This window comes from Rousettus aegyptiacus, unplaced genomic scaffold, assembly GCF_014176215.1.
Source record: "Rousettus aegyptiacus isolate mRouAeg1 unplaced genomic scaffold, mRouAeg1.p scaffold_m13_p_8, whole genome shotgun sequence".
Taxonomy (NCBI): Eukaryota; Metazoa; Chordata; class Mammalia; order Chiroptera; family Pteropodidae; genus Rousettus; species Rousettus aegyptiacus.
Window position 1 is genome coordinate 50,392,699 of NW_023416311.1, and position 119,202 is coordinate 50,511,900.

The following is a 119,202-nucleotide window of genomic DNA, read 5'->3' on the forward strand; positions in this document are numbered from 1 at the left end:
TTTGTTTTTCCTTTGTGGAATTAAAGAATAGGCTTTCATTAAGATGAACAACTTTTCTTGATTTGTCCAGGATTTTCTGATTTTAGTACTTAAAGTTCCATGTTGCAGGGAACCCTTCAGACCCAGGCAAATTGGTATGGCTGGTTCCTCTAGCTGGAGTCTGTGCTTAAGGTTACTTGTTGGAAGCAAGGGTGACAGCCTGAGGAAAGCTAGTTTCAGGTCAGTTTGTGACGACCTTCAGAAGAGGTATTTTGTGTCTTCACTAGAATTAGACAGCAATTTAGGTATCAATAAAATGCTAAGAAAAAGTATCTAAATCTTAGAACTAAGCAGAAGCAATTATAAGGTATCCTTCCAATGTCATGCTATGCATTGTCTAGCTGGTCCACAGAGGTATTACCTAATTCTCTAGGAATGAATATCTTTGTTTGACTTGCTATTTTAACGATGATTGGGATATTTTACATCTTTATAAAGGTTATTATTAACTTGTAGATGATGACTCGCATGATAGCAATATAAATGACTTCCTTTTTTTTTTTTTTTATAACTTTTTTACTTTGAGATAATTGTAGGCTCATGGGAAGTTGCAAAAATAGAATGTAGAATTCCACGTACCCTTCTCGTCCCAATGGTGATATCTTATAATTGCTGTAGGACAATGTCAAACCCAGGAAGTGGACATTAGTCTAGTATTATTAACTAGACTACAGACATTATTCAGTTTTCACTGTTTTTATGTATGTATAGTTCTATATGATTTTATCACCAGTAGACTCAGGTAGGTAGCCACCACCACTGTCAGGATACAAAGTATCTCACCACCAGAAATATAAATGTTTTCTGACAGCAATATAAATTAATTTGGTTCAGGACATGAAATGATTTCTATCCTGTAAAAAAAATACGAACCCTAGAAGTTGCAGTTTAATCACTCTGGACTTATTAATTAGTTTTATATTTAAGTTAGCATTTTTATTCTACTACCTAACCTCAAGCCACTATAAATAAGTACTTTGATTTTTTTACAATTATTTTTTATTAAATTTCAGTTGGTATTATGATATTATATTAGCTTCTAGTGTACAACATAGTGATTGCACATTTATATTACTTACATAGTAATCACCCTGATAAACTTAGTATCCATCTAACACATAGTTATTATAATATTATTGATTATATTCCTTATGCTATACTTTATAGCCCCATAACTATTTTGGAACTACCAATCTGTACTGCTTAATCCTTTTCCCTTTTTTATCCACCCCACAAACCCTTTCCCAACTGGCAACCTTCGAAACTATGTTTATTTCAACATCACACATTTTTAATTGAAAGACCTCAGCTCTCCCAGATAATTCTGGTTGATAACTATTTCTGTAAAAATGTCAATTAGGGAGTCATTCCGAGGCATCTACATACTATTGATCTTTTATTTCAGCTCCTTCCCTTTCAGAGTAGTTTGTTGTCTGTAAAGCTACTTCAGAGGGCCTTAGAACTCATAGCTTTTAACTTTCTTTCTAAGTGTCTTAAACCTTGTACTTTATAGCAAACATTGATTTACGCTGTTATGTTTATTGCAAACAATATTACTTACTTGAATTCTACCAATTCATTAAGGATAATCTCAAGCACTGCCCTGTTTTGTTTGTTCACTTCTTTCTTTAGATCCCACACATAAATGAAATCATATGACATTTATCTTTCTCTGACTTACTCCATTAAGAATAATATCCTCTGGATCCATCCAGGTTGTAGCAGATGGCAAGATTTCATTCTTTCTTTTTTATATGGCTGAATAATGTTCTATGCACCATGTCCCTTTTATTTATTCATCCATTGATGGATACATAGGTAGCCTCAATTTCTTGACTATTGTAAATAATGAATATATGAATTTACATGTCCCTTCGAATTAGTGTTTTGGATTTCTTCAGATAAATACCCAGAAGTGGATAACTGAGTCCTTCTTTGTCTCTTATTAAAGCCCTTGTTTTAAAGTCTATTTTGTCTGGTATAAGTATTGCTACCCTAGCTTTTGTGTTTGTTACCATTTTCACAAAATATATTTTCCATCCCTTCACATTCAGTCTGTATGTGTCTTCCCATGTGAAATGAGTCTATTGTAGGCAGCATACATAGGGTCTTATTTTCTTATCCATTCAGCCACACTTTCTTTTAATTAGAGCATTTAATCTATTTACATTTAAAGTAATTATTGATAGGTATGTAGTTATTGCCATTTTATTATTCATATTGTTGATCTTTTTTCCCCCTTTTCCTTCTTCTTAAAGTCCCTCCAACATTTCCTGTAATACTGACTTGGTGGTGATGAACTCCTTATCTTTTTCTTGTCTGGGAAACTCCTTATTTATCTTTCAATTCTGGATTATAGCTTTGCTGGGTAGAATAATCTTGGTTGTAGATCCCTGCTTTTCATCACTTTAAATATTTCCTGACGATCCCTTCTGGCCTGCAAAGTTTCTGTTGAGAAATCAGCAAACAATTTTATGGGAGCTGATAACAACCATAAGTTATCAGTAGATAACTAACTCCTTTTCTCTTGCTGCTTTTAAGATTCTCTCTTTGTCTTTAACCTTTGGTATGTTAATTATGATATGTCTTGGTGTGGGCCTCTTTGGGTTTATCTTGTTTGTGACTCTCTGCATTGCCTGGGCTTGTATGTCTATTTCCTTCACCATGTTAGGGAAAATTTCAGTCATTATTTCTTGAAATAGATTCTTTTTTCTTATTGCTGTTCTAATCGAGTAATTTCTGTTATCTTATCTTCTAAATCACTGATTTGGTACTCTGCTTCATCTAATCTACTGTTGATTCCTCCTAAGTTATTCTTCATTTCGGCTATTATATTCTTCATTTCTGATAGATTCTTTTTATGTTTTCTAGCTCCATTTTTATGTTTCCTATATCTTTGTTGAAGTTATCATTGAGATCATTGAGCATCCTTATAACTACTGTTTTGAATTTTGCATATGGTAGATTGCTTATTTACATTTTGTTTAGTTCTTTTTCTGGAGCTTTGTTCTGTTCTTTCATTTGGGACATTTTTCTTTGTCTCTCCACTATGGCTGCCTCCCTATGTTTGCTTCTATGGCTTATGTAAGGCTGCTATGTCTACTAGTCTTAGTAAAGTGACTTTATGTAACAGATATCCTGTGGGGCTCAGTGGCTCAGTCTCCCTGGTCACCTGAGACAGCTGTTCCAGGTGTGTCCCTTGTATGAGTTTTGTGTGTCCTCCTGTCGTAGTTGAGCCTTCATTGCTGTTTGCATGTCAATGGGAGACATTGACCCTTGAGTTGATTGGTTATGGGGACCGGCCATAACTACAGTGGAGCAGATACTGAGCAGAGCCTGGCCCTATTGAGTAGGATTCACTTTAGCAGGCTTTTGGTGCCTGTCCAGTCTGCCCTCTGGATGTGTCTTCCTTAGATGTGGCTTTGGTGATGCTCCATCTCAGATTGAAGCTGGCCACTGGGCATGCAGGACTTGGCCCCCTTGGAGGGGTCCCGCCACAGGCCAAGTGCAGCTGTAGCCTGTGCCCAGCCTTGGGCCACGTGGCATGATCCACCAAGAAATTCGCAGATGGCCACCACCTGTACTGGGCTTGGATGTGCCTCAAGAAGCCAAGCCAAAACCCAAGGCCAGCTGCTGCTAGTGCCAGGCTTAGGGATGCTCAGTAAGAGGTATGGGACTTATTTAGATTTTGTGAAATTTTGAGAGATCTTGGGAAGTCCGCAGCATGAGCCAAGGAGTTTGTATGGAAAAGCCACTACACATAGCTTGGGTGGGTCTGTAAGTTGGGATGGGGTCTCAGGGAATAACCAGGGCAGTGTAAACTGTGTTGATGGAGACTCAGATATGGTGGCCTCCTCTGTCTGCATGCCAAGATGGAGGATGACTCAACAAAGGAATAATGGCTTCTGCCAACACTTCTGTCCAGGAGAAAGCTGCCCCTCCAGCCCTTGCCCTGAAGCCAGACACTTAGTTCCTCCCCATATGTTCCTGGCACTTCCTGAGCTGCTGCTCCAGCACTGGAACTCAGAGCAAGTGAGTGCATCAGTGAGTAAGTCAGCATGCGGGCCCCCAAAGAGGCAGCCCCGTCTCTCACTCAGCCACAATCTCTACTGGTTTTCACAGCCAGAAGTTGTGAGAACTCTTCCTGGCATTGAAACCCTAGGCTGGGGAGCCCGGTGTGGGGCCAGGACTCTTTGCTCCTCTGGGGGGTTCTCCATAGCTGAGATTTCCTCCCGATTTTTAACTGCCATGTGTGGGTGAGGGATCAGCCTGTTCCATGTCTCTCCCCTCCTACCAGTCGCAAGGTGGCCTCTTCTGTGTGTCCCCAGTTGTACGACTTCTGTTCAGTTTGATTTCAAGCTAGTTTCAATGATGTTTGTTCTGTAGTTTAGTTGTAATTTAGATGTGTTCATGAAGGAAGCAAGCACAGCTTTTACCTACTCTGCCATCTTGACCAGAATCCCAATTCTTTTTGAACAAGCCTCACCATCTTGCTGGTTCCATCATTAATGATGAGGCAAACAAATATCTGACATTGATGACTTTTGGTGGCAGGGAGTGATTTTTTTTTTTTTGAAAGTCATGCTTTGCCATTAGAGATTCATAGCAAATGTTACTATTCATTAGAAATACCCTAGAAATTCACGGAGGAAGAAAACCCGGTAAAATTCTGGGTTCCCCCGCCCTTTCTCCCTCCCAGGGTTGGGAAGTCAATGACTATGATGAAGAGACTGAGTGTTCCTAGAGTGAGTAAGTCTTTCTGTCTCTCCTTTGTCTTCACTACTAATTCTCCCAGGCTTTCATCCTTTTTTTCTGCCTTCAGAGTCCTTCCTCTTAGTCAATGAATTCTGTGAATGTGGTGAGCTGGAGCCTGTATAGGTCATTCCAAGCACTCAAACTAAACGTCTACAAAGCCAGAACTTTCTCTTAACTTTCTTTTTGTGACTTAATTATACAACATTATAATTTCTAAAGAATCTTTTGCTTTCCTCAGTCTCACCAAAGATGTTTTCCTGGGCACCAGTTGGAGATGAAATCAGAATCAAACTATACATAAACATATATATGTGTGTGTTTGTGTGTGTGTATTTGTGTGTGTGTTATATATTTATATTGTCAGAGTCCTGACAAGAAACCAAAAATGACACTACTCTACAATTTTTTTTTCCAAAGAAGTTAATACCAGGAATTGATTAAATAGATGATGAAAAAATTGAGAAATCAAAGCACAGTGAGGCACTCCAGAAATTAGTAACAGTGGGAAGCAGTATTTCTGAAACTCATGGGCTGGTATTAAATGGCAGATACTGGAGTCATGAGGAAGATGAAGCTGTATGCAGAGAAATTCCTAGGGCAGATAAAGAAGGAGAAAAATACCCTGGTTTCTCCTTTCTCCTTACTGTCTCACTGGCCAAATGTATCAGGGAGAACAGAACAGCAGACAGGGGAAGAAGGAGAGAGAGAGAAAATGGGCCAACACTGATGCATTATTTAGAGAGACACATAATAGGGTCAATAAGTGATAATTTTATGTTTCTTCAAGCTTTCAGTTTAATTGTTCTTTAGGTTCTTTATCTTACTACTAGGGGATGTAGAGAAAGATGCTTTTATAATAGCACTTTGAATCAAGTCTAAAACTTTCTAAGAATACAAAGGACTGTTCTGCTCTAAACTTTTTGATATTGCCTATGTTTGAAGATAGTTAACCTGGTCAAGCTGAATAAATGGTCACTCTCTCAACTCCTGCATTTTCTTCAATATTTTTTCCAGTATCTCTCTCCTTTGCTTGGCCTCCCAAAGATTTTTCTCTACTGTGACTCGCCCCTAAACCCCACAGTAAAAGAGACCACTCCCTCTAATTCGATTGCTGTTCTATGTGATGCATACACACACAAAATACTGGATTTTGTGGTAGTACTAATTACAACCCCTTTGGGCCTTTTAGTTCCGAATATATTCAAAAAGTGGATACAGAAGTGGGATAAGAAGCAAATATCAGCTGTATTGTCAAAAAAGCTAATCGAAGAGCACAATTGGGACTTTAAGGTGAAATATACTTTTTACTCCTTCCTGCTAATTGAAGTTACCATGTCATAGGTAGAGAGAACATAAAACTGCAGGCCAGGGTCATATGTATTCAGTATCCTTTCACAATTTGATAAATCAATCCTTCTTCTTGGAGGATATTCAAATAAGAAGGTAGAGGGAGTGACCAGAAGTAATACCCAATATTCCTTTCTGGGGAATACAGGAGAAGGCCTCTCTGTAGAAATGAGGGGAAAAAAGGATAACGAATGTTCCCCAAGTCCAATAGCTTCCTACATAAAATGTCATTCAATCCACTAAAACTTAACTGTGGCCAGTTTAGCCCCATTGGTTATCAATTTGTATGTAATCAATCCCTGCCTTAAAAATGTACAAATCGGGTTAAAATACTGGTTAAAAGAGTTTCAAATTTTTTAAAAAAATATTTTGCTTTAAAACTCAGTTTTACAAATATTATGCACTGTTATAATATTATGTACTGTTAGCATGGTCAAAATACTGTTGCATGCCTATTCAAGTCCCAGAGAGTACTTGGAAGCATCCTTAGGAACACTGAATCGTTTTTGTGGTTGAAAGAGTTGAAAACATTTCCCTGAAAGAAAAAGTTTGCATCAAATATAACAATATGTGGTCTATTTTATATGTCTAAATCCATTTCTTTTACCTTTGATATAAAAATGAAAGGATATGCCCACTAGATGGCGGCAAATTAAACCTTTTAAAACAGTACCTCTGCTAAAGTAGAGGGGAAAGGAAGTCCCTACTGGCAGTTGTCAGGGAGCTTTATTACTTATTTGAATTTAAACAGAAACCGCGACTTGCACAATGCACTGTATCAACCAAATTGTGAAGGTCAAATTCTTCTTAACGTCAATTCCTTTGGCCCTATGTGTTCTAAGATAATACCACAGACAAAGTGATCCAACAGTAACTGCCCAAGTCTTACGAGTTCTGAAAACGGAATCGCTGACTGTGACAAAGACCAGCCCAGATTACAGATTCTGACCAATGTTTGCCAAGATCTCCTTGTGTGACTAACTCTAGTACCCTAAACCCTTTCAGAAATCTTCCTTAACGCCCCTCTTTGGTCTTCAGTCTCTCTTGCAGTTAGCCCTGGAGAGGTGTTCCTGGTGTTACATCAATGAGACATACTATTTTCAAACGTATTAAGGAATTATTTTCAAAATTGCTTGTAATATTGAAATAGATTTATCTCAGGTAATATAAGTCAACAGTGCAGAAGCAAATCATTGAATATACCTGACAAAAACTCTTTCCTTGATCAAATTTTAGACAAGCTTCTCTGAGTCCTCTTTTCAACTAGTATAAGTCAGTTTTAGCAAGGAATCTTAAATTCTCATCATCCCTCACCCTTGATATCTGATCAAGTTCCTCGTCCCCACCTTTGATGTTTAAGTCCTTGGCCTGTCTTTAGCAAAACCCTGTCAGCAAGAATCCTCCTTTTAGTAATTTTCCATCCACTGACACCCTCAATCTGCCCTTTGGCTATTAATCCCTATTTGTCTTTGTCGTATTTAAAGTTAAACACAATTCCTCACTCCTATTGCAATAGTCTTGAATAAAATCTTCCTTACCATTTTAACAATTGTGAGAATAATTTCTCTTTAATAATACGTATTTTTTTTTTTTCAAAACTTTAACGTATAATCTAGCAATCATCCTGAATGGCTTTAAACCTGAAGTTATTTTTAATGTTCCTTATTTCTATAATGAATATATTTCCAAAGGTCTTCTTCACCATCTGTCTTTTCATCCAGCTGTCTTTTACTTCATTTATTGACCACCTAATTGATCTTCTAGTATCTGCAACTCCAATACACTCAATCATCCTGCACACTGAATTTCTAAACTTCATTAGCTCACTAGTAAAAATAACTATGTTTATTTCAACATCACACATTTTTAATTGAAAGACCTCAGCTCTCCCAGATAATTCTGGTTGATAACTATTTCTGTAAAAATGTCAATTAGGGAGTCATTCCGAGGCATCTACATACTATTGATCTTTTATTTCAGCTCCTTCCCTTTCAGAGTAGTTTGTTGTCTGTAAAGCTACTTCAGAGGGCCTTAAAACTCATAGCTTTTAACTTTCTTTCTAAGTGTCTTAAACCTTGTACTTTATAGCAAACATTGATTTACGCTGTTATGTTTATTGCAAACAATATTACTTACTTGAATTCTACCAATTCATTAAGGATAATCTCAAGCACTGCCCTTTCTCTTTAGCCCTTTGTGAGAACATCTGCTAATATATTTTCCTCCTCAATTGAGTCAACTTTTACCCATTGATTGAGGGTCTAACTTGTAGAGGGCTACACAAAATAGGTACTTTTTAATATAAAGATTTAAGATTCTAATAATTTGATAAATAATTATCTTTGTGCAACTACAATAAACTAGGAACTATGTTAGACACTGTTACTTCTAATCCTCATAATAATCTTTCAAATAGTTTATTATTATTCTTATTTTACAAATTAGGAACTAAGAATCAGAATGTGTAGAAGAATTACCCCAAATCATATAATAACTAAGCAGAAGAGTTGGATCCGAAGTCTATATTTTATTCACTATACATAGTGCTTCGTTTCCTGCATCCACCTCCCCGCCGCCCCCTTGTTTTTCTCTAGGTTTTAAAATCATTTAATATTTCAACTATCTAGCAATTAGACTTCCAATCTCAAGAAATAAAAGAGACTTGCGGGAAGGCAAAAAGTAAAGTAATCATTGAGAAAAGTAGTACTTCTAGTACCCACATTTTAAATATTTCTAGCAGTAGGTCGTAGTCATTTTCAGCATAGAAACTGCAGATCTTATTTTTTTTTTTTGTATAATATGTAATAACTTTGACTACATAATTATGGGAGATAGCATATTAGAAACTGTAGCAAAAGTTACCACTCTCATTGAAGAAGCAAGAATCATTTACCAGGGCAAGTAAGCAGACAAGAGCCATTTACTTAATGCTCACACTTCTAAAATTTAATAGTTGAGGTCATCTTCATATTAAACTACATTAATTTGTACCATCTTGTTTATTTGCGTTATTGACTCATTACCCTTAATAGTTTAGTGAGTAGTTCTTCCTACATAAACATATTTATGGGTTTTAGCAGAAATTGATATTACGTGGAGAATATCTAACAGCATTTCATAAACATTTATCATTTAATTCAAGCTGGTCTCTTGAAATATCTTAAGCTTTTTGAATCCTTAAAAGCAGAGATATTAAAATCATTTTGCATGTTTTTTAAAAGTTAACAAGTAACTATGACTTAAAATTTCAATATAGGCATTGGAATGTAGTAGAATGGCGTGCTCTCTTCTTATGTAATAAAAACCTTGTGGTGAGACATTTCTCCACTTGAATGATTGCTAAGATTTAAAAAAATACAACTAAGTCATTGCGCTTGGCTTTAAAAAACAAAATTATTTTAAAAATGGGAGATAACGTTATTTTATAGTAAAATATAAAAAATATAGAATACCAAGACATCAGTTAAATAATAACTAAAAGAGTTGTTATTTATTCTGTGATTTAATAAATCCTAGTCCCCAAATAACTTGTATACTTTACTTTTTAGAACAGAAAAATAATTAACTGCATTCATCTTTATGGTAGCCACCAGCCACATGTGGCCACTGAGCTCTTGAAGTGCAGACAGTCCAAACTGTGATGTGTTGTAAGTGTCAAATACATTCTAAATACTGAAGACTAAGTAGGAATTAAAGAAGGTAAGATATCTCATTAAAAATTAATGATTAAAAATATTGACTACATGTTGAAATGATAGCATTTTGGACATATTAGGTTAAATAAAATATATTACCAAATTAATTTTGCCTGTTTGATTTAGGAAAATTTTAATTACATATGTGCTGACATTTTATTTCTACTGGACAGCGCTGCTCTATAACTTTTGTTTCTTAGAGACTTAAAGACTTCAAAGGTGTCATTTATAGCTCAAACTAAAAGAAGTTAGTGAGAGACCACTTATTACTTCTTTTTGACTCTCCTTTGTACATTAATTTTTTTGTTGTTGTTGATATCAGAAGAACAACCACAAACAAACAAAAAAAATTTACATGGGTAAAACTTCCCCTAGAGAGATCTGCATCTTTCCCTGAGGATACAGTTATTTTAGTAAACAACCTACAGGCATGATTTCCCTCACCTTTGAGTTCATGCTCTCTTTTATATCATTTTACAACTGTCACCTGCAGCTTACAGGACTTATTTCCAGACCTTCTGTATTAAGGAGATAATTTTTTTTCTTCCATATGTATGTTAAACATCATTGGGTATTTAAAATAAGATTACATAGCTATGTGGTTGTCTCTTTGCATAAAGAGTTACTCAAAAAATTATGGAAGGAAGGTCTATGCTCATGCCACCCTGAACAAATCTGATCTCATCTGATCTCGGAAGCTAAGCAGGATCTGGCCTGGTTAGTACTTGGATGAGAGACTACCTAGGAAGACCAGGTGCTGTAGATGTAAGAAATAAAAAACAAGGGATTGTAAACTGACAAGGTCCTTGCAATCTGTGAGGTCAACCAAGGGTTGCCTCACCTAAAAAATAAATAAACAAACAAAAAAATAGATAGATAGATAGATAGATAGATAGATAGATAAAAATTATGGAAGCAAGATAAAGGTCAAGAAAGAACAAATCAAAATCAGAGGAAAGGTGATAATCTCTCAATTTTCTTGATAATGTACTAGTACTACCCAAATAAGTTACGTAGTTCAGAATCCAGAAATCTGCAGATATTAAAGAGTAAACATTATTATACCTCGGAAGTCTAATATTTATAGCTAAAAAATAGTTCTTATAAAAATCTTCTGTTCATAGAATATTCTTTGTTCTCTGCATAGTTTTCCCAGAGTAAACCAACTCAAAGATAATACTTCTCAGGTTTTATCTTCATTTCAGTAATATGCTCTAATATGCTTCTTTAAATATTTTCTTAACTATTGTTAATACTTTCTTTGGGTTATAGACTTTGGCTTCTCGGACACTGTGTAGCATCTATCTTTTAATTAACTAATTAATTAGTTAATTAATTAATAATCGAGTATTAATTAAATTCTTAAAAGTACTAAACATTGTGCCTTCAAGAAGCTTTCAATTCCATGAAGAAAAAAATATATATATACACACATATATATATATTGTATACATATACACACACAAATACAATGATGCTTTTGCTTTAATGGAGACTTGTATGGTCAAAGTGAAATGATAGCATGAAGTCTTAGGGGTTCACAACGAACTAGAACATGAAGATCAAGGAGGTCATAGTAAAGTTAGTCAGAAGGCAGCCATCAGAGCATGAAGAGCCTAGAGGACTTAATTCTAAAATTCGCAGATTTCCAAACAGTTTTTGAACTATGAGATCCTTTATTCAAATAAAACATGACATGGTGTCTCAGTGTATAAAACTAAGATGAATAGATTGCAATACTGTCAATGTTCTTCCATCCCTGGGCCTGAGAATCCTCAGAGTTAAGAAGATGAAGAAATTAAAGATAACTACTGTAACTTCCGATCAAGACTGAGTGGATGTTGATGCCTTTCAGTGGCGAGGAACAAAAAGATTGGCCTTTTGTTCTTCTATAGCTCTAGAGTTATTGTTGGCTACCAAAGCCTCATAAAAATATTTTGAATCTAAAAATCCACTGACACTATTATGCGCCAGTGTGATATGCTTCCAAATATGAAGTCCTGTCTGGCTCAAACTTAGATTGGGGCATGATGCTGCTCTTATTCTTATGTCAACATCATGCTCCAAGAAGCAACTCTAAACGGGAATAGAATTCTGTCCTCTCTTTGATGTTATACTATTGTAGAGCTATTAAAGAACTTCCCAGTGCCTTAAAGAGAGTTTTGTGAAAAAGCTTCTTTAGTGTTTGCTTGCATTCCTCTCTCACTAGGACACAATGATATTTGGTGTGGGTGGCGGATAAGAGGGCAGGGCATGATCTGATTAATACACCCACAGTCTTTTTCAGAATCATCCATGCTCTCTGACCTTGAGTCATTCTCCTTGGATGGATCAGCATGAAACATTTCCAGAAACCTCCTTTATTGCTTCAATGAAAAGATAACAGTGGGATCTTAAAATGGAACTTCCAAGAAACATTCGACACAGAGAGAACACACATTAGATTGACACTGGTACCTCTCTGACTAGTAAATATTGTGGAATAGTTAAACTTAGAAACAACGCTTATTTTTGATAGTATGTGGAAGAATAAGCATGAGCTTTGAAATTTGAACAGGGCTTTTCAACCTCGGAACTATTGACACAGGGCTAGATAATTCTTTGTTATGGATGCTGGTCCTTTGTCTTATAGGAGGATGTTTAGCAGCATCCTACCTCTTACCCTGAGTTGTGACAAACGAAAACATCTCTAGATGTTGCCACAGGATCCCTGAGAAACAAAATTGCCCTTGGTCAAGAACCCCTGAATTGGACCACATATAGAATTCCCACCTTCCTCCTTATGGGTGTGATACTATAAACCAGGGGCTAAACTTCCCTGGGGCAGTATCTCAAACACTGAGTAAAATGTTAAGTATCTAGTATGATAATTAACAGAGAGTAGGCACACAAAAAATTGCAGTACTCTTTTTCACTTCCTCCTTCTTTTCAATTTTGAAAATCCAATGATCTAGATGTTAGAAATGGACACATAGATTAATGAAGCAGTTTACCTTCTAGGACCTTAGTGTGGTAAGTAAAGAGACTCTATTTTATTCAATAATTTTGTATTTAATTATAATTGACATACAATATTATATTAGTTTCAGGTGTACAACATAGTGATTAGACATTTATATAACTTACGAATTGATCACCTCAATAAATCTAGCTCCCATCTGACATTGCACAGTTTTTACAATATTATTGACTATATTCTTTATGCTATACTGTACATCCCCATAACTATTTTGTAACTGCTAATTCTTAATCTCTTCTCCGTTTTCATTCACCCCTTAAACTTCCCTTTCATCTGGAAACTATCAAAATATTCTCTGTATCTATGAGTTTGTTTCTATTTTGTTTGTTCCTTTATTTCTTTCTTTAGATTCCACATGTAAATGAAATCATATGGCATTTGTCTTTCTCTGTCTGACATACTCCACTCAGCACGATACCCTTTAGGTCCATCCATGTCTTTGCAGATGGCAAGATTTCATTCTTTTTTTACAGCTGAGTAATATTCTATGGTGTATATATACCACCTCTTTTTTATCCATTTATCCACTGAGGGACACCCAGGTATCCTCCATATCTTGGCTATTGTAAATAATGATGCAATGAACATATGAATTCACATGTCCTTTTGAAGTAGTGTTTTGGGTTTCCTTGGATAAATACTCAGAAGTGGGATAACTGGGTCCTTCTTTGTTTCTTATTATAGCCCTTGTTTTAAAGTCTGTTTTGTGAACGTGGTTCCATAGTGTAGAAGTTAGCACATCTGCTTTACATGCAGAAGGTTCTGGGTTCATGCCCCAGTGGAGTCATGGTCCATGGTCTACAGCCATGACACCCTGAATAAGCCCGATCACATCTGATCTTGGAAGCTAAACAGGATCAGCCCTGGTTACTACTTTGATGGGACACCACCTAGGGAGACCAGATGCTATAGGCATAAATAATAATAATAATTTTAAAAAAGACTGTTTTGTCTTGTATAAGTATTGCTACTCCAGCTTTTTGTTTGTTTCCATTTTAATGAAATATATTTTTCCATCTGTTTACTTTCAGTCTGTGTGTGTCTTTTGATGTGAAGTGAGTCTTTTGTAGGCAGCATATTTAAGGTTTTTGTTTACTTATTCATTCATCCACCTTATCTTTTCATTGGAACATTTAATTCATTTATATTTAAAGTACTTATTAATTGATATGGAGTTACTGCCATTTTATTATTGTTATTTTTTATTTTCTTCTTCAACAAGTTCCTCTAACATTTCCTGTAATACTGGTTTGATGGTAATAAATTCCTTTAGCTTTTTCTTGTCTGGGAAGCTCTTTATCTCTCTTTTGATTCTGAATGATAGCTTTGCTGGGTAGAGTAATCTTGTAGATTCTTTGAATATTTCTTCATCATTTTGAATATTTCCTGCCAATCCCTTCTGGTCTGCAAAGTTTCTGTTGGGAAATCAGCAGACAATCTTAGGGAGCTTTCTTGTAGGTAACTAACTGCTTTTCTCTTGCTGCTTTTAAGAATCTCTCCTTATCTTTAATCTTTGGCCTTTTAATGATGATGTGTCTTGGTGTGAGCCTTTTAGATTTATTTTGTTTGGGACTCTGTGCTACCCGGGTTTGTATGTTTATTTCCTTCTCCAGGTTAGAGAAGTTTTCTGTCATTATTTCTTGAAATAGGTTTTCAATTCTTGACTCTCTCTCTTCTCCTTCTGGTATCCCTATGATGCAAATCTTGGTGCACTTGATGTTGTCCCAGAGATCCCTTAAACTAACCTCATTTTTTTTATATTCTTTTTTTATGTCATTCTGATTGATATTTTCTGTTACCTTCTAAATCACTGATTCGATACTCTGATTCATCTAATCTACTGTTGATTCCTTTTAAGGTATTCTTCATTTCAGTTATTGTATTCTTCATTCCTGACAGTTCCCTTTTTTATGTTTTCTAGCTCCATTTTAATGTTTCCTGTATCTTTGTTGAAGTTGTCGCTGAGATCATTGAGCATCCTTATAACTACCGTTTTGAATTTTGCATATGGTAGATTGCTTATTTCCATTTTGTTTAGTTTTTTTTTCTAGAACTTTATTCTGTTCTTTTATTTGGCACATGTTTCTTTGTCTCTTCATTGTGGCTGCTCCTTGTGTAAGTTTCTACATATTAGGTAGGGTGACTATATCTCCCAGTCCTAGTAGAGTAGCCTTTTGTAGTAGGCGTCCTGTGGGGCCCAGTGGCTCAGTTTCCCTGATCACCTGAGCTAAGTACTCCAGATGTATCCCTTGTATGAGTAGTGTGTGTCCTCCTATTGTAGTTGAGCCTTGGCTGCTGTCTGCATGTCAACGGGAGGAATTGACCCTCAGGCTGATTGGTTGTGATGTCTAGCTGGTGACTACTGTCGGGGAGCTATTGTGCAGGGGCTTACCATACAAGGCAGGATTTGCTTTATTAGGCTTTTGGTCCCTGCCCAGTCTGCCATTTGGGTGTGTTGTTTATGGAGGCAGCTTGGGGGTGCTCTGGCTCAGTCCAAACTGGCCACTGGTATGATGTCCCCTGGAGCCTCCCAAGAAGGATCCCACCGTAGGTCAAGTTTAGCCCCAGCCTGTGCCCTGTCCTGGGCCACCTGGCACAAATCACCAAGAAGTCCACAGGTGACTGCCAACTGCAATGGGCTTGGAGGCGCCTTGAGAAGCCAAGTTGCAAACTAAGGCCAGCTGCCACTTGTGCCATATTTGGGATATTCAGCAAGAGGTACAGGGCACAGTGAAGGAAGATTCTGCTTATTTGGGTTTTGTGAAACTTTGAGAGGTTTTAGGAAGGCTGTAGCATGAGCTAAGACAGGCCTTTGTGTGGAAAAGCAACTGGAAGGTGCTTGGGTAAGCCCACAAGTTGAGTGGGGTTGGGTCTCAGGGAATCACCAAAGCAGGGTGACCAGTGCTAGCCCAGGCTGATGGAGACTCAGATATGGCAGCTGCCTGCATGCTGGGTAAAAGGAGGGTTCAACAAAGAAACAATGGATTCTGCCAGCACTTCTATCTGGGAGAAAGCTGCTCCTCCAGCCCTCACCCAAACCTAGAGAATTCAGTTTCACTCCATATGTTTCCGACTCTTTTCTAGCTGCTGCTGCCCCAGTGCTGGAGCTCAGAGCTAGTGAGACCATCAGTGAGTAAGTCTGTGCATGAGTCCTTGAAGAGGAATGCCTGAGACTCCGGCCTCCCTCCATCTCACTCAGCCACAGCCCCCACTGATTTCCAGTTAGAAGTGTGGGGACTTCTCTTTCAGCTCTGAAACCCTGGGCCAGGGAGTGTGTAGTGGGCTGGGATCCCTCACTCCTTGGGGGACCTTCGCAGCTGTAATATCCCTCCCAAATTTTAACCATTGCACACAGGTATGGGACCAGCCCTATCCATGTGCCTGTCCCTCCTACCAGTTTCAGGTTGGCTTCTTCTATAAACTCTTAATTGCAGGACTCTGTTTAGCTAGACTTCAGGTGATTCTCAATGATGGTTGTTCTGTAGGTTAGTCGTAATTTTGACGTGTTCATGGAAGGAAGCAAGCACAGTGTTTACCTGCTCAGCCATCTTGATCAGAAATCTCGAAACTATTTTAAACTAGAAGTAAATGCAAGCAGAAAATAGTGGCGAAAAGAATTGTGATTCTTTTGTTAATTTTTTATTTTCTATTTTTAAATTAAATGATTTAAAATTTATAAAATTTATTTTAAATAATAAATTTCTATATTTTATAGTTTTTATTCATTTTCATTTATATTATCATCTTCACAACAACCATATGCAATATGGTAGGGTGAATCCCCATTTCATAAATAAGGATTCTTGGGTTAAGAGTGTTAAGTGACTTGTCAAAGATATTAAGTTATAAGTATAGGTGGTGAATCTTGAGCTAGGTCTCTGATTCTAAATGTAGCACATTTTCCATCTATAACTGCTTTCCACTAGATTAAACATATTATTTGAATACAATGTTGTATATTTATTTGAAGTTCCTATTGTCTTTATTTAAACATTTCAACATTTACTTACTATTATGTAATCTAGTTCAAGATTTGAGAGGGATGAAAAACAGGCTAGTTTGACTTTTAAATGTTTCTTTTTCTTTGTTTTAAAGTTTATAAAAGTTATGCTTAATTTATCATGTAATAAATGTTATGAAAAAGTAGCATGGAAATGTGAAATGGACTTTTGTCCAAATGCGCAATTCTCTGTACAAACTCATGAACTGGATTCCTTTTTTAAAAACCTATGTTGGTAAGCCAAGATTCTACAATAAAAATATGCTCTTAATCATAAGGAAAGAGCTTTCAAATCACTAGCTAAAAATCCTCCTCTTTCAAGAGAAACCAGTTTTACTTGCATAGTAACTACTTTTAATGTTCTATTTGAGTAGCACTAACTGGTGATATTTACTTTCATTATTTATCATTGAGGAATAAAGTGAACAAGTAGAGTCACTGTGGTCAAGTTGCTAAATTAACTTGAAATGAGTTGAAGCGTAAGGAAATGGTAATCCTTGTTTTAGTTGGCTTTGGGAACTTAAACTTTTGAACTTTCCAGTCCTAAGTCAATACCTGTATGTGCATTAGTGTGCTGTGTGTTAATGTCTTAATATACATCAAACCTTCAGTTAACCATCTGAATGACCTCAAGAAGACAATGTCCCATACTCTAGATCACTAGACATCTGGTGACTACCATCGTGGACCAATCCAGGGGCTATGAATGCAGAATTGATTCTTCTCAAGAATGTACCTTTAACTATAAAACTCTCAGACTTTTCTTTTTTCTTTGAAAAACTCTTGATACTGCTAGCTGTGTATCTAGTTGAAAACCCTAAGACCCTTGAACAAATCTTTGTCATCTATTTCTAACCAAAGCCTCCTAAGTCTCTCTGAATATATGCGACACCATTGTGACACATTTAAAATTACAGAACAATTTTGTTAGTATCAAATGTGAAATATCAGGAAATGATCAGATGTTATGTGAAAAAAGAAGTACAAAAAAATCTTAAGTCAAAATTGTATTCTTATAACTTTGAAAAAGTTATGAAGGATGGAAAATAAAATTATATCAATTCTGAAAATAAGGACATATGAGAAAGGTCTAACTAGTTAAAACTCACTGATCTAAGCATAAGGTTCTTGTGTTTAAATTTTAGTTTAACTGAAGGATTTTAGAATTCCCTTTTTTGACTAGCCTGGGACTTCCTGGGAGAAAAGAGAAAGTTCCTTAACCAAAACTACCTGGGAATTTTAATATAATAAAGATGAATTTGACTACTCTTAATGTAACCTGTATAGCCGTTGAACTCATGTTGAGCTTCTGGAGCTGAACAGCTAGAATTCTCTCCAAAGATTACTGTCGTCAAAAAAAAAAAAAAAAAAAAAAAAAAAAAAAAAAAAAAAAAAAAAAAGATCTAGAAAAGTAGATGAGGGAAGGAAAAAGGAATGACAATTTGGGGTCTCACAAACCAGAGATTATGAATTAATTGGCCTGGTGTGTGACTTGAGTATTCAGATTTTTATAAGCATCCTAAGTATTATTATCTGCACTATACTAGATGCCTTTCTTGCCATCATAGAACATACATTATTTCCATAATACTTTAGAGCCTACTTTTATCATCATATCTATCTTTTGCAGTAATAATGTCTCAACAGATACTTGAAGTATTTCTCTAACACACGAAATTCCTTTAAGTACAGATATGAGAAACCCTACAGTTATCCACTTATTTAAAGTAGATGTTTAATAAAAGTCTCTCTCATAAACAACGCTGACAAAACTTTGAGATTAGGAAGTCAAAAGTAAATAATAATATTTTAATAAACTATGCAAAGGAAACATTGGTGAATTAAAAAAGTATGCTGTCTAAAAATACAAATTTAGTTGTCATAATCTAAAACCTAAGGGGGGATTGTGGCTAGAATATATACTGTGTTGCAGCAATTTCAAGTCTGCAGAACATCAATTAGTTTGCTGAGTCATTTGATTAAGAAACCCTTGGGAGAAAGAAAACTATTCTAGGTCTGTGGTTTTCATTTAGAAGGTTGCTTCCAATATTACAAGATAACTAACAATCTATTTTTTATGAGTGTTTTTTTTCAGTAATACATATGGGTACGTATGTGTGTGTGTTTCAGTCATACACACACACATGCACATACACATATATGCACACACACATACATATTATTGATATATGTGTGTATGTATGTATATGTGCTGAGTAACAGTATGGTTAAAATTTTTTAATATACTGGACTAGTGAAAATCAGATGCTCTCCTAGTTTCATAGTTTTCTGCAAGAACAGAATTTTATTGAGTTATAATAGTGGAATCTTGGCATGTAAACAGATTTGTTCTAGATTCAATTATCCCTAGAATTTGGAAATATTAGTAATATAACTGCAAACACTCTGATTTATTTTCTTAAGCAATATTATGAACATAGGAACAGTAATATCTTATTTTTATAATTCTCTCTCTCCCTGTTTCTCTCTTCTTCTGCAGTTACTATACTGTTTTATCCTCTTTCCTTTTCTGGAAGAGTTTGTATCAACTTTGTATTATTTCTCCCCGCCTCCCAGTTTTACTGAAATACAATTGACATTTAGCATTGTATTATTTTTATGTTTGTAACATAATGATTTGATATATGTACATATTGCAAAATAATTACAGTAAGTTTAGTCAACTATCACCTCATATAGTTACAATTTTTTTCTTTATGATAAGTACTTTTAAAATTACTCTTTTAGCTCCCTAAAGGGAGATCTCTGGGCTCTTTTAAATGGCTACTAATCCGTTTCATGAAGACTCCAGTCTCATGATATATAATCACCTTTCAAAGTCCCCACCTTCAAATATCACCATATTAGGGGTTAGGATCTCTATATATGAAGTTATGGGAGAGAAGACACAGGCACTGAGACACAGCAAACTATCATTACAATATTGAATGAAAGTGGCAGAATTCTTGTTTTGTTTCTGACCTTAGGGAGGGAAGCTTTCAGTCTTTCACCATATTAAATAGGGTATGGAAGCTTTTCACATCAGTTTTCCATTTTTCAGTTTGAGGAAGTTCCCTTTTATTCTTAATTTCTTAAGTTTTTTTTTTTTTTTTATCATGAAAGGGTGATAAATATTTTCAAATGATTTTTCTGTATCTATTGGAATGATCATGTGGATTTTGTCTTTGATTAATAAGATGTATTACATTAACTAATTTTTAGATGGTATATCAACCTTGCATTCCTGAGATAAATCCTATTTGATCATAAAATATAATTCTTTTTATATGCTGTTAGATTTGGTTTGCTAATATTTTGTTGAGGATTTTTCACTGTTCTTCACATTTTTTAAAGATATTTTGGTGGATAAATAATTCTTGGTTGAAGATTTTTTCTTCCATATTTTAAAGATATAGTTTCATTTTTTATGGCCTGCAGTTTCTGATGAGATATATAATTATTATGTATATAACAAATATATTAAAATTTTGTTTCTTTGCAACTTATGTTTTTCTCTTCTCTGACTTCCTTCAAACTTTTCTAACTATTTTTGATTTTTAGTAGCTTGACTATGATATGTTGTATGTTTTTCTTTATATTAATCTTGCTTGGAGTTTTCTGAGATTGTTTCACATGTGGTTTCATTAGTTTTGTAAAATTTATGACCATTATATTTTCAAATAATTGAAAATTGTTTCTTTCTGGTACTTCAATTATATATATGTTACACCATTTAATACTAAATTCCAGACGTGGTATATAAAAGAATATTGGAGATTGATGTGTTTATACCTGCAAATGATGATTCTTTTTTGTGTGGCTAATAGAGTAGGCTTGTCAGTGTCGACAAAAATACAGTTGGATTTGAGTTTTGTTTTGCTATATTTATTTTCAGTGTACCACAGGCTTAAATTCTTCTAATGGGGTCTGCAGCTATCTTTTACTTTATATGAAACCTTAAGTGCTTGAGGAGTTTTTTTATGAGTGTCAGTGTTACTATTCTACCCTCAGTCTGTAGCAAGTCCAGTATTTCTACACCACAGATAAAGTCTCCCTCTGCTGTCTTGCCTCACCTATATGGTAGAGTGCTATTGCCTTTTACTGTTACAAAGCTCAGAAGGGAAGGAGGGGATAAGTTCTTTTGGTCTAGCCTTAACCTTAGTCCCTGAGTGCCTGAGTCTCAAGGGTTGGAGTTCTCTGCTTTGGTTGCAGTTCTTGGAAAGAGAAGACATTCTTGTCCCTCCTCCTTTGGAAGATGTTTTTTTTCTACCCTTCCCTCTGGCAGTAGGCAACCTTTGAGTGGACCACAAGACAGCATGGTTTTCTGCTCTTCCTCCAATGACAAATGGCTTTTGTTCTGTCCCTCTTGCTGTAACAGCTAACCTTTGCTAAGGATTAAGGACGAAAGAGTTTCCTCAAACTCAGAGGCAGAACTGCTCTTGTTTTGCATATAAAAAGTCAGGAACACAGCACTGGGAGGGGGTAGGAGGTTGAGCAAGGTTCCTGTTTTTCCCTCAGGGGCGGCCTATCACCACTAAATGCTTTCTTTATTCAGGACTGTTCTCTGGTCCTGTGGAATGGCAAAGATCTAGTGGATGGGTGTGGGTTTCCCTTGTTTCTGAGCTTCCTAGGATTTCTAAACTGTATGGTAGCCCTCACTTGGCATTTAAGAATTCATTAAAATTTCAGGTTCTTTCTTCTCATCTTCGTTTATGGCTGCTACAGTTTATGTGTCCCACCCTTTTTCTGAAGAGTTTGTTAGCCTTTGGAATCAGTTTACCTTGTTGCTTTGGAAATGTAGCTTTCTGGAAATGAGCTCAAAAGGCGATAGTATTTTATATTACTCAGCTTTCTTTTCTTCTCTTTTCTTTTTGGTTATTATCGTTAGAGTAGGGTAACATTCTACTTGGCTCTCTATATTCTGAGTAAAAGCAAAAATCTTAGTACCATCTTTTTTTAACAGATCCGTCTTTTTTTCCTCCTGCTTTCAGGCATTGTGCAGTCTGGTACCAACATCCAGGAGTAAGAGTTGCTGCCTTTTCCTATCTCTTAGGAATCCCTTTTCCTTTAAGTTTATTAACATCATGAAACAGTATGTGTGTGTGTGTGGGGGGGGGGGCATCCTAGTTGCATATGAGAAACATGAGGAAACTAGGGCATTGTTCCTACTTATGTAGTGAACATATAGTTGGCAAACTAGGTCTTTTATTGTTAAGTGGTTAGTCAGACATGAGCCACGGGGGGAACAAGGAATAGGGGCTCAACCTAGAGATCACCCAAAGAACTCCCTCATGGTGGTAGAATTCTGGGTATGCACATGCACACCAAGCAAAGAGTTATATAACAGCCAAGTGTCAATCAAAATGACCTCATTTGCCAATCGTCCAGGAATGCTTTGGGAATCATCCATCACAGCCCAAATATAATGCAGACATTCCCACTTCTGGGTCCTCTTTTTTTTTTTTTTTCCATGGCCCTTTTGGCCCTTTTGTGTTGGTTACAGCACTGGGACCATGTGCCTCCTTCGGGCATACTTTGTCTTTATCAAATATACCTTTAACGAATCTTTTCTAAACCTCATTGACCTATGGTTCTTCACTGTGCCAATGAGGAAGAATCTGGGAAAAATGCTAACTACAGTTCTGTGCCATCTTTATCCCTCTCCCTCCCCCTCGCTGTTGACATGACATTGAACTCCGATTGACTCCAACAGTGACATTATTATAGATGAAATTACATTTCCACTCACTGATGACCAGAGAGATCTGCTGATTGGGCAAACTCAGACCTCATGTCAGTGGTAGGATATGTGATATCCTTTTCCTAGCTCTTCTGTGATTCGCCCCCGCTTCTGCTCTACAAGCCCCAGCGCTTTCTAGCACCATAAAAATTTGTCGAAGAGTCGGGTTGGCTTTGGTAACACAATGTTTAACCCATGGGAGAGAAGATAGTTTCTATTTTCCTGAAATGTCACCCTCCCAACATACATGGCCTGAAAAATTTATATTTTGCCTAAGAAAACCAATAAAAAGTTACATTTTCATGTAAGCAACACACATTTTTCATATCTTGCTACTGTTCTCCTACATCTTCCATTTCAGTTAAGATTTTTGTTCCTGGGTAAATAAATCACACTGTAGGTTCCATCATCCTATTTAGAAAGGAAAATAATAATCCTTTCTGTTCTTTGCTAGACATAGTTTCTAGCAAAATAATTTCCATGTGTAAAACACTTCACTTAGGAGCATTCATTGGGACATTGTTTTAAGATTTTTGCTGGTTTCTCTAAATGTGGTAGAATTGTCTTTTTTCATATCTTCTGATTACTCCTCCTTTTTCAACAATTTTCAGGTTGTTTCTAGTGAGAGTACTCAGATCAAAAAACACTACAATAAACAAGTGTGGGAAAATTAGAGGACGGTTCTACTAGCCGTCATTGCACATTTCTCTTCCCTGCTTCTTAATGAGAAAGTATTAAATTTGACTTCCTTTAGAGTTACTCTGGTGCTCCCTGGTATGTGTTTTTTCTTCTTCCTCTTCCTCCCATAGAAGCAAAGAGAAACAGCCTTGGAAGTTCTCTCAGGGCAACTGCCAACCTCTCTGCGAGGACGTTTGCCTCCTGCCCTAGAAGGAACGTTTCCTCTGGAGCCTTGGGCTGCACGTGCCAATTCCTGGCCGGTCGTCCATAACTGCGGGCCTGTCGGTTGGAGCAGATAGAGCAGGCTGCACAGGGCCTGGGAGGAACAGGCCACGCAGCCCGCACATTCGCGCGGCGTGAGCCGTGCCCCAGCCTCCGCAGGCGTGCTGCGTGCTTTGGCCATGCAGGCCGCTCTACGGGGCGTGGAGCCCCAGGCGTCACAGGCCCAACGTAGAGAGAGCGCCGTGCCTGGGGAGGCCAAAAAGGCCAGGAAAAAACTCCAGTATATGAGGATGTCTCCAGCTAACTTGGTCACGCTGCGCAGTCTCCTAAAAAAGAAAAGAAACAAGTCTGCCATTGCCAAGAGGTCGGGAGAACAGAGTAAAAATTCCAATGAGGTCAGCGGTTTGGACTGTGTAGTTATTCCCAACTGTCAGCGTTTCAATAACATAAACTGCTTTCTGATTTTCTTCTGCATCTTGACGATTGCTCAAGGTGAGCCAGAAGGGGTGGGGGTAATGGTGTAGTAGTGAGGGGAGCAGGGAGCCCTTCCAGTTAGCCGAGATGGTGGGGGGATGTGGGAACGGGGTAGGCAGGAGAGGTACCAGGTGGTTCAGCTTGAAGCGGCTGTACTCTCTAACATTCTCAAAGTATGTCTAGAATCGAAGCAGGTTAAACGGGCTGCCACTTCGGGTTTGGGCTCCTATTATTGCTTTACTTCAAGTACCTGATTGACACAGTTACCCTTCACAGTGTGGGTGAGAGGAGAGTGGTGGGAGTGGTGTTAAGTCATTATGTTTTTTGGTCACTAACCCTGAGTTCAGGGTTGCATTACTTGGAGGATTAAATAAAGTTGAAAACAGTGTCTGTGACCAGGTTGTTTCTGCTTCTGCTCACAATTTTGAGACACATTGACCAAGTCATTTCCTTCTGGATTTTGTTTCTTCATGTGTGAATTGAGGAGGTGGAGTGGGACCTCAAACAAGCTATATCAGAGAACCAGACTCAAAGGTATTTATCTTTGCCACACAGTTTGAAGAAGAATGTGAATTTGAATGCCTTCAGATGGGGCATGCATTCTCTACTTTGCCAAGGCCCTAATTACTCCCATTACACCTGAATTCTTTATTAGCCTGTTTATACTGATGGCATTGGAGTTTGCCAAACATGATCTCTTTTGCTCTAGAAGGCTATGCCTAAATAAGTGCAATTAAAAAAAGCTAAATGTGATAAGAATTATATGAGAGAAACAAATAGTCATCAGTTTATTTTTGAGATCATCAAGTTTCTCTGAGGAAGAGAAACTTAAATTATGCCTTGATGAATAGGTACAGTTCTGATAGCTGGGGATGTAGTTAAGGGATAGTTATTGAATAAGCGAATGAAAGAACAAATTTTTGATTTGATAAATAAGCACTCAGATACAGAGAAGCCTTGTTTCAGAATGATGAGTGATGAGTATGGCTGAATGATGGTTTCTCCTAAGCACCAACAAGGGTAATTATATTTATTTTGTGCATTATCTCCCCCCAAGACCTAATGTAGTGACCGAGGTAGAAAAGACACTCAGTAAATATATATTGAATACATAAATGAATAAAAAAGAAGGAAAAGACAAATCGTGGCCATATTATGAAGGTCTTTAAATACCAGACTGAGAATTTCGAAAGAATACTAAAAGGCTTTTCCTTCCCATTAATGTACTGGGTGATGAGTAAGGTGCTTCACAGGGATTATCTCAGTTCATATAATCTTATTGGTGGGTAATGAGGAGCTATTGAAGGTTTGGAACAAGTGGTTGACAGTGATTGGTTTTAGCTCCACTACTTATTAACTGACTTCATACAAGTCATTTGGGTGTAATATTGAGTCTTCCATTCTTAAAAATGGTCTATCTCTTCACTTATCTATTTACCGATTGATATATTTATTATTTATTGTTACATTTTATTATTTTTTATTTTTTAATTTAATCTTTTATTTTTTTAATTAGTTATTTTTTTTAATTGAAGAAATAGCTTAAATATTTTCCCCCTGTCTACCTCCCCCCTCCTCATTTCCCTCTACACTCTGGTAACCACTCGCTAGCCCATTGCCCATGTATTGCTACAATTTAAACAATTTTGAAATAATTTTAAACATATGGAAAGGGTGCAAAGGCAATGCAAAGAATTCCTGAGTTCCCTTCACCCAGATTCCCTAGTTGGTTATATTTTACCACATTTGTTCTTCCACCTTTTCTTTCCCTGTACAAATAGATTTTCTCAGATATGATGCCCCGTTACTGTTAAATACCCCGTATGCATCTTTCCAAAGTGAGGACCTGTAACCACCATCTACTCCTCCCAGTCAGGGTTATCAGTGCAACACTACTATCAAACTATGAATTGGTGGCCTCACTCTCAGTAGTGTCTCCGTTTCTGTTTTGGTACAAAATTCTATCTAGGAACACATATTGCATTTAGTCATCATATTTTAGACTTCTTTAATTTTCAACATTTCTTCATTTCTGCCCCTATCTAGTTTATGTCCATGCAAGTCTTACAGTATACTCATTCTATATGTTGAACTTCAAGCTAGATATGTTTGATGTTATAACTAGACTGAGGCCGTGCTTGACTTACTGCCTGCCTCCCTCCTTCCCTCTTTCCTCATCATTTGTGGTTTGTCTTTTCATTTTCTTCCCTGTATCCTTTTGATGAAAAACGTGTTCAGTTTTATTGAAGTTCAATTTAATTTTTTAAAGGTTCATTTTTTTTTGGCTTCTATCTAAAGAAGTATTGCCTAAGTCAGTGTCATAAAGATTTTCTTTTTTGTGGCCTTCTATGGTTTAGCTCTTATAATTAGGTCTCTGATCTATTTTGAATAAATTTTTGTATATGGAAAGGGTCAAGGTTAATTTTTTCCATAGAACATTTTTCTCCAGCATAATTAATGAAAAAACTGTCTTTTATCCCATTGAAATACCTTGACACTTTTTTTAGAGATTCTGATTTCTTTCTGCATCTATTTCTAGCCTCTGCATTCTGTTCTATTGACCTACCTTGTCTTATACTTATACAAATATTATAATGTATTGGTTGCTGTGGCTTTATTATATGTAATGGAATTAGGAGTTTTTCTGACTTTGTTCTTTTCAAAAGTTGTTTTGGCTATTCTAGATATTCTGCCTTTCCGCATTAATTTTAGAACTAATTCATTGATTTCTATGAAAAACTTACCAGGATGTTAATTGGATTTCTTTAGTTCTATAGACCTGGAGTAAATTGACATCGTAACAATGTTGAGTGTTTTGATGCCTGACCATGGTATATCTCTTTATTTGGTTCTTCATCCTTCAACTTTGTTAAATTAATGTATTGGTTATAGGAGTCTTTGGCAGATTCCTTAGGATTTTTTACATACATGATCATGTCATCTCTGAATCAGGACAGTTTTACATCTTTATTTTCCACCTGTATGCTTTTTATTTTTTTTTCTCGTTTTGTTAAACTGATTAGGACTTCCAGTACAATGTAGAATAGAAATTCTGAAACAGGAAGTTCATTTATTTTTCCCAATTTTAGCTGGAAATCATTGAGCCTTTCACAATTAAGTATGTTTTTTGCAGATGCCCTTTATCAGGTTGCAGACGTTCCCTTTTATGCTTGGTTGAGAATTTGTCATGAATTGGTATTGAATTTTATCAAGGTATTTTTTTTCTGTATCAAGACCATTATATGGCTTTTCTTAATTATTTTATTAACATTATATATTGCATTCTTTTATTTTTGATTATTTTATATTTAACCAGCCTTGCATTTTGAGATAAACCCTTATTACTAGATTGTTGTCTTTTTTATATGTTGCTGGATTCAATTTGCCAAAATTTTGTTATGCCCTCTTTAACAATGTCTGGATTTTAGTCCTTTAGTGTTCAATATCAGCCCTAGGGGAAGTTACTTTTTTTCATACTGGCTATTTCTATGTTCTGTAGCATTCTTTTTACTTTTTACTAGCTAATTCCTTGTTACTTTAGTCCCTACTATAGTTAATAATTCTTTACATCCTTGTTCAAATTACTGTGTAGTTTCTCTCTCCTGATTGGATCCAGACTGTTATGGAATTGGTATCAGGAGTGGTGCCAGAAGATATACCCATAAATATGGGATTTTAGGATTGGTTTTATTATGCTTTTAATCTTGAATGAAGTGCTGAGCAATTTGCCAATGGGAAATGGATAGTAATTCTTGGCATTCGGTGGCATCACAACTTATCAAGCTATCACCCATGCTTGTTTGGGATGAAGTACCAACTGAAGCATGTGCTTTAAAAGGTCAAGTGGCAGCTGCATTTTACCTTATGGTAGTATTGATGATTATAAGGACACTCGTGTCATGTAGAATCTTTTCAGTGCCCTTAAGTGCTTGTGAAGAAAGATGGCAAGCTCAGCTCAGGTCATAATTTGAGAATTCGAGAGCTCTCATCAAAGCCCTAAAGTAAGCTCCCATTTTATTTTAACTGTAGAGCTGATATTTCTGGAAATCAAACACAAAATTTAAATGTATGGATTGATGAGTTATAATGATAGTTGAATTTACGATCTTATCTAGTTTGCCTTGTGTCTTCACCTTGCTTATGTATGCAGGAAGACTTGTTAATTTTTAAGTCTGTTCAGTTTGTAACTTGTTAGGGCAGAATGGTGACTTCTAAGCTCCTTACATATGAGCTGAAACTGTATAGAAGTTTTCATGTGGGCATATATTTTCATTTTTCTGGATTTTATAACCTAGGAGTGGAATTGTGGGTCATATAGTAACTCTATTAACTTTAAAATTATGCTGTAGGTTTTTCCATATATGTTTTTCTATATATACTTTGTGAATTTGAAGACAGTGCCTTCTAGTCCTAATTAATTGAGTATTTTTATTGTGAAATTGTGTTAGATTTTGTCAAATGCTTATTCTGCATTTTGATGTTTATGTGATGTTTGTCCTTTATTATATTAATATAGTGAATTATAACTTATTTGTTTTCACATATTGGAATAACATTAAGAAGGCCTATGGCTTTGCACATTTATATTTGGTGAAACATTCAAAATAATCATAAAAACAACTTATTTGAAGAGTTTTGTATTGTAAAATATTTGTCAATGAAAGATTCTCTAAATGGAGAATTTTGGCCAAAATAGTTTGGTACAAAAACAGAACTAAAACATTATTTATTTAGTGGTGTTTTTTTCGAGGTGACTAGATACACATTTGTAGAGAATGTTTTCTCAATTAAAATATGATCTACAATGAAGAGTCATTTGGAGGCCTTAACAACTTCAAATTTATTAACTATTGTGTTGGCCATCCCTAAGACTCAGAATGAATGATGCACTAGAAAGATTCAAGATTCAAAGAAAGATATATTAATGGTATGATTTATTAGAGTGAAAGGATACAGATTAAAATCAGCAAAAGGAACAGGCGCATGGGACAAAGTGTAGAAGAAACCAGGTCTAAGCTTCCATGTGTCCTTTCTCAGTAGAGTCACATGGAAGTCACATGCTTAATTCTTTCAGTAACAATGTGTGATAATACATGCTAAGAGTTGCCAAACAAGGAAGCTCATATAAGTCTTGATGTTCAGAATATATTGAGGGGGGGGGGGGAGACCGGGGGGGAGTGGTGGGTAGGGTCAATCATGTAGGATCTATGTGACTAACCTCAGCTAATCAGAATCCATTACCCACTCACCCCTCAACACACACACAAAAAAGGCATTTATCATAAAGCATACTGTTAGCATAAACTGTCTAATCAAAGTAATATAGCATTGTCAGAGGCCTCAGGCACACAATAGGTGCTCACCTTAAATTGCCTTGTTAATATAAAGTAATCTAGTTGGTACTGTGGGGCCCAAAGCTTCAGGCATATAAAAGCACTCTTGTCAGGCAGAATATTCAAGGGGTCAGAGTCATTCCCAAGAGCCAACCAAAGGCCACTCTTGAAGATAGGTCTTTTTTTGAACAATGAAAGCCTGCTGAGTTTAACCTTTTGCTACAGAACTATAAAAAGCAACTCTAATGAATTGCAGCTTATTTCATGAGAACAATTAGAAATGAGATCATATTAAAAATATATTCTTTATAAATACATCAATAACATTTTATTAGAGATAAGTAGGCTAAGAAATTAAAGTATATATGTATCAAAAATAATATTATTTTCTAAAATGTTATGATGTATAAATATAAAGATGTTCGAAAAATTTTTGACTAAACTTTTAGCTTCACCAGTGTAAAAAATCTGATTTGTCTATACATTACAAAAAATATAATTTTTGATACAGTACTCCATACCAAGCAATGAACCAGGAAAAAACAAATAAATCATAGGAACCTGTAATTGGTTATCTAACCTGACTAGGCTTTAAAAATAGTACACTGGATGTCCACAGTGTGTAGTGACAAAATAATTATTCAGAATGTTGCCTGAGATAAAGTTCTTATAGAAGGTAAGACTTTGGGAGACCAACAGCTTCTGCGATTGACTCCTATGGTGAAACTTTAGACTATAGACATTCTGTGGTTGACTTGTTGCTTCTAACTGCACTGGATAGTTTACAGAAAGCAAATGAGAAGTTTAGGGCATGATTAGAAAATGTGTGAGTTTCTCTGATGGTTGTATGAGTCTCATTATTTTTAGCTATGTACTGCATATTTTAAATAGTATCAATCCTAATTTATGGTTGTAGGATTACAACACAAGTTGAATTCACAGATTCACTAGATCACTAATGTGAGATTTGGGGCATTGATAGGAGAGGAGTAGGACCCTGAAAACTGGGATAAAGGCATTTGGGTAGAATTCAATGAATCTGAGAACCATAAACCCTGAAATCTCGAATCTGCTTTCCCAGTAGGAGAAACTATTCCTCCTATGACTGAGGAAAAAGCAGTTCCCTGTGTGAAGATGCTGAGCTAAGGGAATTCTGATTGCCCTCAAACCCCACCCCTCACCCCTTATTGCTGCCAGACTCATAAATAGAATCAGATCCCAGCCTTCCCAGGATGACTAACATAAAGTGTGTCCTGAGAGAGAACGCTGTATCCCAAAAATCTGCCTGGCAATTCAGTGATGTCTTTTAGGGACCAATTGGTTTGGAGTGTGCAGGTCTACCTCTTCTAAAATTAAAAAAAGGTTTCTTCATTTGTACCACTCACTTCTGAGAAAAAGACATAATCTTTGGTGCCTGTGGTTTTGAAAGTGGAGTTACACTATGGTAGTATTGTAGTTCCACTCGGGGGATGCCCTAAAGAAGAGGAAAAGAAATATCTTCCCAGTGGGAAGAATGTTGAGCAGTACATCTGATAGTCTGTATTTCCTATGTATCAAGCTCCCATTGCCTAATGAGTTGACCATTTGGTGACTAGGAGGGCTGAGTAAGTAGTATGTCTGTCCGAATGGGCAGAGTTGTCCTATGTGAATGTTCACCAAATAACTGAATTTCAGAGGAAGCTCTCAATAATAAGGTAGATAAATAACCATCCTATGAATATAAGCCAGCCTCTTTCTCAGCCATTGTATGTCTTTTTCAATGAGCTCATGTTTATAGTGACACTTGCATCAAGAACGGAGGTTATACAAGAGCTGAATGAATGGATTTATCTTCACCAGATCTGATCTGACTGTTGCACTGCTGAGTGTACTGCTGAGGATAAGTCAACACAATCCAAGAAATGGTTCCATTCTCTGGCGAAATCAATTAGCTATCTAGGGGCAAGTTGATTACATCATCTGCTTCTATTATGGAGCGGGCAATAATTTCTTCTCACAGATTTGTTTTGGATATAGGTTTTTTTGAATCACTATGGTTCTACCAGAACAATTATACCTGAACTTAATGAATGTCTTATACACATCATGATCATCTTATTATCACATTGCTTTTAATGAAGGAATGCATTTATAGCAAAAGAAGTACATCAGGAAATTTATGTTTATGGAATTCACTGACCTTACTATATATCTCAATAACCAGAAACTCTGGGCCTTATATAATTATAATGTCTTATTGAAGACTCAGATAGGGCTCCAGTTGGGGGACAACAATCGAAAAGTTTGGGATGCTGTCCCATAGGGTAAAGTGTATGCTTCACCCTATATACTGTGTGAAATCAAGAGGTAGAAGAGGGAGTGAATAGTGGAAGAAGGAAGTTATGAATATCAACTGTGTATCATAACCATTTAGAGAAATAAATTTTTTTCTCACTTTCTCTCCCTTACTATTTTATAAAAGAATTGCGGGTGATAATGTTACATCTTCATCTCTACGTTACAGAATATTTCCGAATCAGAAAGGGAATTAATACCCCAAGCCAAGAGATATACACAGTTATAGGATGTTTCTTGCCTTAGCCTTTATCCTCCTTGGCCACATCTAAAATGAGAGTTGAAAAAAATTCTGCTCTTGGATGCAGCAAAGTTTTTTGCTTGTTTCTTGCTGCTCTTGGTCTATTAAACTGTTGTGGTTCTAAGCAGGACTTATGGTATATTTTGTAATACAGTTCCCTCACAAACTTAGGCCTCTGATGTGTTTGCTTAATTATTTGTTTATACCTTTTATACCTCTTTATGCCATTTGTACATTTGCAATTTAGATTTTATGTTTAAAAAAAAATCCATTCAGGTTTGTGATTTACCCAGAAGGATTAGCATTATTTTGAGATGGACATGGTGACTGATTGGACTGTGTGTCTCTCTTTTTTTGGGAAAGAGTGAGAAGGCCTTTGCAAGAATAACATGAAACATGTTAGGCAGAAGCATGATGATGCTGATATTGATTTGGTATGGAAATTTAAATAAGAGGAGAGGGTGAAAATGTATCTATCCTGAGCAGTCCAAAGGGTGAACTTTCCAAGTTATTTGTCTGTTGACCGTAATAAACTCCACTGTTGCCCTTCTGGACTCATTCCTGTTTGCAAGGGGACTGGCAGCCTGTAAACTTACATTTTCCAAATTTGCCTGTCAGCTGGCATCAATTTAGGTGTTGCCGGTGAGAAGCTGTGGTAGTAGATTTGAAAAAGGAGCAAAGGGAACTCTTTCTCCCTTTTTTCCCCCCTGCTCTTTGTTTCTGGTGGTGTTTTTGGCAACAGCAGCAAATTCTGGGTGAGTGAAGGCTCCGGAATTTATGGTCAGTAATCAGTGCAGCTCCATAAACAGCAACAGTGGATGACTCAGCAACACAGTGCTCATGGGTGCTGGCAACGGCAGGAGCAGCAGAAGCAGCAGGTAATTGTGAGCTAGCTCCTGTAGCGTTACCAAGAGTGTGGGTCCTGACTTAGTCCAGAACAGGTAGTGAGTGCAGGCCCAGCAGCAGCCACCCCGGCCATGCTCTAGCAGCTTTGGTAGCATAGACATCATAAGTCAGTTGGTAACTATTTCCCCTTTCCAATCCAACAAATGTATTGCTTCGTAACCACCGCCTATATCAATTTATTTTTGTTTCAAACATTTAGTATGATTTTTTTCCCCAATTGGAGGATGAGTGATGGAAATGTGCATATGTGGTATCATTTATTTAATGTTCAAGAACATGACAAATAATACTCCATATTATTCAAGGATGTATACGTTGTCAAAAATGTGTTAAAAAGATTTGGGCATGGTAAATTTCAAGTATAGGATTCAAGTTATGGAGAAAGAGAGAGTGTATTTGGGAAGTACATGTTGGGCTTCAACTATTTTGATAACGTTTTTTTTTCTTTTCTGGCTGGCAGACAAATATTTATTAGATTGTTATTTATTTTTAATAATTAAAATATACTACATTAAAATAAAGATTACTGAGATGATTAAAAATATCATTCTTCAGTAAATTATTTCTGAATATAGTAGTTAAAAATAGCTACAATAATTTAATTAGCAAATATTTCATAGAGGTTAAGGCCTATTAGTGTTTTAGAGAAGGAATTGTGCTTATAAATCTTAAGCATTGAGAATAATGTAAAATGAACTTAAATCACTGTAAATTTGCTTTGTAATGATTATAATGGTGATCTATTTTGTCTCTGAAAATGCATATTATTGTTTTCTGTTTTCTTTTTACATTTTAGGTATTGCGTTTGGTCTTGTAGATCTGAGCATCGACACATTTCGGCGGGACAGTAGTCTGAATGTCATTGCTAGTATGTTGTTGTCATTGGTTTATGATATTTCATCTTGCCTGATAGCAGTATTTATAGCATACTATGGAGGGAGAGGAAACAAACTAAAATGGATTACAGTGTCATCCATTTTAATAGGATTTGGATCACTTTTATTTGCTTTCCCATACTTAGGTAATGAAAATTATCGATCATATGGAGAAACTGAAGGTAAGATTTTAAAAGATACTTATTATTATTTATTTAAACCATTGGTCCTAGGAACTTAAAATGGATTGTGATATTTGTCTGTCAGTATATCCACTTATCTGTATCTGTATCTCTATGATCAAATTTACTAAGCTAATTTATTATAGCTCCCTAATAACATATATGCCATTCTCTCACCTTCTTATGATCATATACCCTTTCAAGTAAGAGATGGGGATAGAAAGTAGAAAGAATAGTTTTGGATAATTATTTTGTGAAATTGTTTTTCTTTTACCAATTTTTATATATAAGTCTCTTGAGGAAGTTTAGTAATTCTTTATTTCTTCCACAATATGCTTTAATTAATCCCTTTATTTTGGCTTCAACACACATATACACAAGCACAAATACAAACATAAAAAACTTATATACACAAAAAGAAAGGTCAGATATTTTCTAGTTACTCCTATAATTTCAAAATGAGGGCTGCCCTTTGACATAGGATTTTGAAACTAAAAATGATTGGTAGCTTCTTCACTTCTTTCATTTTTAAAAAATGTATTCCACAATCATTTTGCTACTTCAAGTAGATAAAGACTATTTGAAATTCATAGCACTGTTTCTAATACTATTGTTTTAGGTACCTTCTTGTATATAGGCTTATAAAAGTGTTGGAATGCATTTACTCGTTTTGGCAGCTTTAAATTGGCTTTAGCAAGATTGAAAAAAGCATGAGGCTGTCTCTATGTGTGTGTGTATATGCAAGCTTATTATGTTTAAAAAGTATGTTTATCATGTGTGTTTACAATATAAATAAAAAGTAGTTCATATTAAAGTACATAATGTGTTAATATAATTAATATATGTATGTACTGTATAATTCATATATTAAATAATATGTTGATATGTACTATATGATATATTGATATAGTATATAATATGCACCATATTTATAATGTATTTATAATATTCATAGAATATAAATGTTAAATATTTATTAATTTATAGGATTATTTGGAAAAATATTTGTAAAATACTTATTATATTTGTAGATGAACCACTGATTGAACTAGAAAATGAATTTTAGAAAGAAGGGAATGGAAAATGCATCATTCCTATTCTTCCCTTAATCCTGTCCTAGTTAGAAAGAGTGAAAATTTAGGAAGCAGTGATGGAGACGTATTAAAAATGCTGCTTGGTCAGCAGTCAACAGGAGTCCTGGGAGTAGAAGTAGTACAGTCTTTCCTCCTTTGTGTCTTCTTTATATCATCTAAATTTTATATATTTTATTTTCTAATTGTGTTTAGGAACATGAAATTTATCTAACAACACCTATTTAGTGTGTTTACTGAGTGACCCTCTGCTTGGTATTAAAGAAGCAGAAATAAAGTAAACAGTCTTTGCAGTAAAGTGCTCATTTCATAGATCTTTCTATGCAAATATTTTACTTATTTTGTTTAAAAGTTTATCCTTACATAACCAATTTTTTTACTCTTATATTCACTCTTCAGTTTATATGTATGTGTGTATGTATATATATTTTAATTTCTATGTTCTTTAATTCTCCCAATCCCTTTTTGATCCTTCTTTTCTGTATGTTTCTCCTATGTTGTTCTCTTTATGTACTTTCCAATTAGCTTCTATGCTCATCTTCCCTCATGAGTGGCCTGAATCTTCTTGGAACAGTCCATTTACCATCATGTCCCACTCCCTTTCTCTGCTTCTCCCAGCTCATCATAATTTTCTATATTCACAACAAGTTGATCTTCAGCCCTATGCCTCAACTAACATGTTGACCTCGTATTCCACAAAATCCTTGAGCAGTTAGAACTGAATTTTCTCCATTAGTTCATGAAAACATTTGTTTCACACTCCGATCTTTAGGTTCTAGATGTCTGCATTTAATTGAGTTCCCAACGTACCCATGGCTGCAGTGCACTGCCACTTCACTGAGAACTTCCTAAATATCTATTATTACACTCTCTGATGACACCCACTAATTCTTCCGACTCCCTCATATAATGAAAATAGCAGTTATTTTTTTCGTTGGAAACTTCAGTCTGTTGACATCTGCTTCCTCCCTTTATAAGATTCTCCTTGTTGTTACTTTCTTTCATTTGTAGTTTATTTTATGTTTCTTAATATGAAATATTAGATTATTTCAAACATACTCTTACCATAATCCTAAGATCCCCATCCTATTGTCATTTCTTATTTCTGGCCTAGAAAATTTTTGTTCCAACCATATATCTTTCCTGGGTTGGTGATGAATGTTTGAGGGGAAAAACAATCACACAAGAGGATAGTTTATTCCCACAATGAATTTGTTACTGTCAACTTCAATTATACTCTGAAAAGGATCCATTACCCTGACTTTTTTTTTAGTCCACTATCTTCCATAATTCATAACAAGAATTTTAGACTTTACTCATGTTTTAGTTAGTCTGGACTGCCATTACAACAGAAGTTTACTTGTCACAGCTCTAGGAGTCCAAGATCCAGGTGCTGGTCGATTTAGTTCCTGGTAAGGGCCCTCTTCTTGGTTATGTCCTCATATAGCTGTAGCAGAGAGAGAGAAAGAGAGAGAAGAGCAAGCTCTCTTTTGTCTCTTCTTCTAAGGGCATTAATTCCATTTATGAGAACTCTACTTTCATGACTTAATTATCTCCCAAAGGCCCCATCTCCAAATATCATCACAATGGGGATTAGGGTCTTCAACATGAATTTATGGGCAGACACAAGCATTCAGTCTATAGTACCTTTGTTGGATAGAAAATATATGCCATAAGAGAAAATTGCCTTAATTTCTTACCATAGAAATGATAATTTCACCTATATTTTCATGTTCACATTCTTTACTTCTTCCTTCTTGTTAATATAGACTAGCTATCCTCCTGCTAAATATCCTGCTCTCTCTTGCCTACTTGGGGACTTTATTCCATTGGTGAACTTCTCCCTCTTCCTTCTGCAAATTCCTCTCTCTTTTGGTCCTATTTATTGGCACTTAAATGTACTCAAGTTCTTCCCATTCTTAAAAAACAAAGCCAACAATTGATATAATCTGCAGTCCTCTTTTTGTCACTTTACACGATCTCCGTATTTTCACTGGCAGTTTTTTTTTAAAGAAATGTCCATGCTTTCTGGTTTTATCTCATACTCTTTCTTCAACCCATTTTAACATGGCATCTACCCTAAACACTGCAATGGAATTATTTTTATCAACCCACCAACATAATTTGTATTATTTAATATAATCAAAACATTGTTATATTTCTTGAACTATTACCAGTGTTGTAGTACTGACTGCTTCCTCCTTTGAAATTGTAGTCCAAATAAAGGATAGTTTAACATGAAGAAGGGTGCTAAAAGATTAGTTTTATTCTATTGGTAGAAACATTTGTTTTCAGATACTGGACAGGAATCTCAGGACTCTGATCCCTATGAGAAGGGAAATAAACAAGTTGAATTTTCTGGGAGAAGGCCAAGTAGTAGACGACGGACGTACTTTATTATCATGAGGTTGAGTGAACTCCTAGAGGTTAATAATCATGAATTCAAAGTGAGATTTGCATGGCTGTGTGTTTTTTACAGTCACATTCATCTTTAAAAGTATAGGTATAGAGTAAGGAGAAGAGTTTAATTTAACTAGGATTGCAGTTTTACTGAGGCATGATATAAAAGAGAGCAAGAGATTTAAAAGCGGTAAGATGACAATGAGAGAAGTAAGGATGTAAAAGAGATATTGCAATTTGTAAAAAGAAGTAGGATCTATGGATTATAGGTCCTCATGGGTTTTAGGAATTGTTGTTTACTAGAAGGAATGAACTGGAAAGACTTGCAATTGCAGTTAAGGAAGGTTTGTAGTTATTGTTTTTGAAAGTTTAAAATGAGTAGCTAAGGTAAGTGGAGTACAAGTACATGGGAGGAGAGCAGTTCAAGGAACTAAGAGGCCAAGATGTTGGAAATATCACATTGATACCGATATCACCACAAGTTAATGCGTCTATAAAATTGAACTATCATTCAATTTTGTCTATATTTTGAATCATAATTCTAAAGACCTCCTCCCATTTTACATGGAATCAGATATTCCATATGAATACTGAACTAGCTGAAATTTTCCATTATTGTACTATTTTGCAATCTACATATTAATTAGTTTTCAACAATAATATTTTAAGAATGTTTGTTAAATGCCAATCAAATGTACATAGTAAGACATCCAATAGCAATGCTTTGATCTATCAATTTAATGACAAATATAATTCCAACAAACATTTATTTATTATTGCTTACAACCACGTGAATTTAAAACATAAGAAATAGACTGTCACTTAAAGGAATTAAAAATCTAGTGTATTACCATATAACGACTAACAGAAAGCAAGTTTTATTGCATAATGCCTTGTCTTTATGTATCTATGTTCTAGAAATTAGTGGGTATAAAATTGGAAATTATTTAATTAATCAGAGTGACACAAAGTTGATGTTAAGATTGCTAAAAAAGTGGATATACAACTAGACTCAGAAGGTAATCTTTGATAATTGAGATAATCTAAAACATTGAAAATACTTCTATCCTGGGTCAGGGTTACTAAATGCCAAATTTAAAAGGAATATGTCTGTATTTGTATTATATATACATAGTGTGTATATACATATAACCATACATATTTTTTGCAGTGATTTATTACTTATGCAATTATTTCTTAAGCTTGGCTGAGAGTGGCAACAAATATATTTGTCTTACTTTTGGTTCTTCTGAATAACAAGTAAAACACATTTGTATTTGGTTTATAATATTTGAATCTTTTTCAATATTCCCACAAACTTTCTTTTATCATTGCATTTTTTTCCTGAGAACTTTATGATTGATTGTAAAACTACTACATTCAATGTAAATAAAACCTTAATGAAAAGAAAAAGCACAATGGTGAAAATAGCTAATAAAAGGTAAAATATTTCATAAAAGATACTGTATATTTGTTGTGTGTTTAACTTTAAACTCTAACAAAAAAATAATTATCTTTTCAGAAGATATTTGCAAAGCAATGAAGATTATCAAAACTTGCAGGAGAACCACGTCATTCCCATTAAAATATGTATCTTTCTTCATCCTTGGGCAGATTGTGCTAGGAGTAGCAGGAATGCTTCTTTTTATCCTTGGAGTAAACTTTCTTATTGAGAGTGTTGACACATACGCAGCTGGTATTTATTTAGGTAAGTTTATTTTTCCCTCTAATATAATTAACCCATCCTGAATTTTTATTGAGCTTCTATATTTTGGTGTGCATATCTAAACTGATATGTAAGTGGTAATTATTGGCCCTTATCATAGCATTGTAATAGATGATAACTGGTATGCTTAACTTCAAAATCACATTGAGCCACTGAATTCTGAGGAGCTGCTTGGGATTTGGAATTGTAGACAAATCATCTGAAAGTCACTCTAAAAGAAATAGAGCAAAAGGAAAAAATATATTCTTAAGTAATAAAAACTATACTCTTTCCATATATATTGCATATTTATAGAAATATTCATCATATAAAATTATATAGGCTGCAGTTCATTTTGCTAGGAAAGAAATGTCAAAATTGCCAGATTGAATTGCTTGAGTAGTTGCATGTTTGAATTTTGGGGCTGTTTGTGTGAAGTTGCTACCACCATTTCCATAAGGGGATAGAAATATTGTTTTAGGTCTCCTCGGTACTAGATTCAGTGTGGTATTGGAATAATAATCATAGTTGTACTAAGTTCTTTACATACATTAACTAAATCTTTTTAATCCTTTTTTCTTGAGAAGGGGGGGCTCTGATATTTTGAAGTTGATGAAAATGTAATCTTGTTCATTTCATCCAAGAGAGAGAAGTAATATGCTATTAAGCTGAGTAAGTGAAGTATTCTCTGTTGACAGTGTTTTATGCTACTGTATCTTACAATAAGTAACCCTGAGGTATATCTCAGAATAATCTGTACTTCCTTATATTGCAATAACTTCTAGTCCTGTAGAGCATCTATTTGTACAGGGTTATCTATCAATTTCCAAAAAAAAATTTAAAGTTGTTTTTCTGTACTTATTGTGAAGTCGACTTAAAAGAAAATAGCATTTTACACTAAAATAATAATTTTTTCACCCGAGGTAAGGAAATTTATGCCAATACACTAAAATAAATGATATTTATGTTTACTTTTAGAAAATATTTTCCCAATGATTTATTAGTTTTTGATAACAGCCATCCTAACAGGTGTGAAGTGATATCGTGGTTTTTAGTTTAATTTTCCTGATGGTTAGTGATGTTATTAGTCTTGACCGAGCGTGGCGGCAAGTATGTTTGTTTTACTTTTGGTTCTACTGAATAACGATTAAAACACATGTCTATACACTGTGGAGAGCTTACTTTATTGCCACTTCCTGTTACCCTGGCAGCTAAGGTGAAAGATGCAAGGGTATCATTATATAATGATATATCATTATGAAGTATCACCTTGTTTTACTACCGCTAATTAAGTGAAATAAGGTATATTGAATTTATATTGAATATAAATATATTTACTTACATTAAATATATAGATAAAATAAGATACGGTAACCTATGTAGTTAAATTATCTGAGTTCCTCTAATATATGCAGTGGATAATATGTTTGATGGTTAATTTTATGTGTCAGCTTGGCTAGGTTATGGAAATCAGTTGTTTCATCAAATGACAGTTAGATATTTCTGTGATTTTTTTTAGATGTAAATGTTAGTCAGATCAGTAGACTTTGAATAAAACAGATTACCCTTCTTAACGTGGGTAACCCTCATCCAATCAGTTGAAGCCCTTCAGAATCAAGCCTGAAGTTTCCCAAAGAAGAAGCAGATCTGTCTCCGGACTGAAACATAAAACTCTGCCTGAGTTTTTTCAGCTTGATGGCCTGCCCTTTGGATTTCAGCCTTAATTATAGACTCAAGACTGTAACATTAACTCTTATCCACATTTCCAGCCTGCCAGCTTGCCATACAAATTTTGACTTGCCAGCCCTTACAATTGCGTGAGACAATTACTTAAAATCTATCTCTCCCTCGTCTTCTCCTTCCCCTCTCTCTCCCTCCTACACAAATAAGTGTGCACATTTTCTCGTGCATTCAATATCTTATTGGTTCTGTTTCTCTGGAGAACCCTGAATAATAAAGTATGCTATGAAACTTTCAGAAGTAATCCATTTCAATGACATAGTATTTATAATCTTATGACAAAGCTGGTTTATGTAGTTGTTTGATGTTCATAATTCATTTTATAGGCTTTGCAGATGCTTCAGGAATAATTGGATATGCTTTGGGCTATGCAATAGGAGCACCCCTAATTAAGACCTTTGAGGATATTATTTTTGATGCTAGGTAAGCCACTTACTTTCTTTTTTGTTTGTTTTGTTTACATTGTATAAAATTTTTATTGGATAGACACTGTAGCTTATAAATATATACATTTAATGTGTAATTACCATATTTTTAGAAAAATATATGTAAATATGACTGATATGTACACATATATACATATAAATTCATCTAAAATGTACACTTTTACCATTATTGCTTGAAAGATAATTTTAAAAACACCACTTATAATGACAACCTTACTACTAATTCTGAATATGGTTTTTTAAAAAATGTGGGGAAAAACACATAACATAAACTTTATAATCCTAATCATTTTTAAGTGTATGGTATAGTAGTATTAACTAATGACACACTGCTATGCAACAGATCCCTAAAACTTTTTTATCTTGTTAAACTGAAACTTTATATCCATTGCACAACAACTCCTCTTCCTCCATTTTTCCCCAGCCCCTGGCAATAACCATGTTGCTTTCTGTTCCTAAGATTTTGACTACTTTAGAGACCTCATATAAGTGGAATTATGCAGTATTTGTCTCTTTGTGACTGGCTTATTTCACTTCGTACAATGTCCTCAAGGTGCATCCATGTTGTAGCATATGACTATTTTTTGTAGTATCTTTGTCTGATTTTGTGATCGGGCTAATGCCGACCTCATAGAATGAATTTGGAAGTGTTCCCTCCTCTTCAGTTTTTGGGAGAAGTTTGAGAAGGGTTGGTGTGTTAATTCTTCAAATGTTTGGTAATATTCTCCAGTGAAGCCATCTGGTCCTGGAATTTTCTACGTTGGGAGGTTTTTGATTACTAATTTTATCTCCTTACTAGTTATATGTCTGCTCAGATACTTATTTCTTCATGGTTCAGTCTTGATAGGTTGCATGTTTCTATAAATTTATCTGTTTCTTCTAGGTTATTTTTGTTGGCATAAAATTTTTCATAGTTGCATCTTATGATCCTTTTTATTGCTGTGGCATCTGTTTGTAATGTCTCCTCTTTCATTACTGTTATTTGAGCCTTCTCTTTTTTCTAGTCTACCAAAGGGTTTGTCAATTTTTTGATTTTTTAAAAAAATCAATTCTTAATTTTATTTTCTCAGTTTTTATTATATATTTCATTTATTTCATTTATCTGCTCTAATTATTACTATTTCCTTCCTTCTATTATATAAACATGTATTTTTAAAGCTATATTTAATTATGTTTTGAGAAGTAGTACCATAAGTGACTTCTCCTTACTTTTTTTAGTTCTGTCATTGAGGTGATGAAATTAATAAAGGACATATTCTGACACTACGAGAAATCAGAGAGCCCCCTCCCCCATTTCTGAAACTGGGTTTATATGAAGGTAGAACTAATTAAAACTGAGATACAGAAGCCAACTAGCTCCTCTTATTTATAGCCAACTACCTTCATAGTTACTTTTTGCTCTATGTACTACCTGGAAGCTCTCCTGAAAGCTCCCTTGCTAGCTCATCTGGGTTCTTACCTGGCTAATGTGAAGTTTAGGTAGCTGCAAGACAAATATCATAAAGGGGGAATAAATAAGGCATCAGAGAATAAGCCGTATGTTGAATATATTTTGTTTGACTCTTTTAATTCACTCTGCATATTTCTAGAACCTTTTCTACTGTCTTTCCTTTCCTAAGAGAATGGCCTGTATTGAGAACCTCAACATAACCCCCTGAACTCTGGATTTCAGTTATATTTGGCCAGTGAGAAGCAGTGGTAGATGAGAGAGCAGGAGCATACTAAGACTAGGGCATGTATCCTCCCAGCTAACTTCCTGAGGGGTTGTACCCAGATTTGCTGTGTCTCTATTCTGAAGGCCATGGCTCCTTTTAGGCTACCTTTTCTATTTATTAAGCACTGTTACACTTGACATTCAGGCCTGTGGTAACAGCTTGCTGCTGTTGCTAGCCCTTGAATTTTGTTACACGCCTTGTTCATTTCCCTAAATTCTGTCTACCTCATTAGAAATGATCTCTTTGTCAGTCTCTCTTCAGAATCTCTAGTATGAGTATACCATATGTTTCCTAACAGGATCCTAACTGATACTAAAAATAGTATCAGAAGTAACAATAGGATTTCAGAACTAGGTTGCATATTTGTATGCACAAATAAATTGGACATAGTGACTTTAATGTAATCGCAGGTTGTAGAATGGGATTAAATCCAGGGGAGGTCAAGACTGGGAATTAAGTAGTTGTAGCATTTAATCATTTGAGTAACACAAGTGATTTCAAGACTCTGGGTCACATGGTTTATTTTAACAGTACTAGAGAACATTCCCAGGGAAAAAGAAACAATTGAGTGTATGAATATAAAGTTCTGTCATTGGGATGAAAATGGGATATGCCATTATATTATAGCTCCACTCAACAGTGCCGTTGGAATATAAGAAATCCTTCCAGTGCATAGAACTTTAGGTTATAGTTGTCCACATAGCATAGAAGGAGGGATGGCCTAAGGTATAAATTTATGCTGATTTATAGTTGGGTAACCAGGGAATTAGAACAAGATTGGAAAGTAGGTAACAAGTAGTATACGTGGGTGAACCTTTTGAACTGGACATATGAAGAGGGTATATACTTTGGTGGAAGTTATTTAATCAGTTGGACAGAATGATCCATCTTGTCAGTTTTAACTACCTCAGTTCTTCCTTTATCAGTTCGTGATGTGAAATGTGTCCATGGTGACAGTAATGGTGACTTTGCATGAGTGTAGTAACATGGACTTCTTCACACTAAGAACAATCTCTCATCAAGAATGTTTACCAGGATATAAGTATTACTATGATTATATATCCAGCTTATCAACAGCAGAGGTCAATGCTGAGTTCCTGATATAGCACTTTCATTGAGAGATAAGCTGTTGTCAGATTAATTATATTGGCCAACTTTTAAAATAGTGGAGATTTGTTTTTACAGGGAAAGATACATATCTTAAGAAGGAATTTCTTATCTAAAATCTTAGTACTTTTGGGCCGATATAACACAAATATCATTGATTGGGGTTATAAACAAAAGAAATTTATTTCTCACAGTTTTGGAAGCTTGAAAGTTCAAGATCAAGGTGACATTAAATACAGTGTCTGGTGAAATCCTGCTTTTGATTCATGGACAGCCATCTTTTCCTTCTGTCCTTACATGGCTAAAGGAGTGAGAAAGCTCTCTGGGGTTTCTTTTATAAGGTCATAAATCACCTTCACATGTGCTCCGCCTTCATGATCCAATCACCTCCCAAAGGTCCCTCCGCCTAATACATTGAAGGTTAAGATCTCAACATATGAATTTGAGGGTACATAAACTTTCAGTCCATTACCCCTATCTAGAGTGATTCTGCTAGCACCACCATTCAAAGACTTACAGATACCATATTCATCCATGTGATATATCACACCATATTGTCTCTGATTAGGGAACACAGGATAAGACAAAGGAAGTGTGACAGTATGATAACTTCAGAATTTACTGGTCTTAATCTCTGCTTTCATTATCCAGAAATAGCTGGCTTGATCGAGTGGTGTCATAGTTTGGTGGCATCAACAGTTTTTTGGTGGACTCTTTAGTGTATTCTATATATAATATATCATCTTCAATCAGGCTATTGTACTTCTTTTTTCTTTCTGACTTGCATGCTATTTCTTTCTTTTTCTTACCTGATCACTCTGGCTAGTACTTCCAGTCCTATGCCGAATAACAGTGAAGGGATTGGGCATTCTTTTCTTGTTCTTGACTAAGTCCCTGTTCATTATTATTCATCAAAAATAAGGCGCTATTTTTCAAAATTTCTCTTCTAGATAAATTTGATAATCTTAGGTTACAATTAAAGCATTTCGATTTGAACTACTTGAATTTATGGGTTAAATTGGTAATAATTGTTACCTTTCCATTCAAGTATGTAGTATGTTACTCTATTTTCCCTGCTTTTCTTTTATTCCCTTCAATAAAGTTTTATGATTTTCTTTATTGAAGATATCCCATTAAGGTTATTCCTAGTTATTTTATGTATTTTGTTAGTGTTGTGCATAGCATCTGTGTATTATTACATTTACTAATAATTTAGTTTTAGGAGGAAATATTGATTTCTAAGTTTGTCTTATATATATACATATATATATCACTATTAAGTTCTTTTCTTATACTTTGTAGTTTTTTAAGTTTATTTTCCTCAATTTTTAGGTACTCAATTATTTATACATATGTAATAATCATATCATGTGTAATATAATGCATATAGTTAGGCTACATAGCTGGGTTCAAAACTGTAAGAAGAAAATTTCTGAAAATTATAATCAGTGAGGAAACATGTAGCTGTAGTGACAAGCTGGAGCTGAAACTCTCTGGGCATAGCTTATGCTTACTGGATAATGGAAGTCAAGATTACAGCCCTGTGTCATTGCAAGTTGGAAATTGTATCCCTGAACAATGTAGCAATGGATAAGGAGTCATCCCATCAATAAAACTGGGAATACTTTCCACATTCTATCAGTGATAAGGCCTACAAGGAAGCTACTCATCAGGTCTCTATTGGCAATAGAGACACCTGTGAAAAACCATCACCTCTAAAACTGTGGTTCCTGGGCATTTCCCATGATGGCTGGTTGGACAAGATTTTAAATGTGTGTGAAACCGAAGACAATGACAGCTGTGTAGTAATCAACTTCCCCAAGTCTTCTCCCTAGATGATACTTCACAACTATGAAAATTCTCCACAAAATCACGACCTTGGCACTATTGAAGACAAAGAAACTGAAACTATAAAATAACTGTGAATAAAAGGAGAAAATAAAAAAATCCCAGCACAGGATCCTTTACTTTCCCATTCTACTCTGCTCACTACAAGACTTTTTGGTTTACAAAGGTGGACCCAAAAAATTGCAGGGAAGAGAGAAGACAATCGATGACAAAGGGTCCTAAGGATGATTAGATATGATCACTAGATGGGTAATTCACTCTTTGTCTGAGAGTTGAGAGAAAGGACTTTAAGAAAGAGATTTCATAATATGTGGGATTTAAAGGTTCAGATGCCAAATAAAGGGTTAGTCATACAACTTAAAGGAGGGGTTTTCATTAAAGAGCTATTTAAAGGGGTAGGAATGATTTTAAAGAAGAGGTGATATTTAAAGGGATTGTCTTCCAAGTGCATAGCTTCTGTTGTAGGAAAAAGTTCAAAAGGATTAAAGAATTATTCTTTATCACCTAAGTGGACAGAGGAAAGGAAGGAAAGGAAAACCTTAAGATCTTGTGGGACAAAGGGAGCTACATAATTGGAGGACTCACTCTCAGCAAAACAACAGGGAGAAATTAACAGAAAGTGTTTCGTTTCTCTTTATTCTTTTTTTTTTTTCTGTTTGATTGTGGCTTTGTCATAAAATACCATCCATAAAATTGAAATTTTTTATTTTTCTTTATTAAAGCGCTGAAGACAGTGCTGATAGTCATGCCTGGCTACGGACTTGGTGGATTCGTTTTGTTTTTGTCTCAATTATTTCATGGTCTACATCAATACCATTGTCATGTTTTTCACATCCTTTACAAGGTGACTATAACAATATAATTCATTAAATTAAAGGATAGCAGATTCCTCCTACCACCCTCATTCCCCATTCTCAGAATATGGCTGAAATATATTTCTTTCAGTCATGGAGATACAGGGACACGTGATAGTACTATTTGAACAAATAAAGCTTCCTGCGGTCAAATGTTATTTTATTTATGTACCAGACATTCATTATATATATTGTTGCCTATCATTTCTTTTTAAAAATGCTTTATATCTAGAGTTTATAAGTTTTCTGAAAGAATTATATTTAAATCTATTATTTAATACATGTATTACCTCATAGAATTGTTAAGATAAAATAATTGTTGAAATTCTTTTAGAAACACTTAAAAAATGCATGTAACATTAGTGAAATCAAACACTCTTCAAATGGTAGTACATTCATTAGCACAAAATATTTTTAGTAATATCAAAGATTACTCTTTTATATTTTAGAGCTATGCTGTCAAATACTGTAGTTTCTTGCTACATGTGGTTATTTAAATTCTAAACTAAATTAAATGATAAATTCATTTATTCCATCATAAGAACTACTTTTCAAGTATTTAATGGCTACAATACTAGACAGTGCAGACATGGAAGATTTTCATGATCACAGAGTGTTCTTTAGAACAACATCGTTTTAGAAGAATGTAGCTTTTGCTTAATTAAATTGACTAGCTTATTCAGAATAGCTCAGTTGGCATTCCAAGACAAATTGGGTTTATTAGAATATGTATGTGTGTTTATATATGCTTTAGTTATTTGAACATGTCATAAGATTCTTTTGTTAAAATACAGGTACAACAAGGATAAAACCTGAGGAACACAAAATGCCTTATTTTGTGGACAAAAAACAGAAAGATCAGGAATTGGGAACTAGTATCAAAGATTTATTTGCTTCTATTTTGGTAAAGTAAAGTATTTTACATGAATAATCCAATTAAGTTCACTTGTGCAATGTTCTAATCGTGGGTTTAAGAAAATTATGGTAAAATGTTCAACTTAAATCTGAGTGGTGCTTTTGAAGTCTTAATTAACCTATTGTTTTGATAGATATTAGAAAACAGGACCCAGCTTACCTAAGTGGCATTGCCAAGAACTTAGCTGGTATCAAAGCCTGGTACCAAGTATTTTCCTTCTTCTTTTATATTATTTGTGTTTATTTTTTCCCTGCAGAAAAATAAAAGAAATTTAATAAGATGACATACAGGTATTAACATTATATATCCTTTTATTATATTTAAATGACTTAGAGCTCTAGAAGTTAACAAATATTCTCACAAACATCATATTTTATTGAAAATATGTTATCTCAATAGCAAATGGAGAAAAACACTTTGTAATATCCATGACTTTGTTTCTGTAGGTGAGAAACAAGGTCTGTAACACAGATATTGGGGTTAAAAATCCCCAACTTGTAAATAGTAATTCTTCATTCAATTTGTTTTCTGTGCACAACTTCATTCTTTATGTTGCCCTCAGAATTGTATTTCTCACATGTAGATATTATCGGGTCATTTTCTAGATTACTTGGTAGGTACATTTAACACTCTTTTAGTGGGACATTGACTACTCTTCACAAAGCATCAACTGAATTTTTCTACCTCATCTCAGAATTTTATCCCTATTTTCTCCACATTCCAGCCACATGTTTTTTCATGGACACATTAGGTACTTTATAGTTCTGGACCTTTGTAGAAGCTAATCTCTCTACTTTTTCTACTCCATTCTCTTTGTCAAATCTTACCTTATATTCTTGGGCAAAATGAGTTTCTCCTTCCTTAATGCTTTCATAGACATTTGTTCAAAATACAATGGAACATAATGTATATATATGGGATATACATATAGACAGTGCTTTTTATTAGTCTAATTCTTCTTAAAATGAATAGATAGGTTGTATAAAATTAGAAATTTTGTTTACTTGTTTTTATTCAAACATAGTATTTTATCTCATTATCAAATCCTGGACCCTTCCTTATAAATGAATTATATTTCATTCAAATTTTTATTTAATTTTAATTTTTACCAAAATATTACACATATGTATTTTAGCAATGCATAAATAAATTAGATATAACCTCTTTTATATTGTTAAAAATTAAGATATAATTGTTAAAAAAACACTTCAGAAAATTTAAACATGAATGTTTTAAGTTTTTGTTTTAAGATAACTTTCATTCAAGAAACAAAAACAAACCGATTTCAATATCTCTCTCTTGGAAATAGAGTGCTTTGATTATTATTGTTAGGATACAAACAAAATACAATGCCTGTTAATAATCTTAGACTTTTGACTGACACCTTCCTGGTGGGTAACTAGAAAATATCTTAATTCTTTTCAAAGTTTATTAGAAGATGTGACTTCTAGAATATTAGAGTGAGGAGACTGGAAAATCTTCACCTCCAAAAAACAGGGGTTGAAACTGGCAAAATTTTCATAAATCATTTTAAAATCTGGAAGTTAGGACTGTACTTTGAAAATGACTGATTTAGTTTGTCAAAGACCTTTCTATTTAATTCTGAAAGCACAATTACCGAGCAGGTTCTGCATATGTCATTGGCCTGTACATTTAGTGCATGATAGGTGCCTGTCCCAGGAAGAAGGAAGGTTAGGAAAGTCATAAATAACCTTGTGATATTCCTAACCCAAAGGCAGCCAATAGCAAAACAGTAATCAAAAGTGAAGTTGCCTTGCTTTAAGCCCACCTGGACTTCATGTAAATAGTAATTCGAGAAATTCTTATTTTTCAATTCATCGCATAAGAATTGGTGTGTAATTTGAATAGAATAACTTGTTACTCTTTTTGAAAGCTTTTTCATTACAACTTGATAGAACCATACTTATCTAATTTTCTAAATAAAAAAAGTTAACAATTGTTGAAGCTCACCATTTAAAGGGTCCTTAAATACTTTTGGAGACATTATTATTTTGTATGCCTCTATTTTTATTCTATAAAATAATGGTAATAATAGCATATTGGAATTAAATGTGTTAATATAGGTAAGGTGTTTCCTAAGAGAACAATGCCTGACACATAGTAATACAATATGTTTGTTATTTTAGTTTTGCTTATCTCTTCTTTATTGTACATAATGTCATTGTGCTAGGTGTTGAAGACACAATAGTAATGTAACTCCCATGACTTTACGGAGTTTGTGTCCTTGTGTGAGTCACAGAATTTTTCAGAGACACAAAATAAAAACAAATGATTAACGACTGACTAGGGAAAATTCTTTGTGAAACCTATTTTAGATATGGGGTAAATAAGACTTTGTCGAACAGGGAATATTTAAATGGGGGAACCTAAAACATGATAAAAAGTTAACCATGTGAAGATTGGTCATTAAGAACATACCAAGCACAAGAGACACATTTGGAAAGACCTTGAGGCAACAAAGATTTGGGTATATTCATGAAGATTCTTGTGGTACATGATAAGAACTTTAAATTTTATTCTTAGTGCAATAGGTAATCACGTATATAAAGTAAGGGAATAATTTGAACATGATATAAACTTTATTTTAGGAACTTTTAAACTTTGTGTAAGAAAATGGATTACAGTGGGAAAAGAATTGAAAAGGCAGTGCAATTTGGATGTTGTTTCAGGAAATTTTCCCTAGGTACTATAAATGGTTGGGCTTTTAATTCAGCTGGGTATATGAGAACCAGTTGTAGGAACTAATTAAATAACCACTTGGTATTTATGAAATTCAAGGGTACTGACAATAGTTTGTGTAAGAAGAAGAAATAAAATAAACCTTCCTGGTATCAACTTGATCTGAACTTCTGGAGCCTTAAAAAATAAATAGATAAAAAGCCTAAAATATGGGGAAGCAAAGGTTCTAAAATTTAGATACGGACCTGTAGTATTAAGATACAACAGAAAAGCCTGTATATCCAGGCTCTTGCCATTAACATTGTATCAGGCTGAGTTTCAGAAAAAAAAGAGAGAGAGAATGAGCTGTACCTTAGGTAGCCTACTAGATTAAACAAGTTCCCAATGGTTTGCTTATTTCATGGTTTTACCACATGCCAATGCTGACTTTCTCAACAGAGCATATCTGTTAAGCCGTGTTGGTGAAATTAAAGTAAGCACATCTTCCCTGGTAATGAAGGAGGCAACTGGTGTTGTCTGCTACGTTGGTGAAGATTATCAAAGAATCCATGCAAGTAGAATGGAGTTGAACAGTAATAATGCTTATAACCCCCTCTTCAGTTAAGAGCTGGCTAGAGATGCTATGAGTTTTTGAGAATGAGTAAGAAGTAGAACTAAATGTGAATTTATGCTTCTCTGTGGTAGATCTTATAGGTAGAGAGATTTTCCCCGTAAGGGTCTATTACATTCACCTAATCCCAAAAGCCAGGTCGCACACTAGAGAATCTAAATACCTGAGTGTCATCCTTCATCCTACTCTTCTTTGCTGAAAAAAATCTTATAGAGAGCCAGCAGTAGCCTTCTGTTTGGACTCTGTGATTTATCCAAGGTGGTAATAAGGCTAATGGTAAATTAGTTGGCTTCTTAGCCATAGGTTCTGATTTGTTAGCAGACCTACTAGTAGGACTACCCAGTGAGGACATTATGTAGCATTTACTACTGGTGAGACCTTTTGCAAATTTCCATATTTCTTTGATTCTAAGACACACTTTTTCCCCTTCACATTTTAACATCTTTGAAATAGGGTTGGATATTAAATGGGTGGTCTCAAAATAACTGTAAGTGAGGATGTAATTGTGATATAGTAGATATTGCCTGAGTCTGGGCAGAGTCGGTTATGGCTGTTCATATTATCTTTAATGGAGTTATCTACTTTAGCGGTGCTGTCCATATTGAGTGAAACTGTTGTTTAACTCTTCGATATTTAAGCATCGAACTGTAAAGTTATTGTATGTGTATAAAGACAGAAACAGCAACAGGATAAAATTTTGGTATCAGTTAAACAAACACTTCCTTTTGGAAAAATGATCACTAGTTCACTTTTTGCAAAGTGACATCCAAGTATTTTATGGGTCTTAAGCAAAGGATTCCCAGAAGTAGAGACAGCTTTGCTGTACTTTTATTGAGATGCCTACAAAAAGGATTGCCTACCACATGCTAAGCTGTGGAGCTTAATCAGGAAAAATTGGCAAGTCTTTAATAGATCTAATATATTTCAAAAGCTGATGACACTGATAATTGCATAACACAGAACTTTCCTTAAGGGATTGTATCATAATGTATAAGTGGCAGTTTCTTTCTTAGTGATACATAAAATAATGGTGTCTCTTACCATTGATGGCATTTTTAGATTCAATAAAATATGCTCCTTTAACCTTTCTAAGCCTCACTTTCTTCAGCTAAGAATTTGGTACAGTAATGGTACATTAATGGTACTTTGCTCATAGGAATGTAAGGTTTATAAATCGGTGCATAGCCCATAGTAAAAACTAAATAAATACATAAGTAAAATGAAGGCCTACTTGAGATATTTCTGATTTTATAGTAGGGAAGGAAACTGTATTAAAAAACTGGAGGAAAGTTTCTTAACAAGATTTTCCTTTTACCTCAATAGGAAGAATGGGTCATCAAACAGAAAATAAGAATATTTAAGACTAGAATGGGAAACTCAATTGAATAAAGGCCTTTTGTCTTCCTCCTCTACTAATCCTGTAGTTCAGTACCTCCTGGTTCTTGAAACTTAGTTGGTCTTGTTTGCCTAAAGTCCAGTGACTGTTTAGAAGCCCCTGATACAAGGACTGATGGAAAGTCATTCCTACAAGCATACCATTCTAGTCAGTAAAATGTATCGCCATCATCATAAGACTTTGACTAACAGCTGGTTGAAATATATACCTCCTAATTTTCTAGGTGTGGATTTTTTAAAAAAATGAGTCTTTTTTTACTTGTCATTAATTTTTATTAAAGGAGGCCAGTAAAGTGACTATTTCAGAATAGATTCCCTCTACTATTACCATATTTCCTGCTGGCTGTTATATATTTTAGAAAATTCATCAAGTAAGGAAATAAAAGAGTTTTATTAAAATGTCAGTAAAGAATTTTATAGTGTTAAAATGGATAAAATGGGCATAAGTAAAATAAAAGATAAAAAGCTACAACAGAGAAAATTAACACTTTTATAATATCCGTTAGGTAAAATGTTTTAAATACGAAAGTAGATGGGTTTAAACTTGAAGACTAGAAAGTAAGTCAGTGAATAAGAACAATAGCTATCTATCTACAGCTATAAGAATATAATAGATTAGAAAAAAATTTAAAAATAAAAATATAATTCTTGGAGGTAGAGAAGTAAATCATGGAGAAGAAAAAAGCAATGATGTTAAACTGGTAGAAGAAGGTAAAGAATAAGATTTTATAGGAGAAAAGCCCCTTTTAAATGTATGAAGTAGAAAGATCAGTAGTTTTGCCCTATTTTTCTTCATCTCAAGCCTTAAGTCTCACACCTTGTTAGCAGGGAAGGCACTTGCATACTAGGACTCCAACGAACAAAGAAGAGTCAAGAATATTATGATATGAAAGAACTCTGTGAACTATAAAAAAAATGAATATGAAGTGTTATTCACCACTTGTGTGACTAAGAAAGTATAACAGAATATGCCAAGAGAGCTACTGTCCAAATTATTTAGATATTTTACTATTTGTAATCAAAATATCGAATTGCCTTTGAAAATAAATTACTATCGTAGAAAGTATAATCGATGTACATTAGATGTGATAATATGGTTTTAAAAATATATTTATTGTTTGTATTTATGTCAGAACCTTATATACTAGTATTAGTCTCTTAGTTTTCTACAGATTTGATTCTAAATTGGTGTTTATGGAAGCAGAGTAGGTGAGATTACAGCATGGAAGTCTGAAACATTTTTAACCTTGCAATAATAGCATTTATTAGGTGAGATCTTTTACTTTTATTGACATATTTAATGAAAATAACCATTACTTATTTTCTATGGCTAATTATAGATATTTACCGTAAAGAATCAAGACGAAAGCAAGTGAGAAGTTAAATTATCAAGTAGAACACTTAAGAAGTTCAAAGAAGTTTATTGGTATCCTTTTCAACTTATGTTTTCTTCCTATTTGTAGATGCTAAGGTCTTTCACTGGCAAGATTAGTGTCTCTTGTCATGCAGAGCTGATTAGGATAGGAAGTAGATTACTGCTTCTGCCACAGGATTGAAAAAGTTCCATAATTAATTGGAACATTAAACACCCTATCATAAATATAACTTGTTTGAGTCTTTAGGATCTCTTTCTTTCCTGCAATATTCCTCTGCATTAGTTTCCTTATTAACAATCGTTTCTCACTGCTACTTATGCCTTGTACTGAACCTTAGTCTACTTTTCTGTGGCCTCTACACCTTACACTTTATAATTTGCTAATTCTGTCCTTATTTCAGACTCCTCTATGAAGTAAGCCCATGCAGGATACCTAGCCTACTTTGAAATCACACTCCCAGATGAGCATGAACCTCCTCTGGCGTGGTAAAGTCCCAGGTTGTAGACAGACTCTGTGATAGATTAGGGCTAACTAATAGCCACAGTGCTGCAAGATATGGCTGATGCATAAAACTATCTGCTTCTGTGTAGAAGTAATTTGATTTCTCCCTTTGTATATCAATGCCTACCAGAATTAAGACTGAGTTCACTACATGAAACACCTTGGATTTTGATTTGTATATCTGGCCTTATTCTTTTCCTCCCATATTTATATCTAAGAAAAGAAATAGATTTAAAAAATACAGGAAAACATGTACATTTTATTGGAAGGGAGTCTTGTATTCTGAGTGTTTGCTGTGCTCACAGTTTCTATCTGAGTAAAGTGCCTAAAAGTGTTTCCTTGTGCAGTAGTTCCTATGCTCTGTATGATGTTCTAGACGAAAGTAGGTATGGAATTAGCACTTGTGCTCAAGAGAGCAATCTTTAGATTTCTCCAACACCTATTAAATAGCATATCTTGAGAACAATGTCAAACAGGTACACCTTGCTCTAAACTGACTAATTCGGTCAATTTCTTTTTCTCGGGGGAGTATAAGAGAAAGAGAGGGGAACTCAAACAACATAGCTTTGATAAAGAGATGTAGAGCAAATAAACGAGGAAAGACCATTGAGATAGAGAAACAAATGGAGAGAGCATAGTCAGTAGCTATAATAGAAGTAGACAAAGACACAATAAGCTGACAGAAGAAGCTGAATATTTTGGGCCATTGAAGGAATCAAGACAAAGCAATGAAACTCTTATTATTAAGCAGACAAGATAAGCTGCCATCTTCTACTGAATGATGTTCTGTTTCTTTATGAATTGTTTAGCACAGAAAGTGTTTTTGGCTTTCTTACTTTTCTGTGTAACATGGTAAGTCACATCAACTGGATTAACTAAAGAGTCTGTTCATTTTAATCCTAGATAGCCTAAACACAAAAATTATCCAGTGCAGCAGATCTCACTATGGTATCTAGGTCAATATCATCATTGGGGAATTTGTTAGAAATGCAAATTCTTGCACCCTACTGCAGACCTACTGAATCAGAAACTCTGGAAGTAGGACCTGGCAGTCTATGTTTTACACCCTCCAAATGATTCATACACACTAAAGTTTGCAAACAACAAATCTGGTAATCTAGTGTGACCCTCTTATTTTATAAATTATGAAAATAATGTATAATCTTTACTAGATACTTCTATGTGCTAGGGATTGTATTAAATTATTACATGTATTCAATTCTCATAATCCTGTAATCCAGAGATACAGATATTATTATTTCTGTCTTACAGATGATGAACCAATAATTTAAAGAGAATGAGTAACTTTTCCAAAGACATGTTTGGACACACACACACACACGGCCAAATTGAGATTAAGAATATAAGATTATTTCATGTACATGCCTCCAATGGCATTGCTCTGTTTACTATTATATAGTACATTCTAAAAACGAGATGTAGAGATTGTGACAGGACAAAACAAAAACGAGATTTTCTGTTCCTTGTTCTGCCTGTTATAACTGATAAGACTGCCATATAGAATCATGAAATAGTCTACAACTGTATTTAGTATTCAATTCTCAATCATTACTATGAATAAATTAACATTTGTGAACTAGAAAAGAGCTATACTCCATTAATGGAACACAAACTGAATGTACAACATAAAGTAAATATAAAAATTTTAAATTGTACAAAATGAAATATTCAAATAAGAATGCTTAAAATGAGTTATCTACTTTTAAAATTAAATAATAAAGTAAAAAAGAATCACAAAACTATAAGTAATTCAGAAAAAAGAACTTCATGAAAAAATTTAAAACTATGTAACAATGTTAGAGAAGACTAGAACAAGTTGAAAGATATTCTATGTTAATGGATGAAATGACAACTTTCATATGTGATCTCTCTCTCAATAATCTGTGAATTAAATTCAATATAATCACAACTATGGAAAGAATTTGCTATAAAATAGAAGAGGAACTGCATGGATAATTGTTCAGTCGATGTGATGACAAATTTGGTTCTCTATATGATGAAATAAGTTTGGCTATATACTTCATAACTTGTAGAAAGGCAATTTCTAGGTTTAAGAAAATGTGATTTTTAAAAAAACTAACACATTTAGTGTTAAAAATGAAAGAAATGTCTTGTGAGGTGGAAAAAGTTTAAACGAGACTACAATAGCATAAAATACAAAGTAAAAATTATGGATTAGATTAAGAAATAATCTAATAATCAAGGATTTCTATTCTCTAAAGGAGACTGCAGACAATGTTTAAAGATGGGTGGCAGATCTAAATCCAATAAGCAATTAGTGTTTAGAATAAACACAGAATTCTTGGAAAATCTGTCAGCATGGCGAAATTTTGAAAGCCAGCTAATAATATCAAGAATTTGAGATTACATTGGGTGTACCAGTCATCCATTGTTACATGGCAAACTACCCCAAAACTTAATGGCTTAAAATAATAGAATATCTATTTTAATTGTGAATCTGCAGTTTGGGCAGGGCTTGCTCCTCTCAGCTCTGCTTGTAATCAGCTGGTGTGATCTAAGTGTGGGAGATAGAATCATCTGAAGGCTTCTGTACTCAAATGTTGGCTTTTGTTTATTTTATCCTTTTATATATATATTCTTAATTCTTTAATGTCACCACATATTTGACCCCTTTTACCACGTTTACCTTTCTTTTCTCCTCTCTCTGCGACCCTCTGGTAACTGGTCTATCGTCCATATCCATGAGTCTCTGTCCTGTTCATTTGTTACTTTTAGGTTTATATCCCACATGTTAGTGATGTCATGTGGTTTTCAACTTTTTCCGTCTGGCTTATTTCATTTAGTATGATCATCTCGAGGTCCATCCATGTTGTCGCAAATGACAGTGTTTCATATCTTCTTATGATACTGTTTTCTACAACACCCTCAGATGGCCTCTCCATCTGGTCTGGGCTTTCTAACAACATGGTGACTGAGTAATAAATTCATAGTCCTGAGAGAGTGAGAATTCCCAGCAGAAGTAATATTGTCCTTTTATGACTTCACCTCTAAAGTCATGCACCATTATAGTCATGTGCTGTATAAAGGGATTTCGGTCAAAGACAGACCACATATACAATGGTGGTTCCATCCCATAAAATTATAAAGGAGCTGGAAAATTCCTATCACCTAGTGATGATGTAGCCATCATAATGTTGCAGCATACCAGTAACATTTCTCATGTGTTCGTGGTGATGCTGGTGTAAGCAAACCTACCGGGTTGCCAGTCATATAAAAGTATAGCACATAAAATTGTGTACAGTACATAGTACTTGGTGATGATAATAAACAACTGTCACTGATTTTTGTATTTACTATATTATACTTTTTACTATTATTTTAAAGTGTACTCTTTCTATTTATAAAAAATGTTTGCTGTAAAACACTATGCTGTGTTATGCCAGTGGCAACCTCATGTGTCTCATGTTTACCTTGTCTCTTGATTGCATCATTTTCTCTTTTGTTTGATTTAATCTTGTATTGTTTTGTGCAGTAACATGCTGTATAGGCTTGTAGCCTAAAAGTAATAGGCTCTACCATACAGTCTAGCTGTGTAGTAGGCTATACCACTGAGATTCGTTTGTGTACTCTAAGATGTTTGTACGATGACCGAATTGCTTAACAATGCATTCAGAATATATTCTCACTGTTAAGTGGCTCATGACTGTTTTGAGGCAGTCATAAAGACCTTTCCAGGTTCAATGTCTCTTGATGTGGGAAATATTGCTCTGATGAATTTTAAAAAGTATAAGCTGCTACATGAAGAAAATGGAACTCTCCTATATTATGGTGGGAGTGTAAACTGATACATTTTGGAGAAAAAAAATCCAGAGATGCTGGAATGAAGTATATCAAATTCCAATGCCCTAGAAATCCCTTTCTGAGATATATTCTTCCAAAGACACTCTATCCTAGGACCTTAAGGGTACATGCACAAGAATGTTATTATAGTCTTGTTTCTGGCAGTAGTAGGTAGTTGAAGTCAGCATAAGCATTTAGCCCTGTGGGAGTGGATAAATATCACGAAATTACACTGTGTAAAGTTAAATAGCACTCAGAAGATAAATTAGATGAATATGCAGAATATGATTAGATTTTAAAAACAGTGTTTAGGGGTAGAAAAAACTTAAGTTAATTAAAAAGTATACAAATATAAAACACCAGTAAATATTTTCTAAGATATATGCATGTCCAGGAAATACAGAAATTAGTTTGAAAGTTAATATTTTAATGTAATTTACTGTCATGTTAATTACTCTGTATTGTGTAATAGTAAAATAGGTAAGAGTCAACCATCACTAAATATCCTAGGAAGGTTTCTGAATAAGTTTAAAAAATTTATTAAATTGCAGAATTTAAATGACTTCACTCTTCATGTATGTGGAATTCCCAGTAGTAGAGTAATATAGAATCTGGACTGCAATTCTAGTGATCCACCTTTAGCGTTGCTTAAAATTTCTTTGATTATTTTTCCATGTTAAATAACATAATTTGCTAAGAAAATAACATATAAAAAAAGTTAAAGGAAATTCTACATGCCTGGTTAATGACATCTATTTTTCCTTAATCTTTCTGGCAAATTGTCAGACTCACAAATAAAGATTAAAAATAATATAGAGGTCAAATTACAAATAAAAATGGTTTAAACACTGCATGTCTTTCATAGTATGTGTATGTTGGTCAATGGTAAATTTCTATTTTGGATTTTTATATATAATACTTTCAGTTTACATTGGAAAAGGTAAAATTTTTGTGGATTGGTCATATAAATGGGTACATCTGTTTCTCCTTACCCAAAAAAATAAAGTAATCCATGTGTAACTTATTTCTATTTCAGATTCTGATAAAGACTCCAATATTTGTGTCTCTAGCTCTGGCCAGAGCTTCAGAATCTTTACTTATAATAGGAGCGTCTGCATTTTTGCCTATATATGTAGAGAATCAGTTTATGGTAACACCCACAAAGGCAGCTACACTTTCAGGTAACTCTTCTGCTCAGTGTACTCATTTTGAAATTTTTATGTAAAGTTTTCTTATATGTATTTATGAAATATTTCAAAAAGCAAAAAGTAGGAGTAGCAATGTTTGCTCAGATTTTAAATACCTAACTACCACTTGCTCAAATTTTAAAAATGAGCACTTTGCCTTCATCGCATCAATAATTTTTAACACGTAAAACCTTGTAAGACTTTGAACCCCTCTCATCTCATTTCTCTTCCTCTCTCGCCATAGGTAACCACTCTTCTAAAGTTAAAGTGCATCCTTTCTACACATTTGCATATTTGTATTGCTTATGTGCCTATCTATATACAATCTGTTTCTAAAATTCATGCGTCATTTTGTATATACTCTTCTACTACTTTCCTCTGAAATTATGTTAATCAGATTCATGTTGATATCTATCTATGCATTTTAACTGTGCCATGGAATTTGGTTTTATGAATATGCCATTTATTTTTCCATTACATTAATGGACATGAAGTTGCCTCTACTTTTTCTGTTCCAAACAATGTAGTAACCATAAGCTTGTACATGTCTTCTTACACACATTTGTAAAAGCTGACCTAGGTTTAGACATTGACGAAGAATTGCTATTGTATACATTTTCAGTTTTACTAGACATTGAGAATTGGCTCTCCAAAAGAGGTTATAAATGGAATTAAATGTTTTCAGGTTCTAACATTAATGGGAAAGTGGTAAATGTAATCAGTTATTTTATGCTGTAAAATATCAAAGCTGCACGGTGTGACTTTTAGGATAACCAGTAAAAGAATAATAAAAAAATAATAAAGGAGCATATTAATTTGAAAATTTTGATTAGGAATAATGGAACAAGAATTAAAAGAAAGAAGGAACATAAACATGTGAACCAAGTAAAAAACAAATGTTAAGATGTGCAAAAAACATTGACTATCAGCCAATTATTGAGTAGATTTTGTGATAGAGGGCACACTATTATCAGACTGCAAATAGTCCAAAAGCCAAAAACATGACAGTTTCGAGGGCCATAATACACATTTTTTTTTTCCATGAGTACACCATGTTTGCCATTATGCTTAATCTAACGAATAGAGATTGGGACTAAATCCATTCAGTTTGTTTCATACAGTATTTAATTAAGGCTAGTATTAACAGGACTCCAAGCAACAAGATAAGACCACCTATAATACTGGCCTCAACCATGCTGACAAGGTCCTGGACCCAGCCAGCTAAACAGATCCCTTGGCCCTCAGGGTCTGCTTTAGAAAGCAAAATGTCTTTCTCCTTAAATTTCTGTATTGTCATTTCTACTTAGCCTGAGATAGTAATCCAGGTATAACAGATTGCATATATTCTACCTGGGCCTGCCTGCAAGAATGAAGTTTTGGGCAATTCTATCATCCATAACAATGCTGATCAATATCACACTTTCCAGGGATGAAGTGGTGTCATTGATTATTTCAACTAAAATCAGAGACAAAATTTGTACCATCTTTTCTTAATTGGGTTATTCTTACTGTAGAGATAAGTGCTTTCAGAGTGCATATAAATAATGTGTCAGTAATCCCTCTGGAAAGTTCCCCTCAGTGACCAAAACTAACTTCATTTGAGAGGGATTTCCACAGTCTTCTGAGGCTGTAGAATCTACTGGTGGTATTCCTTTAAACACCTGAAGATCTCTTATGATCACCCCTATGGCTCAATTATACTGTGTTCAGTGACAAATAAGGCTTGTCAAATAGCTGTGAGTCTGAGTTGGTCCATCCCGAAATGAGAATATCCATCCACAGTCACAAAACCTCTGTGGATCGAGCTTTCAGTTTTGACGAGAGGCCAGTAATAAACTGTTTGAAGTTGTTCTTCAAAGGTAGCTGTTTCAGGGAGTCAATGAGTCCTACACCCCAAGGGACACCTTCAAAGGGGGGCTGCCTCCTTTTTCCAGAGACTCCAGCACACAAAATTTTCTGTTATGAAGAATTGTAGCTCAAAGGAGTCATTAGGTTTGTTAGAAATTACATGACCTCAAAATAGGGAGTTTGCCACAGCTTGCTGATTAGCTTCCAATGTAGGTCTGTGGGTTACACTCACGGTGGGTTAGCTGATATAAAAGACCAAGTAGAATGCCCAAACGAGCCATCTGCTGTCTTCAATACTCGAGTCCAAAGTGATGTTCAGCTGCCTTTTGGAGGTGGGGAAGAGAGACAACAACTATTTTTTCTTTACCAGAGAGCTCAAACATTGTGAATCTGTGTGCATAGTCACTCCAAAACTTCATGAATAGTATTCTCAGTTTCGTTGAGTTTCATCAGTCACCCTTGCTGATAAAAGTGTAATAACACCAAAGTCAGAGCCATCGATTCTGAGGCTTCCGACCCTCCAGCCAGCTGAATATCTTATATCAGTGCAACCTCTGGGAATCAGAGGGTAGAGGTAATCACAATAAATCATGACCTCCCCTGTTGAAGTAAATGGCAGAGGAGTTTAGGCACCCTGGAAGGAGTACTGCAGATGTATATTTGTGACCTTGCAGCATGAATGAGAATTGACCTTTGTCTTTGGATGCTAATGGAATCCAAAAGGTGGCTTTGGTAATGTCCAAGACAGAATTTCAAGTACACCAGTCTGCACCATAAATTTTTTATCTCACAATGTCAGGAACATTGGGGTTATGGGAGCAACAGATGAGTTCAGTTGGTTAATCCACTGTAAATCTCAAGCCTCCCATAACTTGTTTCATTGGATATAGATCTGTTCAATTAAGATATTGCATCTTTTACTACCCCTGCTTCCTTTTAGTCCATATTCAAAAGCTAGGACTTTCCTTTCTCTTCCTGAGATCCTGTGTTATTTCCGTTGGGCCACACGAGAGGATACAGGGACACGGTCTTGGAGCAATTTAAATGTCCCACTACCCCTTTTGAAGTTTAAGAGCACATACAGCACAACCTTGCAAAATGTACCAGTTATATTTCAAAATTAGAGTTACAACATTAGTATATTAAAGCCACAACAAAATGTCATTGAAATTGTCCAGAACCTCACCCACAAGGTCATTTTGTCTCCTATTCTGAGGCAATAATGGCAAAATTCTATTTAATGTCTCATCTGTAGTTTCACACAGGAATATGTCTGCCTTAGGGAAAATTTCCCCAGAAGGTCACGGCTACCTTACCGCAGTCAAGGCACACTGCAAAAACAAATCTGAGATTTCTTACTTTTGTCCTAGAGTGGATTCAAAGTTGACATGATAGACTGCAGGAGGAACTAATGGGATACAAAAGAAGGCTTTGGCAATGTAGACAGCATGTCAAGTTGGTGACACATTTTGTTAACAGCCCTCAGACCACCCAGCTATTGCCATTTCACCTTAATGAGGAACTATGCACTCCACCCCCTCATCAACCAAACAAATCAGCTAAACTCCTAATTATTCATTTGTTTCTGTCCATAATCATTGTATATTTCTCTCCTTTCATCCCTAGTGTAGTCGCACATCTCTGTCACTATTGTCTGAAATCAGGAAGAATCCTCTGTCCAACCAAGATGTTTCTTAGTAATAGCTGTTACAGTGGGACAAATCTGAGGCTGAGGTCAGATTTGTGAGGAATTCTCTTTCCTAGAGAATAGTTCATAACCATGATACATTCTGTGGTACTCGTCTTTAAATCTACTTCAGTCTGCAGATACCTCTCCAATTCTTCATCATTAATAGGCAATAATCAGCCTATTCACTACTGATTTCCAGTACTTCTGTCAGATTCCATTAATTGGTCTATCATTCTCCATCTTACATAAAGCCATGTTTCTGTCAACATCCCAGCTATGTCACCAAAAGTGCTAAGATTTGTGAAGAGCTTGAATTTTACTGTGTTTGAAAGCTAACAAGTTGGTCTACCATAGTTTCATGGATGCTAGCAGAAGACATAAAACTCCTTGGTCAGAGATGAAGGAAAGTTTGTGACTCACAATAGCAGTAGCTAGAGCTCTCTCTCTCTCTGTCTCTCTCTCTCTCTGTCTCTCTGTCTCTGTCTCTCTCTCTCTGTCTCTCTCTCTCTCTGTGTGCGCGCACACACATGTATGCATATGTAAGTTTTTCATGGCCCAGTTCCTACAGGATAATGTAAAGGAGAGTTGGTTACACCTGCATACATGATTGGTTGCTCTACAGGAGTGGATTACATTACATTCCCTGAGCTTAGGGAACCTAGAACTTTTATAATAGATAGTAATCATGTTTGCCTTTTGATCCAGAGAAAGATGTTATTTTTATAATACTTGACAGTAAGCAATGTCTTCTTCTAGTTCCAGAGGGGGAACTATCTCCATCTTCCAAAACCATAAACAAACATGCCCTTATTCCCGAGGAAGACATTATCTCTCTATTAATCAAGACCGTTGTTCACTATATTAAGAACCTTGAAAAGAGAGAACAAAGAGTAGTCAGTGCTTCTGCTTGCAGGATGTATAGCATCATTGGATTATGGAGAAGCTTTGCCTAATAAATAGAGTAGTAAAAAATATATATATGTGTGTATATGTGTGTGTGTGTGTGTATGTGTGTGTGTATATATATATACATATACATATATAATTTTGTCACATTGGGGGGAGGAATCTACTATGTTATTTACAGGAAGGAAATGAAAATGTTGAAAGTAAAAGGACAGAGAAAGTTGTACTATATGAGTACTACTCAAAACAAAGGCGGTGTTACCACAGTAATTTTAAATATAGTATTCTTCAACCCAAGAGTCATTACTTAGTATAAAGAGAGATAATTTATAAGGTCAGAGGAGTCAACCAAAGAGGTAGATAATATAATTATATGCTTTAAAATATATAAAACAAAAAGTTGAGTTAATTAGATATTAGTGATATTGGGCGTATTAGATATCCTTATGCAAAAGGATAAATCTTGATCTCTACTTCATTATATACACAAATACAAATTCTAGATGGATTGCAGATCTAAATGTGAGTGATAAAGCAGTAAAGCTTTTCAGAATAAGGCTTTTTAGGAAAAGATATTCATGGCATTAGAGAAGACAAAGATTTCTTAAATAGGACATAATCACATAACCATACAGAAAAAAATAAGTGATATTACATTAAAATTAAGAATTTCAATTCATCAAATGTTGGCAATTTTGAGTGAAAATGCAAGCAAAACAGTCTTTTTCATAGAAATATTCTACAAAGGATTTGTGTCCAAATATGTAAAAATATTTGACAATAATAAAAAGGCAGATAATCCAAGAAAAATGGACAAAGACTTGAATAGACATTATATAAAACATGATATTAATTGGCCAATATTCTTATAAAAATGTACTCATGACTTCAGTAGTTTTCAGGGAAATGCCACAATGCAAAATGGCTAAAATGAAAAAGAGAAATAGATGTTGGCATAGAAGGGGAGCTATTGGCTCTTCTACTACTGGTGAGATTGTAACTTAGGTTACCGTTTTATAAATCTCTTTGGCAGCGAAATAAAAATCTTAATATATACAAATCCTCTGATCCAAGAATTCCACTCCTCGTCATATACCCAACATAAGTTCCTCTTTTAAGAATATGCCCAACAGAAATGCAAATATTTACAAAAGGACATGTACATGAATTTTTAAAGTAGCAGCACAATTCACAACATCACAATGAACAAATTAGTTGTGGTGTATGCATATAGATTGCTATCCAGCAATGAGATGACATGACCTATTGTTATATATGAAAACATAGGTGGATTTTTCAAACATCATGTCAAACAAAAGAAGCAATAATGTATGCATACTTTAAGTTCTGTATTTTATAAAATTCTGTAAGTACATGAAAGAGCATCTGGTCTTTTGGTAATGTCGGATTTTTGACCTGAGTGGTGGTTACATAGGTATATTCACTTTGAAAATTCATCAATATGTACAGTTGTGATTTATGTACTTTTCTATACACCAGTAAAATATTTACATAAAAGTTAATTGGAAGTTCTGTGCATTGTAGTTAAATTTCAACTGTTTTATTTTCTTTGAGGGCAGTCTTTCAAGGACCCAGTTATTTATTTGTTGGACCCCCAGTATCCAGTATTTTCTTATTGCCTAGGGCAATAAGCCTGACAGCCAATATTTTCTTATTTGAGTTAGGTCCTCAGTTTTCTGCTTACAGATGTGCTTGGTTTCCCCAAATCTACAGTTGTTGAGTTCAAGCTGAATAAATTTAGGGTCTTCTTGTTTAGTCATATGTCATGTATGTAGACATACGAATTTTAAGGACAAAACATTTTATATAGACTTTCATCCAATTCTCTGGTTTTTAACATCCTTATTTTCATTGGTTCATTGGTATGTACTGCCCTTAATTTCTGTGATTCTGAAGTAAAGTATAATTTGCTTCTCCTTGACTTCCTTACCTGTAGGCTCACTGCTCACCCTCTGAGGTCTCCCAATTCAATTCCAGTTCCCACAATTTTCTTGATAAATATTGTCCCTACTCTGTTTGTACTTTTTTGCTTTCTAATAAATGAATTGGTCTGCAAATATCTACCATTTAACAAACACTCATGTTTACTCTGTGACTGGACACTCTTCTAAGCACTTAAATATTAACTCTTAATTCTAAGAACCTCACGAAAGAGGTATCATTAGTTACAGATTTTCTTTAGTAGCATCTAATGCATTTAGATATAATTTTCATTATTGTTCAGTTCTAAGTATTTTTAATTCTCATTATCATATTTTTATTTAAGCCATGAATTACAAAGAGAGTTTTAGTTGCTAAATATATACTTTGTTTCTTTTTTTAATAGCATTATAAGCTAAGTCTCTGTTTTTAGAAAGCTGAATTGAAATATTACTTTGTTTATGGATTTTTAATTTCCTTGAAATCTGGGCAGTTTTTACATAATTTATTTATTTATACAATGTCTTGATCTATTTTCATGATATATATATATATATTTTTGCTACTTTATTTTCAAACATTTTTTAAAAAAGTCCAATTTGATGTCTTTTTAATAGTTAACTTTTATTAATTTTGTATTATTGTGAATTCTGATATATTTAAGTCATTTTTAACTTATTTGTATTATTTTTGTTTATTACTCTCTATTTTTCTTCTTTTTTTCCCTACTATCCTGTCTTCCGTCAATGGACTCATTCTTTATTTATTTTATGTCCCTTAGTTTAGGAGATTTTAAGTGCCCATTGACAGTTCACTAGCCCCACTCTTCTGGAATGTGCATGCATGCATGTTATGTGTTTGGTCTTTAGGTTATTAACATAACAATATCGATGTTATGAATTTTGCTAGTATATGATGAATTCTATTATTTATTTTTTACTCCTCGATAGTTGGAATATACTTTTATTCCCAGGACTAATATTTCTTTAATTAGGGAAACTTCTCATTCTCATCTACAATTTTTCAAATATTATTTCTTTGGTATACCTTTTATTATATTTCTCATGACAGCTGTAAAACATTTCATGGAACTTCTTATCCTATTCTTACTGTATTTTAAAAAAAAACAACAACTATTTTTTGAATAGTTTAGATTTACAGAAAAAAATTGAAGATATTACAGAGTTTTCATATACTAAGTACCTAGTTTCTCTTTTCTTATGTCAGTATGGCAGATTTGTTACAATTAGTGAACCAATAACAATACATTATTACTAGCTAAAATCAATTTTATTTAGATTTCTTTAGTTTTTAAATAATGTCCTTTTTTCTCTTCTAGGATCTCATTCAAGATACCACATTATATTTAGTTCTCATGTCTCCCTAAGCTCCTCTTGAGTATGACAGCTTCTCAGTCTTCTTGTTTTTTATGATTTGACAGTTCTAAGACATGCTTGTCATATATTTTTTAGAATGTTCCTCAGTTATAAATTGTCTGATATTTTTCTCATGCTTAGACAGGAGTTATGGGTTTTGGAAAGAAGACCACAGAGGTAATGTGCCATTTTCATCATATCATATATCAGGGGCACATACTGTCAACATAGCTTACTCCTTTTAAATTCGACCTTTATCATTTTGCTGAGGTAGTGTATATTATATTTTTTCCACTGTACTCATTGTCTTTTAACTGCTTATTTTAGCTATTCTTCCTTCATTCTTTAAAAAAAATTACATACTGGATGAATAACAAAATCCTTCTTCCAATTCATTAATTTGCTTTTCAGTCTGTAGTTTAGGATTTGAGTTTTTATTTAAAAAGTTATATTTTTAAATATCTAGGTTTTTTTATTTGCTCTTTTGTATCCACCTGCTCTTATTTTTTCATTCCTTTCTTTATCAATTTTATTTCTTCATTTTTATGGACGTTACACTGTCATTAATCTTTCTGAGCATTCTAAAATTATTTACAAGTCTTTGTCAGACAACTCTATGGTATACATTTAATCTGCTGTTAATGGGATTTTTTTTGTATGTTTCTACCTTATATTTCTCTTGCTCTTTTCCCATTTAAATTTACTATTTCTATATGTTTGGTACTGAGGAGATCCCATCAATATACAAATGTACTGTGCTATCTTCATCTGATTATTTTCTAACTATATTTCTTCTCTTCCAACTCCTTTCCACCATCATGTGCTTACCTCTTCCTAATGCCTTATGCTTCATTGAAAAGAAAACTATATCTCATAACGGCTATTCTGGAGTCCAACTTTATCGTTAGGTTGTTGATATTGTACATGCATTCGCAGAGGCAATGAGTGGATTGGTTTCATTCTTGGCAACGAATCCCTGTGAACTCTTGTCACAATGGGCATGCCTCCTGATGTAAACCATAAATCCAGGCAGCTATTCAATTATAACTCTCAATAAGACAGCTCTCATCTTCTATTTTTCATGGATTAAGTTTGCTTAGATGTCATAACTACGTAGGGGCAAAACTTCACCAGCACTGCCCTACAGTCCCTTACGCCTGTGGCTTCAGCCCCACTCACAAATTTGTATTTCTCTTAAAGTCAGGTTTGTTGAGATGTTTATCATGCCTTTAGGTTTTCTCTATGTCTTTTTATTTAAGTCTATGTTTGCTATATGTTTAGAGTAGAGGGGATTGCATCAATGTATGAATTTTCTGTGCTGTCTTTAGCTAATTATTTTTAACTATGTTTTCTCTTCCTCCTTTTTTTTAGGACTTGTTTTAATTCCAGGAGCAGCACTTGGCCAGCTTCTGGGAGGTATCATTGTTTCTAAGCTACAAATATATTGCAAAGGCCTTCTGACATTTATAATGGTTACATCTATGATAACAGTTGTGCTGGTCATATTTATGATTTTTGTATACTGCAACCCAATGCCATTTGCTGGGATCAATGAAGATTATGGCGGGTAAATATAATTTAGTATATTAGATATTACATCTAAATCAACAATGTATGTCTCAGTCAGTTAATAATTATTTATTCAGTAACTCTTATAAGTTTATCATTCTTGAAATTATTTCACATGTAAAAGCATAATTTTACCTTTCATATTAAGGGCAGAAATATAATAATGGTGGATTATAATATAATTTCTCATGCATTCATAAAGTACTAAAGAAAAAACACATTGAGATGATTCAGAGCCTAGAAGTAGAATTCTGTATTAAAATGGCTAGCAACGTGGAGACTGTACTGTCTGTCAAAGCCAGTCTCACTTGTGTTCCTGAACTGGCATGTCTGACTGCTTATAGACAGCAAAGAATGGAACTGAAGTACCTCTAAAAAGTATGCATGACTAATGTCTCCTTTAAGCAAAAATTGCAAAAATTTAAAAATGTTAAAGACAGGGGAAAAGAAGAGGAATTGGAAACCAAAGGACTGAGGAATTAAAATAAGTAAAGAAAATAAGACTTCCATTTCCAGCTACAAATGGAATAGCTTATGACAGACCAATGTTTCCACTGAGAATAACTAGAAAAATTAAATAAAGTTTTAAAAGATTTGTTTAAAGGCATCAGAGGGTTGCTTACACAAGTAGGAATTTAAAAGCCAAAATCCTGGGAAAGGCAAAATTTTGAGACAAGAAACAACCATTTGCAGTCTCCCCTGACCCCCACCCCAGGGTTATTTACTAATTCTGGATATTGGCAAGAAATTGAGAATTTTGGCAAAGGATCTGGGCAAAAAGTTTCTAGTATCATGACAAGAAACCAGCACAAATTTTTGACAGACCTGTTGAGTCTAAAAAGACAAAAGTTAGAGCATAGAGCAGGGCAAGATATCAGATAGAAGAGAGAAGTAGACAAATGATTAAAAATTCTATTGGGTTTTTACTCAATACATTTGCTGAATTAGGAAGTTAAGAGGCTGAAATCATATACACATTTTGTAAAAAAAAAAAAAAAAAAGCAGAGAAAATTCTCAGCAGTATTATGATGCTCCTTCCGTAAGAGATTAATGAACTAGGAGATTTGGAAGGTGCTGAGGAGAGGATCTGTGGTGAAAGACATATTCTCAATATGTCTGTAACGCTAACACCTAGGAGTGAGGGCCTTTCTTAAGTACTATAGCCTAACCAGGAGTTAATTTGATCTCTAATTGGATTGATGTGGTCAGCCAGCCCTAGCCAGCCCTCTCCTTAGCAGCAGAAAAAGAGACCCAGCACTCTGAATGAACGATAATATACAGAGCTCTAAAGTGTTGTAAGCAAATATCTTGCATTTGAAAAATAAGATAAAATTACCAGGCACACCAAAGACAAGGCCAAAAACTGTGAGACAAACAGATGATAGAATAGACCCACAAGGATTCCAGATATTGAACAACATGAGTTTGAATTGCACGGGTCCACTGACTGTATATTTTTTCAGCAAATATACAGTTATCTTTCTGTGCCCTTGGGTTTCAGATCTGTAGATTCCCAACTGTGAATGAAAAATAGTATTTTTAATACGCTATTGGGAATCCATATATGCGAAGGGCCAACTTAAGTTGTGTGTGGGTTTTGATCTGTGTCCTAAACCCACCCCCCCCTGCATTGTTCAAGATCAACTGTATATGTGTATGTACACACACACACACGCGTGCACACACACACACACACACGTAGATATATTAGGTATGCATATAGTTTAGACATATATATATAGTTTATGTATATATATACAGTTTATGTGTGTGTGTATATATATATATAGTTTAGGTATGCCTACATATCTATATCTATATCTATATCTATATCTATATCTATATCTATATCTATATCTATATCTATATCTATCTATATCTATATCTATATCTATTTACCTATACTGCAGCCTGTTTTTGTATGGTCTGCAAGCCAAGAATGGTTTTAATATTAATAAGGGTTGTGAAAAACAATAAAGCATATGACTTCTAGTTTGTCCTCCAACATGTAAAGAGCTTATAAATCATTACTCCTATCCTCATGACAAGAAAAAAGTTGAACAGATTAAAAATTGGCAACTCTTCTTAGATTCTTCAGAACTTGAGATCACAGGGCAAACTGCTGCCCCCCGCCCCGCACACCCCCACCCCGCCCCCCTGCAAACTGGCTCTCCGCAGGTAAATACGATTGCAATTTACTGGGAGCAGAAGCCATTGGATCTAAACATTAAACAGTAATTGACTATTTCTAGATGTGGAGCCTGGACTAACTTGAGATTTAAAAACTCCTGGGGGGAAAATGAATGAATGAATGAATAAATGAATAAAAATAAAAACTTCTGGGGGTCCACTCTTAGGGGGATGCTCCCATTCTAAGGTCTCTTACATCTAGGTGCCCTCACCAGGTTCTCTCTGGTTGGGAAAAAAATTTTCTTGTATTTTGGGCTGGAAAACAAAGAAAGTAACCATTTTGAAATATGCCCCAGAGAAATCTACTCTTGGTAACAAAAACCTGCCCTCTATGGAAACTACCAGAGTTTCCCCAACCAAACTTTAGAAGAGAGGGCAACTAGACAAGTCAATCCTTCTCCAACCTTCTCGTCTGACATAAAGGAAAGAAAAAAATAAATAATCTAAGCAAAATTTATGAAGGTCACAGCCTAGAGACTCAGGCCCACTAAAAAAACCCAAAAACAAACAAAAAAAAACCTTGTAAAGTCTAAGATTTAATCATAAGATTATAGAATGCTTTCTCTCGACAGTACCACTATATCTAGTATAATGACAGATAATTACAACTGAAAGTGAGGCAAGGCACATGCTATTAATAGTTTCTAGGGAAACCCAAAGACAATAGGGAAGACAAAATGTGGATACCATAGAAAATTGAAGCCTCTGACACATGCAGTTACAACAAACTTTAAATAGTCTAACCCTAGACAGATAAACATAAAACCTCACAATAAAGGCCTATTTACTGTGTTCTTATTGCCTGATACATAATGTTTGGCTTTCAAAAAAAACTACAAGGAATCAGAACAAGATTCAGATATGATAGAGATTTTGGAATGATCAGACTAGGAACATAAAATAAGTATGATTAGAATGCTAAGTGCTCTAATGGAAAAAGTGGATGATAAGAAAGAAAAGATAGATAATAGAAGCAGATAAATAGAAACTCTAAGGAAAAAATCAAAAGTAAGTCCCAGAAAGCAAAAACACTAAATACTATAACACAAATGAAGAATCCCTTTCTTGCGCTCATCAGTAGACTGGACAAGACTGAGAAGAGTATCAAGGACTTTGAAGATATGTCAACAGAAACTTCTCAAATTGAAAAACAATGAAAAAGAGCATGAAAAACAAAACAAAACAAAAAACTGGAACAGAACATCCTAGAACTGTGCAACAATTTCAAAGGTATAACAGATCTGTAGTGGAAACACCAGAAGAAGAAGGAAATAAAGGAACAGAAGAAATAAGTGAAGTAATAATAACTGAGAATTTTCTAAAATCACAGATACCAAACCACAGACCCTGGAAGTGCAGAAAACAAGGTGAACAAATGTAAAAATAATCTACACCTAGGCATATTATATTAAAACTGAAGAATCAAAAACAAAGACAAAATCTTAGAAGAAGCCAGGGGAAATAAATATACCCAGAGAGGATCAGGGATAATTTACAACAGGCTTCGCAAACCAGGCAAGTAAGAAGAGAGTGGAATGAAATTATTAATGAGGAAATTGTCACCAGTAAATCTGCTTTGCAAGCAATATTTAAAGAAGTTCTTCAGAAAAAAAGAAAAATGGGATGAGTCAGAAATTTGAATCCACTTAAACCAAGAGCGTTAAGAGATAAGTAAATGAAGATAAAATATTCTTTTGATTTCTTATTTTTAATTGACATAATGTATACTCTTTGTTCAAAACAATAATGGCAATAGAGTGTTCAATGTTTATAGTTTATAGACAGTGAAATGAGTGGTAGCAGTCTTATAAAGGAGGAGGAAAGAATTAGGTCTACTTTAAGATACTTGCACTGCCCGTGAAATACTGTGTGTTATTTGAAAGCACTTAAATGACTTGTAAATGTATACTGGGAATTCTAGGGAAACTTAAATATTTTTAAAAAGAAGTATAACTGCTGTGAAACAGATAAGAGAATATGAAATCTCATAAAACAGTCAGTTAAAACCAGAGAAGACAGAAAAAGAGAAAGATGAGAACAAGAAAGAAAGCATGAAAGAAAGCATATTCATAGTAGTCTCTTATAACTTTTATATTTTTGTTGTATCATTTGTAACATCTCCTCTTACATTTATAATTTCATTTATATGATCCTTTTGTTTTCATGGCAAGTCTAGCTAAAGGTTTATCTATTTTGTTTATTGTTTTAAAAAAACTAGCTTTTAGTTTCATTGATCTTTCTATTGTATTAGTCTCGATTTATTTTCATTTTGATTTTTATTTCCTTCTACTAAATTCGAGCTTAGTTCTTTTTCTAGTTCCTTGAGGTATAAAGTTAGATTATTTATTTGAGATCTCTTTTTTCTTAATGTAGGCATTTATTGCTATGGAATTCTCTCTTAGAATTGCTTTTGCTGCATCCCATGGATTTCAGTACATTATATTTCCATTTCCGTGTATCTCAAGGTATTTTCTGATTTCTTTTATGACCCATTGGTTGTTCAGTAGCATGTTGTTTAATCTTCACACATTTGTGATTTTTTTAGTTTTCTTCTTGTGATTTCTAGTTTTACACCATTGTGGTTAGAAAAGATGTTTGGTATGATTCCAATTTTAAAAGTATTAAGAATTGTTTCGTGGCCTAACATATAATCTATCCTGAAGACTATTTCATGTGCATTTGAGAATAATATATTTTGCTACTGTTCTATGGGATGGCCTATAAATATCAGTTAAGTACATCTGGTCTAACATGTAGTTTAGGTTCAAGTTTCCTAGCAGGTTTTTCTGTCTGGATAATTTATCCATTGCTGAAAATGGGTATTGAAGTCCTCTAGTAGTATTGTATTGCTGTCTATTTATCTCTTTAGGTCTGTTAATATTTGCTTTATGTATTTAGGGGCTCCTGTTGAGTACATAAATATTTACAAATGTTATTTCTCTTCTCGGGTTGATCTCTTTTTATTGTAAAGGGACTTTTGTCTTTTTTTTATAGTCTTTGTCTTAAAGTCTGTTTTTAAGTATAGCTACCCCACTTTTCTTTTGGTTTCTATTTTCATGAAGTATCTTTTTCCATTCCTTCACTTTCAGTCTGTGTGTGTCCTTACATCTGAAATGAATCTTGTATGCAACACATAGATAGTCTTTAAAAAAAAAAAAAACTATTTGGATATTCTATGTCTTTTGATTGGAGTATTTTATCCATTTACATTTAAAGTTGTTATTGATAGGTATGCACTCATTGCCATTTTGTTGTTTTCTGGCTATTTTGTGGTTCCTGTATTGTTTTTTTTCCTCTCGCTCTTGCTTTGTAATTTAATGATTTTATTTAATAGTATGCTTAGATTCCTTTCTTTTTAATTTTTAAAAATTTTACATAGGTTTTTGCTTTGTGATTATCATGAGGCTTACATAAAATAATTTATATTTATTTCAGCCAGGTCTGAGTTCTTGGTAGTCTTACAAATCTTTGTAATTGTGCAAACCACCTTTGTTCTTAGTGGTGCCCATGATTGAAGGTGAACCAAAACCTGTCAGTGTCCCAAAAGAGAATATTGCAGTCAGTACTTCCATATGCAGGCTAATTGGAAACTAGACCCTCAAGCACTAGATGGGAAAGTATGTTGTTAGGACCCTTCTTTGGAGAAACTTGAGAGATGGGCTTTTTTACCTGCTTCCTGTGTGCTGGGTCTAAGTGATTATAGATGTAGGGGAGTGCTCCTCTTCTTGTTAATAATTACTTCTTTGTTTGCAAGCGCTATGGGACTCATGAATACAAACTCCATCGGCTCTCAGGTACCTAGGGGCTCATCCCTTGGGCAGCAGCTGCAAAAGCTGGGGGCACAGGGATAGGCTCCTTCCAAACTCTTTGCTTCTTAGGAAAATCGTTGGGAATTGAGAGCTCCTTTCCAATAAAATGGCACTGTGCCAGGGGTGGAGTTTATGGTGAGAGTGTCTCAGTTTTTCATACCCATTTCAATGTAAGTGATGTGGGTATTTTCTCATTTGCCCAATGTGTAGGAATCACTCAGCTACTTACTGGATTTTTTTTCTCAGACATTTTCTCCATGTGTAGCTGTAGATTTGGTGTGTGGATGGGAGCAAGTGCCAGAGTAACTGAATGTTCACATAAAAAGAAAAAAAAAAGAAGGAAGAGGAGGAGGAAAAGGGGAAGAAGGAGGAGGGAGGAGGAAGGAAAGGAGGCAGGGAAGAAAAATCTAGATGAATTTACATCTGTCACAAAAATTAACTTGAAATGGATCAAGACCTACATGTAAAATACAAAACTCTAAAACTCAAAGATAATAGAGGATAAAATCTAGCAAACCTTGGGTTTGATGATGACATTTTTAATACAACACCAAAAGACAATGCAGTAAAGAAAAAAAAAATGTTAGTCTTTATTAAAATGAATTCCCTTCTCTGTGAAAGACGCAGTTAATAAAATTAAATGACAAACTGCAAGCTGGGAGAAGAATGTATATCTGGTATAGGACATATGCAAAATAGTAAAAGAACTTTTAAAACTCATCAATTTGTAAATAAACAATCCAATTAAAAGTGGCCAAAAGATCTGAATAGAAACCTCATAAAGAAGATACACAGATACTGATAAGTGTATGAAAATATGCTCTATATCATATGCCATTAGGGAATTGCAAATTAAAATGACAAAGAGATAGCACAACACACCTATTAGAATGGTTAAAACTGAAAAAAAAAAAAAAACTGACAAAACCAAACACTAGCGAGGATATAGAGCAACAAAGACTTGCATTCATTGCTACTGTAATATAAAATGGTAAGTAACTTTGGCAGTTTGGAAGTTTCGTACATAGTTAAGCATAGTCTTGCCATTAAGTATTTACCCAAAAGAGTTGAAAATATATGTTCACAAAAAATCTGCTAATGAGTTTTTATAGCAGCTTCATTCATAATTGCTAAAATTGGAAATAACCAACATAACTTTTAATAGATGAATGGATAGATAAACTAGATAAAATGGAATATTATCCAGTGATAAAAAGAAATAAGCTATTAAGCCACAAAAAACATGGAGGAATCTTAAATGTATATTGCTAAGTGAAAGAAGTCAGGTGACATATCATATGATTCCAATGATATACGTTCTGGAAAAGGCGAAATTATTTGTTCATCAGTTGTAAAAAGTGTACCACACTAAAGCAACATAATAGGTGAAACAGGTGAAATTGTGTGTAGGTGGAGAAGAAGTATATGCTCAATTATTCTGTAAACCTAAAAAATGAAGTTTGCTCATTTAAAAAGGGCAAAGAATATACAACAGAAAGTAAAAGTTTTGTGAAGCCTAAAATATTTACTATCTGGTGCTTTATGAAAATACTCATTAATTTCTAGTTGAAACCTACTTATTTGAAGGAAGTGGTTTTCAGATTGGATAAAAGAAATTAAATTCCAATAAATTCCAACTAAATTTAGTCTACATGAGACCTACAACAAATAATGACATGTATAGTTTAAAAGTAAAAAAATATGAGAAAAGTTATAGCATAAAAATACTAAATGAAAGAAAGCTGGAAGGAATGTATTAACATCAGATTTCAGAACCAAGAAAATTATAAATTGATAAATTGGTCAATTTACCAATAAGAACAAACAACCTACTTATGCATGCAGCTAACAATGGACTCTACAGATACAAAGAGGAAAAACTGTACAACTGGAAGAAAAAGAAGACAAATCCAGAAGTACACTTGGAAACTTGATCATTACCCTCTCAAGGGAGAATAAAGAGGTAGCAAATAACACAGTCATCAAACCTGAACTAATTTGTATTTGTGGAACTCTCATGTCAACAACAGCAAAGTGCATATTCTTTTTAAGTACAAATGGAATAGTCACTGAAAAGGCCATATTTGGGGCCATAAAACAAATTTAAAAAGTTTAAAAAAACTGAAACTATAGAGTGTATTTTCTACCACACTTGGAAACTAAGTAACCCACTTCTAAATAATCCATGAATCACAGAAGTCTGAAGACAAATTAAAAGGAAATACATGAACCTGAATGGAAACCAAAATACCATATATCACAATTGCAGGACACAACTAAAATAGTAATTAGGGGAAATTTTATAGTACTAAATACACACAATAGAAAACAGGAGAAGTCTCAAATCTATAATCTAAGCTCCATCTCAAGAATTTAGAAAAATAAGAGCAAAATTAAACTCGAAACAAGGAAGCAAATAATAAAGATACAACTAGAAATCAATGAAACAAAAACATGGTTCTTTTAAAGGTCAATAAAATTAACACATCACTAGCAAGAATGATAACGATAAAAAGCAAAGAACACACAAATTACCATTATCAGTAATGAAACAGGCAATAAAACCATCACCATAGATATCTGAAGAATAAAAAGGAACCACTATAAACTCTACACAGATAAATTTGACAGATAATATGAACTAATCCTTGAAAAGCACAAACCGAAAAAAAAAACCCACTCAATATGAAATAGATAATTTGAATAGCTATAATAAAAATTATTTAAGAAACTGAAGTCACAGTTTATAAACTCCTCCTAAAACATTTTCTAGCCCTGATGATTTCACTGAAGAATTCTACCAAACATTTGAGGAAGTAACAGTAATTCTACACAATATCTTCTAGAAAATAGAAGAAGTGGGAACACTCCTTTAATTTGTTTTATGAGGTCAATATTATCTGATAGCAAAACTAAGGACAATACAAAATAATGGATACTACAGACCATTCTCTCTCATAAGCTTAGATGCAATAGCCTCAACAAAATGTTAGCAAATTGAAACCAACGACATACAAAAAACCTTGTCTTTTTGGTACCTAACATTCATCATCTTTGCTATTTGGGTCCCATTTAGTGCACATGTGAGTTTAGGGACTTGCCTACTTCTAAATCAATCAAAAGAAAATAAATATTTCTTTCCTCATCTTCCTGATATCAACAAGGATATGACCTTAAGCTCAGGTGATTGGACTGCTCCTACAAGATTTTGATTTTTGAAAAAGTAACACAAAAGCCAGTGGTCAGTGAGAGATTACCTGCAGCAGCCAATGCAAAACTGAGAGTACTGCAAATGCATTAGGTCTTAGAGGTAGGAAGAATCGGGGAGGGGCATCTTGCTAAGAAGAGTAGTCCTATGATGTAATCTTAATTTGCTTTTGTGTGTGTGTGTGTGTGTGTGTGTGTGTGTGTTGGGGGTAGGTTCTTGGTGGTTTATAGAATTCAATTCTGTACAATGAATCTATTTCAAAACAATAGTTTTCAAGACATGGGAACCAGTCAGTGAAGGATAGTGAAAGTGAGAAATGGGGAGCATGCAATGTGAGCCCTACAATTCTTCCAGCTTACTGCCTCATGAGAGTTTTGAGATCTTGTCGTAAGGATTCTGAACTAGACAGATTCTGGCAGACTCCCTGAGTTGAGCTGATGAGCCGAGAGTCCAGGAAGACTAATACAGCTAGAATTCACAGGATCTAGAAAAACCACAAACGATTCTGAAGAACAAAAGTGGAGGACTAACTCAGTAAGGCTACAGTAATCAAGAAAGTAGTATAGGTATAAATATAGACAATTAGATCAAAATAGTTGAACAGAATAGAGTCCAGAAATAGGCTCACATTATAAGGATAATTGATTTTTGACAGAGCACATATGCAATGTAGTGAAGAACATACAGTCATTTTAACAAATGATGCTGGAACAGTTAGGTATCTCTACATAAACAAATAAATTTTGATCCATATCGTGTACCATGTAAAATAACTCAAAATGAATTATAGATGTAAACGTGAATTGTTGAATTCCAAGAATATAAGGAAAAATTTTGTGAACTTAGGTTCAGGAAAGTTTTAGATCGCTGAACACATGATCCATACAGAAATATATTGATAAATTGGATGTCATCAGAATATAAAAACTTCTGGTATTTAAAAGACCGTGTTAAGGAAATTAAAAACAGTCTAAAGACTGTGAGAAGATATTTGAAAATCATATATCTAACAAAGGACTAGTTTCTAGAATATATAAAAACTCTCAATGCTTAATATGAAAACAAATAAGCTAAAAAATGGGCAAAAGATTTGAAGATTTAACCAAATAATATATGCAGATGGAAAATAAACACCTGGAAGGATGCTCAACATCATTAGTCATTAAAAACAACAATATGAAACTACTATACCCCTGTTAGAATGTCTAAAATTGAAAAGACTGACAATACCACGTGTTGACGAGGCATGCACAAAGCAAACGAAGCTCTTATGCACTGCTGGTGGGAATGTAAAATAGCATAATCACTATGGAAAACACCTACCATATTATCCAAACAGTCAATTCCTTAATTTTTACTCGAGAGACATGAAAGTATATGCATACAAAGACCACATAAAAATCAACTGCATGAAAGAAGCCAACAAGCACATATTTTATTTTTCCATGTCACAAAATGCTATGAAATTCAAATAATAGTAACAGAAAGTAGATCAACAGATACCAGGGGGCAGAGGAATTAAAAGGGGCATTAAGAATCTTCTAGGGATGATGATTATGTTTGTTAACATAATAGTAATGATGGTTTCACAAGTGTGTACATAGAGCAAAAAAATTCAAATTGTACACTTTAGACATATAGTTTATTGTATAACATTTATATCTTAATAAGGCTGTTAAAATGATTATTTTAATAATATTTTTATGGATCTCATAGATATCATTAATAAGTATAATGCAGTGATGTAATTACATTCAATCTTTTTTTACAGAACAGGACAGTCTGGAAACCTGACAGCTCCTTGCAATTCTCATTGTGGATGTTCACCTTCATTTTATTCCACTGTATGTGGAAGAGATGATGTTGAATATTTTTCTCCTTGCTTTGCAGGGTGTACACATTCTAAAAAATTAGAGAATAATCAGAAGGTAGTTAATTATGCTTCTTTCTCTCCAGTAAGATGTTGAACTTGTAGACAATGTTTACTCCTAGCTCTCTATAAAAGCTCCCCTTCCCCCCACATATTTTCCTTTTTATCAATGTTTAAAATAAGAAAAGAACATTTGCCTTATGTGGCCACAATACAGAATGCTTGTGAAAATTGGGAGTAGAAAAGATACTCCCACATTAAACCATGCCTCAATATGTTACATTATCCCAACTGTATGGTTTTAAAACAATGGGCGACTATCATCTACTTCTTGTCATAGCCAAGTTGAAAGAAGCACTCTAAGGAAGTATTTTGTCTTCTGCTTATGTAGCTTATCATGGTTCTCTCCTATCAGTAGCATCCAATACATCGAAATCTTGAACCACAATCTTTCTTGCTCCAATTAGTTAACCACTACTATCCTTCTGGTTACCTTTCACTCAGATTTTTCTTCTTCTGAGGAATTCAAAATATCTATGCTATACCCTCTCGCTCTCAATTTCTGCCCCACATTAACTCAGATGTCGTAATCAGTTCTTTTACCATGTGCCAGAGAATACATACGAGGCTTTTAGAAACATATCAGATTTTCTAGAAATGTAAGAGAGTTAGGGAAGATGTATATGGCAGCAATACAAATAACTTAAAATCGAACATATGTTATTCCTACATTTGTCTTTTGATATTTACGTGAATCAGTTCTCATTTTAAAATGCCCCTATTTGCTCATTTTGGGGACCAGTTGCCATCAGATCTCCTTATTTCTCTGGGCCTTCTACCAACCTCCAGTCAAACTTTCTCATTTTGTTATGCAAAGCAGTTGACCACTCTGTGACTTATTTGACTCCAGGTTAGTTTTCTTACATCCAAAAATTGCATAAATGAACTTTTAGCTAAAGCATGGACGAAAACTTCAGCTTCTCCCTTTTAAGAGGCATAGAAGTCAGAACTCAGGCTTTAAAATTCTATGTTCTCTCCCCTCTCTGCCTAGTCTTTGTGAAAGGGAAAGAAAAATATAGAGATGTATTTCCTGACCCATAGGCATTATACGATCGCCCTTAGAAGGCAATGAAGTCCTTTATTAGTTATGCACCTATGTAACAATATTTTTCCCTGTTACACACAGATTATTTCATTATAAGATATCAGCATACCTGATCAACTTCAGTTCATCATAATCATGTTGTCAGTGGCCTATGATTTAATAATATATCTTTTTTTTTACTATTAATATAAAGAAGTTGCATACCCTTTACAATATCTTTCTTATTAAATGTTACATTATATATTTAAAAAGATATTTAAATCTTTAAAATATGTTACTGTGCAAAGCTTTGGATGTAACAGAAAAGCATGATGAACTCCAATATGCCAGTTACCCATCTTCAACAATTTATTAACTTATAGGAAATCTTACTTTATTCTCCTACTTACTTCCTCTCCTCTATTTTCATTTAAAACAAGTAAATGATTTTTAAATACGTTGTCACCACAGTATAAAACAGCTGTTTGACCTTGATGTTTTGATCCAGTACAACATTCAAGAGCTCAAACGGCCATGCACTGTATTGCTCCAAAGGATTTTTCTTTTCCTAGGGAATCTCTTTTACGGATTTTATTTCCGTTTCATAAAAACTTACATTTTCTTGCATTGCTCTAAGGAATAATTAGTTCATGATGAGTAACAGTGATAGAAACAATAAAATAGTCAAACTCTGATAACTTTTGATAACTAAATAAAAATCGAAAGAAGAATAAAATATTTTTTTGAGAATTTTTATAAGAGTTTATTTTAGCCAAACTGATCACATATGCTGGGGAGCAAGAAGATCTCAAATGCTCCCAGAATAAAATATATTTTGATGAAAATTAGACCTCTTAGATATTGCATGGGACAGTTAGTCTTGATAGAAATAATGGCTCTGACGAAAAACTGACAACAGCAGAAGCTATGATTAGTACAATTTGATATGGATACAGCTTATTAATGGATAAAATGTGTATTAATTTCAAATGGGAAAGACTCGATACCAATAAAATGAAAAATAAGTCAAAGAAACACCGCATACCAAAAATAATGAAGTATCTAACTGGTGTTAATGGAATTCCCTCTGTAAAGTTTTTTTTTTTTTCAATAAAAATAGTCAACTTTGAGATAATTCTAATTAAATGTTCATTTTCAAAACATGATCAGGGTCAAAATGAGTTAGAATTGGTGCTCTTCAATTACATTTATGCAAAAGTTTGCAAGAGGAGTGGTAGGAAATACTATCACTTCGAAGATTTCTAAGTTCCTATAGAAAAATCACAGCTTTATTGAAACTAAAAATAGGTGTATATGCTCTTCATATTGATGGTATTCCTGGGCAGTTTTGCCTCTTTGAGACTCACACGTATTCCTCTTATCTATGCCACTGAAGATCTTCAAATTTCTTTCTATAAATATAAAAGAAATCATGGGTTTTTCTTCATCTTCTCACGGAGACTAGTTTTTTTTTCATTAGTTTATATAGCTTTCATTATAAAATACCAGGATGAGGGGCTTCTTCCCAATGCTGCTTTAGTTTAGCAGAAACCTCATTCTAATTCTCTATGGAGGGGAAAGTCAGTTTCATCCAAAGCATTAGTTCATTATTGCTACATAACAAATTACCACAGCCCTAGTGTCTTTAAATGATACCCATTTATTTGCTCATAGTTCTAAGGTTAGAAGTCCAGAGATGGCATGATTTGCTCTTCTGCTCAGTTTCACAGGCTTAAATCAGGGTGTTGGCCGAGTGGTAATCCTTTTGGAGGTTCTGGGAAAGAACCTACTTACTAGCTCAATTGGGTTATTGGCCAAATCAGATCCTTTGGACTGTAAAAAATGAAGCTCTGTTTATTTGATAGCTTTACCTTTTAGAGTTATCCCCATTCTTTGCCACACAACTCCCCCCATCTTCAAGGTGAGCAGCAGAGAATCTCCTTTATTACCTGTTCTGAATTTCTGACATCAGGATAAGCTCAGAACCTTTTTAGTCTCATCTAAGTAGGTGAGGCTTACCCTCTTTCTTAAAGTCAACTATGCCATATAACAGTAAGGGAAGTAAAATTCAACAATTCACAGTCCTATCAATTGCTCAAGCTTTATACAGTAGGAGAGTGGGAATTTTATGTGCCATCCTAGAATTCTGCCTAGCACAGACTACAAATAGGCCTTTCCACTGTGTCCAATACTCTTTTGCTCTTTATTTTCCATCTCTTTTTATATGTTTGTTTAAATGTAGGTATTTTCTATGGACTTGTCTTCCAATTCCTAATTCTCTATTCTGCAGTGTGTATTCGTGTTAAACCCATTAACTGAGGTTCTAAGTTTACTTACTGTATTTTTCAGTTCTAACATTTATGTTTTTGTAGAATCCAAATCCCTGGTGAAATGTTACATCATTTAAGATATTTTATCCATTTTACTCTGTTTTTTGGAAAATATTAATCATGGCTATTTTAAAGTTCTTTTTATTAAGTTCACTATATGGATCAACTATGAGTCTACTTACGTTTGATCTTTTAATTTTAAAATAATTATTCTTGTCAATTTGCATGCTTTATGATTTATATTAAATCTTGAACACTGTATGAAAAATATCTTCTAATATAATTATTATTTTTGGCTTTGTGTATTTTCAGGTTCTGTTATGTGCATACACATTGATAATTGTCACACCTTCTTGATGAAATGTTCCTTTTATCTTTATAAAATGTCCTTGTCCATCTTTGGTAATACCTTGTCTTTAGGTTATATATTAAATAACCACTCTAGCTTTCTCTTGCTGGCTGTTTCCATGGTACATCATATTTCTGTCATTTTATTTTTCAATCATTTGTGTCTTTATGTTTAAAGTGGCTTCTGTAGCCAGCATATAGTGTGGTTTTGCTTTTTCTTTAATTTTGTTAATTTCTGTCTTTTAATTAGACTTTTAGACTACTGACATACATTGTAATTATTGATATGGTGGATTTGTATTTACCTTCCTTTTCATTATTTTAATTGAATATGTTTTACTATTTTATCTTAATATAACTTTTGGTATTTTGGTTATACCTCTTTGAATATAACTCCATTTTTGACATTTCCAGGGCCTTATATCTTGTGATTCTGTTTGCTAAACCTTCTTCATTTTTTTTTACTTTTGCCCTTAGGTGGCCTAGGTTGTATAGCCTGCAACCATTTGTTGTACTGGATATCTTTTGTCTGACCTCCAGATATACTTTCTTCACCCTCTTCATTGTTCCAGGAGACTGATCTACAGGATAAGAGCTCCTTTGTCTTCTGATTTCTGACTGGATTAAGATATAAAGAGTTCTAGTAGAAAATCAGAAAGATTGGGGGAAAAAAAGTAAAGTGTTATTTTTTCAGTTCCCTCTCTGACCCATGGACTAACTGCCTGCCTTCACTGAAAGTCTTAGTGTCTTCCAGGGAAGCCTCCACACGACTTTCTCCTTCTGAAAATCATTCCTATCTTAAGATCTCTCAGAAAATCTTTCAAATCAACGTTCAAAATAAATGCTAGATCTGGCTATCTTCATCATTTTCTCTGATACTGCCCTGGTCCCAGTCACCATCATCTTGTACCTTATTTCAACACCTTTTAAACTATTCTCTCTGCTTTCACCCTTACTTTCATAGTCCAGTAGTCTCAATATAGCAGCCAAGTGATCTTTCAAAATATGTCATTTATACATATATCCATCCAATGGTTTCACATTACTAAGATTAAAAAATAAAGCTTTTAAGTTGGCCTTGCAATTACCAGTTTCTGTATAATCTACCCTTCCCCCACTAATCTGATTTTATTTTCTCGTAGTTTCCTTCATGTTCACTCCGCTCCAGCCACATTTTTCTCCTTGCTTTTCTTTGAACTTATCAAGTAAGCTCTAGCCCCAAGGCTTTTCAATTTATATTTTTGTTTTTCTACCTAGAATGTACTTTTTCCAGCTAACCAAACAGTTCACTTCCTTACCTCTGCTCAAATAACACTGCATCATTGAGGTATTCACTGATTATATTAAGTTCACCCCTGTAATCCCTGTATTTTTTTTTCTTGCTTTATTTTTTATCTCAAAAATATTTGTCACCATGTGCTCCATGATGTGTTGTTGTTATTGTTGTTATTTGTCTCATCCAAGTAAAAATTTCTCTACATGAGGGCAGGGATTTCTATTGTACTGTTTAGTGTGTTTTCCCAGCACCTAAAATGATATTTAGTACATAGGCACTTAAAAAATACAGTGGAATGTATAAATTGAGATTGGGATATTTGGATATTTCTTTTTCTTTTCCTCGCTTTTTTTTTTTTTTTTTTTTTTTTTTTTTTAGCATATCCAGTAGCCACTTAGCAACTCCCACAATCAAACTGAGATGATGATTTTTGGACTACCACTTTATGCCTCACTCAGATTTAACCCATCTCTGTTTCCTTTTATTTCTTCACTAGTAATTTAGAATCTTTTCAATAAATTAATAAATTGCTACCTGGTCTCTGTATCTTCAAACTCTGTATCGCTCTTCTGAGAAAATATCACCTTTTCATCTTTCTTGAATTACCAACTGTGTAACAACCACCCCAAATTTTCATCGCTTTCCATTCAGGGCTACATTGTGACTTTCACTGGCACTATACAATTTGCCTTTGTAAGCCCCTTCCTACACCAAAATAATTAATTTAAAAAATTCATGTACAACTGCATTTGTGTGAAAAACAAATATGATCCAGGCTGGATTCATTATTCTTACATTCTTTTTTATTTTTAAGACACTAAAGTTACAATATTTTTATGTAGCTCTGTTGTATTTTAGGCCTTAGACACTGCCTCCTCTGTGTAATAGATAGTAGCCCTATCATCATTACATAGAAAATAAAGTCTTATCTTTACAGTATAGTCCCAAAACCTTCCACAGTTGGGTAACTGTCCATATTTCAAATCCCAGCTAAAGTTCCATTTTATTACATTTTCCTTAACTCCCTTCAATTTACATAGCTCTTCAGCAGTTATTTGTTCAATGAATGTAATATTTTTGGTGGAATTCTTTAAATAGAGTTTTTCCTAAGTAACCAAAATTAAACATACACACACACACACACACACAATTCATTTAGGTAAAATACCTTGGACTTATCATTAATGTTTCATTTTTAAAACGACAGGCAGATTTAATATAAGGGTATTTACTAGTAAAACTGGCTAGTCCTCCTGTAGTTATTGATTTAATTTTTATTTTACAATAAAAGTTTTTGCATTATGACTAGATTTCTAAGATTGTTTCCTATCTTAATTTTCATAGACATACTTCAATTGTTCTTGCATTAATGAAGGATTAATAACTCCAGATGATCAAGGTGATTTTATTGATGCTCGATCTGGGATATGTAATGCGAAGTGCTCTAAATTACCTCTGTTCCTTGTTCTTACCTTTTGTGCAATTGTATTTGCTGATTTTGCTGATGTACCAAACCTCCTGACCATCCTTCGGTATGTATATATTATTCATAATCATTGTTCATTTAATACATAAAAAGTCAATTTAGGAAGATTTTACAATATCATAAGTAAATGGTTTACTCTTTTGTTTCAAGGTAGCAACTGCTAGAAAGGAAACTGTTACATTGTCAAAATTCATGTGTATGTTTAAATCTCTATCCAGTGCATATATAAACTCAGAATTTCTGAGTTATAATTAAACTCTTTAATAAATTACAAAAGTATTTGCACAAATTCATTCTTCTAGCATTCTATTGTTGTTTTTAATTTAAGCAATTTTGATAGATACATGTATTATTTCCTTGTGATTTTAATTTCCTTATTCAGAAGACTAATATTGAACATATTTTCCTTTATTTATTAGCCATATGAGTATGCAGTTTTGTCAAATGGTTGTTCATTTTTTTTTTTTTTTTTGTAAATTTTTTACAATGGGTTTCTGCCTTTTCATTATTGACTTCCAAGAAGTCTTTATATATTCTGTATATACTCCCAAGTTGGGGGTTATTTGTCGTATATATTCATTACAAATATCTTTTCCAACTCTCCAGCTTGCCTTTCCACTCTGATAATGGCATCATTTGAGTGAAATATGTTTTTTTAACTTTAATATACTGTTTAAGAAATCTTAGCCTAATCGAAATCATGAGGACATTTTTATGTTATTTTAATAAAAGAGTACATAATCAATAATTCAGCCAGAATTTTTTTTTTCTTAAAGTAGGGATTTAGGTTTGCTTTTTTAATATATATGTTAAGTGATTCACCACCATTTATTGAAAGGCTATCTTTTCCCCACAGCAATGTACCAACAAGCTCTACGTATGTGGGTCTATATCTGTATATTTATTGTGAATATGTCAGGTTTTGTTGTAAGCCCATCTTCAAGATTATCTTGGCCTTACTTAGTCAATGTCCATAAAACACACGTTGAGATTTTTATTGGAATGCCTTTGAATCAATTTGAAAGAGTTGCTATATTTACCACACTGAGTCTCTTGATCAGTCAGTGAGGTGTAATCTCTTCATTTATTTAAATCTTCATTTATTTTTTCTAATAATGTTTCATAATTTTTTCATGGCGGCGGTCATATATCTCCATTAAATTTATTCTTAGGTAATTGATGTTTCTGATGTCTATTATAGCTTAGTATAGTATAGTTGTTTATTGCTGGTATGAAGAAATGGAATTCATTCTTGTGCTTTGACTTCGTATTCTATGGTTGTGTTCATAATAATTTCAAATAGTTAGTAGATTACTTCAGATTTTTTATATACATAATCATAATCTGCAATGAATGATTTTTATTTCTTTTCCAACCTTTATACCTTTTTTCTTGCACTGATTAAGCTATCCTGTACAATGCTGAATAGAAGTAGTGATAGTTACTCCTTGTTTTTTATGCCTATTAGGATGAAGGATTTTGATATTTCATTGTTAGATATGAAATTTGCTGTAAATTTCACCATTAACTGTTGTATTTATAGCACCTATTAGAAAAAGCCAGTTTGCTTCCATTTCTAGTTCACTAAAACTTTTTTAATTAATAAATTTTGAAATTTATTAAATGCATTTGATATATCTATTGAGATTATTGCGATATATGTCTACTTATTCTAGGAATTAATTGGGTTTGGTCAGTTGCTCGATTCATTTTGCTGGTATAGTTAGAATTTTTGCATCTGTATTTATGAATAAAGTTCCTTTATAATTTAATATGCTCGTCTGGTTTTGGCATCAGTGTTATTTTAGCCTCAAAAAAAAATCTTTTCCTAATATCTGTACTATTTTATCATGGTGTAGTAGTTATTACTTTTTAAACTAAATCTTTGGAAGAAACCACTTGTGATGTCATCTGGTCTGGAAATTTCTTTGCGAGAGGTTTTAATTAAAAATTGAATGACTTTGTGTGTGTGTAGGTGGGGAGACTAATAAACCTTTCTATTTTTATTTTCATAATTTCCATCATTTTAATTCATTTTTATAATTATTTTATCCACATATATTGCCTATATATTTGTATACATGCCTTTTTAATCTAAATGTGTATCCTGAAAGTTTGAAAGTTTGATATATATTTTTTCTCATTCTTTAAATTCAAATATGCTTTTCAGTGCATTTTTTTATTGGAACCATGTGTTATGCAGAAGTGTATAGTTTAATTTCCAAATATTTAGAATTTGTCATGTTTTTGTTATTTATTTTTAGATTGAGTCCACTGTGTTCAGAGAACACATTTTTATCATTTCCTTACTTGAAAATATCTTTAGACTTACAAATGGTTTAAAATCTTTGTCTGTTATGGTGGATTTGTTCATTTTTAAAATTTCTATCATCTTTGCTGTGTATATATGAATCTATATCAGTTGAAAACATTTGGAATTTCTACCACTTCCTGCTTAATGAGTCTTTTATCCTTATGAAATAGTCCTCTGATAACTTTGTCTCAGAGTTACTTTTTCTGACTTTAATATTGCTTTATTGGTTATATTTTTATTAGCATTTTCATTAGATACTTTTCTTTTTACTTTCAATCTTTCTCTTACTATAACTATTTGTGGCACTTTTTGGAAGTCACACATATTTAGCTTTTTAATTGGAGTATATAGACTATTAAATTAAAAATAATTGCTAATGTGTTTGGTTTTCATCTATTATTTTAGTATTTGTTTTAAAATTTTTCTACTTGTTCTTTTAGTTCCTTTCTTACTTCTTTTGAATTGATAGTTATCTTTGGTTTTCATTATTTTCCTCTATTATTTGGCTAATTACGTACTATTCTACTCTTCTTGTATAGTCACTTTAGACATTATAAGAGCATGTATTACTTATTAGAGTCAAATATACTTTTGCCACTCCCTGGATAATGTAAGAACATAAAAATACCTTAATTTCATTAACTAGCTCTCTTCCAAGCTTTTGTTATTGTTAGGTATTTTGAGGCTACTTGAATTTTAAATCCTAAAGAATGTAATTTTATTTATTATATATTTAATACCACAGTACCAGAATCTCTTCATTTTCTTCCTGCATTTTTTAGGGATCATTTCTTCCTCTAGAAAAGTTTGTTTTATTGTGGGTCTGCTGGAAATGATTTTTGTTCATTTGTTTCTTGTTTAAAAATGTCTTTAATCTACTTTTATTATAAAATTATATTTTGACTACTTATGGAATTCCATGTTGGTTGTTATTTTCTTTCAGTACTTTAAAAATAAATATTTAACTGTCTTCTTGATTTCTATAACATTTTATTACTGTTCCTTTGAATGTAATGTGTCTTTTTCTCTAGATGCTTTTAACATTTTCTCATTGTCTTTGTCTGTCAGCAATTTCACTAAGATATTCCTTAATAAAATTTCATTTGTATTGATGGTTCATGGAGTTTTAAAATTTTCTTATGGCTTTAAAAGAAAAGCTTGTTGTCTTTTTCTATTAGCTACTAGGATGGTAAGTGTTCTGGAGACTAAAAATCTGAGATCAAGGTGTTGGAAGGGTTGGTTTCTTCTGATAGCTAAGAGGGAAGGATCTCTCTTTGGCTTGTAGATGGTCATCTTTCTTTGAATCTTCACATTGTCTTAGCTCTGTACATGTCTATGTCCATATTTCCACTCCCTATGAGGACACCAGTTATGTTGGATTAGGGCCTACCAGACAGACCTCATTTTAACTTAATTTTCTCTGTAAAACTCTGTCTTCAATACGGTAGCATTCCAAGGTATCAGAGAAGAGTTAGGATTTCAGCATTTAAATTTTGGAGGAGATACAATTCAACTCATAGCAGTAAAAAACCGCCCCAAATTTAATGACAACAATTTATCCATATCTTTCATAGTTCACTGAGTTGACTGGGTTCAATGGGGTAGTTTTTGGTCAGGGTTTCTCATGAGCTTGTGGTTAGTCGGCACATGACACTTGAGTCATCTGACAGCATAACTGGGCTGAATTTCCAAGAAGGCTGACAATTTGGGCAAAATTTTGCTGGGAGACTACTGTCGATTTGCCATATGTGGCCTCTTTATGTGACCTGTACTTCTGCTAACAAAGTGCAACAATTTCAAAAAGGTGCGGCCAAAGTGTTAAAGTGTTGCAAAAGACCCAGGCATAAACTGTAGGCTTAATTTTACCTAGGCTTAAAGTCCAAGGATGTCACTTTTCTGCATTCTTTTTGTCAAAAAAGTCATTATGTTTCAAGGGGAGGGTGATTTGAATCCATCTCTTAATGTCAGGAACAATATGCATGTATAGGGAAATAAAAAGGAATCGGTGATAGTCATCCTTGGTGATTATCTACCACTAGATCATTCATTGGTTTTAGGAAATTCTTAACTATTCTTTCTGTAGATACTGCTTCTGCTTCATTCCTTCTCTATTCACCTTTGGGATATCAAATTATACATACCATAAATCTTTCATTGTGTCCATGTGTTTCTTATAGAACTCTTTTACTTTCTATTTTTGTGCTCTGTGCTTCAGACTAAAGTTTTTTTCACTTATCTATATCCTAATATGTTAATTCTACCTCCACCTGCTTTTTCAGTTACTTATATACTAGTTTACTAATCCTGTCTTCATCTGTGTCTACTTATATATTAAATTCACCTATTGAGTTCTTAATGAGCATATTTTTCAGTTAGAGAAATTCATTTCTTTTTAGTACATTCTATTTGTCTGAGATTTTGGAGATCACATGGGACTAAGAATGACAAAACAATTTTTCCTCTGAAGAAATTTTCTGAAATCTAAAGCTGTGCGATGCTTAAGTCTAAACAGAAAAATATGATGATTTGTTTGTATCCCTTTGTCAGTGTTCTTAAGAAAAACTAGTTCTTCCATTCTTTCTTTCCCTTCCATCTCTCATTATTTTTACATGTTTATGTCTTCTCAACTGTGATAGTCATCACGGATTCAAACAGGAAGGTAGACGAGTACTTTAAAGTGTGTGTGGGGGTGGGGGAGGGGAGGTGGAGAGAAGAAGAAAAGTGGAAGAAAAGTAACCAGGTTCCTTCTGCTTGGACATTTGAGGGTGGAAAGATAGACAGCAAAGCAAAAAAAAAAAAAAAAAGAAAGAAAGAAAAAAGAAAAAAGTTGCTCTTGTAAGTATTTAATTGTAATATTAAAACATGCTGCAAAGAAAATATTAAAAAATGCAATGAGAAAATTATAGGATATCTTACTTACTTTGGAGATTCATAGAGGGTATACCTGAAGATATGTTACTTAAGCTAAACCATAAAAGATGGAGAATGAGTATTTCACATAGTGGGAATGACATATACAAAGATTCTAAAGTACCTTCATAAGACTGTTGTATTTTAGAATGTCATGAACAAGGAGGGAGATAAAGGCAAAAGTGAGGTGGCATGGAATGAGACTAACAAGATTGGATGACTCTTGTAAATTTATCTGCAATTCTAGATTTTATCCTAAGAACAATGGGGAGCCATTGAAAGATCCTAGTGGAGCAGTGAAATAATCAGGTTTTCGCCTTTAAAAAAATCACTGTGGCTCTTATATGGAGAATGGACTGAAAGGATAAGGATGATTGTTGAGAGGTAAATTAGGAAGTCATTTCATTTTCTTCTTTTTAAGGCAAACATACAGGCTTGGAACAGGCCAGTGGAATTAGAGATGAAGAAAATCAGAGAAAAGTACATGAAAAATTTTTATTTTTAATAATAACTTGATTATTAATTGTATGAGGTGAATAAGGAAAAGGATAGTATTGAAGATGCCACTTTGACTTACAGGTTTTGGACTTGAAAATTGCATGGATGATGGTTCCACTTGTGACAGAATACACTAGGGGAAGAGCAACTTTGGTGCAAGGCAGAAACTTAAGTCTAGAACTCATGTCTTACATAAAAGACATGGACTGAAAATATAAATTTAGAAGTTGTAAGAGATAGTAGAAGCTGCCTTTTACATTTGGAAGAGTATTAATAAGTTTTTTGTTTACTCAATGAAATCCTTAAATCGTCCTTTTATAGGCTTACTTGTTAGAATACAAAAAAAGCATTCACTTTGTTGCTAAAACATAAAATTTGTTCATTAAAATTTTGTTTTTCTATACATATCAGTTATTTGTTTTTGTGCTGTTCATTTAATTCATTTTGCAAAATCCTGGGAATCAATCTTTTCGTCTTGTTTCATATATCAGTTAGAAAAAGAGTTATAATCAAACTGAAGATATATAAATACTTAATTATACTTATGAGTTATGGTCTGCTGAATAGATGTTTCAGAGAACACACATATCATATTATGTATTATGAGCAGAAAACTCAATTACAGTTAGGCATAAGACTCTTTTCACTTTATACAAACACTTTATACTAAAGTGTGGTTCTAAAATGTGGCACATTATTTCTTTTACTTCTCTTTAGTAAATCTGCTCATAATAAAAGTGTATATTATTTTTTTATTTAAAAATATTATCATTTGAGAATTGGTTAATTTATTTTAATTTTCCTGAGGAAAGAAGATATATATTTTTCCAGGTTGACAAAGGTGAAATTCTCTTACTTTTTGCAAAATAGTCACAAAATATTGTACATATGCTACATTTTAATACATTGAGTTATTTTGAACAAAAACATTGGTCATATTAGTTTGTTTTGCAAGTTCTAGAACAAGGAAATAAAGGATAAACAATTTACTTAAAATATCATATCTTATAAATTTAGTTCTTATTTTTTACTTTCTGAAATGTTGATTTTTTTATTGTATTTTCAATTTATTTTCCAAACTACAATATGTAATGTTATACATTATTTTTCTTTTTTAAACAAACACCTGGCTTGACCAATATTCCTATTGCTATTTCTATATAGAGATCTTGTTTTCATTTGGGAAAGTTATTTTTCATTTATTTTAGCTTTTGAATAGTGAGCATAACAGTGAGAGGTCCAACAGCAAAAAGATGATACCTTCAAATTAGGACAATTCAAGGTTGAATAAAGTGGTTATTTAAAATGCGGGTAGGGTTTAAGGAATCCCAAGGTACAGAGCAATACATCTGGTCTGTTACCAGCTCAGGCCCAAAGGGAAATAGGGGTAAGAAGGAGAGAGACCTGTAGGGGGGAATTCTTTGTCTAGACACCTAGTCAGCCTGACCTAACTGTGCAGGGATGGACCTTGGGAATGAAGACCATGACCTCACTTTCCTTCCTCACGCCACAGCACCCCATTGGCAGAACCCAATCAGAAGCCAGAAGGCAAGAGAGCCTATTGATGTAGTCCATTTAGGTCAGCCTCCCAGAGCAAGGTAAAGAAAGGTAAAGAGTGGCTCTCACAGGGGCAAAAAGAAGATTCTAAAATAATGAACGTTCACTCCAAAATGAAGAAAAAGAAGTGGGAAATCTAGTACTACTTTCTTTTCTTTTTTTTTCAGCAAAGGAAAAGGAGGCTAGGGCAGGGGTTTGGGTTATAACTGCTTCCTTTTTGTGAAAAGCAAGAAGCTTTGGAATTGGTTGGCAAGGGGCAGGATATGAAGAAATGGGAGTTGTTTCAGTTCTTTAATTGAACCAGATTGAACCATTAGCTGGATAAAGATTTTTAGTTTAATTGATGCACAGAAAAATTATCCTTTAACCTAGAAAACATTATAGCTATTAATAATGGTGTTTTCATGATATTATTGCTATTTGCTTGCAGTGTTGTATCTGACAAACAGCGTTGTCTGGCCTTGGGTGTGACCTATGTGATTTTGAGATTATTTGGTATGGACTTTTGACAATCTTTTATTATACCGAAATGTTCATTTTTTGATATGTGTGTCTATATGCATATTTATAATTTCAAATAAATAATGGTAAACTGAAACGAATGAGGGAGCTGCTTTGCAGAATTTGGGAAGTAATACATAAAAACAATACCTAATATAAAGCCCATCCTAACTGTCATATAAAATATGCATTAATATTATATTCGATTAGAAGAAACCATCTATTTGATCAGAAGTATACTAATCAAGCTCATACATGTGGTTTAGTAAGCTGAAATAAAACACTTATATAAGCATAGTAACTATACATTGCTTGCACGTTTGGGAAGTCACTAACCCAGACTAGTGCTTTTAAATATTTCATTACCAAGGACAGTGAATCTGATGTTTTTAGGGATTTATATCTGAGGAACAAATTGGTTTTGCTGAGGATAATACACTTTGTACTTCAGGCTTTCTTAAAATAGCAAACACAGCTTTCAAATCTACATTATGACTATATTCAGATTCCTGATTCAAGCAGTTGATTGAAAATATTAGCGGGGTAAAGAAACATGATTGGATTGGATTGAGGTATACGAAGTTCTCAAAATCAATAGTTAGTACCTCTTTAAAATACTTTCTCCTAAATTTTTAATTCAAAAATTAACATGTTTTGAGATGTCAACTAAATAATGACATGCAAACCCACTCTAAAAAGATGCAAATCTACCAGGTTTTTACACTTACAGGGATAAGACCTTTTTGAAAACACTTTGTTTCTAGTTATTAACAGTCCTATCTACAAGTAAATTCTTCAATAATTTTAAATGATATGTTTACAATAACGATGACTAAATATATAGGCGTAAATTTAATTTTAGGATAAAAATCATTCTGATCCCAATGTATAGTGTTTTCATGGAAAATTTCAATCATGGTATTTTTCACAGGGAGTATACCTGGACCAATTGCTTTTAAAATCATAGGAGAAACTTCTTGTACCTTTCGGGATACTGGACACTGTGGGATAAAAGGAAGTTGTTGGATCTATGACACGACAAAAATGGCCTACCTATTTGTAGGAATATGTAAGTGATATCTATTGAAGAAATGTAGAGAGGTAAAATTGTTTCCAAAATTTATAGTTGTTTATAAGGTAGAGTAATAATAAACTATGAACAAATCAATACTGTGATGATTAAAGAAGCCTTATATTATTCTGAAAATATTTTGACACTAAAATACTATAGACTTTATGTAAATATTTGAGTCACTGCATTAAATACACAGTTGTGTTACGCTGTCCCTGAGTAAAGGGTGATAATTAGCAGGATTTCAATTTGGAAAGTAATTTTCTTTGTATATATACAACCAAGTAGTTTGACTTTGTGACCCTTTCCATTTTCACAGTAAAAGACTGGATAATTAAAAAACATTTTTTTTTTTTTGCATCACTAAAAAGCATCAAGATATTCTTACCCCATTTAAATGTAAATTTCATATGATTTCTTTTGCTCGATGATGTAACAGTGCTTGGCATATGGCAAACATTCAGTATTTGTAGAATAAATAAGAGATACAGGGATTAGGATGCTGTGGTGCTGTGAGCTATGGTCAAAGTGTTGGGAAAGTCTAGATATGCTTGTATCACTTTGGAAAATTCACTAGATCTTTCTGGACTCAATTTATTCATTTGTAAAATGTAGATTTTGGAGTACATGACTTTTGAAGTCTTAATCATTGTTAACACTGAATGATTTTACTGTAGAGTTGCTATTGGTGTGATAAATATTTTAAGGGATTTATATGTTTTATGATTTTACTAAGTGGGTTTAGTAATTAAAAAAACACATAATGATAGACTCTACCATTTAATAGTAACAAATACTTGTTTGATAAACAGTATACAGTAATGCCTTCTAATTCAGAAGTCGATTATCAAGCAGTCAACACTGAATAAAGTAAAATTCAAGAAAAAATTAAAAAGTCAAAAATGACATTTAAGAAGTCAAAATGAATTCTTCAGAGATAATTCAACAAAACTAGACATTGTTCTTAAGTCAGTCCTCTTAAAAACACTGCTGAGCCTTCTAAATTTTATTTTAGATATACCTGTAATATGCTTAACTATTTTCAAACACAGAACATAACTGAGAATGTTGATAAACTACTAGAGAAACTGCAAAGGACCTACTAAAAGGAGATAACAATAATAAACAACAAATTATAATAAGAGAGGGCAAAACACAGGAAACATAAGAATATGCATTTGTGGCAATTTTGTATAAACTAGTACATTTTAAAGTATATTCTATGAGTCAATTGAATCAGAAAAACTTGGAGGGCTTGCTAAAAATATAAGATCTGAGTCTCTGAATTAGAATACCAGGGACTCGGAGTAGGCATGTGTATTTTTAATAAAGCACCTCGAAGACAGCTATGTAAAAGACTTTAGAGCTGTACTGTTCAATATAGTATATATTAAACATGTATAACTATTTAAATTTAAACTAAATTAAATGCAATTACAAGTTCAGGTAAATTTCACATGTTTAATGGTCACATTTGACTGCTGTGTTGTATAGTGCACATGTAGAACGCTGTCATTGTCACAAGAAGTTCTACATACACTACTACTCTAGGGCAAGACTTATTTAACAGGAATCCATGAACCCTAGGAACCCACATTGAACTTTAGTATATTTTTGAAATCCTAAAATTCTGTTTGTACATTTTATGTCCAAAAATTTTTACCCAGTGGAGGAAGGCTGTGGCATTCATCAGATTCTCAAAAATTTTATCACTTGAAAAGCCAGTAAAAAAATATATTATTTTATCAATTCACTGGTTCCCTTTGGTAGCAAGGAAATTCTTCCGATCTTTCTCAAATCTTAAGTTTTCATTGAGATGACTCATTACATACCTTTTACCTCAAATGGAGGATTCAATCAGCTCTAGTTTAATAGCAGCATAGAGATGATTTATGTCTTCTGTAACATTTCCTGTTTTAACTTGTCATGTTTACCACTTCATTGGGTTTATTTTTTTTGATAGAATTTTTATTGAAATATATTATATATACAGTAAAGAGCACATATTATAAAGGTATAGCTCAAATATTTTAATAAAGTGAACATACCTGTAATTAGCATTCATATCAATATAGTATATTAGAATTAATAAGTATATTTAATAAGGTTACTTAATATATAAATATATAAAAATCAGTTTAATTTCTACAAAAATCAATTGTATTTTCTATATAACCAAACACAAAAATAATATAAAAACATTAAAAAAATAAATACCAAGAAAAAAATCTATTGAAAGTTGTATAAAATCTCTACACTGACGACAACAAATTTTATCTGAGAGACGTTAAAACCTAAATAAATGGAAACAAATGTATCCTGTTTACAGATAGGAAGATTTTAAAATGCCTATTCTTTTAATTAATCTATAGTATCAAGTGATCACAAACAAATGCCGAAGGGCCAAGAATTATCAAGAGAATCTTGAAGATGAAACAAAATTGAAGGATACAGTCTATCAGGTATCAAAGCCTATTATTAAGCTATAATAATTAATACAGTAGAGTAAAAGTGTCAACACACTGACCAATGGAACAGAATAGAGAATACAAAAACAAACCCACACATGCACACTCAACTGATTTATGGCAAAAGAAGGAGACACTGCAATGGTAAAAGATGGTTTTTTAAATAAAGGATCATTTAATATATGCATATCTAAAAAAAAATGTATCTTGATCCCAATCTCAAATCATATACAAAAACCAATTCTAGATGCATTGCAAATCTAAATGTGAAAGATAAAACAATAAAACCTTTTAAGAAAAACAGGAAAATACCTCCATGGCCTTGGAGTAGGAAGAGACTGAATAAGCAGGATACAAAAACCACTAAGCTATAAAAGAAAAATCAGACTATATTAAAATTAATAAGTTCTGATCATCAAAAGAAATAATTAAGAGACAGAAAAGACAGCTGCAGTTTAGAAAATAGTAAAAGTAAAAAAGGTGAAAGAGAACTAATACTCAAAATATATTTTAAAAAACTCCCACAGATCAATAATAAGCAAAATTTACATAATTTAATAGAAAAGTGGAGAAAAGAAACTTCCCAAAAGTGGATAATCAAATAGCCGATAAACAACAGAATGAATTGTGATAAAATAGATAATGGAATACTATACAACAACAAAAAGGAAAGATATATAAATATATAAAATATGAATGAATCACACAAAAATAATGTTAAAGAAAAAAACAGTCATAAATTAGTACTCACTGTATGATCCTACTTATATAATTTTGACCTGAATATACTTCAAAAGCAAAAAATACTAACCCTTTTGGGTTAGTGAATTTGAGGAAACATGAGGAGGGTCTCTGGGGTGTTGACAGAGTTTTGTTCTTGATCCAGATGCTGGTCACTCTGTGTTTAGTGTGTGAAAAATGTATCAAGCACTACTATAAAAAATGTATATGCTATTAGGTAATATAGATCTTAGATATTCCATTTGATGGCTTTTGATAATTGAATGAACCTGTGAAACCAGAACCCAAAACAAAAAACAGAAATTTCTTCTACGCCTCTTTTCAGTCCATTTCCTTCTTCCATAGATCAACCTCTTTCAGATTTCTATTGCAAGATGTTGGTTTTCCTGTTTTAGAAATTTATGTGAATGTAATACAGTATATACTTGTTTGTTTGTTCTTGTCTATCTTGCTTAATGTTATGCTTTTAGGAGAGTCATCCATGTTATTCTATAGCAGTAGTTTGTGCTTTAAACATTTTTTCAAATACTGTTTCATTTTGTGAATATATTACAGCTATCCATTCTCATTAATGTATTTTGGGTTGTTTATAGTGCTTGGCTTTATAAATAAATGTGTGAAATATTGTGTCATTATAAACAACATAGACTCATTAATGTTTCATATTTTATCTTTTGAATCACTATAATTGATATTGTTAGATAATGGATATTATTGCTCTAAAATATTTTCTACTTTAATTTAACTTATTTAGTTAATTTAATTTAATTTAATTTAATTATTTTAATTGCTGTAAAATATTTTTGACTTTAACAGGATTGTTTGCATTCAAAGTTCAAGTATTTTTATATAATATTTGTACTATATTAAACTTTTGAAACTTGAAATATGGAAATGAATAAAAACCCAAAATAATCAATATTTCTAAAATATTTGTTTGTATTTAGAAAATGATAAATATTTCAAAAAGAGTGGAGCATGAAGTGACTTAAACAGGTTCCAGTTCCTACTGATAGTTAAGTTTTAAAAGTAGAAATGCATTTTTCTATTTTTGAATTAATACAGTCTATGAAATAATAACACATTTTGTTTTTCTTGGGCTATATGTTTAAGAAATCTAAAAAGTTTTGTAAATATTTAAAAGATACCCTTTAAGTAACTTAATATGTTTATGACATTAATTATATTCTACAATTAGGAAATTGATACCTTTAGAGATAAAATGTACTTTGATAAATGGCATCTTTTCCTTACATATTTTTGCTTTAAATAAACTGATATATCTGATGGTTGTATCTTTTAAATTTAGGTTCTTTTTGCAAAGTGTTCACTATCATCTTCACTGCTATTGGATTTGGCCTGTACACATATTTACTGAAGGAAAACAGTGACATCCTGCCTGTACCTGCGAAGAATCTAAAAATTGAAAAAAAGAAAAATATGAATTTATAACTGGATCATTATTATGTAAGAATTATATATTATCAGTCCCTCAGTGGAATATTATAGTAATAAAATTTAAAATAATTATAACATAGCTATATATTTAGCAAATAAATGCGACTAATATGATCCTATGTTTTATTATATTTTTAGTAAAAATATAATAATATAGTCTTTGTGTTTGAATTTTAAAAATATATTCTAATATATGCATTTAATACTTTCAATAGAAAGATAATATTTTGAAAGAACAGAATAAAGTAGAAGTGGAAAAATATACATAAGTTACTTCCGATTGCAATGATATCTTATATACTAGTTATTGGCCTTTGGTTGTATAGGAATACTTAGGTTTCACATGTTTTATTTTTGTTACTTTTCATTAGTGCTATGGATGTTTATTTCTCAATAATTTTTCAGAATAAAATTAAATTTGCCAATCCAGTTCATATAATAAAAATTTAAATTAAAGATATATTTATTCTCCAAAAAAACTATTTTAAATCTTTTAAAAGTTAACATTTTATTTATGTTTTATTTGCTCATGAAGAGTTTTCCTCGGAAATTTTCTCAGGCCAGTGGGCCCATTTGTGATAGATATTTTCCATAGTCCTTTAATTTTAATACACATAAAATTCAGTATGATCATATACTTCTCTTTGTTTACCTTGACTTGAATTTTAGTGATAAAGACTACTTGACACCTGGTTGGTATCCATTTTTGTGCTTTCATATTTCATTTTATGGTTAATAATAATAATTTCATGTGAAGAAATATTCAAATTTGAATGTAGAAATGTGTCAACCATTTGTGGAATTTTTCTTAAGCTTCTATGTATTTCTATAAAAAGTTTTTGTTATAATTATTTCTTATATCTTTGTGCATCCATCCAAATTACATAGCAATTTTCCAAATATTGGAACTAAAGTCAGACTTATAAAACAAAAACTTCTCTACCATTTTTTTTCCTCTTGGGAGAATGAACAACTGACAAAATTTCTCCCTTATTATTCACATTAGTCAATGACCCTATGTGTAAGGGTAGCCATTGCCCTATTCATGGAAATGTGAAGCTGGGAGTGTTCATACCTTTCTATATGTTTTTCTTCCTTGACTTCAACATGAGTTTCTGAACATCTATAAACTAGTCTTTATGTGAAACTCTCTTTGACTGCTTGACTCTCTTCTGTTTGAAGTAGCAGGTGTGCAGAACATCTGAGGATCAGAATGTGAAGATAAGAATTTCTCCTTTAAAGATTCTACAAAATGTGTTTCTGTGCCCTACATTCAGAAAAGGAAAATCACACGTGCTTACTTAAGTGGCAGAAATGTATCTATGGAAATCTTTTTTCATAATAAAATACTTTCTTGTGAAACACTTCTCCTGTTTTTAATGTGTATAGGATTTTAAACGTCAGTTTGCAGTATAGATATTTTTAAAATAATTTAAGTTTTAGGTTGCTTATATACTTTAATATCTTACTGTCTAAAAATACTTGAGAATTTATATAACCAGGAAATAAGGTAAAACAATAACATTCAGATCTATTTTGAAGATGCTTGTAATATGTGTGTATGTATAAATAAATATTATCTGTATATGTATTTATTTCAGAAAACTAACCAGCAAAGGTCTAATAAAATTATAATAATTCAGGGAGTAGCGTTGAGACTTTAAATTTGAATATAGCTTTCTGCTACAACAGAACATACAACAGTTTATATGTCACAAACTAGTTCATAGAAGATTAGTAAATAGAGAAATGACATAAGTAAGACATTGCCTTGGTTAACAGCAATTTAGCAGCGTTTGGAACAATTGGGAGGTTTTCTCACTATTAAAGAGAAGAACTTAACAATAAATTAAGTCAAGAAAAAACCTACAGAAATACCTTCCTTTGGAGTCCTTTTTGAATGACTTAATGTTATCAAGAATCTTTATGTTTTCTACAATGTTGATGTAACCAGTGAAGCTGCAAGTGCTGATAAAGAAGCTGCCAATATTTATAAATGTAAAGTTTTTAATTTATGATGAAACATCTATATTGAGAATTCATGCCTTCAGAGAGGTCCATCTCAAAGGAGGAAGGTGAACCCCAGCATTTAAATGTACAACGAACTGACTATTGCTGGGGACTTAGCTGTGCTAAGATTTATTAAGACTGTGATTGTTTTTGTTAGGACTCTGGTTACAAAGTTGCATAGGTTTTTGTGTGGCTTACCTCTACAATATTTTCTTCATAAGCTTAGCTATTTCTGGTGCTTGATTTGCCTAAAGGGACATTTTAAAGGAATGCATACATAATGTTACAGCAGAAATGCTTATATTTTAAAATCGATGAGAGTTTATTTGTGCTCTACAAATAGCGTTTTCTCCAAAGTCTTTGAATAATTACTATGAAAAGCCTAGTTTCTTGATCTTTTTCTTTTCCGAATTCTTGTTTATATTGGGTTGAAGGTTTCCTGCTTTAAATTAAACATATATTCTGCCTTTATAGAGTAGAAAAATATCAAGTTTTGATCATGGCCATTCGAACAAGCATGAGGTAATACTTCGTGGTTTTGATTTGTATTTCCTTAAAGATTAGTGATGGTGAGCAGATTTTCATGTACTTACTGGCCATTTGAATATATGTATTTTTTTTTTTTTTTGGAAAAATGTCTATGAAGATCCTCTGCCCATTTTTAAATCAGATGTTTTTTTTTTTTTTTTTTTTAATAATGAGTTGTATAAGTTTTCTATATATTTTTGGATATTGACTCCTTATCAAGTATATGATTTGCAAATATTTTTTCCCATTCCATAGGTCATATTTTCATTCTGTTGATCATTTCTTTTGCTGTGCAGAAGCTTTTTATTTTGATGTAGTCCTGCTTTATTTTTTATTTGGTTACTTGTGATTTAGGTGCCATTTCCAAAAATTATTGCCAAGGAGCTTTTTTCTTATGTTTTCTTCTAGGACTTTTATGATTTTTGGCCTTAAGTTTGATTTTTAAATTTATGTTGAGTTACTTTTTGTGAGTGATGTAAGATAGGAGGTCTAATTTCATTCCTTTACATATGACTGTTCAGTTTTCCCAGAACTATATATTAAAGAGATTGTCTTCTCCATTGTGTATTCTTGGTTCCTGTGTCAAATATCAGTTGTGTGTGTATATTTATGGCTTTTTTTCTGGGCTCTTGATTGTGTCCTATTACTCTATGTTTCTCTTTTTATTCCAGTACTAGATTGTTTTTGATTGCTATAGCTTTATAAGGTAGCTTGAAATCAGGAAGTGAAATGCCTCCTACTTTGTTCTTTCTCAAGATTGCTTTGGTTATTTGGGTCTTTCGCGGTTCCAAATTTTAGGATAGTTATTTGTACTGTAAAAAAGAAAAAAAATGCCAGTGGGATCTTGATAGGGATTGCGTTGAATTTATAGATGGCTTTGGGTACTATGGCCATTTTAACAATATTAATTCTTCCAATCCATGAACATGGGAAATCTTTCCACTTATTTGTGTCTTCATTGATTTCTTTCATCAATGTCTTCTAGGTTTCTGTGTAGAGATCCTGGTTAAATTTATTCTTAAGTATTTTATTGTTTTACATGCTCTTGCGAAAGGGATCTAGTCTGATGTTGAACCCCTCTATTGAATTTTTTAGTTCATTTATTATATACTTCGGCTCTGTGATTTTTGTTTGGTAATGTATGATATTTTCTCTTTTCAAAATTCTTGCTTTATTCATGGGTTGTTTTCCTGATCTTGGTGTGTATCTTTATGACTATTATTTTGAACTCTATCAGAGATAACATTCATCTCCATTTCATTAAGATTCATTTCCGGAGTTCTACCTTATTTTGTTTGGAATGTATTTCTCTGTTTATTCATTTTCCTTTTTTCTCTGTGTGTTGGTTTCTGAGCATGAGATAAAACGGCCACTTCCCATTCTTTTCTTTTTTTTTTCCTACCTCCATTCCTGACAGAGTAGTCTCATGTAGGTAATTTTTCTTTTCCTTCATACTGGCCTAAGCTCTTGGTTATTGCGCAAACATTTGTGATTGTACAAGCTTCCTTCATTCTTAATAGCTCTCGGTAGTTGAGGGTGTGCCAAGACCAATTTTGATACAGATGTTTTCTTGTTCGCCCAATCTGTAGGAGGTACTCAGCTAGTTTCTGGATCTCTTTCAGAGAAAATGGTTCCATGCGTAGCTGTATATTTAGTGTGTCCAAGGAAGGATGTGAATTCAGGAGCCTCTTCTATCACCATCATCTCCCATGTTTCACCGATGTTTCAAATTGTCAGTCTCTCTTAGTTCAACCCCTCACCCAGGGGTGATGGGGGAGCTATGATGTTCGCAGGGGAAGGAGAATATGAAAATTTACTTCATATTTCTATTCTATATTCCTTAATCTCTATTTTAAAACCTATTCCATATTTTTTCAAAATGAGTATTTTTAAAAAGTTTCCTTGATTATTTATATAGGGGTTATTTGTATTCTATCTATTAATATGCCAACACAACAAGCTACATATAGACCTCATGGTAATAACAATGCATATCATAGAAGTTCTGGGTTTGAAGCTGGATGGAGTAATTTGATGAGACTTTTGGGAGTATCTCCATATGCAGAAGAGTCTGTTTTCTTATTTCTTTTTTAAGGTGTATATGTAGGAAGAAGTTTGTGAGTGATTGCTGGGAGCCGGTGGCAGATACTATTGACTGTTTAGTCAGTAGCCTTTTACACAATCCCTATTTCCTTGGTGTCAGAGCCCCTAATGGGTTGTTGGTCCACCCACATATGGAGGCCAGGTGATAAACAGAGTGATAGAACTTCAGTGAACTTAATGTGGAGCACAAGGAAATCTGAGCTGTGTATGGGGTAAACTTTATCATATGTGTCCCTGCACTACTCATATAGTTCCTTAGTGTTCCCTGTTCTATATGCCAGAGAATCCTTTGACTTCCTTAGAAGTTTCTTTCAGCCTGTAAGGGAAGGCCAGAAGTTTCAAAAAAGTAATGCCTCTAAGAGTTGCCCTCAGCCTTAAGAGTTGGAGAATTAATATGAAATATTCCTTGCCCCTCAGGCCAGCATGATCCACATGGCCTCTCAGACATCCCCAGAAGGCCTATGCCCAACGTAACTTCAGTAATAATCTGTGCATTGGTACACCATCTATTGGCTTACTTTTCATCCCTCTTACTTTTCATTACTATCTTACTTTTCATTCCTCCTCTGGTGTCCCCACTAATCACTTCCTACATAAACCACCTACATTCAAATCTTTGTCCTAGGTTGTGCTTCTGGTGGAATGCAGTCTCAGAGAAGTATGATGAAGTCTTCTATTTTTAGTGTCCATCTATTTTTTCTTCAGTCTCCTGTAATTTCTGCTTTACAAAAGCAGTTATCATGTTTTGGGTTGTATAAATTGCTAATAATTCTATAGTCCTTCCGTTATTGCCTTTTGTTCTGAATTTCACATTGTCAAATATTAAAATTGTATAATCTCATCTTTCCTTTTAGTTGTATTTTCTTGTATATTTATGCCTACTATTTTATTTCATTTTTAAGTTTTCTGAATCTTTTTTATTGAAATAAGCTTCTTAAATAAAGCACAGCATTGGCTTGTGCTTTGTTTATCCATCTTCCTACACATGCAGTGACTTATGTTAGAAGAGAAGAACCCTGTGCTTACAGTATCAAAGTATTTTATATCCCTTCAATATAAAATGATTCCAGAAGGCCAGTATAAAAGGCAAGATGGCATTGTGAACAAATAAAAACTTGGCTCAATCTGAACAAATCTGGCTGATTAAAAAAGTAGTAATAGTAAGTAGTAGCACTAAGATTAATGAAAAGTATCATAATATTAATAAAAGTATAAGACAAATTTTCTATCATCTTTGCTTTAAATTCTAGTCTTATAATATCATAATAATATAAATTTACTAATTTTTTATTTGCCTAGTGTAACTTTTCTCCTTTTAATTTTAACTTTCCTGTATCTTTATATTTTATTTGCTTTTCCCTCATTCGATGTGATAATATCTATTTTAAATGGCATACTTCAACATAATTACTGATATATTTTTAATAATTTCTACTACTTTGCTTTTGCTTTTGATTTCTCCTGAATTTCTATTCTTTTTTATTTTAAAGTAAAATGTTGGCTTAGGTTTTATCAGCACTATGTATAGTGTATGAACACATTGGTCCTCAGGTCCAAAGCTCTATAGAGTAGCCTCCACCTCCCTGCAAACAGTTGCCCCTTGGCCACTCCTGGGGCCTAAGAGTGTGCACACTCATGGTGTGGTATGACCTCCAGCTGATGGATGTAAGGAAGGGGAAGAGTCCAGAGTGGGCTGACAAAGCAGGATCAGGGCTGCTGAATTGGGCAACTCTATGTTCTGGGGACTCCCGGCATATCCCCTTGGCCTCCTGGTCACCTCACCCAGTGGGAAAGGAGTAGCTAGAGCAGAGCCAGAGTGAGTGACGTACCCAAGATAAGAGTACTTCCTGCCTATGTCTAGGGCAATATTGAATATATTAATACACATAAATATTGAAACTTCTAAAATTCAATAAGCAAAAGACAAACCCCTCATTTAAAAAAATGGGCATTTTAATAGAGGGAGCAAAACTGCCCAATAATTATACAAAAGTTGTTTGACCTAATTAGTAAGCATGAAAACACAAATTGAAAAACATCATTAAAAAAAAAAATGTTGTACTCATTAAAAATGCAAAAAAAGCGGGGACATGAAAATATCTTTTATTGAGGATCTGGCCAAACAGGAGCTTCCTTAGACTGCTGGCAGAAGTGTAAAATGGTACAGGCATTGCGGATAGTCATTTAGTTTTATCTTCTAAATTGAAAGTGTATATACCCTGTAGCTCAGAAATTCATTATTGAGAATACATACCTTAGAAAATTCTTACAGATGTCCAAAAAGAGACATATTCAAAAATTTTTTTAGAAACATTGGTTTATATTAGGAAATAAAAGAAACAATACAGGATGATGGATAAATGCATCGTGTTATGTTTTTGTAATGGAAACCATATAACTATAAGAGAATGAAACTGAGAAGTAGTTAACAAAATGAATAAATCTTACAAATAAAATTGAACAAAAATGCCAAATTGAAGGTTAAATATATATATATGTTTATAACTTGCAATAAATATTATTTATGGATATGTACATCCGTAATACAATTTTAAAGACGTTTAAGGGAATAGAATATCAGTTGTAGCAGCAAAGCTAACATGCGCTTTTGCTTATAGTCATTCGAGGAGAAAAAAAGTCTTCCCAAATTTGAAAAAAAAAATAAAGTCCCTTGCTTCATGCAGTGTGGTTGGACAAATTTTGGTTACATACCCCTGGAACAATAATAGGTAATAATAACCAAATCAACTTAAATTTGAGCTCCTAAATTAATTACTACTAAGGGGAATATAATCGCTATAACTAGATAATTTAATTAGACCCTTTGGTATTGAAAATACAAATCTGAAGCTGAGGAGAGAGACCTCAGCTGGAGTCATAATTGGGGATCATCATATACAAATGATTTTTTGATCTGTGGAGAAGAGAGAAATTTGCCCAAGAAGAGAATCTACTATAAATTGAGGAATTTTAAGGAACATAATATATTAAAAATGGCTAGAGGAAGAGATTAAGAAGGAGAAGAAAGAAAACCAGGGCTGAAATCAACACAATAAAAGGCAAGATAAGAAAGTATATGAAGATGATGAGAGTAGTCAAAATTGTCACATGCTGCTGAAGGGTCAAAGGAAGTAAGCAATGAAAATGTCTACTGGATTTAGTGACAAAGAGTTTATTGAAAACCAGAATGAAAGAAATTTCAGAGGAACTGTAGGAGCAGAAGCCAAATGCTAGTAGATTTAGAAATGTGTTAGAGATGAGCAGTTAGACACATCAAATGTAAACAACTTCTCCAAGTACAGCTGTTAATAGAAGATATAAGCCAGTAATTGGTTGGAGTCCTGAGGTTTGTCAGAGGGTTGTAGATGTGATGGTTGTTGGCTATTAGTGTTACGATGAGTGGCTTGAGTATGTTCAAAGGCTGGTAGTGAGAAGGAGCAACTAGTAGAAGAGATTGTGGTCTGAGAGCAAAGACTATAATTAAAAGACACCTAGATTACTTAGAGGTGATAGGCTATATTCCAAAGCACAAGAAGAAAGATTAGCTATAGTAAAAAGAAAGGACTTCTTCCTTTGCAACAGAGGGCACAAAGGAAAGGGTGGGTGCAAATGCAGTTAATGTTATAGGTTTGGTGGCTGGAACTATAGAGAATTCCTCAAGCCACAGGATCTTCTGTGTCTTTTCTCTTTGTCCTTATCACTCATTTCTTCATGACTTGATTTTTGTTCTTAACCTATGTTCTGTTGTATAAGCAACATGATACCTCTCAAACTAGTCTCCTGACCTTTTCTTCTTCCAACCCACTCTCCTCTCTGTGGTGAAGGGAATCTTTTTAAAATGCTAATCTGATCGTGTTACACAATGAGTTGTAACTGCTTACCTGCCTGGTTCTTTTCTAGATTAGAGCCTTTGAAAGGAAATATTGTGTTGTTCATTACTCTATTCTTATTTATGTAATAAATGTTAACAAATTGTTGAGAAAATGAATGGTGAGTGATTTTATCTTTAATACCATTGGAACCAAAGTCTGGGCTTTTTAAAAAAAAAAAAAAAAAAAAAGATTCTCAGATCATATATTGCTGAGTACAAGTATAAAATCTTCTCTGGGACTTAGAGAATTCACAATTAAGATCTTAAAAACTGTTTTCAAAGCCACTTTCCAACTTGCTCCAGCCTCCCTCACTTGCATATAACCTATTTAAACTAGTTTCTGCAAAATTTGTTCAACTGTAGATATACTGTGTCCCACAAAAAGATATGTTGAGGTCTTAACCCCTAGTACCTCTAAATGTGATCTTATTAGAAGAGAAAAAATTGAACATAGAACACATAGAGAAGAACACCATGTGAACAATAAGGCAGACATTGGAGTGATACATTTATAAATCAAAGAACACCAAGGAATGTAGCTAGGAAGAAGACAGAAGAGTTCTTCCCCATGGCATTGAAGGAAGCATGTCCCTGCTGACACCCTGATTTCAGACTTCTGACCTCTGGAACTACAAGAGAAAAAATGTATGCTATTTTAACATTCAAACAACCACCCTGCCCTAACTATTATTTTTTATGCATATCTCAGTGCTTTTTTTTTCAATTTCCTCTATGACTTTTTAAAATCCTCACTTCAATTGTTGTTGTTTGACTAAGAAGAAAGATTCTAAATTAATGTGATTAAGTTTCTATGAATGACACTTAGGAAACAATGACTAAGTAGGTGGCAGGAAACATTTGCTACCAGTCATAGACTTCATGTAAGAAATTTCATAGGAGAAAAGTCTTCATGCTCAATGATTACAGGAGGATCACGAAGACACAAAAACTGTGAAATGTTCCAATTCTAAAACTGCTGCACTACTGACAAAATGTAAGCTTACAAGGAAGTTTGTTTTCAAAATAAGAAAAAAAGAATCTCTTTTACTCTTCATTGAACCTGGAAATGACCAAAAGCCTAGTTAGTACCTCTTTAAACATATTTGATTACCTTCAAGTCAGTAAACATAGAATCCTAGAATCCTTCTTTTTTTTTTTTTTTTGGTAGTAAACAGGCTGATATTAGAGCAAACAAATATAATTTTTAACTAGATTAAAATGGGTACCTCAATTAATTTCAATTTTTGCAAAAGTGTTTCCAAAGACTATATAAATTGAACTTTTGTATCATGAGCTGACAGATGAAACTACTGTTTGATTAGTCATATAATAAGAACCAATGCAGTCGATGATAATAAAAATTAATTTGTGACAGAGTTTCTGTTTTTTGCTTACTATAAAATATTATAACAGGTTAATTTCTCTTATTTTTTTTTTTTATCTGAGGTAGATATATCACATGGTGGTGAGTTATCTAAAGTTGTTATTGTCATATACTATTTTTAATATGTAATTCTGCTTTGTGTAACCAAGTCCACACCTAGGAACTGCCTACATTATTTAGGAAAAATAGTTTTTATTTACTTTAGCTCAGGGAGAAGGAAGGAGATAAAGAAAGTTAGGTGTGAAAGCCAGTGGTTAATTTCTTGTGCAATAGCAGGAGACTAAGGCAGTCACTTCTGGCCCATACATTTCTCCCCCCACATAAACCATAGGCAATTTTGTTTATTGGAAGTAGTAGGTAGAGCAGATAAGGAAAGACAAGGGTTATGCCCTTAAATTTGTATGGTTTAAATTGTTGGTCATTTGCCATCAGGAAAGACAAAAGTTAGAACTACTTTATCTGTTACTAATGTGCTAGTTACATCCTTGTTCTTTGTTTGCAGGTGTGTATCTGACAAACAGCATTCTTTAGCTCTGGTTATAAAATCTTTTATTTATTTGGTTACTGAGTATGGGTATTTGGCAACTCTTTATTTTATTTTTTTAACACACCAATGTTTCGCTATGTATACTAAGAAACATTTGAAATAAATAAGATGTAAATTAAAAAATACGTGTGCTTAGGAAATAGAATTTAGAAGGATATAAAGTTTGCCCACACTGTAATGAAAACCTGTAAATGCAAGTTATAGACTAGCAATGTATTTGATAAGAAAGACTGTGCTTATTAACTGCATATGTGAGCAAGGCTCTCAACAGTGTCATTGCTAAAACTTTCACACAACTAACCTAGGATGGAAGTTCCAAATCATTTCCCGAACAAGGCTGTTGTTAATTTTTCTCTTCCTTCCCTCATGGTCTGTTGTTTTGAAAGATTTTTATCTAAAAAATAGAGTGCACTTATTTAAAAAATTTTTACATAGCTTGTTTTGGGGGCATATATGCTATTTCTATTAGGGTTTTGGGGTTTTTGTTTGTTTGTTTGTTTGTTTACTTTTCCCCAGCCTAATGACTCTCAAGTTTATATGAAGAGCCAAAAGACTCAAAATAACCAATGAAATATTGAAGGAAAAGAACAAAGCTGGGGAATTGAAGCTACCAGACTTCAGGACAATATAAAGCTACAGTAATCAAGACAGTGTAGTGTTGGTGAAAGAACAGCCAAATAGATCAATGGAACAGAATACAGAGGCCAGAAATCTATCTACATAACTATAGTCAACTGATCTTTGACAAACTTGTGTTTACAAATAATGAGACTGGAACAACTGGACATCCACATGAAAAAAAAAATAAATCTAGATACATACTTTATACCCTTTACAAAAATTAACTAAAAATAAAACTACAAAACTGCAAAAGACAAGAAGACAAGCCACAGAAAATATCTGTAAAAGAATTTGATAAAAATTGCTACTTCAAATATAAAGAAACTCTTAAAACTCAACAATAAGAAAACAACTTGATTTTTAAATGAGCCAAAGACCTTAAAAAATATCTCACCAAAGAAGATATATACATGGCAAATAAGCATATGAAAAGATGTTCGACATGATATGCCATCAAGATAATGCAAATTAAAAATGAGGTACCAATACCTACCTGTTAGAATGGTCAAAATCTAGCTAGAACACTAACACCACCAAATCCTGACAAAAACGTGGTGTAACAGGAAATCTCATTTATTGCTGGTGGGAATACAAAATGGTATAGCTACTTCAGAAGACAGTTCAGCGGTTTCTTACGAAATTAATCATACTCTTACCATAAGATCCAGCAATTGCTCTTCCATGGTATTTACCAAAGAAGTTGAAAACTTATATCCACATGAAAATGTGCATTTGGATATTTATAACAGATTAAGAACTACTAAAACTTGGAAGCAAAAAAGATGTCCTTCATAGATCATAGATAAATAAGCTGGTACATCTAGACAATGGAATATTATTCTGCACTAAAAAGAAATGAGCTGTCATGCCATGAAAAGATATAGAGGAAGCTTAAATGCGTATTACTGAGTGAAAGAAGCCAGTCTGAAAAGGGTATATACTGTATGATTCCAACTATACGACATTTTGGAAAAGGCAAAACTATGAAGACAGTAAAAAGATCAATAGTTGTCAGGGGTTAAAGGGGAGGGAGGAATGCACAGACAGGGCACAGATCATTCTTAGGGCAATGAAATTACTCTGTATGATACTAAAATGGTGAATACATGTCATTATAAAATTTTCCAAACCCACGCAATGTACAATATCAAGAGTGAAACCTAAAGTAAATTATGGACTTTGAGTGATAATGATTTGTCAATGTAGTTTCATTAATGGTAATAAAGGTACCTCTCTGGTGGGGCATGCGGGTAATTGAGGCTATGCATGTGGAGGACCGGGGACAGGGTTTACATGGGAAATCCTTGTACTTCCTCACATTTTTGCTGTGAACTAAAACACAGCTCTATAATATAAACTCCATTATTTAAAAAAAAAAAAAAAAAAAAAAAAACTTATTTTTGTCCCATCAGACTTTTTCATATAATTACTCATTTTCCTTCTTTTCTTCACATTTAACTCTTATAGCATTTACATAAAAGGTGCTTTTCTGCTTATTTCATGCTAAGTATAGCTAGTCATGCCTTTATGAGTGTGGTTTTGTCACTCTGAGTAAATGTCATGCTCTTTGAGGAAAGGGATTCTATTTTACTCCTCTGAATATTCTTTCTTCCAAGCACATATATGCGTTGATATCCATGTGATTGTAAATACAATATAAGAGCAAGTTTATTCTGCAGAATAATATTCAATATTTATTTTTCCTCTTACTTTACATCCACTATTTTATAATTTTCCTTTGATTCAGCAATGTTGACATTCTATTTTTTTATTAATATACTTCTTAATACTTTTTTATTCTAAAAGCATGAGTAGCAGCATGAAGTATTTTTTTTTTTTTTAAGGAGAAATCATAAGACTACTTAGGAAAACAGGATTTGTTTGTTGTTTCAGACACTAATAATAAAATGCTTATGGCAATGTATTACTGAATTCATTTTTCTTCTTCCTTATCTCTAAGACTAAAAGTAAAACATTGTGTTACTTTGTTTCCATGAACTGATAAAAGGAAGCTTATCAGTTTTTATAGTTTTTTAAATGTGAATTTTATATTAAAGTCATTGCTTAACATAATAAGCATTATCTTTACTATCAGGTATGGCAAATCTGCACAAATGTTTTTGGTATCCTATTTGGTAGGCAGAATGATGGCCCCTCAAAATGTCCATGTCCTAGTATCTGGAGCCTGTGAATATGTTATTTGGTAAAGAAGAATTGAGGTTGCAGATGGAATTAAGATTCTAATCAGCTAACTTTAAAATAGTGAGATTATCCTGGATTTTCCAAATTAAATGTAATTGCAAAGATCCTGATATGTGGAAAAGGAAAGTAGAAGAGTCAGTGTCAGAATGACGTGATTTAAGAAAGACTCAACTGCCCATTTCTTGCTTTGACGACAGAAGAGAACGAGCCGAGGAATGCCAAATGCTGACACCTTGATTTTGATCCAGTGAAACCCATTTTGGATATCTGATCTTCACAATTATAAGGTGATAAATTCGTGTTCTTAATTTAAGTCACTAATATGTAGTAATTTGTTATAGCAGCAATAAGAAACTAATATATCTATCATATTAGTCCTCAAAAACTTAGAGGAATGTCATTGTCACAGAGATAATATTCATTAAATATTCCACTCCATTTCCCTACTTACATTTTCCAGTCCCCTTGAAGTTAGATGTTGCTCATTCTGGCCACTGAAATGTAAGCAGAAGTGAAATGGGTCACTTTCAGATCAGGTTTTTTTCTTTTGCTGGTTCAGATGGTACAATTACAAGATGATAGCCCTTCAGTCAACCTGGGCTCCTGAGTGACTATGTATAGCATAGTCTGGCAAATGCTCTCAAATCCTCACTGAACATGTAATGGAGCTAGAAAAATATACATATATTTTTAATGTTAAGCTACCATCATTTGAGTGGTAGTTTGTTACTGCATTGTGATATAGTTTATCACACATACACGCACACAAAATAAGGATACTAAATTATAGCCTAGTAAAGACATTTCTATCATGAATTAAGTTTCTCTAATTTCTAGAGTTCTGGCTTGAAGATATAGCTTATAGAATTTAGAAAGACTTCATGGCTAACATTACTCTCAGACTGTTATATTCCATCTATACTTTTAGCACACAAAATTTACAGTTCTAAATTGTGTTCTGCTGTTAGTGCCTGAAATTAAAGAGGTTGTCTTATTTTTGCTTAGAGGTAACTCGCCTCCTCATGGAAGTACCTGGTAAGGAGCCAATATTTTCTCAAAGAGCTTCAAGCCTCTTGTATAACTGAACAAATACATCTGTGGCATGAGGAAGTTATCTGTCAAAGAACTAAAAGTTATGATTTTATCTTTAGCCTAGTGGTTTGACCGAGCCAATTATAAAAGCTTTAGTGTGAATCTGATATATAAATTGAATCTGTTAACTCAAACTACCACAGATGCCAAACTAAAAAAATGTATACATCCAATTGTTTTCAATATATGCCAAATAAATGGTTTTTAGCCACTTTGAGACTATCTGCTTAATATATCATAGAAAATGGTCCCAATATCTGCTAGCCAAAGATAAAAAAAACCCCTGCAGCTATAAAAGCCCCCAAATTGCCGCTGTCCTTTTAGAATTCTCTGACCTGGACTCCCTGCTTAGCTGCTGAGTGACATCATCTAGCCTTCTAAACCCCTCTCTCAGTCTCCTCTGCCCCAGAAGCCCCTTCGCCCTCCTCCCCATTTGGATAGTGCTTCTCATCTCCTCCCTTTTGTTCTAGCCTCTGGATGGCATCATGCTGTGAAGGACCTCCCCGACATGCAAACTTGTCAAAGTGTTGCCCAAATATAGCTCACATGTGCTACTGTCACATCATGGTCATATCTTTTTCCTTGATCAGCCCTGAAATCCCTTGAACTCACTATAGAATCGTATAGAATGTCTGACTTTATCATTGCTGAGCCCATTAAATGTTAATTGCCAAAAATATATCCAAGTAGCTGAGATAACTAAGTGGGATTACTTAATATTATCCATTGGGATTATGATGAAAATTGCCCACCAAATCTATGCTTTTATTTGACGTAGTTAGATATTAAGGGGCATTTTTTTTTTTCTTAAATTTATTTGTTATTAGGTTCAGATGCTTTGTAAAACTTTGTTCGGGTTTAGAGTAATTTCATTAAGAAATATAACCGCTTCCAAGCTCGATGATATGATAATCATATGGTTATTTGTAGTATTCAGTTTCTCAAGGGATATGGACTAAGGGCCTCAATGACTCACTGGCTTTTGACCAAAGGCTATTCTCAGTTCCTTGCCTTGTGGGCTCTCCATGTGGGTGGGCTCACATCATGAAACTTGCTTCATCAGAGCAGCAAGCAAGAAGAGCCAGGGAGTAAATGTGAGTAAGATGGAAGCTATAGTCTTTTATAGCCTGTGCCGGAATTGACATCTCATCACTTTTTAAAAAACTAAACTACAACTTTATTCAGATTTCACCAGCTTTTCCACCCATTCTTCTGTTCTAGAATCTAATCCAGGATGTCACATTACATTTAGCTGTCATGGCTCCTTAGTCTCCTTGACCTGTAATCATTCCTCAGTCTTTCCTTGTGTCTCATCATCTTGACACTTTTGAGAAGAACTAGTAGTTGTTTTGTAGAATTCCCCTCAATTTGGGTTTGCTTGATATTTTCTCATGGTTATATGGAGATTTTGCATCATGGGAAGAATAACACATAAATGATTTGCCCTTTCCATTGTATGATATTATGGGTGCTTTGTATCCAAATGTATTGCCAGTGTTGTTAACCTTGATAATTTGGTCAAGGTTGCATATATCAGGTTTTACTTCAGCAAAGTTAGTAATTTTTTTTATCATCCCACCATCGTGACTTTTGACATACCCTGTTCATTAGAGACAAGTTACCAGATCCAGGCAGTAAACACAAGGGAAGGAGATGACAAAGTGGTGTAAATACCAGGAGGTAAGGGTCGCTGGGAGGCATTTCAGAAGCTGCCCATCACAGTGTGAAAGATAAGGTCAGAATACAATAGTAGGTCAGGTAACAATACAATAATGCACATAAAGAACTTAGAGTATCGCTGTTAAAATAAAAAGTAGTTATCATAATGATTCTTACAATGACAACTATTTTATGGCTCTCTTTACAATTGATTCATTCAACAGATGTTTGTTGAATATTTATTGTACTAGAACTGGAAACACAAAACCTCTTGGGTTTAGAAGAGAGATAACAATAAACAGATAAAGAAAAATATTTGTGAATTGCGATAAATAGTATATGGAAATTAATCTGGACAAGGTTAATAGAGTGCATGTGTGTGTGTTTGTGTGAGAGATGAATATTTCCATCAAGCCAGAGAAAGCCTTTCTGAGATGACCTTTATGCTGGGACTGAATGTTGAGAAAAATTCAGCTTTACAAGACCTTAGAAAGTAATATTCTAGGCAGAGAGAATAGCAAGTTCAAGAGCCAGGAGGCAGAAAAGAGTTTGTCATGTGAAGGAAATAAGAGACCCTTACGACTAAAATATATTGAGCAAAAAGTAAAGTGTTATGAGATAATGCTGGAGTGGTAGGCAAGGGCTAAAATAAAGAGGACCGTATAGGCTATGGGAAGGACATTATTTTATTCTAAATATGATAGAAAGCACTGGAGCATTTTATGAAAGATAGCAATCTTTTTTTTTTTTTTTTTTACAAATTTTGGTCTAACTGCAAAATTACAGAAAACTTGCAAGAATAGTGCAAGAAGTTCCTTAGACATTTTACGTGGAGTGAAAATTTATGACAATGCTAGCTTTGCATTACCCTCTATGATCAAATCTAGTTTCTCCAAAACATCTAAAATGGTATATAGTCAGCCCTCTATATCAATAAGCTTTGTATCAACAGATTGAACCAACAGCAGATTGAAAATATTCTGGAAAAAAAAAAAATCCCAGAATGTTCCAAAAAGCAAAACTTGAATTTGTCACCCATGTCAAGCACTATGCCAAATTTGTGTTAATGAGTAAGTAATATGTAGTTATAGCCTGCTGTAGCCTCTATGTAAATATAGGTTATGTGCAAATTCTACACCATTTTATAGAAGGGACTTTAGCATTTGAGGTTTGGGAAAGTATTTCTTGGGGTCCTGGAACCAATTAATCTCAGATACCAAGGGATGGCTGTACTGGCCTTTACTTTTCTAGGATTCAAAAACAACATCATTTCTATACCTACTACTATACAGGAACCAAAAATCATAATAATTATGTCAGTTTTATATATTCAGATAATAAATGCAAAAATGTTTGGAGACTATTGGAATTATCTCTAGTGTTTAAGTTTGGGACAGCTACAGGTTGGTACCTATTGACTGGTGGGAAACTATTTCCCAGATTAGCCTCTAGTGTCTCATGTCACTGTGTAAGTATGTTGTGGACAAACTTATTTTACTACATGAATTTCACCTTAGGATTTTTGCCTTTACTTTTGACTTTTTTTGGGAAGGTGAGGTGGGGCAAGGTATAAGTTTCTGAACCAGAGACATTCTAAAGGAATGTGTAATTGAATCCAAAACTTTGACATTTACAGTAATGCTTGATATTATGACACATACATTATAGTAACCAATTGTTTACACTTACAGTATTTTCATGCTTATAGCATGCCATACTTACTGATTTATACTTCTTTCACAAAGTCTCAATTGTATTCACGCAGTATACCTTTTATATTCAGGCCCATTATTTGGGAAAGTATTTGTTGGTGTACAATTGTATGTGCTTACTGTTTTATGACTCATTCCACTCCATGAATGACCTCATAGCTAGGTATTATTTTCATTATGGTTTTCTTACTTCCCACTCACATCTGAGAACTGAATCTTTCTTTCTTTGCTAATATGTACTCTGGATGTCTTACACATAAAAAGAAAACAAGAGTCCAGGTAAACAGCACATCAGAAGCTTGAGAGATGTGTTGTCTATTCAGTCAAAGAATTCTAAGTAAGGGAGGTGGTCACAACCAACAAACATCTTAGCCAGTGAGGTCATGAATGATACCAGCTAGAATAGAACACAGTCAGTCCATTTATTTGTCTGGCCTGGGCCTAGATGTAAACATAGGGTTGCTAGATGTGGGAATAAGATCAGAGGAAGGAATATAAAGGTGTCTAGTAGAAACAATTCTAATTATGGCTCTGATACTAAATAGATGTTTGATGAAACAAATTTAAACTAACTTTATATATTCTTGCCAGTATTTTATGAAATTAATAGATGATTAGAGTTTTATCACTGCATTTCAGATTTGAAATGGGTTTTAGTGATTGTTCAACTTAAAGCTCTATAGTTCGAATGCCTCCTGCAAAATCCCTAATAATTGACCAGCTAGCTCCCCTAGTGATAGAAAATTTATTATCTACTGAGGCAGTCTATCCCATTTTGTATGGCTCTAATTCAATTGGTCTTAAACTTTTGTTGTCTCAGGTTTACCCTTCACTTTTTTGTGAAAGGGTTTCAGCTGGAGAGGGAAGCAGGAAAGATGGATTTCTTCATTCTCAGAAGTCTTAATCTCCACTTCACAGAGAAAATACAAGACATTAATGGGAACTCATTCCACTTCCAAGCCCTCCCCACCCACAAACCTGCGCCTCTTCCTTGCCTCTTGCATGCCATCTTGAGCTCCCTTCCAGCCTAGGCATCAGGTGACATTCTCTCCATCGTCTCAGGAACCTTACAACACGGCTCTTTAAGTTTTCACTTTCCATTTGCTTCTACCTTTCAGCAAATAAATGCACTCAACTCTTCCTTTTACTTTGTGTCCTTTTCTATATCGATGTTTTCATCCTATATCTTTCTTTTTCTTAAAATAGCTTTATTTAGATGTAACTCACATACTATACAATTCACCCATTTAAAGTGTACAACTTAATCATTTTTCATATAGTCAAAGTTGTGCAACTTTGACCAAAATCATTATATATATCATTCTTGACATAACCAAATAGCTTGCTAAAGGGCTGTCTCCTGTCTCATCTCCCATTAACTCCTCAGGGCACACTACATTCTGGCTTCTGCTTCTACCTCTACTATAGCTTAGATCACCAATCATAATAATCTAACTGAGAGGCAGATATTAAAATCTCTGAGTATAATTGTGGATTTACCTATTTTTCCTTGCAGTCTCATCTGTTTGTTTCATGCATTTTGAAACCATGTTTTTAAGTGAATAATTGTTTAGGACACTTAAGTCTTCTTGATGAGTTTACCCTTTTGTCATTAGGAAATAACATTATTTATCCCAGATAATGTATTTTTTTTTTGTTGTGAAGTTTATTTGGACTGTTATAAATGTAAACAATCCAGCTTCCTTTTATTAGTATAAGCACATATCATTTTCAATCTTTTACTTTTAGACTATTATCATTTATATTTAA

General features: G+C 33.7%; 1 protein-coding gene and 1 pseudogene across 1 annotated transcript; both read left to right on the plus strand.

Moving 5' to 3' along the window:
- Positions 1 to 10,483: 10,483 nt before the first annotated feature.
- On the plus strand, positions 10,484 to 10,602 carry LOC118606991 (annotated as a pseudogene).
- A 13,072-nt stretch (positions 10,603 to 23,674) lies between these two features.
- Positions 23,675 to 101,023, plus strand: SLCO6A1 (solute carrier organic anion transporter family member 6A1). Its single transcript, XM_016141408.2, has 15 exons — positions 23,675 to 23,987; positions 32,687 to 32,755; positions 33,580 to 33,840; positions 38,854 to 39,039; positions 41,103 to 41,199; positions 46,615 to 46,736; positions 47,541 to 47,650; positions 59,103 to 59,247; positions 68,386 to 68,581; positions 79,562 to 79,718; positions 86,043 to 86,230; positions 93,894 to 93,958; positions 94,896 to 95,033; positions 99,555 to 99,712; positions 100,886 to 101,023. Exons 1-14 carry the CDS (start codon positions 23,675 to 23,677, stop codon positions 99,695 to 99,697), a joined length of 2,190 nt encoding a protein of 729 aa, XP_015996894.2. The 3' UTR covers positions 99,698 to 99,712; positions 100,886 to 101,023.
- Positions 101,024 to 119,202: the final 18,179 nt, after the last annotated feature.

What these genes read in the sequence shown, in the direction of transcription:
- SLCO6A1 (XM_016141408.2), top strand. Translation starts at nt 23,675, where the DNA reads ATGCAGGCCGCTCTACGGGGCGTGGAGCCCCAGGCGTCACAGGCCCAA. An exon ending in ATCATATGGAGAAACTGAAG is followed by an intron (nt 33,841 to 38,853) that starts GTAAGATTTTAA and finishes TTATCTTTTCAG; the next exon opens with AAGATATTTGCAAAGCAATG. An exon ending in TTTTTCACATCCTTTACAAG is followed by an intron (nt 46,737 to 47,540) that starts GTGACTATAACA and finishes GTTAAAATACAG; the next exon opens with GTACAACAAGGATAAAACCT.